This window comes from Rhipicephalus microplus, chromosome 7 (genome assembly GCF_043290135.1).
Source record: "Rhipicephalus microplus isolate Deutch F79 chromosome 7, USDA_Rmic, whole genome shotgun sequence".
Lineage (NCBI taxonomy): Eukaryota > Metazoa > Arthropoda > Arachnida > Ixodida > Ixodidae > Rhipicephalus > Rhipicephalus microplus.
Window position 1 is genome coordinate 143,350,139 of NC_134706.1, and position 144,179 is coordinate 143,494,317.

At 45.6% G+C, this 144,179-nt stretch overlaps 4 protein-coding genes across 8 annotated transcripts in view; 1 reads left to right on the forward strand and 3 right to left on the reverse strand.

The window, feature by feature from the left end:
• The window catches only part of LOC142767894 (uncharacterized), an 8,490-nt gene extending 4,982 nt beyond the window's left edge, over positions 1–3,508 (forward strand). Inside the window, exons 2-4 of the mRNA XM_075870139.1 lie at positions 1–574; positions 1,551–1,856; positions 3,453–3,508. The exon at positions 1–574 is cut by the window's left edge and continues 2,055 nt beyond it. Of these exons, the coding sequence (XP_075726254.1) occupies positions 1–574; positions 1,551–1,856; positions 3,453–3,508 (936 nt within the window). The remainder of the gene's footprint in view (positions 575–1,550; positions 1,857–3,452) is intronic.
• A 16,341-nt stretch (positions 3,509–19,849) lies between these two features.
• LOC119182278 (alkaline phosphatase, tissue-nonspecific isozyme-like) lies at positions 19,850–105,027 on the reverse strand. Of its 5 annotated transcripts, none has more exons than XM_075869820.1 (8): positions 104,866–105,027; positions 97,784–98,118; positions 91,673–91,906; positions 56,513–56,579; positions 45,686–45,826; positions 22,391–22,582; positions 21,124–21,237; positions 19,850–20,103 (listed from the first exon to the last, which is right to left on the reverse strand). In XM_075869820.1, the coding sequence occupies exons 1-8, from the start codon at positions 104,945–104,947 to the stop codon at positions 19,901–19,903; spliced, it is 1,368 nt and encodes a 455-aa protein (XP_075725935.1). In that variant the 5' UTR covers positions 104,948–105,027; the 3' UTR covers positions 19,850–19,900. The 5 variants fall into 5 exon arrangements, with proteins under 5 accessions (XP_075725935.1, XP_075725934.1, XP_075725937.1 ...); XM_075869819.1 differs by having other exon boundaries at positions 56,384–56,579; XM_075869822.1 differs by lacking the exon at positions 91,673–91,906.
• Positions 105,028–127,052: 22,025 nt separating this feature from the next.
• LOC142767093 (uncharacterized) lies at positions 127,053–130,828 on the reverse strand. Its single transcript, XM_075868318.1, has 3 exons — positions 130,647–130,828; positions 129,931–130,053; positions 127,053–129,371 (listed from the first exon to the last, which is right to left on the reverse strand). Exons 1-3 carry the CDS (start codon positions 130,741–130,743, stop codon positions 129,205–129,207), a joined length of 387 nt encoding a protein of 128 aa, XP_075724433.1. The 5' UTR covers positions 130,744–130,828; the 3' UTR covers positions 127,053–129,204.
• Positions 130,829–134,932: 4,104 nt separating this feature from the next.
• The window catches only part of LOC142767895 (uncharacterized), a 13,450-nt gene continuing 4,203 nt past the window's right edge, over positions 134,933–144,179 (reverse strand). Inside the window, exons 3-7 of the mRNA XM_075870140.1 lie at positions 143,143–143,297; positions 140,093–140,140; positions 137,207–137,242; positions 136,397–136,529; positions 134,933–135,098 (exon numbers count right to left, since the gene is read on the reverse strand). Of these exons, the coding sequence (XP_075726255.1) occupies positions 135,091–135,098; positions 136,397–136,529; positions 137,207–137,242; positions 140,093–140,140; positions 143,143–143,297 (380 nt within the window). The 3' untranslated portion in view covers positions 134,933–135,090. The remainder of the gene's footprint in view (positions 135,099–136,396; positions 136,530–137,206; positions 137,243–140,092; positions 140,141–143,142; positions 143,298–144,179) is intronic.

The following is a 144,179-nucleotide window of genomic DNA, read 5'->3' on the forward strand; positions in this document are numbered from 1 at the left end:
TCCACTGTTCTCGCACCGTTGTATGAACTGTTAAAGAAAAACGCCCGTTGGCAGTGGGGAGCAAGACAAGAGGCCGCTTTCGAAGCAACGAAACGCCTCGTCAAAGGCGCCAAGTTCCTCACGCACTACGATCCGCAAAAGCCCCTCGTGTTAGAAACGGACGCGTCGTCTTACGGCATCGGGGCTGTTTTATACCACCGGGTCAACGGAGAAGCGAAGCCAGTTGGATTTTGGTCGCGCACTCTGACTGCCGCAGAGCGGAATTACGCACAAATTGAGCGTGAAGCGCTGGCAGTTGTCTTTGGGGTGACCAAATTTCGTGAGTACCTACTGGGTAATACTTTCACGCTAATTACAGATCACAAGCCACTTCTGCGACTGCTCAGCCTGGACAAGCCCGTACCTGCTCTGGCAGCGGCACGGATCCAACGTTGGTCTTTATTACTCAGCGGCTACACGTACACGATCGAGTACAAGGCAGGAAAAACCCTTCCGGTAGCTGATGCCCTGAGCCACCTTCCGGCAAGCTACCAGCACGATGCCAGTACCATGGAGTCCATCAATAACGACGCCCGTGAGTACGTACTTTTTGCTGAGCAACTAGACACCACCCTGATGTCGTCTAGTGATTTGGCCCGGGCGACAAAAGCAGATTGCACCCTCAAGCAAGTCGCTGTCTATATTCACGACGGCTGGCCTAGGAAACTACCGAGATCAAAACCAGACTTACGTCCATTCTTTTTCAAAAAACACGAACTTGTGTGCAGTACTAACATTGTCTACTGGGGCCACCGAGCGATAACTCCGGTCGCCACCCGGAATTCCGTACTACGCATGCTGCACGAGACTCATCAAGGGACGACGGTTTTGGGACGTTAAACCCCACATATCAATCAATCATCAAGGGATGACGTCGATGAAGAAGTTGGCGCGCTCCATATTTTGGTGTCCTGGGCTGGATCGGGACATTGAACGTGTGGTAAACACTTGCCCTGTATGTGTGCAGTGTAGCAGCATGCCACCTGCCAAGGAGCCTGTGCCATGGCCGGAAACCAAGGAGAAGTGGTCAAGGGTGCACGTAGACTATGCCGGCCCGGTTGACGGACATATGTTGCTCATCGCGGTTGATTCGCACACGAAGTGGATAGAGGTGAGCCCAGTGAAGATAGCCAGCGCGGGACGGACTATCGAAGCCTTACAATCAATGTTTAGTAGGTTTGGCCTGCCCCGAACCGTGGTTTCCGATAACGGGCCACAGTTCACTAGCGCGCAGTTTCAGTCGCTCATGAATGAAAACGGAATTCGCCACTTTCGCACTGCGCCTTATCATCCGCAGTCCAACTGTTTAGCAGAGAGGGCAGTGCGAACGATTAAACTGCGACTGCGCAAGAACGCTAGAAGCACACTGCAAGGCCGATTAGACCAAATTTTGTTACAGTATTGCCGCACCCCTCTGCCCAGCGGGAAAACGCCAGCGTTCATGCTTCTGGGTTTTGAGCCTCAATGCAAGTTGGATAACATCGTGTCGTGTCGGCCATTTTCTCACGCAGATACGGAGCACCCCGGAACCACTCGCCAAGTTGGAGACTCTGTTTGGTACAGGAACTACGGGACAGGAGCCAGGTGGAAGGCTGGCGTCGTACAGACCCTCGAAGGCCACCGCATGGTAACCATCAAGGCCGCAGACGGCGAACATCATCGCCGGCATTATGACCAGTTGAGAGGAAGAGAAACCGACAGCACGGGACTCGCTGCCGGTGAAGCAGAAGTCAAGCAAGAGCCCGGGGTTGGGGCACCGCAGACGGAAGCTGGCGAAACCGGTGCACCACTGACCTCAAGAGAACCCCAGAGCCCAGGTGCGCCAGACACAGACAGCCGACCAAATACGCATGATAACCAGGTTGGAAATGACGCCAGCGGCGCGCAATCTGATGGCAATAAAGAGTTCGATCCTTGAAACCATGTTACGCAGGTCCACCAGAAACCGACGCCCGCCGGATCGCTACCACCCTTAAGGGGAAAGAAGGCTGATGCATCGTCATTTGCACATGTCACTGCCACTGCGCACGTTGTGTGCGCATACCCTTCAGAGGCTATAAAAATCCTCGCTCCCAATAAACGTTGTTCACTGTTGTACATTCGTGTCTGTACGCTTTAGATAGATAGATAGATAGATAGATAGATAGATAGATAGATAGATAGATAGATACGCTTAAAGTCGCCGAGGTTCGCTATGAACTGCTTAGCATTTAAAACACCCACTGAGTTCAAGCTCGTGAAAATGTGACTGTTCTGTGCCACTCGTTCATTTTAATGAAAAGCATCGTTCAATAACATCCCGCTTGTGACTGGCGCGCAAGACAAGCAGTGGTATAAGCTATAACAAATCATCTCACGAAAAACTCCACTTCACACAAATGTGGTATAATCTTCACAATAATGGTCATACACATTTTTCTGTGGGTAGGTTTCTGAAGTGCCGCATAAATCATGTAGAAGTATTAAAATAGGACCACATACTTGTTGCCCTAATTTATGAGAAACACGTGCTTTTTTGCGAAGGAAAGAAGTGTGCCTTTACGGGATCGTTTTGCTGGTTAGGCGCAATACAAATGATATCTGAGGGATGATGATGCCATGTAAAGCATACGGGATACTATTGATATATTATTGTGAAGAAAGAAAGTGGGCGAAAAGATAATCTGCCGTGGGCAGGGAACGAACCTGCGACTTTTAAACGCTCCACCGACTAAGCTACCACGGTGGTTATATATATATATATATATATATATATATATATATATATATATATATATATATATATATATATATATATATATATAATGTCACGCACTAGGAGCTCGAAGAAACGTACAAGGGGCGCGGCTGTCAAAATCTGAGACACAAAGAAGGACGTCTCCGCTGGCACGGGTTGCTCGTCTTCGTCTTCGTCGTTCACTGGCACAGAACACCAGGTGGCATATTTCCTCCCCCCTAGAGAGCATCGACCAGATGCTCAAGAAACGTTTGCACAGTAGTGGGTCGAAGAAGGCAACATAAACATTAAACTAAGTAGCGCATGAGAGAAATTGCGTCCTGGGCCCGGCAATGAGAAATAAATGGCATTCACTGTTCACTTGCACCCGAAAAAAAATTCTCATCACCCCGTAAAGTATGGTTTTAGGCAGAGGGCGTGTACAGTCTCAGGTCGTGGTAACCTGCGCTGGGATGATGGTGAGCCTCCGTCTGAAACCACTTAGCAGTTGACGTCACTCACATGTCTGAGTACTATGTAAGGTTCAAGGTACTTTCTCAAGAGTTTATCACTGAGACCTTACCGCCTAATGGGTGCCCAAACCCAAACTTGGTCACCAGGTTCATAATTACCTGCTCGATGGCGAATGTTGTACCACTGTGCATCTGCGCACTGTTGAGTTCTGATGTGCTCGCAGGCCAGTTGACGTACTTCCTCAGCGTGCTGAATGTAGTCACTGATGTCGGGGGCTAATTGGTTGAGCTTGTCGATGTCCTCATTTGGAATCATGGCGTCTAGCGTAGTTCTGATATCTCAACCATAAACGAGTCAAAATGGCATGAAGCGTGTAGTTTCCTGCGTTGCAGTGTTGTACGCAAATGTTACGTATGGCAGGGTGTCGTCCCACGTTTTGTGCTGCACATCCAGGTACACAGAGATCATGTCGGCTAGCGTTTTGTTTAGCTTTCTGTTAAACCATTACTCTGAGGGTGATACGCAGTGGTATTTTGATGGGTTGTATAACTTAAGCTGAAGATATCATCCAAGAGTTTCGCTGTGAATGATGTCCCTCGATCAGTGATGACATATGACGGGGCGCCATGCCGTAAAACAATTTGATGCATAAAAACTGGCAACTTCAGCTGCGGCAGCTCGTGGCAATGCCTTGATCGCAGCGTAATGCGTCAAGTAATCGGTTGCGACAATAATTCATTTGTTGCCGGAAGAAGACAAAGGAAATGGATCTAGGAGGTCCATTCCCACTTGATAAAACGGTGTAGGGGGTGGATCGATCGGTTGTTGAAGGCCTGCAGGCTTTAAGGGTGGTGTCTTGCGACGCTGGCATTCACGGCATCCCTTCACGTAGCGTTTCACACAGGCAAACATTTTAGGTCAGCAGTAGTGTTGCCACACCCGATCCATAATTCTCGAGTAGCCCAGATGGCAGGATTTGGGCTCGTCATGGCAAGCTAATAAGACGTCGTCGCGGAGGGCTTCAGGCACGACAAGAAGATGAGATCTGTCACCAGAACCGGTGTTCTTTTTGTATAATACGCCACTTCGTAGGCAAAATGATGCAACGTTCGTGACATCGGACGAGAAATGGGTGCGGTGCCACCTTCTATGTGGTCTATTTTCATTCTTAGATCGGCGTCATTTCGTTGATGAGACATTAAATCCGGCCCGCTCAGAATTGCCACGATTGCGCCGTCCTCTTCTGCGCTTGTACTGGCGAATTGAAGAGGGGCTCGTGATAGCGTGTCGGCATCTTCGTGCTTTTTGCCTGAGTTGTACACCATGGATCCTTTACCGCTTCCTTCGTCCAGCGTTGTCGACTGCAGAGCATCAACGGAGGCTTATCAAGTGGCCTGCGACCGGTGTGAAGCGGAGGAATTCATCGTGCCGGTTGCGGTATCTTCTGCGCCGGCGCCTGCCTCAGGAACGGACTACCACGTGGTCCTACCAGCCCGTATAAATTGCCTCACGTCAGCCATCCCCTCCAGTGGGCTCGGCAGCAGCACGACGGGCAAGATGCTCAACAATCCATTTCTTTGTACGCTGCAGGTTAGTCCCTACTCTTATGGCAAATGTTACCGTAGCGGTGACCGCTTTTTGTTTCTGCTGCCGTGCCCACTGTGTGTTCTCAATTTACATTTCCATGTGTGCACTTGCGCTAAGAACTTCTTGATTTGCGGAGACGTTGAATCAAACCCTGGCCCCGGTGAGAAGGAAATGTTGGCTAAACTTCTTTCTGGTCAAACTGCTATGACAGCATCTATCAATGAAATTCTGAGTAAGCAAACGAAACTTGAGGCAGATATCACGTCAGTTACAGAACGTTCAAATGGTCTTGAAGTTCAGCTGTCTGCAATAAATGCTTTGAAAACAGATATGTGTGCACTAAAGGATACTGTAGTGAGACTAGAAAAAAACGTGTCGTATCTTTTGGGAAAGGTTGACGGTATAGAAAATAGGAGTAGAAAAAATAACTTGATTCTGTACAGTATCGATGAAGACCCGTCTGAAACACCCGAAAAACTTGTTGAGAAGATAAAAAGGAATGTTTTCGAAGAGAAGCTTAAAATCTCGGTGAGCAGTATCGAAAGGTGCCACAGACTTGGCAAAAAGAACGAGAAAGCTCGCCCGGTTATAATTAAGCTCCTAGATTATCGTGACAAGGTAGAGATTTTGAAGTCGTGTCCAAAATTAAAAGGAACACCGTTTTTGGTCTCGGAAGATTTTTCTAAGAAAGTGCGGGAAATTCGGAAAAAGCTCTGGCAGAGTTCTGCAGAAGAAAGAGAAGCTGGTAGTAAGGTTAAAATGATTTTTGATAAGCTAAGCATTGACAAGAAAATATACAGATGGGACGAAAAAAAGGCAAGCGTTACAAGGTTTCCGGAAATTCCGAATGACTTTATAACAAAACGAAATCGCCATTCATTATCTTAAACGTAAATTGCCACAGCATTGTCAACAAATCAGTCCAGCTTGAGGGACTCATACTGTCGCACGATGCCGATGTAGCCGTACTTACTGAAACGTGGTTAAGCAGTGAAATTTTTGATGGTGAATTTGTCCCAAAAGGCTATAACGTGTTCCGCAAGGACCGCGACCGAAGAGGAGGAGGTGTTGCGATACTTTTCAAGAAATCATTACATCCGCAACAATTGCCTGATATAATAGAAGTTGAGGGCATATTTTGCAAAATCTATATAGGCAAAGTTCGTTATGTTATAGGTGCGGTTTATCGTCCCCCGAACTCTTCTGATAGTGTTCTGGATAAGCTTAGAACCTACTTGCGGCAAAATATAAGGCCACATGACAAACTTATCTTGTCAGGAGATTATAACTTGCCTAATATTGACTGGGAAAATTTTTCTTCTGATTCTACTAGCAATGCTAATCACGAAATGCTAGATATTGTTTTTTCGTTCGATTTACTGCAGGTTGTTAAAGAATACACTAGAGAACTAAATGGTTCAAAATCTATCTTCGACTTATTCTTTTTAAGTGACTCAATCCAAAACACGGCAATATGTGAAGTCATCAGCGGTATTTCGGATCACAGGGCAGTTTTGCTAACTTTTTTAGATATGTGTGTTGATCGCTGCTGTACAGAAATTTTCTTTCCGAATTTTTTCCGAGCTGACGATGAATCCATCCTGGATATCCTTGATTTTCATTACGATGATTTTAAACACGCGGGTAGCAGTGTGAATTATCTGTGGCTTACTTTTAAAGATATTGTCTTTGAATGCGTGGAGCGTTTCATACCGAAAATCGTTAAAAAAACTGAAAACCGGAACCCCTGGGTTACAAGAGAAACGCTACATTTACAGCAAAAACTTAAACGAATAAAAAGCAAAAGAGCGAAATCTCATGATAAAGCTGCTTATACACCGCTGATAGCTAACCTGTCGGGCGAACTAAAACTGCAAATTGCGCGCGACAAGAAAAGATACCACGAAACATCGCTTCCAACTTTTATCAAAACATCACCCGAGAAATTTTGGAGGCTCATCACGCCAACATCCCGCTCGATTGACTCATTCACGATAAGCGGCCAAAAAACATGCAATGAAGAAATAGTTTGTTCCGCCTTCAATAACCACTTCAAGTCTGTTTTCACTTGTGATAACGGCATCCTTCCTGATTTTTCAATATCGCTCCCACCTATTCCAGACCTAGTCATTTCCGAGAATGGCATTTTAAACTTACTGCTGAATCTGGATGTTAAAAAATCAACCGGGCCAGATGGCATTCCAAATGCCTTCTTGAAGCGCTACGCAGAATGGTGTTCTCGCTATTTGTTTATTTTGTATACTCATTCGTTGAATGAGGGCCAACTGCCAGATGACTGGAAGATCGCCAAAATTAAGCCTTTACACAAAGTGGGAGACAAGTCATCTATTCCAAATTACCGACCGATTTGCCTTATATCAACATCATGTAAAATTCTAGAACACATTATTCATAACATATAATTACCTTCATTAATTCTCATAATGTATTAACAAATGTTCAACATGGGTTCAGGCGGGGCTTTTCAACGAATACTCAATTAGTGGAAATTACGCATGACTTTGCTCAAGCAATTGACGAAGGGAAGCAGACGGATGCCATATTTATGGATTTTCAAAAAGCCTTCGATAAAGTTTCGCATACTAAATTACTTCACAAATTAACTTGTATTCTACAAAACAAAAAGATCCTTGACTGGATAACAGCATACCTAACAGGCGTCAATTTGATACGATAAAAAATACATATTCTAAACAAGTTCCTGTAAACTAAGGCGTTCCTCAAGGATCCGTCCTTGTGCCTCTTTTTTTTCTATTATATATAAATGATATCGTCACTGACTTTTCTGTTCACATTAGGTTGTACGCCGACGACTGTGTCTTATATGAAAAGATCACCTCAGTTGACGATCAAATTAAACTAAATCGGAACTTTCTAAAAGTCATTCCGTGGTGTGACAAATGGCAGATGCCTGTTAATTTTGCTAAAACAGTTTTTATGAGAATTTCCCTTAAAAAAGATCCTCTTTTGTTCCAGTACTCCTCCAACAATATCATTCTGTCAGATGTAACTCAATACAAGTACCTTGGTCTCTGGATTACAAAAAATCTATTCTGGTCAAAGCACATAGATTTTGTAGTAGCTAAATCTCTCCGTAAACTTTTTTTCCTAAGGCGTTCTTTAAGATCAACCACACCAAGTATTCGTCTCCTCGCTTACAATGCCATTATCCGTCCTATACTGGAGTATGCTGTGGTCATATGGGACCCGTTCACTCAGACTGATATCCAAAAACTTGAAAGGGTGCAAAAAAAGGTTGTTAAATTCATTTATAACTCGTACGGTCCTACTTCGATTACAAAACCTCTCTTGAAAAGCAAATTTCCAAACATTCCGGACCAAAATCGAATATTGCGCTTAAAATTTCTTTTCCAGTTAATAAAAGGTCACTATGCAGTTGACACATCACATATCGTTCACTTTTCATTGGGTTACGGAACAAGACAGAGACACAATCTTACTATCTCTCCATTGATGCATCGAACAAATTGTTTCAAATATTCTTTTTTTCCGAGGACTATCGTGGATTGGAACAATCTACATAACGATGTTGTTACCCTAAATACATTGTCTGCATTTGAAGAGTCACTGCAGAAATGATTGTTATCTATGTTTGTACCTTGCTTTTTGTTGATTCTCTTGTCTCGAAGAATCACTGTAGCTATCAGTTACATAAGTTTGTATTACATTTGTGTTTTGGATTGTTTGTTTGCCTGTTTCCACTGATGTTTATGTTCATGTTTTGTACCACCCGTGCTATAATCTTGTAAAAGATCGCAGTACCAATAAATAAAAGATAAATAAATAAAATGGTGACATAAAGTTCTGTAGGCGGAGGCTCCATCATTGTAATCATCCTGAAGGGTCTCGTAGATTGGTCAACCAGTACAAAGCATGATGATCAGTCACCGCTTTAAATGTTCTTCTGTAAAGATATGGCCTAAGTTTTGTAATTGCCCAAATGACCGCGAGACATTTTTTCTCTGGTGTCGAATAGTTAGATTCTGCGCGAGACAGTGCGCGACTTGCGTAGGCCATTACCCGTTCAATGCCGTCTTGTCATTGTACCAAAATAGCTCCAAGACCAATATTGCTAGAATCAGTGCGTATTTCTGTGTCAGCATCTTCATCGAAGTGGCCTAGCACGGGAGGGGAAGAGAGCCGGTGCTGTAGTTCCGCAAAGGCAGTCTGCTGGTCGTCAGCCCAGACAAATGGTGTGTCATCACGCGTGAGGCGTAATAGTGGCTCTGCAATTTTGGAAAAGTTTTCAATAAAGTGCTGGTAATACGCGCACAGACTCGAAAATCGAAGACTTTTTATGTCAGTTGGAGTTGGAAAAGCGGTGACGACAGCAGTTTAGTCAGCATCAGGTCGAGCACCAACGGCGCTCACAACGTGACCAAAACACTTCAATTCTTCATAGCTGAAATGACGTTTCTGAGGCTTGGGTGTCAGATTGGCCGATCTAATGGCTTCGAGCACATTCCGAAGGCGATGAAGATGCTCGTCAAACCTTTCTGAAAACACATCGACATCATCGAGGTAGACGAGACAGCTTTTCCACTTGAGGTCTGCCAGGATGGTGTCCATCATTCGCTGGAATGCGGCTGGAGCGGAACAGAGGCCGAAAGGGAGCACTTTGAATTCAAAAAGATTATTTGGCGTTACAAAAGCGGTCTTTTCCCGCTCACGTTCATCGACCTCTATTTGCCAATAACCACTCTTCAAGTCGACGGACGAAAAATACTTCGCGTGCCGCAGCCTGTCCAGAGAATCATCCACTCTGGGCAACGGGTACACGTCTTTCTTTGTGACATTGTTTAACTTCCTGTCCTGTCATTGAAACTGAAGTAGACATGTCGGAGCTTGGCTGTGACATTCCACATGCTATGAGCGGCAACGAAGTCACAGTGGACTAGCCAATCCTCAACATCCTCATGGACAGCCCCATGAAAAGGATCCGGCGTTCGTGGTTTGAACACCGCATTGTGCATTGGCGTTGCTCCTTCTATACCGGCTGGGTTGGAGCCACTTGGGACGGCGCTGCCTGGGATAGTTGGGGCCATCATCCTCTCTGAGAGAAGTTCGAACTCGGGGTCCAGTCCACGGATCCTTTGGCTAGCACGGTGAACAGGCGTAGCCACCGGTATGGGGCTGGAGCTTCTTGTATTGAGAGGGAATCGGTGGATAGGGTACCAGCACCTCCACCAGTTCTCACGCGCTAGGAGCTCGAAGAAACGTACGAGGGGACGCGACTGTCAAAATATGAGACGCAAAGAAAAACGTATGCACTGACACGGGTTGCTCGTCTTCATCTTCTTCGTTCACTGGCACAGAACACCAGGTGGCAATATATATATATATATAAATATATATATATATATATATATATATATATATATATATATATATATATATATATATATATATGCGCTAATAAACGCGGGAGCGCAAGTCAGCGCCACCAGCAGCCATGATGGCATGTGTTGAGCACACTTTTATGCCTGTTTGAAGTCACGAAGTACTCCACTTTATAACGAGCTGAAAGCTGACCCCTAATCTCTTGTACACGACCTGAAGGCGCCAAGTTTGCGATAGTGAGACTTCCACATTGAATGAATAAATGAAAGGTGCGTGCGCTTTTGGGCTAGTGTTCTTCGTTAGACAGAATGATAACGAAATTCAAGAAAGAACCACGCCAAGAAAATTCAGGGAACCTAATTGTAACGTTAATGTCAAAAAAGGAAAGTGCGAGAAAAAGAACTTCATGTATTTATGTGTTTTAAAAAAACAGGCATGCTGACTCAGGATTATTTCCTTGATCTCTCTATGAAAGATGGCTCACTTTTGTTTGTTTCTCGAATAGCAGATGCGAAAGGCAATAGCTGCATCTTACTGTTGAAAATTGTATGCAAACTGCATAACTAGCTTGTTGTGCATCGCGAAAGTGTTTTTTTAAGGGTAATGAATGAAGTCGTATTTATGTTACAGGAGAAATGTGGAGTAAGCAGGAGCAACCGGAATTATGCAGTGATGCATTTGTTAGGCTATGGCGTAAACCTGAGCAACAGCGTGTCGAATCGCAAAACAAGGTGAATATTATAGGGGAATGCAGTAGTAGAAAAAAGTACAGTGTGGCTACAGCAGACAATATATCTTGCTAATAACCACTTCAACCTTTCAGGAAACGAAGACATCAAGATTAGAGGAGCACAAAAGTGGCGCAGAACATTAAAAACTTGTGGCGCTTCAAGAAGAAACTTTTGTGTAGACAAGCTTAGTTATATGAAAGCCTAGCATACTGCTGTCAACAGTGTTTCTGATATTAGCTCTGGCTGTGTTCAGCTTGCGCGCACAAAGACTGTCAGCGCGAACCGTGAATGAGTGCTTTAAATGTTTCATTATTGTGCTCGACTATTTTGTCAAGATTACTCGCACAACGCGAACATTACTGATTATCTTGGAACTAACGTGGTCGCTAGCGATAACACTTGAATATTTGGTGGCACATATACAGAAGCTAATGCACGTAACCGTTTGTGTGTTGATTGAAGGCCGACGTTTTGTTCACCGCCAACAGTGTCAGTAACTCTCGCTCTAATGTAACTTTCCATTTACCGGCCATAAGTTTGGCCAAATAAACAGTTAAAATTTGGAGAAGACGTCTCTACCTTCTTCAGCGTCACTACCCCGTGACAATAATGAATGGTTGAGAAAACTTGAGGCGGATGGTCGAAAGAAAGGTAGCGTTTAACGCAATCATGTTTTTTGCAGGCTTCAAATATGAGACTACAAACAAGATGACGGCGACTGTAACATGAAAATTTGTCGTGACAAATTAATCAAAATATATGCGTTTACTGTTTCCTGGGTGAACTACAATGTCACCTAGTTGTCGAGAAGAGAGTGGTAGATGAGCTCAATTTATAAAAGTTGTGTGAGAACTAGTGTCTCTCTTTTCGTAACGGGTGCAAAGACAAGGTGAGCTACATCGGGCAGAAAACAATTCCTCAAAGGAGAAATAACAGTGACGATACTGAATTCACCTGATATCTTTAAATGAGGATTCAACACAAGAGACGACTAAAATTTATGAGGTCATAGGGTCTTACAACAAGAAAGCATTAATCAGATGATTTGATTTGTGGGGTTTATTGTACCAAAACCACCATATGATTATAAGAGACGCCGTAGTGGAGGGCTCCGGAAATTTCGACCGCTTGGGGTTCTTTAACAACAACAAGCAAGCATATGGTATTCAAGCGCGCGTACTTGAATACCCTTCAGTACCATTTATTTTCTGTATATTTACTAGTATTGGGTAATATATGGTACTGACGCTTAGGTCGCAAAGTTTATGAAAGAATAGCTTACAATGAAGCTTACGCTTTTCAAGTATACTTGATTTTAGTACTTCACTTCTATCACTCCGGCGCTTCTATCTCAAGCATGGCTGCGGCGGCTGCATTTCCGATGGAGGCGGAAATGTTGTAGGCTCGTGTATTCAGATTTGGGTGCACGTTAAAGAACCCCAGGTGGTCAAAATTTCCGGAGCCCTCATCTACGGCGTCTCTCATAATCAAATGGTGGTTTTGGGACGTTAAACCCCACAAATCAATCAATCAATCAATCAATCTATCTCAAGCATATTTCATTTTCGCACGTCCTAGAGAGGTATAGGATTTCGCATTGATGCTCATTATTGTGAGTTATCCAATGAACGTAGGCGTCATTAAAATTTATGGCACATGGTGTATACTTGACTGACATGTGGGGTTTACCGTCCCAAAAGCACCATATGATAATGAGAGACGCCGTAGTGGCGGACTCAGGAAATTTAGACCACCTGGGGTTCTTAACGTGCACCAAAATCTGAGCACACGGGCCTACAAACATGCTGTATACCTCCTGCGAGCTGAAAAAATAAACTTTTTTAGATACGCCTGTTTCAATGTCCATTGTCTTCAATCGCAAATACCGAATAAGCTTCTTTTATGTGCACCGAATCGACAAGTACCAACTGCACTATCGGGCCGTATCAGTAACACCTTGAGTAAGCGCCAGAGCAAGTATCCTTTATTCCAGATAATGCTGCTGTTTTTATACTGTAGGTCCTTGCGCACGCATGCGCATACGTTGGTGCCGAGTCCGCACTTGAGACGCCGCGATATGGCACCAACAAACAGATGCATATGACGACTGCCAAAGTAGTGCAAGCACTATAGTAAAGTAAGGTCAAGAATGCAACCCACCTAAACAAAACAGGGCGGGGGGTACAGGATAGATGGTCCTTAACGTTTCTTCAGCATCAGCCAATTAGCCGTACAACACGTTCTAGCAAGCTAATTTAGCAATTTGCCATCAAGGGTAGTTCAAAGATAATCACCACAGAAGTTATTATAATTGATTTGATATGTGGGGTTTAACGTACCAAAACCACCATATGATTATGAGAGACGCCGTAGGGGAGGCTACGGAAATTTCGACCACCTGGGGTTCTTTAACGTGCACCTAAATCTGAGCACACGGGCCTACAACATTTCCGCCTCCATCGGAAATGCAGCCGCTGCAAGAAGTTATTATAGTGGGGCCAAGCGAGTGCACAAGAATTGTGCTCAAAACAGTGACAGCCTGTGCCCGTGCGGTGAATGCCTTTGTCCACGTCAGAGTCAAGTATGCGCGCACTTCTATTGAGTGCTATAAGAGAAATCTCAGACACTTTGCAAAGCTGGAGAGGTGGAGAGAAATGAAAGAACAGAGAGAAACTTGGTTTATTAGGACGCTGTCCTCGGAATTTCTCAATCACTGGTTTAAAGCAGCTCAGCAGACTACGAGTTCAAAGCTGATGAGAGATATCAAAGAGACATAAGGTGTGTCATCACGATGTCATAGTATGCGGCTTACATAAAGCCGAATTGCTTGTGCACAATGTTTTACTTCATGCCCAATTAAATTGCGCAATTAAATTATTGCACTTTGGTATGAATCACAACTACTATGACTAACATACGTAGAGTTCTGATGCTACAGAAGAAGATTATTCGCTATATTGGTAACACAGATTATTATTCCAGCACTAGAGAAGCGTTTCCTAAATACAGTGTTATTAGAATAGAGAGAGATGACTCGTTTATTAATTTCCGGCAGATTGCTGGGATGTGCTCCATATGGGGGCCGACGGAAAGATTGTGTTTTCCAGCAGCTTACTTGGCCTGCTGGATCGCCCAAAGTTCTTTGTCCAGGCCCGAACTGAGCAGCGCAGTCTGCCAACGCACCCGAAGGTCTTCAATGGAGGCCGGGCGACCAAAGAATTTCTTACTAATGCTGTATATTACCATAAGATATGGTCAAGAGTGGCTCTGGTGGTACAGTACTGGCATAGATTAGAACTATAGACGTCAGGATATATGTGGTGCATGATGACAGGGTTCGTGTGTGTGCGTGTTTGTAGCTTTTGCCACTTAATGGGCTCGGCTTGATTTAGCTTGGGGCGAGGTAAAGGGTACTCCCGCCTTTGCTGTCTATGGTGTTCAATTATGTCAATAAAGTTAGTGAGCCGATCGTCCCATTCCCACACCGGCGCAGAAAGGTCCATTTGGGTGGCTGCTTCGTCTGACGTTACTCAGAACGTAAGACCTCGAGCCACGTTGTGCGCCACTACATTCGGACTGTCCTCCGCGTTACCTAGTGGTGTGGACAGGGAAACTACAAGATGTGCACGTATTTGTCTGCCTCGTGAGTTTCGCCTGTGCTAAGAATCCGCAATGCATAGGTGGAAATTCTGCCGCTGGCGTAGTTTCGAACGGCTGTTTGCGAGTCAATGATTATACATGAGGCGTTAGTGTGGGCTATTGCCATCGCGATAGCCACTTCCTCTGCCGTTTCTACGTTGCATGTGGTGATTGACGCGCTTCTTTTGCATTGTTGTGTGTGATATAAGACAGCAGCCACGAAGTGGTGACGTTCCTGGTAGCGTGCTGCGTCAGCAAGGAGAGCCTCATGGTTGCGCCCAAACATCTTTGACATGGCTCTGGCTCTACTGACGCCTCTACCATTGTTGTGTTCTTGGTACATGTTTCTAGGTATGGGTTCCTCCACCACTTATGAGACCTGGTTCGGTATGGCAGTAACCAGGTTATATTTTCAATTCAGATGCACGAGCCAGAGAGAACCAGCCCGAGTGACATACGATGATGATCACTACAATAATTTTGTGATACAGATGAAGAGTAAGTGCATAGTCAGCGCTCACACTATTTTCCCCCCTTCGCGAAAGAGGGCAGCAAATTAGAAAGGGTTGGAACGCCGAATTTATGGTTTGAGTCGAGAGACGTGGGCGATCTCGGTGTGGCGGCAAGATGAACGAGAAGGATGAGGTCCAGCTAGAGATCTTGGAGGAGAGGGCGACCGAGGAGATGTGGACGGATGCGGTGCGGGATCGTATTTACCAGGTCTCGGGGCAAAGTCCCTTTCGTAAGCTGGATAACCACGTCGTTCATCCTACTGACGGCGCTGGCAGAAACGGGATATATGACCCCTTATGCCACAGTAGAAGCAGACGGGGCGCGGAGGACGCCATGTAGAGTTGTGGGGTGGTCTTGGCACTTGCGTTGTCATCGCAGCCAAATGGTCGCATCCGACGCCCACAGGCACGGTTGGCACTGGTGCAGGGGTTCGTGATGCAACTTCTGCGTACGAAGGCATCGGAAAGTGCACAAGAGACGGGGTGTGTGGAACGCTTGTTATTGATGCCAGTTAGTTCTTGATTATGCCACGCAGGTTGGTAGGAGGTTGGTGGACAGACGAAATTGTTGGGTTGCCTGGAATAAAGCCGTGGATTTCCTCTCTGAAAATTGTGCTGATAATTGCTCTCAATTCATGCTCGCACGTAAAGCGAGCGTCACAAGAGGCGTGTGGAAGGCGCATGGAATAAAGCATGTCCAGGCGTTGGCGTGTAGTGGTGACGTCCCGGACGGTAGTTGGGTTCTGGATAACGAGAGAATTGAAGGCCACATAGTTGATACCTTTCAGTAGGTGTAGAATGCAATCCGCCTCCGTCATGTCATGTGCTCGACGACAGAGAGCCAGAACATATTCATCGTAGGACGTATATGATTCATCGTCCCCCTGGATGCGGATTGCGAGCTTCTGTTTCGCTACGGCAGAGCATCCTGCAGACGTGCCAAATACCTGACGGAGATGCTCCGTGAAGGCCGACCAATGGGAGAAGTCGCTCTCATGATTGTAGTACCAGGTTTTAGCAACGCCATTGAGATAAAAAGGAACGTAGGGCAATTTGTGCGCCTCGTCCCAATAATTACACATGATGGTTCGATCATAACTGCCCAGTCATTTTGCGACGTCTTCACCGCGAAGGCCGGAAAATACCGGAGGGTCTCGGTGAGAGGGACTCACGGTGTAGTAAAGCCTAAGTGGCTGAGAAGGAGAGGTTGCAGCAGCGGACGCGTTGGGTTCTCCCGTCACTGTTGCTTGAGGGCTCAACCGTCGACCAGACTGAAGTTCCAGGGGTGACGGGTAGAGCAGGAGGACGTGGGAACTAAAGCACGCTCCACCACACTGTTAGCTTGGCGGGGATAGTGCGTGGTATGCCGTGTTTGTCTCCGTGTTGAATGTGGTAAGAAATACCAAGATTACATAGCATCTGGCGGCCTGGCTCAGTCTTGGCTTATCGCTCAAATGGAGAGATTTTATGCGCCTAAATAAGTTTCTAAAGGGTATTGTGTAAACCAAGTTGAAGGAGGAGTTCGGTGCTGGTGTTTTGAGAGAAACCTAGCACTTGTTTGTATATTTTCCTAATTAGGCTGTTGAGTTTTTACTTTTGCGCTGTGAACCATCTGTGGTACGCTGCCGTATAGGTGAGTGACTTAGAACGATTGATTGGATCAAAGGGATGATGTTAGCCTCTTTCATTCCTTTGTGTTTATTGGTAATGTGCCTAATGAGGCGCATCGTATTAGACACTCTGGCTTCAATGTTGCGAACTGTCTCTCTGTTGGTACCCTTACTTTCTATGATCAGACCTAGCACTCGAATTTTATCCATGGTGGGTATGGCGTGACCATCAATTGTAGTGAGTTTTATATCAGCGTGTGCCGGTGCTTGGGGATGTTGCTTGGGTGGCCGACCTCTAAGCGTAGAGCAATGTAGTAGTAGCTCAGATTTCTCTGCCGAACGGGATGGTCCAGTTCCTTGTAAATACCGTTCCACTGTGTCAATCACCTCTTGTAATCTCTGTTCAATGAAACCGTCACTGCCGTCACACACCCAGAGGGTGATGTCGTCGGCGTAAATAGTGTGATAAAGTGCTTGGACGGTTTGAAGTCTTGAAGGAAGACTAATGAGGGCGAGGTTAAACAACAAGGGGGAGATCACGGAACCCTGCGGGGGGCCCGCGCTTCATGTGGTTGTTTCAGACGATGTCAGTGCTCCCACAGTGATCGTGGCCGTTTTGCCCATAAGAAAAGCTGTTATATAGTCGTACGTGCGGAGCCACAAGTTTAGGGTATTGACCTGATTTAGAATCAACAACCTTCATACTTTCTGTTTATTACATACTGCGCGATATACTTCTGACTCTATCAGCAAGTACATAAAACATTTGACCTGTTTAGAACGTCGTACAATTGATGCGACCACTAGGAACCCTAAAACATGGTCAGTTTTATATTTCAGGAAGCATTATAAACACCAATGGTTGGTATATACCTGCCATTTACTTTAAATAAACATGAGCGAATTCATGTGCCTAATGAAGCAGACTTGTGTATATATTTAGTACCCATGTAATGTCACATATCGTGACATTCCGTGCAATTGAATTGTGTGTATATGATGTTTTTCACGTAGTTTTTATGATTACACGAATTTTATGTGGCATTCTGCGTTATTTATTCAATGTTTATTTTTGTGTTTGAAGCTGGTTTTTCTAAATTAATACGGATGTTATTCTTTTACCTTGCTATCATTTATGTTTATTGCTATTTGATATCTTATTTGATGTAACACTTTTCATTTTTTTATGCTCTTTCAAATATTTTATTTCACTTTTTTTTCTTGTGCAGTTGTGGTGCTGGACATGTATCTAAACCAAAGTAAAACTAATTTTGATATTCTTTTTAAATTGTTTTACTTGTTGGTTTGGTCTCCAATGCACGGAACTGCTTGTCGTTACTGCCCTGTATAACTTAGTATAGTCTGATGGTTGGGTCTGGTCAAGCTACTTATGCAGCTTTTAACCCAACGAAACCATCCAGCATCTATAAACTAAAAAATAGAATTGAATTGAACTAGCTCATACTTTAATCAGAACTAACTTGAAAGAAATCTAGGAAAAGTGTAGAGGATAGTATATGAAGTATTTACACTGCACGTATACGACGAAAGTAAAGCGGACGAAAATATATCTTGTCTCTGGAAGGTTCCAAATCTCCCACCTTCGAAGAATACAATCAATGCTCTACCAGCAGAGCTACTGCTGCTGTAATCCTTCTTCGCACTTTATGGGGTATATATGTGCATTCAAACCTAGGAGTCTCAATCAGTACCGCTAATGCCGTGATCACAAGTGTGGAACACTTTTTCTACCTGCTGGAATCTCCTGGCGTTTTTTAGCGGCCGCTATATTTTATTTCGCTTTTTTATTGGTGAGTTTTGTACTGGCCTACGGTTGATCCACCGTATCACCACGCACACGTATCACCACGCACAGTATCACCACGCACACGTGGTGATAGCTCAACCTACGGTTGAGCTATCACCACGTGTGCGTGGTAGTCGGGGCCATATGAAATAAGGGAGCAGTGCAGAGCACGTTTCGGGTTAATTAAAAACAGTAGTGTTGCGTTGTGGTCGCATTGATGGCCTATACGCATGATGACAAAAAAATCACAGCTTTTACAGTGATCTTATAATAAATAGGAACATGGTTTACTTAATCATTAAAAGAAGAATTCAAATAATTTAAAAAATAAATAATTATTTTTCAACTTTCAATGCTAGATCATTCGCTTAACTGGCAGGTCTCGCCTGTGATGAGCAACTAAAATTAGTTTTAATTGCAATATTTGTGGCATAATGTGTCCCAAAATCAAAATGGGATTATTTGGCCAGCTGTATTGACCAGCTCTCAAACCACAGAGCATCTGCTTTTCAGTAAGGTGTATTGACATAGCACGGTACGCTGGCTTCTAGAAATTCGCCCCCACAGAAACGCCACCGTGACCGCTCTCATTGTACCAGTGACCATCGGGTCAGCACTCATCCCCCGTTGCCATAGCACCGCGACGGACGTGCAGCAGGCCCGATCCCGCGCCGCATAAATTCTGGCGAGCGGGCGTGTTCTGTATGTTTTCTTTGTAGTTAAAGCGCATTAGCAATAAGTATGAAAACAGCAATACTTTTAGGTGCACAGTTAGTAACTGTCTCTTCGGCAGTTTTGGAAAGATATAAATCTACAACATTTTATTGAGAATTTTCCTCACATTCATTGTTTAAGAAGTCAGCTAATCGACCTCATCTAAATAAACGGGCTGCCTACACCTTAAAGCCTTAAAGTTACAACGAAACACAAGCTTGGGGTCGACAAATATTCTAGGCCCAATTTCGTTACAAGCCACAAAACGGGCACAGGCATTTATGCGGGTCACAAGCCATAGCGAAACGTTGTAAATAGCGGAGTGCGTGTGTGCGAGTGTATGTGTAATCTGTTTATCACTGTATATACACAGCCATTACCCGGTATCTGGAGTGGCATGTCAGGTGAAAAGCCAGGCAAGTTTCTTCTACTCTTTAATAAAATACTAGTTCTTTCCCTCTCTATTAAAACCTAATATGTAGTGCGACTTACATGCGATATTAGGCAACATGCATTATTTTCGTGTTGACATCGGCATTGAGTGCATCGGCATTTTTTTTACTCTGGGAAGAGTTATGCGGGACGACCTGTATACTGCACAGGCCATGTGAAAAATACAGTTCATCACTGCAAAAAAATTGGTTTTGGTGTCATTTAGTTTGAAAATACAGCTTCTAAAAACAACGTGTCTAAGCGTTGTATTGATGACATTTGCTGCCGTTGAATTGGCCTATGCACGAAGCGTATGCCATAACGTAGGGAATGTACGTCTGGTCGTTTACGCCGTCGAAGAGATGTGCCCACGGTCCTTTGGCATAAACGGCCACATCCTCCCCGCCATGAGTGGCACTCCATAAAGGATACGTCGATTGCTGGAGGAAATCGTCGCTCGCTGCGTGGAAACATGTGACAATTAGGTTAGCTGTGCGTTAGCACTTAGCGGCCCCTAAACCATTGAGGCTCAGAATCGCGAACCAACTTTAACCTTATTTAATACTTTACTTAGGCTTCAGTACTCTGTTATTTATTATTTATAGAAGCACCTCACGGGTTCGACGTGGGAAAATTCAGTGAGGGCGAGTTAGAACAAATGTTCTTGTGTTTTACAAAGATCGATCATGATAAATGCAATATAAACATCGCGCCTGTACACGTAGAAGCGTCCGAAGGACGTTATAAAGGTAACATTGATTGATTGATATGTGGGGTTTAACGTCCTAAAACCACCATATGATTATGAGAGACGCGTAGTGGAGGGCTCCGGAAATTTCGACCACCTGGAATTCTTCAACGTGCACCCAAACCTGAGCACACAGGCCTACAACATTTCGTCTCCATCGCAAATGCAGCCGCCGCAGCCGGGATCTGAACCCGTGACCTACGGGTCAGCAGTCGAGTACCTTAGCCACTAGACCACTATGGCGGGGCATGAATGGTAACAGTGTTAAAGATACCTACAAAATTGGTTTGTGAACATCGTCTTACCATGCTTATCAAACAATTAAAGGCAAAACTGAGTAAGGATATTGTCAGGTAATTATGAGGTTGGAAATGCATACGGACCTGTGTTCAAAGATGAGTGAGCAGCATACGTTGGTAAATTTGCTGATGAGTCGACTCACTCGGACTCACTCTATTTCTGAGGCTGTATCGGAATTAGTGTTTATGTGAGTAATATTTTGGTGAGTTTGAATGAGTCCGTTTGAAAGAAAAAAAAACTTTCGTGAGTAGGAGTCCGCTTACCAATGTTGCTTGAACTGCCTTCAATAGTACGACGTAGGTCGTACTAAGCTATTTGGGCATCACAGAAAGGCAAAAAGCGCAAAAAGTAAAATACATTGTTGTCGACTTCCGACTATTGATTGTCTCTGCTACTGTCAATAACCACGTGTGATTTTCGTAAATTGCTTACATGTCTCTTCTTCCGTATAATTTTCACGTTCTCTGTAGCCTGGTCCAACCGCATAGGACAGTACAGTGTATGTGCTTTTAGGTTCTCTCCGTAGTGTGGTGTTTCCAGCTAGTCCTGGAAGAAGAAAGAGAAGAAACCGTCTTAAATCAGTGCAACAATGCGTAAGAATTTCATCTGTTGTTTTACTACAACATTTGGCCGAAATATACAAAGCAATGTGGCTTTGAAATTATGGGCTTTAACGAAGCCCCACAACTGACTCATCAGTCCTTTCAAAATGGCTAATGCAACAATCCGATAAGCTGACAATAATTGTTATGACAGAGTCGGTAATATTAATACCATATTCCGACTACTGAAATGCACACATTTGATGTCGTTCAGATTTATGCTACTTTGCAAGTTTGAATGCAAGCGAAGAGTCCCACTATTGGTTATCGTTATTGTGGGGAACCTTTTTTACTGCTTATCTGCGAATTTCATTAATTGCTACTTTTGGCACAAAGTTTCAAAGTGGCCTAGTTCGTAATTCCTCTGTTGTCTGTTTACCGGTTCTGCACTATTTGTTATGGATAATATACGTACAAGTCGAGGTCTTGTTCGAAATAACGTGCTACTCAAAGTAACTGTGGCTTTTATGCACGCCCCTGTTCCGTGTTACGCTAAATCACAAGCGTCTTTCCGTGAAGACTCCCGCAAGCCTGAAGCGATTTGATAGCGTTATAGAGGACTGAACAACGTGTTCCAACGGCTAGAGAACCTAATTTGAATGGGTTGACTAGCGTGTATACACGAGTGGGTACTCAATATGTTGTTAGCACGCGCTATTTACATAGGCGTTAAATGGCCACTTCCTTCATTGCTGCAATGCTGGCGGTGGGCACACCGACTTATACAGGTCTCGTTAATTGTGAGAAATGTTGAACATTAAAACGAGATCTTATACATTGTTGGACACTTGGTTTTAGAATATACACCACTCATCTCTTTTATAGCGTCGGAATCATAAACATGCACAGGGTTCACCTTCATTGGGGAAAGGGGGGCTGACTAAGGGCGATGACCCTCCCCCCCTCTATCACCCCTGTGCACGCCTATGCTCAGACTTCTTGTCCAAGAAATGAAAATTGTCAAGTGTTCCTCGAGGTGCTGGAACTGTGCTTTTTAGCTCTCATGCGGTTTAATCAAAGTGCATGTTTTTGTCAATCCTTGGTATTTCGATCGTCTGAGACGCAGGTGTTCGAATATCAAGAGCATTCCTACATACCCAGTATGTTTGTTCCCCGACTCGGGTGGCCAGCTATACTCATCGTATGCGAATGATCTGCTGTCACAACGTAGAGGGTTTCATTTTCAGGAAGAGTTCTCACTGTCTTGTGGACGGCCTCATCAAATTCGAGCGTCTCCTGAAGGGCAAGCTTTGCACGGTTAGCATGATGGGCATGGTCAATGCGGCCACCTGTGAAAGGTAAAGTTATATCCTTGAAACAAAATGCAAGTAGACAACATGCTATGCATTCACGAGTCCTTGCATTGCGAATGATTCAGATGTCACCACTTTGCCTTCCGATATTATCAAACGAAGTGCCCCTAACACGCAGAATAAGTATACGCTGATATGTGGGGAGACAAGATTACGTTAATGATCTGATAGTTCTGCCACAAAAAAAAACAACGATGAAAGTTCCACCTCAAGGGCAAATCCATTTATGCGATAGAAAAACCTTAAAACGTAATACGAAGAAGAACAAGCAGCTAAAAAGTTGCGGTGTGCCGCTGAAGAACAAATGAGGCACTGTATGTACTTACAGCAGTCGCAGCACCACATTTGCAGTGCGCTGTTCAGACACAAAGCAAGGTACCCACAAGACATCTGTAAAGCATGATGTGTACTTTGTTGATGCTGCTACTGATGACAACGAATAATTTTGCTGAGCCTCTTGTAATTGGTTGCAAGCATCGAATGACCTGCCTAAAGAAATCGCATTTTGTAAAGCATACCTATTATTTAATTCTTCTGTCACGCTATATACCATCACTCAACGTGATTTGCTGCCCGACATGAAGACCGTTCCGGTTCTTTTGGCTAATAAATTTTGAGCACAGGCGTGATTATGCGGTAGAATAATCAACTACCACGCAGAAAAAAACGGGCTGCGAAAATCCGCCCGTCACTCCAAAGGGGATCATGACAAGTGGATGAAGTACTGTGTATTGTTCTTACCGTAATTCACCCATGACAATTCCCGCTCATATGAGGGACACGTGGATGTACAGTATATTTAATGTGTCTTAGCAGGTTAGCCCACACTTTCCACGCTCTCCCCTCCAGGGCAGCAGCTTGCTGTCGGCGGTGTGGTTTTTCCACTTCTTTGTGAATTCTCGCCTCTGGGTAGCTCATTTTCTGCGTAGACGTTGGGTTTCGCATTCGAGAGGTCGTTATCTTTGGTTTTGTCGGAGCTAACACGGGAAAGATCCAGCCCTGACAGCGATCAGTTGTCGAACTGATTTTTTTATTATCGCGTTGCACCCGCCGCGCGGCCCAAATGCCAACTACTTCTTCCTTGTTGAGCGGCGCATTGAGACGTTACAGGGCTTCTACCCGTAGAGCGAGAGCCGTAGGAATCACCAGAGGAGTCGCCCAGTGGACATGCTTGGATGTTGGCATTTGGACTTTAGATTGAAACCTCGTGGCCGCGAAAGCGGCGATATACGCAGGTTTCAGTCGATCAGCAGCCACGATGTCTTCACGGCCATTGATGTGCAGCGTGAACTTCTTAGGTGTACGATGGAGTACGCGAAATGGGCCATCATAGGCTGGTGTTAGTGGTGGCCGTATTTGGTCACGCCGAACGAAGACGTGACTGCAGTCATGCAGATCCTGACTGACGAAGACAGACTGGGGGTGTCGGTCGGTAGGGATCACAGGAGCAAGGTTCCGAAACGTGGTGCGCAACTCTCGAATGTACGTGGAGGCATCGTGAGTGGAAGGTGGCGATGATGGCTCGAAGAATTCTCCTGGAAGACGCAGGGAAACGCCATAGACTAGTTCGGCTGATGAGCAGCCGAGATCCACTTTCAATGCTGATTGGATGCTCAGAAGTACGAAGGGGAGGTGGTCGAGCCAACGTTCCCTTGGCTGGTGAGCAGGGAGGGCAGCTTTCAGTTGTCGATGAAGCCGTTCGACCATGCCATTGGCGGAAGGGTGGTAGGCAGTTGTGTGGATGTGTCGAATGCCCAGGATATTGGCAAGTGCGGTGAAAAGGGCCGATTGAAACTGACGACCGCGATCAGTGGTGTCGACAGAAGGGCATCCAAAGCGCGACACCCAGCCGTTTGTGAAAGCCTTGGCAACTGTTGGTGCTGTAACGTCGGAAATGGGAAACGCTTCCGGCCATCGGGTGAAGCGATCCACACATGTCAGCAGGTAACAGGCTCCTTGCGATGACGGAAGAGGACCGACGATGTCGAGATGGACGTGAGAAAACCTTGCGTCTGGAGGCCGAAACAGGGATGTTGCCATGACAGTGTGACGGTGAACTTTAGCGCGCTGGCACTCAAGGCAGGTTCGCGCCCAGTGTCGTACATCAGCATTGATGCTTGGCCAAAGGAAACGAGATGTTACTAGCTTCTGGGTCGCACGAATACCAGGATGGCTCATGTTGTGCAATTGATCAAAAAATGCACGACGAAAAGCTGAAGGCACGAAGGGCCGAGGGACACCAGTAGACGTTTTGCACGTTATTAATGAGGTAGAAAATGGAAGCGGGCACTCCGTGAACAATAGAGACGTGGATGAAGAGCGAAGACGATGCAGCTCAGGATAGTTGCTTTGGGCAGCTGCTAGCTCTTCCTTGTCTAGTGGTGGCTGGGTCGACAAGGCATCGATGCGGGATAGTGCATCAGAAGCAGCATTTTCCGGCCCATGTAAGTGTCTGAGATTCACATTGAACTCGGAAATAAAGCATAGTTGACAGATTTCCCGTGCAGTATAATTGCTGTGATTGCGGTGGAAGGCAAACGTCAGGGGCTTCTGATCTGTAACGACGTAAAAGTCCCGGCCCTCCAATAAATGACGAAAATGTTTGATGGCGAGGTGTACCGCGAGGAGTTCTCGGGCAAATGTACTGTATTTTGTCTCTGGTGGCTTCAGTTTTTGCGGGAAAAACCCAAGCGGCTGCCAACCGGATACGTGCTGCTCGAGAACAGCGCCAACTGCCACGCTTGATGCATCGGTGATGAGACGAATTGGGGCATCAGGGACAGGATGTGTGAGCATGGTAGCGTCTGCCAGAGCCTTCTTGGCAGTGTCGAAGACAGATGCAGTGTCCTTGGGCCACTCCAGTGGCGAAGCCGGGTCTTTCTTTTTAGCCAATAGGTCGGTAAAGGGCTTTAGGAATGTGGCGCACTTTGGAAGAAAGTGGCGATGGAAGTTTAGTAGGCCCAGAAATTCTCGGAGTCTCTTCAGTGAAGTCGGGGGTGGAAAGTCTTGAATAGCCTTTACTTTGCTAGCGAGTGGTTGGATACCCTTTGGAGTGACAAGGTGGCCTAGGAACTCTATTGTAGCGATGCCGAAGAGGCACTTATTGGGATTAAGTACGAAGCCGTAATCATCCAGGCGGTGGAACAGGGTGCGCAGGTGGGCTTCATGCTCAGGGCTGGATGAGCTTGCTACAAGGAGGTCATCAAGGTAGGCAAATACGAAATCGAGACCTCGCGTGACCTCGTTGATAGTACGCTGAAAGGTCTGTGCAGAGTTGCGCAATCCAAAAGGCATCCTCACATATTCAAACAGACCGAATGGGGTGGGGATGGCCGTCTTCGGAATGTCGGCGGGTTCTACAGGAATCTGATGGTAAGCCTTCATTAAGTCAATCTTATAGAAGATTGTGCACCCAGCCAAATTTGATGTGAAATCCTGTATGTGAGGAAGTGGATAGTGGTCTGGTAAGGTGTGGGCATTGAGAGCGCGGTAATCTCCACATGGTCTCCAGTCGCCAGGATCTTTCTTCGGCACCATGTGGAGTGGCGACGCCCAGTTGCTAAAGGAAGGCCGCACAACGCCGAGTTCAAGCATGTGCTCAAACTCACGGCGGGCGATGGCGAGGCGTTCTCCAGATAGTCGACGGGGTCGTGTAAAAACGGGAGGTCCAGTGGTCACAATGTGGTGAGTGATGGAACGCTTTACCGGTGACACTCTGGTGTGCGGCTTCGTGATGCTAGGAAAGCCGTCGAGTATTTTTGCATACGGCGAAGCAGGTTTGAGAGCTCGCAGTCCCGTCGGCGAGGAAGTACAGAGTACACCTTTGATGGAGAGGCGGGTGTTGAGATCAATGAGGCGATGAGCATGCATGTCTACAGCAAGGTTGAAAAAACTGAGGAAGTAAGCTCCAAGAACAGCTTGCGAGACGTCAGCGAGGATGAAAATCCAGCGGACCGTACGGCGTAGTCCAAGGTCAAGTGTAAGAGAGCGTTGGCCGTATGTGCCAATGGCGAAACTGTTGATCGCTTGGAGTGGGCAGGTCTGTTCGTTGCGACGGCGATCTGCACACGAGGCCGGGATGACGCTAACCTGGGCTCCTGCGTCGACTAGGAAGCAAGCGCCAGTGATCTTATCAGAAACATAGAAAAGGCGGCATGACTTTCGACCAGTACCACTTGCCGCCGTCAGTGGCCGGTCGTCGCATTTCCCGACCAGGAGCATGGGCGAGTGCATTTGCGAGCAGAGGCACCGAATCGGCGGTGGTACCAGCACACGGTTGAGGATGAAACGTCCCGTCGCGCGTCGGGTGGCCGAAGTTCCGGAGAACGTGGGGGCGTCGAGGAGCGACTGTGTATCTGGAACCTGGATGACGGTCGATAATGCGCAGGTACAAAGTCATCGAGGCGCCTGACAAGGGCGTCCAAACGGTTCTCGATGCTCGCGAGCGCCGGGTCTGCAGCGGGGGCCGGTGGCGGTGTGGTAACGGCGTTGAGGCTATGTGCCCGCGAGTAGTCCGCCACTCGGTCAGCCATTTCAGCAAGTGTGTCTAGTGGGACATCTTCTGCAGCTACGAGGACCGGGACCATGCTCGGCGGTAAGCGCTGGAGGAACAACTCACGTAACAGCTTCTCCTCTTGAGGGGCGGAGGGGCCACCAAGGAGCTGGCGCATGCGTCGCAGGAGCTGTGATGGGCGACGGTCACCGAGCTCTGTGACCGTGATGAGCTGTTGGAGTCTGTTGTGTTCGGACTCATACTTGCGGGAAATAATAGCTGCCTTCAACGTGCCGTAGGGATGGCTCGGGTGTGGCGACGCTAAAATATCAGCTAAGTCGTCGGCTACGTCCGGAGGTAAGCCGGATACCAGATGCCAGTGCCTGGTCTGTTGGCTGGTGGTTTGCCGTAGACGGAAGTGCGCCTCAACCTGCAGAAACCATGTGCTGGGGCTGTTGGGCCAAAATGGTGGCAGGTTGACATGTTGAATTGCAGCGACTGCAGCACCGCTAGGTTTGGCGTCTTCTTGGGCGTCAGGACTGGTAGGATTGGTGGCAGAGCCGGCGGGATCCATGCGGGATGATCGGGGCTGTGTGTTCTTTATCGGGTCACCATTAACGGTCGGAGCTAACACGGGAAAGATCCAGCCCTGACAGCGTTCAGTTTTCGAACTGATGATGATGATGATGATGAACCTTCGGCTTTGCTGGCACTCGCCCACAAAGGGGAATCGGCCAAGAACCGGGCGGCAGGATCATCAAGTGCGTTCAGTCAGGCATTCAGGTAGTCTCGTAGCCGTAAATAATAACAGGTTAACAGGGTCCCTTATGCCCTTATGTACTCGCATACAGCAGAGAAAACTTCCCTGTGGCTATAACCTAATGTAATCCCTCCGAAGGATAAAATTAGTTGCACGTTTATTTTTAAACCTAGCTTCTCAATTGGTTCGACCAGGTATCTTTTCCTTTGATAAGCATAACGTTTACAGGATAAGAAGAAATGATCTATTGATTCCGATTTCTTGCAAAAGAGACACAACGGAGATGCTGTTAGTCCAGCTTTATGTAGGTAGTGATTCAAATGCGGAATTCTGCATCGTAATCTGGTGATTGTAGTTTCTAACCACCGAGATACACACCACTGTTTGTTACAGCAATATCTTAGATGTACGAAGTCTCTGACTTTATCGAATGATAATTTTTCCATTTCTTTGTGCAAACAATACTTTCTATATCTGAGTGCTGTTACGTAGGCAAAATCAGGTAAAATAGGTAAGATTGGTCCGCTTAAAGATGCTTTGGCTAACGAGTCTGCCATCTCATTGGGATAAATCCCGCAGTAGCCGGGTATCAAGAGCAAGTGAAATTTTTTCAGGTTTTCTGGTAATAAACTGCTAATCATACTCAATAATGTCAAATTTGTTGCTGTAGATAGTGCAGTGCATACTGAGAGAGAATCGGTAAGTATGACCGCTTCTGATTCGCTTGCAGGAAGTTTACGAATTGCTGGAATTATAGCAAATAATTCAGCGATGAATATAGGCGTGTAATCTGGTAATCGAACTAAGAAAGACCAGTTGAAAGAAGTACAGAAGATGCCTATTCCAGCCTTTTTGTTCAATACGGATGCATCCGTCGCAATAATGTTGTTTATGGACAGATGAGTCAAGTAATCTTTTAACCGAATATTTAAATATTGAAGGGGTAGTTGTTTTGCATTAGAGGAGAAAATATCATCAAATTTAATTTCAAGTTTTGAACTAGGTGTCTTCGTTATGCAAATCTGATAAATATTTACATTGAGAGGCTTTAGCAATGCTTGAACGAACCTAATCTGAGGGGAGTGTAGTCTAGATCACTGTGTTCCAAAAAATGCGGTTGGTTCTTAAATAAAAACGTGTGAAGCTTGTCGCAGAGGCGAATTGTATATTTTTAATAAAGTTCGAACTGTAAGTATTCTAAACCGAGTTAACAAAGGTGGAAGGCGCGCTTCCACATACAAAACATTATTTGCCACAAATTTTGGGAGTCCAAGACACAAGCGCAAAGCTTCTCTTTCTAATAATATTAATTGTCTCATCTTGTAAGCCGCACTGCCTGAAAATAATACACACCCAAATTCCACGATAGGCCGTACATACATCTTGTAAATCATTATCAATGAACTCCTACGCAATTCTATTTTTCTGTTTCCCCATTTACGTAACCACCCCAAGGCACGTGACGCTTTACAGCCAACCTCGTCTATATGGCTTTTCCAATTTAGCGTCCTATTATATACGATGCCTAGGTATTTCAGGAAATTGACCTGGGGAATGAGCTCGGTACGATACATCAGGGAAATGTTGACACGATCCTTATAAGAGAATTGCAGAAGCGCGCTTTTTTTGACGTTCAATGACATATGGATATTGTCAAGCCATCCTTCTAGCATGTTCATGTAATTCTGTAATGCCTGATACAATGAGTGCAGATCACTGTTTGTTGCGAAGAAAGCAATATCCTCTGAATACGTAAATTTGGATATCCTGATGAGTTGGAATGGAACTTATTAATATGTTGAATAACACCGGGGATAATACTGAGCCCTGAGGTACACCTCGTGTCTGCTTATAATTTTAGAAGAGCATCCATCCAAGAAGCAATAAAATTCTCTGTCTTTCACAAACTCTGTAATCCATGCTGTTATATATTTTGGAAAGCGATGGTCTTGCATCTGCTGGATTAGGATAGGATATTCCAATTTGTCGTACGCTTTAGCTAAGTCTAGAGTGACTAGTGCACAGTATTCGTGGCGATGCCGAGCCAGCTGTATGCGACTTTCCAAATCCACATGTGCACACCAAATGGAGTATCCCGATCTAAAGCCAATTTGTCTAGGGTTTAGTATTGTATGTTCATTGATGTAGTTTATTATACGGGCATTTAAGACTCTCTCTACAAGCTTGACCAGGTTAGATGTCAATGAAATAGGCCTTATGTTATCCAGTGTAAACTCCATTCCCTGTTTCTTAAGTATCAGAATTATTTTGGAAAGCTTCTAATCGGCCGAAATCCAAAACTTTTTCAGTGAATAATTAACTATATTACGGATTTCGTGTGGCGATATTACGTATAACACTTTAATCATTGTAGAGGTCACCCCATCAGGTCCGGGAGCAGCGGGTGGTAAGCTCTTCATCACATCCGCCAATTCAGCTAAATATACCTCCTGAAAATCACAATCCACCCTTAATTTCACCATGGGTTTTGGCATAACTGTCGTAAAGCTGGTTTGCAAGCCTTTAGCAATATTTTCCAAGAATTCAGAGAGTTCGCGAGGAGACATACTGGTGGAATGACTGCTTTCTGTCTGTGGAATCATTTTTCTCGTACGTAAAAACCTGGAAAGCATTTTCTTATTTTTAGTCTTAGACAGATAATTAAATTTATTCATATCATATTCTTCTTTTGCTTTGCGCACTAGACACTTAAAATCAGCGGCCATGAATTTATAATCACTCCAATTTTTGGGGCATTGGTTAATTAACAGCTTTTTCCAAGCTGCTTTTCGCTTTCTATACCCCTTGACACATTCTTGATTCCACCACGGGCTAAAAGATCCCGCTGTGTTCGAGTTTACAGTAAACGTTGAATTTTTTAGTGATCGTTTCAACACCGCACATAGACTCATAGCCCTAAGGTCTTCCTGCATTTCCTCGCGGAAAGTTAACGTAGATATTAAGTCTTTTTGTAATTTAGCATAATTTACGAATGAGCCAAATTTCCCTGCCAAACTAAAGCTCAGGAACTTAATTTCAAACGTAATGGGAAGGTGGTCGCTGTTTGTAGCCCAATCTAATATATTTCGCGAGGATATGCTTAAAGTGGAGCTGGAAAATTTTAAATCAATAGTCGATTTAGTGTTACCTCTTACAAATGTAGCAACGTGTGAGTTCAAGCAAGAAAAGTTATTATCAAGCGTCAATTCCCACAAACGTCTCCCGCATACATCAGATTTGAAGCCCCAAAACACATGGTGTGAATTGAATTCACCACACAGTACTATTTCTTTTCTGGATGAAGCTACCATAATATCAAGGCATCTTATGTCTTGAACTCCGGCAGGAAAGTATACATTTGCAAAAGAGAAAGGCGAGCGGTCTGGTAGCGTTATGTCTAACACCAGAATTTCGTGATTCGTATCCTTACACTGATACGATATCTTGGCTCTGTGACTAAATTTAGTTGATATTAAGAAAGCCAGACCACCACCTCTACTCGGTCGATCCAGCCGTATTAATCGGTAATAATACATGTAAATTTTTTTATCGTTACCAAGCGAGGTTTCCTAGATGGCAATTATGTCGTGAGAAATTTGCGAAGAAATATATTGTAAATCGGTAGTTTCCGACCAAATAGACCGGCAGTTCCACTGCAGAAATTTTGGGGAACCTATTTTGATGCTATACCGGCAGAAGAAACTGCCTGATCCAGAATATCTTTTTTCAAGAAATCATTTTTTGAAAGGTTCTCAAAGAAGTCTTTCTTTGAAAAGTATTTCTTGGATTTTGGGTTCTCAGAAGACTTCTTAGAAGGGGAAGATCTGTTACGTTTCAAAGTTCTTAAAGACTCTGTGTCCACATCTGTAAAGTCTTCTGAATCATCTGTCAAAGGTTCTGACTCAGCCTAAACTCTATTTTTTGAAGGTCCTTCTTTCGGAGAGATAGATCTCTGATTGACTGTCTGATTTTCCTCCTCTGTACCCCTTGAAATCAACAGAGCGTGCGAATCCCGATTTTGCACAGAAACTGTACCAATGATTTGTGTCAGCTGTTGTGTTAACATATCAGCCAAGGCTTCAAAAAGAGTAGCTGCCAGACGCTGCATTGCCTTTTCAGTGGACTTTTCAATAGCCTCAGTTATCGACTTTGCGAGCGATGCATCCATTGCCGCTGTGTGCCGGGATGTTATGCCTGCGTAACCTTTCGATCTTCCATGCATTTCTGCTACCGCCTCCCTCCTAGAGCAACGCCTGCGTTCTATGATTTCTAGAACACCCATTTCTCTTTCTTTTGCACCACATTCAGCAGAGTCGGCAGGGTGCGCTCCATTACACAAGCAGCACTTCTGGTCATCGGATTTGCAATCGCAACTGTCATGACTCTCTCCGCACAGACGACATCTAGCCTGTGATCTGCATTCTTGCATGCTGTGGCCGAATCACCAAAATTTTGAGCACTGCAAAGGTTTCGGGGAAAGTGGTTCTACTTTGTAGATTAGTGGCCATGCCTTAATTTCTGTTGCCCTAACTCTTCCTGCAAAAGTTAGTATAACTGATTCAGTAGGCGATTTTGTTTTCTCAGTCATTCGGGTGCATCGATAGACTGAAACTGCCCCAGCTACAGCAAATAAGTCAAGAATTTCTTGAGGTGTCAGACTCGTATCCACCCCACAGACTATGCCCTTCGTACATGCAAGGTGAGCTGGAATAAACGGGCTCACCGGCTGTGCAGCAAATTCAGAGCAATTCAGAAGCTCTCGGACGCAATCCTGGTCTGCAGAGCAGCACAGGATACCCCCTCGGCCGAACTGGCGGACCTCCGTGATCTTCTGGAAAAGCGACGAGGCTTTCTGAAGCTCCACTTGTATCAACTTCGGATTCTTCATTGGAATGAAACCCCCATTTGTAGGAACCAGAGCCACAGGGACGTAGTTATCTCCACTGCGTAGCAAGGTATCGAGCAGCCAATCCTTGACCGGTTGTGAGGCCAGCTAAGGAGAGTGCCCTTGGCCGGGTGATGAGAAAGACATCAGAATATTCTGACCTGCCTGACCTCCAAAGGGCTGCAACAACGTTTCCGTTGAGAGAAACTAACAAGAAATATGATGAATGAAAAGCAAATCAAATCTTAGCTACAAGGATCCTGCCGCTTGACGTTGAGCCGATCTCCGATAAGCCACGTAGCCGTGAAGCAGCTACTGAGTGTACGTTCGACAGTTCGAACTGATTTTTTTATTATCGCGTTGCACCCGCCACGCGGCCCAAATGCCAACTTCTTCTTTCTTGACGAGCGGCGCATTGAGACGCTACAGTTTCATTCATGGCAGAAAGAGAATATGCGGCCTGGAACGTGCCTCTCTTTCTTCTTCAGCGTCATCATGCGTCGTCTGCGTTGTAATTGATTTTTTTGTCTAAGTGCTCGTTCACGTTCTTTTTCATACATCTCCAGCATTTTCAGCGTGAAGGTCACCGGCAGCATGAGCGCACTTATTCTACACCATCATCAGCCTCATCGTCCTCCTCACAACGGACAAGCTTAAACTCTTAGGCGCTTCGAACCTAACGCAATAAGACCCTGAATACTTCCTCATTTTACGTGTGAGCAGTTACAGACGCTGTCAGACAACTACACCCTGAAAAGTGGCTCTAGCTGTGATTTCACAAAAGTTCTTGCTGTAAAACGTAATGGTACAACCCGTTATGGACTGTTAGAATGCTGATTTTAAACGTGACGCATTTCTTGGCGTACTGCAGGCACATTTGGCCTGCCTATCCAAACTTCATTTCACCGCGACGACTACAACACAACGACAACAGCACGACGATGAGAACACGTGACGCAAATAGCCACAATGTTTTTTTTCTGAACCTGACCTATTTTTATGCACCACAAACGCAACAGTAAACTGCAATCAAGCGGTGTTAATTCGATACACACGTGAAGTGGTACTCAAAACAACATAATAAATCAATATTACCCCACACAAATATGTGAGCAGTGTTTTTGCAGAAAACTTATTTCCGTAGTCGACAATGATACCGATGACTTACTAACGAAGTTATCACCCAGAATATCGGTACGTTCAGTTTCTACGATGATGCAGGTGATTTTATCCTAATCGTGGTCCAAAATAATTGTCCTGTAAGCATTTGCCATACCGCCACATGACTGAATGTAAATGGTGAAAAAACAATGATGTGGCAGCTTTTTAGTCTTTTTGTCGTGCTCGCTTAGCCACACATTTATTTATGTAGTTAGGCGCACCTTTACACACATGCTGGTCTTTCCGACGTATCACATTTCGCACACGATAGCGGGATGCGAGAGATGACGAATGCCTTGCGTTTGACGAAGACGTGCTTATGCTTGTTTTTCTGTCCTAGAGGGGTTTGTTTTCACCCAAAGAGCGGAAGCAGATACGTGTTCATAAAAAGCAAGGCATTCCTTATCAATCGCGTCCCGCTGTCGTGCGGAAAGCACTATTTCAGACTCAACAGCTTGTGTGCAATGGGCATGGCAACAGAACTCAAACGCTGGCCCATGACGGTTTTGTTGCATAACAATTATATGGACACTCAAAGCTAGAATTTTTCGCTTGCGTTACCGTTGGCGTCGATGACAGCCGTCATTCATTGTTTATGTAAGCGTATTTATACAATGAGTTTTTCAAGCGTACACTAGAGGATATTTTGGCGCTAGTGTCTATGGAAGCTGCCACGCATAGTGCTTCAGTGAGCATAGGAATGATGGTAATACACAGATTTGTCTAATCTTTGTAATTTTGGCTCCATGTATGGTCATGGGAATTGAAGCTGTTTTCTCACGAAACAAAAATCAGCAAATATTCAGTGTTTCCGCTTCGCGATCGTATTCTTTTAGGCTTGCTAGTTCAAATCGGATCACGAAGTTGAAAATCGTTTGTCCTTTCCTTTGAAACAGAATGAAAACACAGCAATGAATGAAGCCAGAAGTACGGTTCGCCACCAGCAAATACTAAGGCTAGGCAAATCCGTACACTACTTATCATTCTTATGGTCGCCGAATGATCACAGCGCCAGAGTCCCCTCTAGTTTTTTTAGAAAACTTTGTGACGTATATATATGAAAACTCAAAAAAGGAAAATAATCCCCCAAAAATTGGCCCTGAATCTACATCTTACACTGCAAATATTGTCGAAAGACGATAGTCTTGCGACTGCAGTGAGTGAACAAAACGTTTATTTGATGTTCTGAGCAAGAAAACCGGCGAATGGTTTTGTGGAGGCGCTGCGTTAGTGTTTCGAGCGTGTGGCGGAGGCGAGTGAGCGCATTGAGGCACGTTAGACACGAGCGCGATCTGACAGTTATCTTCGAAAACGAAGGCTTGCGCATCCGCGGAGAAAGATCCGCATTTGTCTCGGAGGTGATAAGGAGTAGAACGCAAAGGGACAGGCAGGCGCCACCACCATGTCGCCGTAGCAAAGCGTTAGAAACACTTACCTTTTTGAGCATCGCGCTGCACTGTCAGCGCAGCGCGATAAACGCTACAGTGCTCAGAGTTACTTGTCTGTGCCTTTCTAGTATGAAGGCAGGCATGAAAACAACGACATGTTGTTATGGCACCTCAGATATGCGCAATAATTGCTTTTTACTTGACAGTCGCACAACTATGAACAATAAAACTTGAGTAATATTGGTAGTGGTGAGCATTCCCCACACATCAATAACCGCCACACATCAATAAATCTTTCAATTACTAAGTGATTTGCGCCTTCCCATGTTTCAGTTTTACGCAAAGCCACAATCAGTGCCAGCGTCAACGTCGCCACCAATGGGAGCTTGAGCACCCGCTGCTCCATATTTGTGCCCCGCCGCGGTTGTCTAGTGGCTAAGGTACTCGGCTGCTGACCCGCAGGGCGCGGGTTCGAATCCCGGCTGCGGCGGCTGCATTTCCAATGGAGGCGGAAATGTAAGCCCGTGTGCTCAGATTTGGGTGCACGTTAAAGAACTCCAGGTGGTCTAAATTTCCGGAGCCCTCCACTACGGCGTCTCTCATAATCATATGGTGGTTTTGGGACGTTACACCCCACATATCAATCAAATCATCCATATTTGTACAAAAGAGAAGAAAAAAACTTTTATATGGACACCCAAGCCCGGGTTCGTATCTACACAAGGTTCCTTTTATTGGCAGTTGGCGTTATGTTTCCTATCTATCTATCTATCTATCTATCTATCTATCTATCTATCTATCTATCTATCTATCTATCTATCTAACTATCTATCTATCTATCTATCTATCTATCTATCTATCTATTCTCTTACGTTTGGGTGTTCTCGTGGTCATCCCCTTATCTTGGCGTGAACCAAAATTGGCACGGGAGGGTTAAATGGTTTGACGAATATGATGCAATGGTCAAGACATGAATCTGTCACGTACGTGGTAAAACACTTCCCACCCACTGGCGGTCATGTGCCGCTGGTATGCGGGTATGTGCCACAGGTGATTAACAGTATCTACCCAGGAACGACGAGAACACACATGCACAGTTTTAACCTGCGAGCGGTAAGAAATACCTGACATTGGTAGCGTCGACCCGTACGAATGCAAAGAATAAATGTCAGGGTGCCAGCTGGAATTAAACCCGAGCATTCTGCGTGACAATGAAGCATTCTACAACAGAGCTACGCAGCTTTCGGAACTACTTCTCAAATAGACGCCAATCTTCGTGAAACGTCAATAGTGGTTGTACTGCTGCCTGCCTAGTTTTATAAACATTACATACGTGCTCCTTGAATGCAGCTGTCACGTAGGGTTAACATCAATTGTGGTTAGTTGCCATGCGCTGACGTTCATTTATGTAGCAGTTCCCAGAACCAGCATCATCGGCAGCATCAGCGCTTCGTATCAGCTTCAGGTGCTGCTAATATGCTTGCTTCAGTTGGCATCGTTGGGCAAGTTGAAACAGCTGGTTGTGTAAACATCCGCATTTATTCAGCATATGCTTGTGCGGACATTTGTACGTTTATTCGGCGTCTTTTGATACCGTGTAGCGAAAAAAAAATTTGCGACCCGGGCACCTTCTCTCCGCTTGCTTCGCATAACGCCGATTCCCAGGTACGCGGGATCTGCCGAATTTTGTTTGGTAGCTTGGTAACATACTTGTTACAACTTCGGAACTCTGACGGGTAACGCATTTATTTTTCCAGTTATCGGTAACGTGTGGTGATTCGTTACTCGTTACTTTTTCTTCCTGCTCGTGCCATTTCGCCAGAGGTTTATGTGACAACTTCTTTTGTCGCAATGTCGGGATCAACCTGCCAAGCCAGGTCGGCAATGGACAAAGAAAGGGCTGGCAGAATCACTTTTGTTTGTAGTAATCGCAGGTAGATATTTCTTAAGGCCTAACTCCCAGGGGGGCGGGGGGTTGAGCCATTGGCACACAAATGCTTGAAGAAAGCAGAGTAACTCACCCCGAGAGATTGAAATTCTTGATTTTCGGAGAAGTCGACCGTAGCAGATGGATTGCTTGCAGCTCTCCCATTTTAAGCCCGAAATGCAGGCTTCCTTGAAGGAAGCGCACGGGCTGGTTTGCTCCATACCACGTGCTGAATGTGGCGCTTCGTTCGTGGGTAAAGCAAAAGAATTTCCCCAGGGGCCCGTGGCAACATAAAACCGATACCGTGTCTCTTAAAGACGATGGTCTTTCTTGGGGACCTTCGACGCAAACAACATTTTGGTCTGTCTGTCTGTCTGTCTGTCTGTCTGTCTGTCTGTCTGTCGTCCGTCCTACCGTCCGCCCGCCCGCCCGCCCAGCAGCCCACCCGCTCTTAACGGTAACCCTAAACGGCACCAAAATGGACATGCGATACTGCAAACAGCCGACCCCATCCACAGCGCCCACCAATGTTGCTGAAGATTCAGCTTTCATGTGTGATTGTCAATTAAAAAGCGATATATCGCGCATATCTGAGGCACCATATGAACTCGTCAATATTATGTCCGTGCATTTTAAAGATGATAGTCTTCCTTGGGGACCTTCGACGCAAAAAATTTAGTCTGTCTGTCTGTCTGTCTGTCTGTCTGTCTGTCTGTCTGTCTGTCTGTCTGTCTGTCTGTCTGTCTGTCTGTCTGTCTGTACGTTTGTCTGTTTGTCCACTCCTAACGGCACCATGTACTTGAAATGACTGACCCTGTCCGCAGCGATCACCAATGTTGCTCAAGATTTAGCGTTCATACTTGTGCAATTGTCAATAATAAGTAATTATTTGCGCTAGTCTGGAGCACCATAACAGCACGTATGTATTATGCACGTGCATGGTTTACTAGAAAAGGCATACATAAGTAATTTTAAGGACCATAGCGCTTATCCCGCTGCGGTGACCATGCAACACTTGCACGAAAAGGCAATTGTTTCCAACGCTTTTCTAATGCACGATGGTAGTGGCACCTACGCATCGCCTTGCGTTCCCCACCTCATCACATCGGAGGCGGGGTGCGCACGCCCGTCTCAGAACCATGCGCTTCGCTTTGGAAGAAGACTGCCAGGTGGCGCTCATATCTCAAGTGTGACGTGATTTGATGCGCTCGTTCGCCTCCGCTACACTCTCGAGGCACTCTAACGCAGCGCCTGGAGAATACCATTCACCGATTTTTTTGCGCAAAACATGAAATAATTGTTCACTCTCTCCACACGCAAGACTATTGTCTTTCAACTACTTTTGCAGATTACATGTAGATACGGGGCCAATTTTTATGGGCGAAGCTTCTTATAGCGACACCCGTTCGTCCCTCGTACGTAGTCGTAGTAGTAGTGTGTAACTAGTCTCACATTTTGCCCTCCAAGGTGGTGCTGGTGGGAAATTTCTTCTGCACGTTGTTAAACAATAAAAACTTTGCAGCGTGCGCTTTCATTAAAGCCGAATTCTGCTGTGTCTCATTCCCCCTTAGCAGCCATTGGCATGTACATTGAGCACTATCTGACGAGAAAGGGTCGCTACGTTATACTCGCTGGGAGTAATCACCCTGGTTTTAGAAAGGTTTAGTGAGCGTTGGGCCGCAGTTCCTTGAATACAGTGAACTAGTATATACCAGGAACTCGAGGTGGTTAAAGGTGGGAAGTAGACACGAAGCGCGAGCCGTAAGAAAGTGTGCGTGTGCCTCCTTTTGTTCAGTCCTTGGAATGTCCGCGGGATGGCGGTGCTTCTATATGAGGAATATATGATGAAAAGATGCGAGATGATGGTACTTGGATTGTTGAATAGGTGGACCAATGGACACACAGGCAGATGCATAGACGGACGCACGGATGGCTGTACGGATGGTAGGACGCATGGACGGACGCAAGAGCGGATGCTTGGATGAACGTAGGGATGGACGCAGAGATGGACGTCCGTGCGCACGAACAGACGCACGCACACACGGGCGGATGGACACACGGGCGGCCACACAGACGCGCGCATGGATGGACGTAAGCAAGAACAAATTGACGGACGGATGCTTCAGCCCACTCTGCATCATTCACTTCGTGAATATGCTGCCATTTGTTTACTAGAAAAGCTATACTAAAGTAATTGTAAGGACCGCAGCGTTTATCACGCTGCACTAACCATGCAACGCTTGCACAAAAAAGGAAGCGTTTTCAAAGCTCTGTTAAGATGACATGGTGGTGGCACCCGCGCGTCACCTTGCGTTCTGCACCTTATCACCTCAGAGACAGGCACGCACCCCAAGCGCTTAGTTTTCCAGAATAACTGCAAGGTGGCACTCATGTGTCACGTGTGACATAATTTGATGTGCTCGTTCGCCTCCGCTGCACGCTCGAGGCGCTCTAACTCAGCGCCTCCAGAACACCATACACCAATTTTCTTGCGCAGAGCATCAAATAAACGTTTTCTTCACTCTCTCCAGACGCAAGACTACCGTCTTTTGACGACATTTGCAGTGTAACGTGCAGATGCGAGGATAATTTTGTTTACAAACCTGGCTAGAGCTGCCACTCTTCTCAAGCAGATTCATAGCGAGGAGCATGGCGTCAGCTTTGTCGACGCGGCAGCGTACCGTGGGAGCCGCGCCTTCTCCGCAGTCGTCGTCGACTCCAAACTGCAAATCACCAACTGCGCATTGGTTCACAGTGACGATCCCACGATTGCCGAGCAAGTGGCCATGGCCCTCGCCATCCACGAAGATAAAAGGGAGGTCATCTGTAGTGACTCTAGGTCAGCTATTTGCGCTTTCGAGCGTGGTGTAATCTCCGAGAAAGTCCTGCGCGTGCTCCAGAGGGGTAGCTGCGATGGTATCAAGCACCACGTACTGATCTGGTTTCCTGCACATGTTGGACAAGTTCAAGGTGCTCCCCCCAACCTTAACGAGTTTGCCCTCGAGGCCGCGCGCGCGCTAACCGACCACGCCAGTTCCGGGCAACGATTCGGGGCCAATGGGGTTGCGGAAAACAGGGACGCACCTGCCACGTACAAAGAAATACCAAAACAATTTTACCTCGAGCGAACACTATATCAACTCCCTCATCTGAAACCTAATAGGCCGCAGGCCCTTATGCTCAGGCTACTGCAGACCGACAGGTACCCTAACCTGAGATCCCTTCACGCTAGTTATCCTGACGTGTTCCCCAATGACGCTTGCCTCGCATGTAAAGATGTATCTACGCTGGTGCACATGCTCTGGGAGTGCAAAGCAATGTACACTAACCCCAACAGTACATCATTCAGGTAGGAGGCGGACCTACGCAGCTTCCTTCTAGCCGACTAACTTTCAGCCGTCCAGCAGGCCCGCGGAGCGCCTGATAGGCTTGGCCTAACGGTCCCGACGTGGGAGTCGCTCACTGCACGCTGACGCGCGCCTTGCAGGACCACAATAAAGTTTCGCAACCAACCAACCTCCCAGTGGAATGACACGAAAACGAATTGTGTGGGCGTTTTGTTTTTTTTAATGTTTAGCGCAAATCACAGCGAGACGTGTGACTCATCTGCCTTCGTTTGGCATCCGTTTGTATTCTCGCGCTTTGCACACCGTGCTGACGACATCCACGTTCGAGCGCTCACAAAGCTCATTTATCCTTCCACGTGAAGGGAGATGCCACATCTGGCACCATGTCAAGGACGGGACGCACACCAGTTACCTCGAGTATGAGGCAATAAAGACCTTCACGTTAAAAAGAAATTCTCGCCGCCTTGACTGGTACCGCCCTGTTTTAACCAAAACCCGTTTATACCTTTGCGACACGAACACTATTGCTAACAGTAACACGAATACCTGAGCTATAGTTAGTATTGATCCACCTTCAGACTGAAAAATGCACAGACACAAACACGGACACAAGAGCAAAATACTAACACAACTGGCGCCGACTTGCTACTGCAGTTTATTGAGGAAAGAAATAGAGTACATATGTGCCACTTCTGTCACATTCGTTTCCTTTTTGCGTCCGCGTTTGTATGCGCGCATTGAGCAGCCATAAAAAGAGCTGTGCCTAACCACGGTTACTGTTAGCAAAAAACACGGCAGACATAGCCGAAGTAAGTCTCCTAACTATGGGTATCCCAAATTGGTGATTGTAGGAGAAATCAACACGCAATACGAAAATCAATAAGGTATATTTGATCAGACATATTATATTTTACGCACATACTACTCAGTATCTCGAGAAGAAACTTAGTTGTCTTTTAAAGTGCTCAATAAACGTATTCTACGTGGCTGGGCAAAATTTAATACCCGTCCCTCTCGAATGTTCATGAAAATTGAACGCAAACAGTATCCCTAAAATAGGGCATTTTGTGTATGAATTGTACGCGCAACAAAGAGCACAAAAACGTTGTACGAATTCCATCAAGAGAAGAAAACTACTTTTGAATAATGTGCACTGGTGTAACACTTCATAATAATAATCGCTACCTAATAGTCACTACAAAGTTGCTACAAAATTGCTATGACCTATTGACGTTGTTCTGAAAAAAGAAATTTTGCCTTTTTTTCTTTCACCGGAGTTGCGTTTGCGGTGATTGAGCTCCTTAGCTAGCGATGCTGACCTTGAACACCTTTCGATAAACGCTTACAAATGTTTGTAGTACTTTATACGAGTTAAAGAGCAAAAAATGACGTTTTTTCACCTGACTATTCTAATAAACATTTTTTTAATGCTTGAAAAGTTGCGCATTGCTTTGGCTAATACAAGTCCGCCCTCCTTATTGGCTTTTGTGTGTACGTAGCCCGAACGCGCACACGCACTGGCATCGATGACGCATGCGTCATGATTTGTGCTGACCAAACACGATGACAGCGGCATAGCACAAGGTGTCACAAACGTGGAAAGGCCTCCCCCTCAGAAAAAGCACTAATATAGGTCTCACTCTTGACCACTGGCACTCGACAGGTAATTCCGGAGGCCAAGAGCCACCAGTTCCGCTTTCGACGATCTGCATTAGAGGTGCTCTTCGAACGAGAAAAAAAGCCGATTACAGTATACTTCTTGAGATTTCAGGTAGGCAGTTCTTGCGATCAGCACGAACGATTGACTATCATACTTTGTAAGCCGCCTAAAAAAATGACTTCATCATGTGCCACACATTAAGAAGCCATGACATGTAACCATCCAAGCGTCTCAAGCTGCTATAACATTGCTAACGTCCGGTAAATTTGTACAACTATTCGCCGTTAGATGACCATTACGAGTATATTTCTTCCTGAGGCTAGAGGTTTTATGTGAATAATAAACTTGTATTTAAAAATTGTGCGGGTTCCCACAGCAAAGACACATTGATTAAACCTTATGATGGTGGTATAACGGCTGAGGTAATTAATGTCTGTTACGTTTTTTTTCGGTGATGGTAGTGTAACGCGTAACCTTTTTTGAGAAAACGTGCAGGGGTAACGCGTTCATTTTTTTGTTAGAACAATGAGCAACGTGTTTCTTTTTGTTTTCAGTGATGCAGGCAAGACTCGTTATACACAGGAATGAAAAAACACACAATGTTAAGTTTAACGCGAGAGTGTCAACATGAAGTTGACATTTCAGTGTTGACCCGACGAATGCAGGAATTATAGCACAGATTGAACTCCAGCATTCTGCGTGGTAATCAATTATTTTAGCATAGAGCCATGCGAGGCCTTGAAACTGTTTTTCACATAGGCGTTCGTCAAACGCAACTGTGGTGGTGGCCCTGGCTGTACAATTTTATGCTCATTACATGCGTTTTCCTATGATGCAGCCGTCAGGCCAGGTTATCCTTAATTTTGCGTAGTTAGGTGCAACGAACTGAAGTTGATTTCTGTAGGAGGGTCCGGGTAACACCAATAATGCTGTTGGCATCGTTACGCAACTGCAAACCACTGGTTTTATAAAACATATGCTAGTATCGAACGTGTGTATTTGCGTACAACATTTCGATATGTCTCTAGCGTCATTCTTGAACGTTTACCCCTGGCCGGACTATAGGATCAGCACGTACGCACGCTCTTTTGACCTGACCTTCGTGTGTAGTTCCCGCTGGTAACCGCTGCTAGTTAACGGCACTGCGGCCCAACCCTCGCTTACGACACTCTCCTCCGCACGCGGGTTTGCTACTAGATTCGAACCCAAACACGTGTGGCTGGTCACATGCGAGGCGTCGACTGAGAAAGAGGAGGAGGAAGAGGGCAGTAAGCTGGCGCGAAGCGCCCCCCCCCCCCCCCCCCCAATGCAATGAGCTGTGCAGAATCTGCCCTAATAAGAAAATAACCCCCATGAATGGATGGATGGATATGGCTGTGCCCTTTAGATCGGGCGCTGGATAGCGCCACCAAGCCGTAATACTTAATGAACCAAAAATTAGATTTATTTTTTCCCTTAAATAGTGAGGTTTAGGATTCGTACTTTGCAGCGAAGGGTTAAATTTTCACTCGTGCTTTGACTTTAGCCACCAATGAGATAACCTCCTTCAGGTTAATTCTACCCGCTTAAAGTCTATTTTGCCCTCACTGTCCCTAAACCCCCGTGCTTTGAAAAACTCTGCGCCATCAACCTGAACTACAGGGTGAAGCCCTTTACAGAACATTATCAAGTGTTCGGCAGTTTCTTCTTCCTCTCCACACGCACTGCATACCGTGTTTACCTCGTCGTATTTGGCCCGATATGTTTTTGTTCGCAATACTTCCGCCCTGGCCTCGAACAGTGGAGAACTACCCCGAGTATTATCATAGATCTTTTCCTTGGCTATTTCCTGCTTAAAAGTTCAATAGATGTCTAGTACGGACGTCTTTATTATGCCAATTCTCCACATATCGGTCTCAGCTTCCTTCACCCTTTTTTTAACCGATACTTCTTTTTGGTTTGGCCCCTTGCTGTTTTCCAAGTATTTACCAGTCAATTGCCGGGTTCGCTTCCGCCATTTTGTATGAACCTTCTTCTTGTACAAGTAGCTGAAAGCCTTCCTAGCCCAACGTTCTTCCCCAATTTCTCTTAATTGCTTCTCAAATTTTATCTTGCTGCTAGCTTCCCTGCCCTCAAATGATGTCCATCCCATATCACCTTGTACTCCCTTATTTGGTGTATTCCCGTGAGCTCCTAAGGCAAGCCTACCCATTTCACGTTGCCTAATTTTGAATCTTGCTTGAACTTCTGATCTCATGCACAAGACCGCATTACCGAACGTCAGACCAGGAACCATGACCCATTTCCATATTCCTCTCACAACATCATACCTATTGTAATTCCCCAGCGCCCTGTTTTTCATTACCGCTGCATTCCTGTTACCTTTAGTCGACAGGTATATTTCGTGTTTCCTTAGGTACTCGGCCCCATTGCTTATCCATACGCCCAGATATTTGTACTTATCTGTTTTCTCTAGCGTGACCTCCTGTATTCTAAGCTCATTACATTCTTTGTCATTAAAATCATGACTGCTGATTTTTACTTACTGAATCTGAAATCAAACCTATCTCCCTAATTACCGCAGATGTCCACCAATCTCTGCGAATCTTCCTTGTCGTCGGTCATTAGCACTATATCATCTACGTACATCAATGCTGGTAGTGCCTGTTCAATGAGTTTTCCTTGTTTGACGAAAGAGAGGTTGAAGCCCAGTCCACTTCCCTCTAATTTGGCCTCTAATCCTTGTAGGTACATCATCAATAACAAGGGTGACAGAGGACACCCCTGCCTAAGCCCCTATTTCACATCTGTGGGCTTAGGTACCTGTTTTCCCCACTTTATTACTTTTATAGATCTCCTTTAGAAAATTAGTGACTACATCTTCCACGCCTAGTGTGTCCAGTATTCCCCACAATTCCTCTTACACCACGCTATCGTACGCTCCCTTGATATTCAAAAGTGCTAGACACAGTGGCCTTTGTTTCTTTTCTGCTATTTCACAGAAAAGGTACCCCCCCCCCCCCAGCAGGCGCGCCGCTGCTACGGACTGTGCACCTAAAGATGTGCAGTTCGTAAGAAAGTGCGCGCCTCCCGCTCCTCTAGCGTGGTAATGCACCTGCCTAATTAAGAAGAACAGTCAGCGAACCTTTTTGCCGAATTTTTCTTTGCTGAACAGGCAGCCCAATCTTTTTGCAATAAAAATGTAAGCCATTTCAAAATATTCGGCTGATGAAGTACTCTCGTACTTATGGAATGCTAATACTATCCTGTTTTCTGTCACCACAAACACAACACCACATTAATTTAGCCACGAAGCGTATTATCAGAGTGTTGCACAGAATGTAGTCCTATAACAATCTTAGTTAGACTTCGAAAGACGCAGGCATCAGTATAGCATTGTTTATACACAAATAAGGTGTAGGATGTCTTATACCGCTAGCATAGCGCTGAAAGTTACCTTAAATCAGTGTAATTGCTCACCTTCAACAAGCAGCACAAAACCTTTGGGCGCTTTTGAAAGTATTTTCAAAGCAACCGTTACCATCTCCGTCAGATTTGGCTTTGTTGAGTTGGGTTCAGAGCGGTTGAGCCAGTACGGCATTTGTTCATTATCGAATAGGCCTGAAACGAATGTCTAAGTTAGGTTGTTGTTTGTAAATAGTTGGGCAATTATTTGACAAAGGGCCAAGAAAGTAGTAGTGATGCGAAGAGAAGTAGCAAAAAGAGTTCTCAGCGCTAAGGTGGGCCTAATTATTGTAACCAGTATTGTTTGCTGATCCTCCTAGTTTCGAGTCAGTACGTTGAGTAAGGCAGCTGGTCCCATTCGCTTAAGTACCGAGGCAAGCTTCCTCGATTCTGAAACATGTTTCGTCATCATGCAGTGTTAAGATTGCAAACCGACTTATCATGTACCGTAGAGCTAGTGCAATAAGTGCTGTCTCATGTTTGTGCTGCAAAACATGACTTTTCCTGTCTAGAGCACTCGGGATCATGTAAATTTATATCACTTATCATTTAGCCTGCGAGCTACAGAGAGCAGACTAAGGCGCAATAATCCTCGCACAAGTGGATAGTCGTTTGTATGTGCTATGACCACACCTTCTGGGAATCGGCCCATGTAACACGGCCTCGTGAACGTCACCTTTGTTTTGAAAATGGCAAATATTCATTTTTTATTACTTGGTGCTCTGCCCCACGCAATTTAAATGTCATCTGATTTAATTTATAAGCAACACATTGCGTTTCAAGCCCTTCCTAGCTGGTGCATATAACAAAGAAAAGCTTCGTGGTTGTTTTTATCTTGACCGTGCTACTGTTCGTCCTTGCGTCAGGAAGAACGAACACACGGACGGGCGGATCCTTCACACCACTTATCATCACTCACTCGGTGGACATGCTGTGATTTTTTTATCTTGAATGCTTCTTTATCAGCGCAGCTCAAGCATTTCATGTCGATGAAGAGAACAATGCTGTGTCTATATGATCGCGAGACCATTTGTGACAAAAATGGACGCGAATTATCATTGCGATGGCATTCCACCCTTACAACTTTTGAAAGAAAATGTCAAAGAAACATGCCAATAAAGGAACATACTGAACATACTTAAATGCCTTCGTAAACTTTTCACCAGCGTTATCAGCCTTGTTCTATAATTATATGTGAGGTTTAACGTCCAAAAACCACCATATGTTTATGAGAGATGCCGTAGTGAGCAGCTTCGAAAATGTTGACCACTTCGGGTTTTTTCTGAGAACACGGGCCTGAGAACACGGGCCTACAGTATTTCCGCCTCCATGAGATATGCAGCCACCACTGCCGGGATTCGATCCCGTGACCTGCGGGCCAGCAGCCGAGTACCATAGCTACTAGACCACCGTGGTGGGGCTTCAGCCTTGTTCTGAAACTTCTTGTCATCTTGTGTTGTTCCTAAAGAGTGGAGAGTAGTTAAGGTGATCCCAATATTTAAATCAGTTTACCGCTGCGTTCCCCTTAACTGTTGTAGCGGAAGCTGCTAAGCACCACCGCATTCTTTTCTATCCCGTCTGCAGCCGGCCGTCGACAGCGCGCCTACACGCGGCGCCAGCTCCTCCTCCTCCGTGTTCGGGGAACAACGCGTTGTCGGGGCCGGCTCCGGGGATTAGACCGGCTGCATGCTACGTCTGCTCGCTCGGTGGCCCCCTTTTCCTCTTTCTTGTAGAAGAACGCGGGGGTGCCTCATTCTCTCCCTCGTCGAGGGGAGCTCTCGTCACTCGCACGGAGTGGAAATAAACAGTCTTGCCCTGCAACTCCAAACCTGCTTCACGTCTCCTTTCTCGCTGCCTCCGGCAGCCGACATTTCCGGCCGCTACAAAATTGGTGACCCGAACGCTTCAACGAACACGCCGCAATGAGCTCCGACGACAACGCTGCTGCCTCCACGCCTGCGGTCATCGCCACAGAACTGAAGCTACCAAATTTTTGGCCGAAAAATCCAAGAGTTTGGTTCAGCCAAGTGGAGGCCCGTTTTCAACTCCGGCACATCACCTCGCAGTCGACAAAATACCTTCACGTCGTCGCAGCCCTGCCCCCCGAAATCGCCGACGCTATCGACGACATTTTGGTTTCACCCCCCGCGCAAGAAGAATATGACACCCTCAAAAAGACGGTGCTGGACCGCCTCGAGGCGCCTGAAGAAAGCAGACTGCAGCAGCTCTTGTGTCGCGAAGAGCTGGGCGACCAACGACCTTCCCAACTGCTGCACCGTATGCGGCAACTACTCGGTGTGCACGCGCGTCAGGACGGCCAGCTCCCACTTCTTCGTGAACTTTTCCTACAACGGCTCCCCCAGTCGGTGCGCGTGGTTCTCGCGGGTTCAAATGAGACGTCCCTTGATCGACTAGCGCAACTTGCCGATCGCATCACGGAATACTCAACTCCAACCTTTGCGCCCATAGCTGCTGCAAGAACACATGAGCAACCAGATCGACTGTCGCGCCTTGAGGAGAAACTGCAACACCTTACCGAGACCATGCAGAAACTTGTGCTATCTGGCGCTCCCCAACAGGACGAGCAACGACGCAACCGATCTCCTTCAAGACACCCAAGCTCTTCCCAGAGAAGCCATGCACGAGATACACAGGACGGAGTTTGCTGGTACCACCGTCGTTTCGGCACGGGTGCTAGCCGCTGCACTCAACCTTGCTCGTTTCCGGGAAACGCTCCGGCCAGTCGTTAACGGCGGCTTACGACATCGGCCCTCCACCCAGCCGCCTGTTTTTCGTAGTCGACCGCGTAAGCAACTCGCGCCTGCTAGTCGACACGGGAGCCGAAATCTCTATTGTCCCGGCAACCCCCGAGGATCGCCGACGTAGCAAGAACACATCGTCGCTGCAGGCAGTGAACAACACTGCCATCGCTACGTACGGCTTCCGCTCGCTGACAATAGACGTCGGACTCAGGCGCCTGTTTCGCTGGGTCTTCGTGGTGGCGGATGTTAATTTCGCCATACTCGGAGCAGATTTTCTCAGCCACTTCAACCTGGATGTGAGCGTACGTGACCGTTGCCTCAAGGATAACAACACATCCCTCAAAGTACGTGGTTTGGAGTCAAACATCTGCTCATCTGGCATCTGCGCCTTCCAGCCAGTATCAGCCTACCACCACGTCCTGGCCGAATTCCCCTCGCTCACCAAGCCCCGCAACACGGAACAGCCGGTGAAACATAACGTGACTCACCACATCGTCACCACCGGGCCGCCAGTCACCGCCCGGCCACGACGGCTGTCCAGCAAAAGGCTTCAAGCTGCACGCAGGGAGTTCGAGCATATGCTGCAGCTGGGAATTGTTCGCCCTTCGTCTAGCAACCATTCATCGCCGCTACACATGGTGCCTAAGGACGACGATTGGCGCCCGTGTGGTGATTACAGAGCCTTGAACGCATCGACAACGCCGGACCAGTATCCTCTGCCACACATTCACGATTTCAGCGCGCGGCTGGCAGGTACGAAAATATACAGCAAGATCGACCTTGTAGCGGCATACCACCAAATCTCCGTCGAACCGCAGGACATACCAAAAACAGCCATAACAACTCCGTTCGGCCTGTTTGAGTTTGTCCGCATGCCCTACGGCTTGAAAAATGCCGCACAGACCTTTCAAAGGTTCATGGATGAGGTCACCCGGGGTCTTCCTTTCATCTTTGTCTACCTGGATGACATTTTGGTGGCCAGCAGAACGCCTGCGGAGCACGAAGAGCACCTCCGCCAGCTCTTTCAGCGTTTGGATGAGCACGGTCTGGTGTTGAAACCTCAAAAGTGCGTGTTTGGAGTAGAGGCGCTCAACTTCCTCGGCCACCACATCACTGCTGAAGGCATTATGCCATTGGAATCGAGGGTGGAATCCGTCAAGAAGTTTCCAGCTCCAACATCTTTTCGCAAGCTGAGGGAGTTCCTCGGGCTCTTAAACTTCCACCGGCGCTTCATTCCGTCTTGTGCTCGAGTGCTCCAGCCATTGACCGACCTGCTGCGCCGAGACGACCAAAAGGCACCAGAATTTTGTTGGTCTGACGAACACCAGAACGCTTTCCAGAAAGCTAAGGACGAGCTACCCGCGGCTACCCTTCTCATTCATCCACGGCCTGAAGCTCCTACACGCCTCATGGTGGACGCTTCCTCCACATCGGTCGGAGCAGTGCTGCAGCAACAGGAGGGCGCCCAGTGGAAGCCACTGGGCTTCTTTTCGAAACGTCTGAAGCCTGCAGAAGCACGGTACAGCACTTTTGGAAGAGAGATGCTCGCAATATATTGTTCCATTAAGCATTTCCGCTACTTCCTCGAAGGCCGTGAGTTCTACATCTTGACAGACCACAAGCCCCTCACCTACGTATTCAAAAACAACAGTTCCTCCTACTCAGAACGAGAGATCCGTCAGCTCTCATTCATCTCCGAGTTTTCTACAGACATCCGCCACGTTCCCGGGTTCGAAAACGAAGCAGCTGACGCCTTGTCTCGCGTCAATGCTTCCAGCACAGAAGTCCTGGACTTCGAAGCTATGGCCGCAGCTCAGCGGGACGACCCCGAGTTGACAAGACTGAAGGGAGGGGGATCTTCACTCGTGCTCTCGGAGGTTGCACTTCCCTACGTCCAGAGCACGATAACCTGCGATACCTCCCAGGCAGCACCACGACCTTTTGTCCCACTGAACTTTCGCCGAGTGGTATTCAACACTTTCCACTCCATCAGCCACCCAGGTGTCCGTGCCACCCAGCGGCTGATAACGCAACGCTTCGTTTGGCCCGGAGTCAACGCGGACGTGCGACGATGGGCTCGGACATGTGAAACGTGTCAGCAAGTGAAAGTGACTCGCCACAATCGGGCTGCACTACAGGAATTTCGGACTCCTGAGTCGCGGTTTGACCATGTTCACCTTGACCTCGTGGGACCACTACCGCCCTGCCAAGGATTTAGGTACCTGCTCACATGCATCGACAGGTACAGCCGGTGGCCCGAAGCTATACCAATTGCGGACATATCAGCTGAGACCGTCGCGCAGGCCTTCATTCAAACATGGGTGTCCCGCTTTGGCTGCCCCGCCCGCATAACAACTGACCGGGGACGGCAATTCCAGAGCAACCTCTTTTCCGCACTTTCAACGCTCCTCGGCACGAAGCTGCAGCATACAACCGCCTACCACCCCGCCAGCAACGGAATGGTTGAGCGCTTCCACCGGCAACTCAAAGCCGCACTGGCAGCGAAACTCGACCGCCAGCACTGGGTGCAGAAGCTCCCGCTCGTTCTTCTTGGCCTACGCTCAACGGTGAAGGAAGACCTCGGCTTCAGCGCAGCGGAAATGGTCTACGGCTCAACAGTGCGCCTCCCGGGAGAATTCTTCTCCGACCAGACACCTTCCGCCCCAACAGCCTCCGATCACATCGAGAAGCTGCGCGCATGGCTCGCGCAACTCAGGCCAACAGCACCTCGCATCGCCCGCAACAGGAAAGTTTTCACTTTTCCTGACATGGACTCTGCTACCCATGTGTTCGTGCGACACGACGCAACGAAGCCGCCCCTTACTCCGCCGTACGATGGCCCATTCAAAGTTTTGGGACGTACTAACAAAACCATCGCAATCGACGTGCGGGGGAAACGAGAAGTCGTCGCCGTTGACCGCGCCAAGCCTGCTCATATTGAAGTTTCCATTCAAGCAGCCTCTCACGTACGATTTCAGTGCTAACCATTGGACTGTGACCTTTCACTATTCAGCCCGTAACTGCTGTCCTCCTTTAAAAGCTCCGCAATCTAGGGGGGGAGCCTTTGTAGCGGAAGCTGCTAAGCACCACCGCATTCTTTTCTATCCCGTCTGCAGCCGGCCGTCGACAGCGCGCCTACTCGCGGCGCCAGCTCCTCCTCCTCCGTGTTCGGGGAACAACGTGTTGTCGGGGCCGGCTCCGGGCATTAGACCGGCTGCATGCTACGTCTGCTCGCTCGGTGGCCCCCTTTTCCTCTTTCTTGTAGAAGAACGCGGGGGTGCCTCATTCTCTCCCTCGTCGAGGGGAGCTCTCGTCACTCGCACGGAGTGGAAATAAACAGTCTTGCCCTGCAACTCCAAACCTGCTCCACGTCTCCTTTCTCGCTGCCTCCGGCAGCCGACATTTCCGGCCGCTACACTGTCAATCCTCCTATCTCTGGTATCATATGTATACTTCTCGAGCACGTCATATGTACACATATATTAAATGGTATGCAATAGCATGACTATAATTTAGAATATTAGCGCGAATTTCGCAAGGGTTTTCATACAATACTGACTTCATCAGATTTATTAACGATTTATTTTCAGCTGTTTACACAAACTTTCAAGCGGACGCCGCATTTCTCCTTTATTCAAAACTCTTGTAGCGTTCTTTATCACATGCTTCTAGTCAAACTAACCTACCTCAATTTTTTTAATGTTGTCTGTTTAGAAAAAGTGGTTGACGATTTAGAGTACTAGGTACTCTAAATTAGAGTACTAGGTACTCTAATTTGGATCTCAGGGTACCAGCACAAACGTTTGGCCCGGATAGCACAGAGCGCTATTTCAATCATTGAGCGTCACTTGTTGACACTTGGCCTATCTTTATCAGCGGAAAAGTCGGCCTTCATGCTCTTCCCGGGAGTGCGACGGAAGTCAACACGTCTGTCGCTGAATATTCGAGGCCACTCAATTCGTTGTGCAACAAGTGTTCGCTTCCTGGGCACTACCATCGACAACAAGCTATTATGGCGACGTGCGGTTGATGGTATAGTAACTGCATCAGTGCAAAGGATCAACGCTCTTCGTCGCATGGCAGGGGTTCGTTGGGGCAACAATCCTATGTCCATGCTTAAATTGAATGATGCGCTTATAACAAGCCGCATTCTTTATCAGCTGCCCCTGATATCACCATCACCAAGCCAGTTCGAACGCCTAGAGGCAGTGCACAGAAAGGGTCTTCGCTTGGCGATGGGAGTCCCTCAGGCGGCTTCAAACACGAAGGTCACTAATGAAGCCTAGTCTCTTCCGCTCCGCCTTTTGGCGTCTCAGGCCTTATTGACGCAGCTGTCAAGACTGGGCGAGTCCTTCGCAGGCACGGCGCTTCTCCGGCGGCTAAGAGCAAGAACTGGCTCACATTTCAACGCGGCACTAAACACATTTCAATATTTAGGCTTGAAACTGCCTAAACGGCGCCCTATGGACCCGCCATGGTCTTTTGTGGATGTTGCGTGCAACTTCAGCGTACCCAATCTACCAGCGAAGCGCACCATTCCAGCCGCGGAAGCAAAATTTCTTGCGCTGGACCACTTGAGCACCATGTACCGTTGCCACCTACAAGTGTACACCGACGGATCAGTGTGCACACAGACTGATAGCTGCGCAGCGGCTTTCTGCATACCCAGCCTGGGCGTGTCATGGTCGGGCCGCCTGGATCGCGTGGTTTCGTCCACAACGGTAGAAAGCGCTGCAATTACGGCGGCTTTGCGAAAACTGCGATCCTTTTCTGCACGAGATGTTGTAGTGCTGACGGACTCCAAATCGGCGCTACAAAGACTGCATCGTGGCCTACCTCAAGAAAAGTTCACTAGGCAATCTCTGGCACTAATCAAACACCTAAATGGCAAGAGTTTTAATATAAAGTTCCAGTGGATCCCATCCCACGTTGGCATTGAGGGCAATGAAAAGGCTGATGCCCTTGCATGCAAAGCACGTACATCGTTTCCAAAAGTAAGAACTCCCAAGACTTACCAGAACAACAAAGATGTGATACGCAATCATTTCAAGGCGATCTACAGGTTTCCACACCAAGCATGTGTAATTCATGGACTTTCTCGTGAAGAAGCGACGCTGTTGTACCGCATTAGAACCGGCTCCGCATACACCCCGGCCTGGTCATTCAAGACTGGGAGATACGCTTCCCCGTTCTGTGCCTTCTGTGGTGACATCGGGGATATTGAACATTTCATTTGGCTTTGCCCACAGTTTGATGCGCAAAGAGCAGCGATGATCCGCACCTTGCGAAAAGGCTGTCATAGGCACCGGACAGTTGATGACATCATCTTTCCTGAAGGACCCGCGGCAACTAGGAGGAACGTGCAACGAACTTTGTTGGTCTTCCTGCGAGACACTGGGCTGTCTGACTCGTGGTGACATTTTCCAAATTAAGGAGATGCTCAGGCGGAACAATTGCCGGCCATGCAGGCCAGGCTAACCCCGCCTGCTGCAACACCACCACCACCACCACCACCACCACCACCACCACCACCACCACCTACTAGGTACTCTGCTGGGGAGAGCTGTGTGCCGTCTCTGCCTCTTTAATGACATGTGTGTTTAGAAAAAGGGGTTAACAATTTTGAGTACTGTATACTCTCCTATGGGAGAGCATAGAGCCGTCCCCTGAGTCTCACAGCATCATTTGCAACTGGGTAGATGACGTGAATGAGACATAACACCGGAATAATGACTTACTGTACAATAGTCAATACGCCTGAGCTAATGCCTCTTTTTTCTGTTCCCGTAACCTCCTGAGTCGCCCAAGGCAGAATACTTGGTTCTCTGTTTTTGTTATTTTTAATAACGATCGGGGAGTAAAGTGTTTTCTCTTAAATTAGATACTTGTCATATGGTTGTGCTTTATATAGCGAATTAGTAATGATGCCGACTGCCTTGACCTTTGAAGTGACATTAATGAAGTAACAGCTGCGTGCTCTTCATAACTGCTGTCTCTAATTGTGTCAATTCAAAGCCAATGCCACTCGCTAAATCATTCCAGTCATTTCTTACAACCTACCTGCTAATAATGCTAGCCTTGAACTTACATCAACAAAAGGAGAGCTTTAATGGTGTTGCTTTGCATGACGATAGTTATAGCCCGAAAACAGAACGACGTCACAGAGACAAGAAGAACACGAAGGGCACGTGTCTCTGTGTCGTCGTTCTGTTCTCGCACTATAACTATCGACATGTCATACCAACTAGCCCAAGCTGCCACACTTGTAAGTTGATTTGCAGTCTAGTTAGCCATCCCATTATGATATAGCACTATCATAATTTCAGCTGAAACAAGGCAAGCGTGAAACATGCACGAACTACCCAAAAATTGTTTACATAACTCTCATCCGTCAGGAAGTTAATTATGTCTTTGTAATATGAGATTCTGATCTAGAATATGCCATCAACATCATCGATTCGTTCAACACCCGTGTTGTTGACTTCATTGATTCCACTTACTGTCCCGGCAATTTAGCATGCCAGATTGGAACCACTATCAAATTGATGACTCTGTGCTCCCTACCCTTATTCTCATAAACTGTACAATCGTTGCGCGCTTCATAATGACTTGCTTTATTCGCCCTCTGCAGCTTTCCCGTGCCATGGCCATGATAACAAAGTAGCCAGCATAAATTCCGGCTGACATCTTTCTTTTAAATTGTTTAAACTACAAGCAATAATTGAATAAAATAACCTAGCGTCATCCACAAGAAGAAAAACTAATTTACAACTTTTTAGCTTTGTTACGCGAAAACAATTTTACTTACTCTTATGTCACTTCCTCTTTTGGTATATACCCAATAACAGTCTTCGCATATGTGTGCATTTAAAGGGGTGGTGACACCAAATTTTGAGGCTATCCCAAGCCTATTGTGAGTTTCCTCTGTATGCAAGGACTCTCCACACGAAGAGTCGGACACAACGAACGAATAGAATTTGTTTTAATTCACTTCTAAATGTGTAGCTGTATGCTCACTCTCGCGATCTAGGCAAATGGCTTGCGCAGCAACACTGACGTTTCAGAATAGGAGAAGCAATGACAGTTGTCGTCGCGTCACACCTGATTTGTAATGACGTGAGTGACCTCCGCCATCCCCGAAACGCATTTTGTAAACAAGGAGAGAGCTAGCACGCCTGCTGTTGCGAGTTTGCTGGTGTCCCTTGCAGAGACACCGTGTGCGTGCGTCATGAACTCAGCTTGTTTTCCAAAAGACACTCGACGCGTCGTTCAGAGACACTGCGCCCGTTCAACAGAGGGGCTGTGTGATCCTCTATCAGCATCTCGGCGCTTATAAAAGGCCGGCGCATCGAGCGTCGGGCTGCTTCCTCGTCCTCGTTCTGTACACACGTTGTAAATATCAACGCTTTGTTTCCTTCTAGCTGCCTTTTGCGTTGCCACTGCCTCGATGCTACTGCAGCTGGCCATAATAACTGTCAACGCGTTTGTTTTGCTGGCGCTTGTTGTGGCAGGTGTGTATGAGAGTAGACGAAAGTCAACGCGATATGCGTGAGATCCTTGTGTGCTCACGTGACTAAGCGACCTATGCATCAACGTCACTTCCCAATTCAGCACCGTGAAACCGAAACCAAATCTGGTCCACATAAACAGAACAATATTAAATTATTTAGCGAAAATACACGAATCTTGTTGTATCTATCATGCTTACTGGAGTTGAAAGAAACGCAAGCGTGCCCCGCCGCGTTGATCTAATGGTTAAGGTACTCGGCTGCTGACCCGCATGTCGCGGGATCGAAGCCCAGCTGCGTGGCTGCATTTCCGATGGAGGCGGAAATGTTGTAAATAAATAAATAAATAAATAAATAAATAATAAATAAATACTTTACGCTATTTAAGAGCATCTAATTTAAAGTAGTGTCCATGCGTACGATCTTGCGTAAAATGCACCCACCTAACAAGTAATCAGTAGAGTTAGTTTCAACCGCTAAAAGCTGGGATCTGTTCCAAACATAACTAGCATTAGTATTATTCTTCATTGCTTGCCAGACATTTATCAAGTTGAGCCCATCGATTCTTGCACCTTTCTTGCATTCTTCATCATATTCCGTAGAATTGAAGAAAACCTTTCTTCCTGCTCCAAGAATGACCTGGAAGGGAAACATAAAAACCTCACAGTCGATACGTTACTAAGTTGGTACCATTAATTAGTAATTGTGTAATTGATGTGGAATGTGATAGCCGTAATGCCGTGTAGTGGTGATAATCAGCGCCTGTGGTATTGCGCAGCTCTTACATTAATAGCGTATGCAATAGATGCGGCAAATAAAAAGTCACAGCTTTGCCCCAAAGGCGAAGCAATGAGCGCGATAGCAACAAATTGGAAGGTCACGCTCAGAATCGAAAGCAGATCGAAACATTCCCCACTTTTCTCACGCACAAACGACGCAAAAAACGTAGTCGCAGGTACAGATGCACGCAAATGAGTGTCCTAATTGTTACTTGGCTGTGTCTAAAGAGTGCGCGCGTTTCGCAAACGGAGTGTGCAATGATTGCAGTTGGATTTGTGCAGCGTTTCAGGTAGAGCCCTAAGCCAGCCAAGATGTACGATCTTCCCCTCCTCCTCACCATGAATTAACGGCGTGCGAGAGAGCGTCACTCTCCTCCTCTAAGTGGAGCAAAGTACGCGTGATACATTAGAGCGGGCGCCACTGCGCGTTGTGGCGAGCGAAAGCCAGCACGCGCTCATTGCGCCATCTTACTGGTAATGCTAGAAACACGATAATTCCCTCCGAGATGTCCGTGAGCAGCGGTAAGTGGTAGATATAAATAGCTTGCCGTCGCAAGGACGATGGACGTGCTCCTCAGTGGCTCAGTGGTTAACGCTTTGCACTTACGATTAAGAGGACCCAACTTCGATTGCGCTCACCGGAGTCTTTTTTGTTATTTTTCTTTCTTGCATTTTTATATGCATAGATACGTACACACATACGATAATTGACGCCGACGTCGACGTCGACGCCAGCGACAAAATACAGCCGAGAGTGTCTATGTAGGTGCTATCGGAATGAAAAAAACGTCAACGTTGTGAACATGTGCTATTTGCCGCAACGTGTTGGCTTGGAGGAACAATTTTTCTATAGAAGTACAGACATGATATTACGACATAGCAGAAGATATACTTTTTTCACTTCCTTGGCGGGCAGTGTTTTTATTTCCTGTACTTATAGGGTTAACAGTCAGCCACAAAACACGTATATTTTGTTTTAGTTTATACACAAACTTATCGTCACCCAGAACCTTCAAGATCACACAGGAAGAAATAAGCTGGAGAGGCTGTTACGTCACATTTCATCAAGCTGGCAGTAGACACTCCTCTCAAATGTGGGCGCGCTACGGCGGATCGTTCATGCGCAGCGGGCGCCAGTAAGAGGGAGGCGAGCCGATTTCGGACGCGTCGGCTGCCAAAGCCGCAGCCGTCTGAACTAGAAAAGCAAAACTTTATTGCTAATTATGAACAAATGGGCAGTGATATTTGCTTGTGAAGTGAGTGAGTGCGGTTCGCAGTCTCAGCGCGAATCTACAATAAATTTGCAGCTTTGCAGGTTGTGTTTAATCCACTGAATGCAAGAGAGCAATGTCGTGAATTGGCCAGATAATCGCCTGGATAGGCGGTTTTCTTCGGCACATATGGTAAGTTCTTGGTGCGGAACGTAACGTAGCATTGAAATGTTATTTAGTTTGTCTTGCTATTTAGCCAGATGAAATACCTCCGAATCCTTCTTTGACCTGTTTCTCACGATTCGGGCGCACGAGTATCGTTCGCAGCAGTGTGCTGGTTGGCTGACTGCGAACATATCGAAAAAAAAAAACATTTACCAAAGATTAGGAGAACCCATGCAAAATGTTACCAGAAAGTGATAAGTCGAAAAATAAACCACCTACTTTGTCATGTAAGTCTAATTCTAGGCTCGGCAAGCTCCGGTAAAAACAGTGTGCCACGTACTGCTTTCCCATAGTTGTGACCATCGTACGCGAGAACAGCTCCCTGCAGCCTTCCGCATTAATGCCTAGTTCACACTGAAACATCCGTTTTTTACAGCGACCGAAATTCCCCTGCCGCCGAAACGCAGCGTCGTTCGCACTGGACGCGCCTCGCGCCGCCGAATATGCCATCTACTACGGGGCGAACGCGGGATGGATGCGCTGTCACCCGGTTGTTGCCGCAGCTCGCAAACGTTACTATGCTATCCGGTGGTGTATACTTCGACGATTCTCGTACGCAAGAAGCAAGAAAAAACAGTACTGGTTACTTTGCTGGCAAGTGGCCGTCTTGCAATGCACTAAGAGCAGAAAAATTACCGACGCCAGCGGCGTTGGTGGGTTCGTTTTGCTCTGCAAGACCGCAACAAGCTCGGTCTCGCCAACAGCAAGCTCGGTCACCTCTTTCACGAATTACGGAGGCGAAGTAGGCACAGAGTAGGTTAAACTCCATTTGGTTTCAACATTCAGTTACGTGCACTGCAGCATAACAAGAAAGTAGGGCTTGGCCGCCATTTTTCAAAATTCCTTGACTAGCGCTTCTATTGGGCCGTGGTGACCGATTCGGCGGCAGACGCCATAAAAATCGGTCCGAGAGCGATCGGCGCGGAGAGGGCCCTTTCGGCGGATCTCGCCGCCACCGAACGGGATTCGGAGCACGTTCGGCGGCCGGAATGCTCAGTGTGAACGCGGCCTAAGAGTTGTAGACGCTGCCATTGTCGTCTTGATAATATAGGCTTCATTTGCTGAAGAACGCAAGCCCAGTGCCAAAAAAAAAACAGCAAAGCTGTGGCACTAATAATTTTCAAAAAAGTGGTCACGAAATTCGAAAACGACCACTTCCGATCTCAAGCAACATAAAATAAACCCGCAACCATGAAGACCAACTTTCACTGAATGATTCTGACACACTGCATCACTTTTGAAGTGTTACAGATGCATAAATATGCACATTCAGACCTACAGCTGGCTATCAACAAAGCGGTTTTACGAGTGGTGATGCAGACGACACGAGACGCCAGCGTGCCCACGTTGTCCCACAACCCTCCCCTCCTGCAAAATCATGTGACTTCCGCCACACTTCTCGCTCTGCTGATCACATTGCAAGGGCCTCTCCTTAGCTTTCCTTCCGCTATGTTCAAGATACTACCACCGCAAGGAACAGTATTATGACGAGCCGACAGACTTCCCAAAATTTGCGAACTCCGTGTCCTGAATGCGATCCTGTATCAGATGCTCTTCACTTTAACTCTGTTCGCGCAGAGGAAATGCCTGTTTGTGCTAAGTAAATGCTACTAGCAGCAAATTACAGAGTGCTGCAAGGCATCAGGAGTTTCCAGCCCCCCAGATCTATGTAACATCTTATTATACGTTACTTTTATACAGCCTTTTCTGCACGAAATTCAGAATGGTTTTCCAGGGAAGCGGTAATAATATATCGGAAAATGCACGTGAATGAGCAAATTACACTTTTAGTGTTCTTGAAGAATCCTAACGCTTTTTGTGCGGTATCAGATAACACTGCTCATTGTTAGTCGAGGCAACCAAGAACACGTGGGCGAAATAATATAGCACAGCTCACAGCCTGGTATTTATTTCATACACTCTCAAAGCCCCTCAAAATCACTTTTTCTTCTAATAACAAGTGATTCTGCATAATGTTATGAGGCCAAACGCCAACACGGTCCCGAAGGCGCCACTGCTACGAAACTCGCCTCTGCCAAGAACGCTGGCTGATAGCGTGTGTTTCTCGATCAGCTCGTGACCGCTTCTGCGCAGAGTTGATAGACAAGCGGACAAGATGACGGTGCAACGAAATTATGATTCAGCGGAAACGGCAATAAGTACGTAGTATATATGCGGTAGCTTACGATAACGACAGGAAAAAATCTTTCAGTCACGTAGTTAATTTATAATCGGTGCTTCAATTGCCAGCCTGCCGACGACGCGGAGTTCCAGCGGTGTGCCCAGGCAAATCGGACAGAACGGGATATGACGATTACTAGAGAATTTCGCCGCGTCGCTCCTTGTGAGCAACACTCCCTGCTACTGAATAGCTTTTTTTGCGTTCAAACCACTTTTAAGGCATCGCGTTTGAAGCATGTTTGTGCGTTTGTAATGCCTCGGCACCACCTAAAGACAGCGCGTTTGTAACGCGTTTGTGCTTCATTGAAGTCGATGGCAAGTCATGTTCATGTAAAGCTGCGTTTCTGAATTTGAAAGTCAGACACTGCAAACCCACCAGTGGGAAGCCCGGACCAGCGTTTGATAAGAGGCATTTCACGCGGCTTTCTTAAGTTAACGTAAAAAAAAAACACACATACTAAGGGGCGCGTCCACGATGTGCGTGCTCGAGGAGCGTAGAGCTGACAATTTTTCTGTCATTCATGTCACATCTGGTCAGCAGTGTTGGCTTCGTTTTTTCTAGTTTTGGTCTCAAAAAACACCGTCGTTTTTAGGCTTTTTTCTAAAGTAAGCGCTTGTATGTCTACGACGACATTCGGCAGGCAGCACTACCTCTAGCTGGACTACCTATATATTAACTTCTTGCGGAGTGCCAAATTTTGTTGCAGTAGACTTTTAAGTCAAGGTTTATGTACAGCATAGAAATAGAGGCGTTACATATTGGGCACTGGGGCCGACAGCTTAGGGACTCGAAGAGCCGAGATGTCATCTCTATGACGCATACGTCAGCTTCTCTCTGATGCATAGGTCGGCTGTTTGGCGAATCACCGCGTGGTACTTTATAGTTCCCAGGTGATCCTTTACTTCATCAACGTTCATTTAGAACTACTGCTGGGTCGCGTCAGAATATTCCAATGAGGGCCCGCCACTGGTTTGCGTCATTGTCCTCAAATCCGGAGCCGCTGCGCTGGGTTGCACCCAAGAAGGAGTAATGTTGCCACGGATTGCGTAAAACTCGCCAGACTACACTCTAAGCGAAAAAGACTAAAGTGGGGTATGCCACTGGTCCTTTAGGGGTCTAAATGCGCTGCCACAGATTTTGAACCAATTTTGGACTAACTGCGGGAGTAACTGCAAGGGCTCAACTGTTACCCCAAGCACTTACTCCACTTGGTTTAAATGTTGGCCCCAGTAGAATGCTCCAGCGGGACTAACAGTTGAACCGTCTGGACCAATGGCAAAAATGGCGACACCGCGTTTGTGCAGTATATTTTATGTTTATTCCAATTTAATCAACACTGAAGATCATAGTATGTTATTCATGCAACACACACACACACACACATATATACGCACCATTATTTCAAAGTAAAACACCGCAAACACTGACTGCCCACGCTGTACTACAGAGAACAGACTCTCGGGTATATATAGCACAGTATTTTGACCTCCCATCTAGTGCCAGTGAGCGACTTTTACTCGGCTTAAGAAAACAATAAATATTGACACCGTAACGCGAAAATTTACATGGGCTTATTCGTAGCATCGATGCGCATCGATCTTTTAATATGGATCCATCTAATCTTCAACATGCCTCCAGCCCGAGAATACGAATTATCAGCTGGTATTCGATCATGTCAGCCGAACCAGCGTTCGCAGTGCTGGCGCACGAGTCCGCAAACACAAACATAGCAGTGGCGCTTGTGCGGGAAAGCCGGCGAAGCAGCCGCAGGCGCCCGCCCCGCCGATGCCATACCGTGTCGGCTTGCCGACGGCGTCACTAGGCTTACGACGAGTACGGCTAAACGACCGCCGGCGATCGCAACATACGGCTGCGTGAAATTTTCGTCGTCGTTATTTTATATTCACAAAGTCACAAATGAACAATAGGTAAGTGCCCCATGTTCGCTGTGTCTTACGGAGTGATGTAGATATCTGTATACTTACAGCGACGAGACCGTTCGCAGGCACGGTTCTTTCATCGTGCTGGTAAGGCACAACCTGTGTACCGCTGGCCGCACGATTAGTCGTATCCGCGATCGCCTACACGTTGGATTTTTGATAACGATTGTCGCATGGATAAAAAGACATAAATTTGCCTGAGCTACTATTTTTGTGAACTTGTACGCGACGTTTCCTTCGCTTGTGCCGGCAATGCACTCACACCGGCAGCCCGCTTGATACCGATGACGTACGAAGCCTACTTTTCCTATATATCGCTTTGAACTTGTGGTCACTGTGTGGGTACACGACCGCTGATGAACAGCTTACCTTTATCAGCATTGTCAGTGTTCACCGTAGTGCGAACTTATTCAGCACATTAATGCGAGTTCTCGGCATTGCCCGTGTTTGCGGAGACTCACTTGGCTTCGGCTCGCCCGTGCCGGCATGGTGGAAACGCGAGGGCACTTGCTGTGTGCACTGACAGCGTGTTGTACCACTTTCCTCTAATAATATCTTCTATTCGTTTCATAGTGCTTCACTTTCACAGTGGCGTATAGCCTATTTAACTTGTTTTCATGATCGCCGACCACGCCGAGCATTGCAGTGCAGCATCGACAGGAGGCGATCACGGCGCAGTTGCCCTCCCCGTTGGTCCCTTCATTGCCGGGCGTTTGCGCAAGACACGCATTGTCATACATTTAGTCCCTGTTGGACGAACCGTTCGTCCATTGGTTTAACGACTGCAGTTAGCCCAACTTTGCCGAATTTCGGCTTCGAGTGTAGATGGTGCTGCTTGCTTCATCGGGCCTGTGAACTGAGGGAGCTCGCCGTACGTTGCGTAAGACAGACAGGTGCCGCCGCTTGATGACGTCGTGAAGTTGATGGCGTCAGGTGGGCTCGCTCACTGGCCTTCACACAGATTGCCTTTGCAGAGGCAATGACGTTCGGTGTGGACTCTCAGGCGTAACAGCACCCCCGCCGCCAGACAGTGTGCCGGAAAGACGAGCTGCTTCCACAAAGCTCGGGTATCGGATGCGCTCGTTCGCCAGGTCCCTCCACGTTCGCCTCCAGGACCAGGGGACGAATATGGCTTCAGGCTAAGTTCCGCGAACACATCCCATTTTTGAGAGCAGATCCCAGCTCCACTGGCTTGTTGCCAAAACTTGTCGACTAGCTTCGCTCATTTCTTATGACGATGTTGCGTCTCAGTATTTGTCGATGGTTCTGCAACTTGTCAAGAACGGTTCGACAACATACAACACATGACATAAGCAAGTGCCTTCGGTTACCCGACAGAACACCAGGCAAGGCATAGTACAACATGCACCTGCCTACGTATCTATCGGAATTTCATTCCCTCTACATCAAGAGGATCATGTGGGACACAAAACTCTTAAAATGAGAACTCAAATTTTTACACGTACAACAACGTAGTGAAATAGAATACAGCATAAAGTTGGCCCCTTGAGATCACTCTGGACGAGAACGCTAAGCTAAGGCCGTGATGAGGACAAATTTTGTCCCGACTTGCCAGCGAAAGACCGCAAGGTCGAGAAGGAACTAACTAAAAGGCACTGCTCAATGCGTCTGCATCAGTGTTTAGCTTTCCTTTCTTGTAGCGAACGTTCAAATGGTGCTGTTGGCGTATCAGGCTCTACCTCAGTAACAAGCCACTTTTAGGCGACATGTTATTTAATCAGGTTATAGGGCAGTGGTCCGGTTTGACCACAAACCTCGAACCGGAGACATAACAGGCTAGCTTTTGAACGGCCCACACTAGGCATGCGCATTCTTTTTCAGAGGTACTGTATGCCTCTTCCTTGTAGCTCAATTTTCGAATGAAATAAAAAACTGGCCTTTCGTCACGAGCGCTATCTTCCTGCCACAAAATGGCTTACATTCTGCGATCACTCGCGACACATTGAACAAAAAATTTTTTACAGAAATCGGGTGCCTTGAGAATGGCCTTTTTGTTTAGGGCCTGTGTCAGTATGCAAAACGCATTCTTTTTTTTAGTCCCCTACCATTTTAACTGGCTCGGACTTCCGGAGTGCGTCAGTTGGAGGGCGGGCAATGCTAGAGTTCTTTGGCACGTAATTCACGTATTTGGCACGTATCCATCTAGGCCCAAAAATGTCCTTATTTCAGATTTTGTTGTTGGTCGGGGATAGTTCATGACGGCGGCTACCTTAATCTCTGAAGGTCTACGCCGGCCACGCCCCACAACATGCCCCAGGTAACACATCTTGCCGCACTCTAGGTGATATTTAGTTGGTTTCATGGTGAGACTAGCTTCTTTCAACCTGTTCAGCACGACTCGCAAATGCACGACATGTTCTTCCTAGCTGTTTGAGAAGATGGCGACATCGACAAGATATGGCAGAGCGAACTCGGAGAGGGCATTGAGAACGTGGTCCATTATGCCTGAAAACTAAGGGCGCATCTTTTTATTCAAAACTCAGCTTAAGTGGACGATACGTTCTGAATGGAGAAACGAACGCGGCATGGTGGCTAGCACGCTCCGTAACGGGTCTTGCCAATACTCTTGCACGAGGTGTAACGTTGAAATGTAACTAGGCTGTGACAGAGTTTCTACCCTCTCCTCCAGATTTGGTATCGGGTAAGTTTGGTGTCTAGTTATGGCGTTAGGACGCCGATAATAGATGCATGGCCTAAGATCTTTTCTCGGCACTGATAGAGGGGATGTACATTCACTCTCACCCGGTACTATGACTCTGAACTCCAGTATTTTACAGATATCCTCTTCCATGATCTGCTTTTGCACAGGGGAACATTGATACGGCTTGCCACGAATCGTTTCCTCAAACGTTAGCTAGATAGCCTGGTAAATCATCGTTGTGTTTCCGGAACGATCCGAAAACACGTTCTTAAATTCGGGAACAATACTTCTCAAGTCCTTCTTCTAGACTTGCTGAGTATTCAATTAACCTAGGCTCCAGGTTCAACTGCTCCAACATTACAATGAATGCCCTCTCGATTACATCACTAGAACTCAAAATGTCTGCTCATTCTTCCTCTAAAGCATTCAAATGCAGATTTACGACCGCTTGACGTTGAATAAATGGTTGCATCAAGTTACTTTGGCAAATTTTCTTTGGCTGCTTTTCTAATTTCACTTCATAATAAATACCAGATAGTTCAATATTATTTTGACAGGCCCTTCCTAATGAACCTCAAGCTTGTTCTCTTTGGACAGCCGCAGCAGCATTACCTGACTACCTACTTCAATTGTGCGCTTCTTCGCCGATTTGTCGTAGTACTCCTTTGACAACACTTGTGCAGCCTTCATGTGGCTTTCCACAAGATCTTTTGTTTTTCGAAGCCTCTGAAGGAGGTCTAGAACATACGCAAATACATCAGGGTCCTCATCAGATCCCTCCAAGGACTCGCATAGCATTCGCAATGATGTTCTCGACTTCCTGCCATACACAATCTCTGCAGGGCTAAAACCAGTGCTCTCATGAGGAGCTGATCTCAAAGTGAACATAGCGGGAGGAATTCACGCTTCCCAGACGCATTTGTGTTCGTAGCAAATAGCTCTCAGCATCCGTTTCAGAACGGATTGCATACGCTCTAATGGATAAGATTGCGGGTGATTGATCGAGCTGTGCACTACTTTTATTCCACATTTATCCAAAAAGGTAGAGGTAAGGCAGCTGGTGAAGACACTAGCGCTGTCGCATTGGATTTCAGAAGGAAATCCGACGCGTGCAAATATAGTTAGCAGTGCATCCCCGATATGAGGGGAATCGAGCTCCTTAAGTGGTATCGTGTCTGGGAATTTTGTGGCTACACAGAGGGCCGTCAGGATGTACCGACAACCTTGCCTTCACTCTTGCAACAGCCCGACGATATCAACTATTAGGTGCAGAAACGTTGCTGTGATAATTGGCACAAGCTTCAAGGTTGCCTTCCACTTCTCTGTGGATTTATTCGCTCTGTGACAATGGTCACATGAGCGTCCAAAGTCTTCGATATCCTTCCAGCAATTGGCCAAAAAAACTCAAGATAAATTCTAGTCTTGGTCTTCTTTATGCCGAGATGTCCTGGCCACGTGTTTTCATGCGCCAGTTTCAATAGTTGGCGTTTATACTTTAGTGGCACCATACTTGCCACCTTGAACATCTGTGTAGCTTCAACACAGGAGCCCTGCCTTCTGAAAAAAGACACATTCTTTTCTTTTGTTCCCAACTGTACGCTTTCTTTTAGCGCTTTAATCGAGATGTCTTCCCGCTGCTCTCGAACGAGCGTTTTTAGATCTACTTTCGACAGCTCGCTCCAACTTTTCGCTACAGGCCAGAGCGCAGCACCCCTCTCGCTCTCGTCTAATGGCATCATGTCGTCTCCTCCGCCGACAGAGACGGCTTCCGCGACGGGTGGCTTGAGTGACTCACCCGGAGAATGACCTGGTTGAGGCTCAATCGCCTCGCCGCCAAGGTCAAGCAGGTCAGCCTCTATAGCAAGTGGTGTTTCACTACACTTAACGAAATCAAGTTCTTGCGAAAGCTGCTGCGTTTGCGATCGCGTGAGCGCCAATTTACGCTAAGTCGGAGAAAAACGATTTACCCTGCTTTTTAAGAAGCTGCTCAGAGTTATTAGAAAAAAGATAAGGAAAAGAATTGGAAAGCGTGGCAGACACAGCGGCTTCCGTGCGAAGCTTACTGAGCGGGCCTTCAATGAAAACCGTAGCGATTGGTAAGCAAGCATTCCGCTCCTGGCCGACTTGCCTGATCAACGCGCATTCTCATGCAAATTTGTCCGGAGATGCCTATGAAGGATGGACAACGTCCATGGTTGCCGCTGAATCTCGAAGCGCTCAAGGCATTTTTCCATCCATGCTAATTTCCTGGAGATGCGGCTCTAGCAACCGCATATTAATTTCCGATACTCCAATTGTCGCGAAAGCAAACTTTTGTTTACAGTTTGCCCGTGGTGTGTAGCCACCGCAACACTCTTTCTCATCACACGTAGGAGTGTGCGGAGCACGACGAAGAACACGACAACTATGGCACATGGGAGGAATGGTAGGCGGTGCTGTCTAGCCCAGCCCTGGTGAATCAGCTGTGACTGATACACAAAGCTGAACGGATGGCTCACGCCAGCGAAGCTCTGGTATTGGGGCACCACCCTGCCGGACAGACTTCGCTCTTCACCCTGTATATTTCTCGGGACACTGGAGTACTAGCCTGTCTGAATTATGTATATAATAAAATTTTCTACTACTACTACTACTGTTTACTGCAATGTGCCTTTCCGTTTTGCAGTTGTAGTAGCTTAGCGGCTTCCGTTATTCGAACGCCCGTGGAGTATCCGTGCGTTCTTTAGGAACCTCACTGAATTTCTCCGCATCCGTTTGCCCTTTCTCTACAGTGTCCTTCGTAAGAGACAGATCCTTTCTGAAATTACGGTGCGGAGTGGGCTTCCGTTCCCATGTTTTTTAAAAAGTCCTCTTTTCTTTCACCCTTTAAACGTGCCCTGCCCTGCTGTGCAACTTTTGGTGAGTATAATACTCTTCAGCTAACTCTGCTGCCTTGCTAAGCTTCACTTCGCCAAGTTTGCCCTGCAGCCAAAGGTTGACATCATCCTCGATTCAGTGGAAGAATTACTCAAAGGCAATGCAATCTACAACTTTATCGCGATTGTCATAAACGCTTTCGCCCTTGAGCCATTCAATTATATTGGCTTTAAGATGAAACGCGAAGTCAGCATGTGACTATTTGCCTTTTTTGCGTACCGGGACCTCTGCCAGAAAACCTAGGGTGTCAACTTATGACATCTCCAAAACACTTCCTAAACCTTGTCATACCTCTCAAGCGCTTCCCTCGACAAGCACGTTATTACGTCGGACACTTCGCTGGGAAGAAGTGCTAACAGTTTCTGCGCCCAAAGAGATCTCTCCAAGGCATTTCGGTCACAAACATGCTTGAACTTGACGAGATACTTCGCCATGGCCTCGCCGACTACGAACAGTGGCAGTTGGTCCCGAACTCTGTGACCGCTGTCTTGAACTGTCGCACAAGCTATGCTAGCCGCCTTCAAACACGTTAGGATTGCTCATTCTATTCCTTTCACCTTGAAGTGCTCCTGTCTCTCGGCCTCCTCACGGGTTTCTCACCTTGGAGCTTTTTTGCGATCGCGAGGCCTTTCAGCCTCCTCGTGACGTGCTTTGAGATCCGCCCAGGCCTCTTCGACTTCCTCAGTTGTGCCTCCTTTATCCTTCATGATCTCAAGGATCGCTTGATTTCGTTTTGCACGGCCCAAAATAAGGCCATGTTCCTCACAAATTTTGATGAATTCTTTCACCTTAAGGTTCTTCATTGTTCACACTAGCCCCTCGCAATTTGCCCCTATTAAGAATCTACTTGCCGCACCCACTATAGATCTACTAACAAGATGCTCAAGCAATTTTTAACAGTGCCATGTTTACACCCTCCGCATTAACTTTGGTTTCAAAGCGCTCTGATTTGGCTTGAAACAATCCAAGCTTCCTTCAATGCTTCACACAGCCCTTTTATAAACTACTATAACCTGTGTTAGAGTAGTCTGGTGAACTGAGGGAAACATATTAGGCACTCACCGCATCAATATCACTGACGCCAGCCGATCCCGCAGCTGTCATTCACTGTTACGAGGCGAGATGCCAACACGGTCCCGAAGGCGCCACTGCTACGAAACTCGCCGCTGCCAAGGTCACTGGCTCTTTGGTGGCACGTGTTTCTAAGCTCGGGACTGCTTCTGCTTCTGCGCGGAGCTGATAGACGAGCAGACAAGACGATGGTGAATATAAAGGAAGGTTTATGTACAGCGTTGAAATACAATCGTTACAAGTTCGGTCGGCTGCTTGGCGAAGCGCCGTGTGGTGTTTTATAGGTTACAGGTGATCCTTTACGTCATCAAAGTACACTAAGAACTGCCGCGGGTCGCGTCACACCCTCTAATGGGAACCCGCCACTGGGTTGCGTCATAATCCTCAAATCTGGGGCTGGTGTGCCGGGTTGCACCAAAGAAGAAGTGATGTTGCCACGTATTGCGTAAGACTCGCCAGACTGGATGGCGCCGCTTGCTTCATCGGACCCGTGGGCTGAGGGAGCTTGCAAACCGGTGCCGTCGCTTGATGACGTCATTGAGTTGATGGCGTCATGCGGGCTCCCTAGCTGGCCTTGACACAGATTGCCTTCGCAGACGCAATGACGTTCGGGGTGGACTCCCAGGCGTAACAATACTCAAAAATATCTGCGCCACAGGTCCAAGTATCTCGTCATTGACTTATTTGACCAAGGCGCGCTCGTGAGTTACTGAGGCCACCACGTGAAGCCGCAACCTGTCCGCGCGTGCACGCGCGTTCAAACAGCAAAGCCCCGCATTTAAAAAAACAAAACAAAAACAAAAAAATTATTGAAAGTCACGAGGCACGCGTGAAGTACCATCCTTGGCCGTGCCATCTCTTGTCGGGACGAGACAAGAGAGAAACAAACTGAGCGTGTGAGAAATTGTTGTATTTACTTCCGCCTCTTTCAACGTTTTTGTGGTTTCAACGTTTGTGGTTGTTCAACGTTTTTGTGGTTTTCAATGCTTTAGGCAACAAGCTTCTTTATTCGTTCCATACCTAGCCGAAAAACGGTTGTAGCAGGCCTGCAATACCCGTGAATTGATGAGGATAAACAACATGAAAATAGATGAAGTTTTGTCATTCCCCTTTGAGGTAGTTCTACGCTACTTTTAATTGAAGTGAGTGTGGCTTACTTTTACAGCAAAAGCTGTTATGACATCACAACTTGGCTCACGTGCAGTTGTCCGCCGCTGCCGCTGGTGTAAGTAACCACATCGTGCGAAATTAAAAAAAAAACTTGCACCAAATACAGTGGGGCTGGAATCCGGGTCCACTAGGTGCCAGCCCAGCAATCTATCACTAAGCAGCGCCAGTGCTCGTGACGTTTTGACAAAGTTGCCTTAGACAGACGTTATGTCGGAAAGCAAACTCGTTAATACGACCTATGAAGCGTGTGAAAACAGCGAAATAACAACCAGCCGTCGCACATTGCGAATAACGTAACGAGTGAGCCGTCCAATGTTCCGACCCATTAGCAAAGCTTGTTCTTGTTCCCCTATTAGCTGTCACGCATACTCACGTGATCCATAATTCTTCATCGTCTTAAGCCGCGGCATGAACAATTGGCGCAAAATTCCTTGCAAGTGTTTAGCGAATACCACGCTTCTCAGAAGAGTGACGAAAATTAGCATAGCGAATGCTGGTCTACTACCGCAACGAATAGTATGAATGCCCTAGTGCGTATCAAGTAAGCGTGCTTGCAGTAGTTACCCAATGGATGTTTTGAAAATGCTCTGAAAGGCCACTCTTCTAGCTTTTGCTATCCCTGTGCTGCACCTTCTGTGCAGGGCCGGTGTTTTTTATACCACGAGGACTTTTACAATCGTCTAGTTAAACTTCAAAACGCAGCGGCATTTTGCAACTGAAAGGCGAATGAACACAAGGCTGCACTGATAAGAGCTCGCACAGGCCTTTGTCATGTCAAAGAAAACCACAGAGTACTTGATTTAGGCTATTAGTGTAGTCACAGATGCACTAGAATGCTATGTTTGAAAGCGCGGTGGCCAGTTTTCGGCTATATGGGTGGATGCTCTAGTGTGGTGTTAATACGTGCCCCACTTTAGATGCCAAACGTACAACTATGGCCATGACCGATGTTACATAGAATTTGTGAAGCAGGAAAGCCAACGTTCATGGTGAGGGGTCGTAAAACTTGAGATTGTTCGCTGGTATTGTGGCGTATGCGGCGCCACAAGCGATAACAAAACAAAAGAAAGGAAAACCATGGCTGCTGCCTCTTTTTAGGAATCGGTGTAACGTGGAAGTGGAACATGTTTTCGCAGAGGTAGTTGAGCGTTAATTGTACAATGTTTCATCCCAAGGGCGAAGAAATGAATGCTACAGCCACAAGCAGCAACGTCATAGGAGGAACGGCAAGCAGCTCACAACTAGCAGCGCACAACTCAAGCAGAAAGCACGTACAAAATTAGCATGCACAGGACAAGCCCGGAAACAGCTGTCACCGCTCCACACTTAAAACACGCTTTTATAACAGAATGAAAGATGCAGGAAACGAATCTACAAGTATACACACGATGAGCGCAAACAGCTGTCAAGGTACTTACTTCTTTGGCTGTAATCAGCGCGCTGCTTTCGCAAACGTGGCCGCGGCAAGGAGTGAAGTGAAGTTCGTGCTCTGTTCACCTATTGTAACTTCAAAGCAAGCTTGTGCTGGAAGCACAAAAGGAACAAGTCACCACGCTAAAGAACAACACTGTAGAGAACCGCCGGGTGGAGGGCTCGTGCAGAGGGACACGCGCGGTGACGCAGCATGACGATCTTTAGAGCAAGCATCTCCAGCGCACACCCATCGTACCAGGTAGCTACTAACGTCAAACACGCGCTGAAGTTGCTTAGCTCTGAGAATCATGAGTGGTATACTGTGTATATAAATGGCTTGCCATGTAGATGTAGGAGAAAGATCGCTTTATGGTATAGATTGGCGAGGGAAGGTTAAGCATACACCAGAAAAAGCGGAGAATGAAAAGGACGCGCCCTTTTGTTCTTTGCCAGAGGCAATACGTTTAACGTGTTTTTCATCCGCAAGCTCTGGCGCGGCCGCTGGACCCAGCGCCATGGCTCTGGTATGTTATGCAGGTCATATATTGCTCACGGAATAATCTGCAGAAGCTTTACAGTGTAGTGGTGGCATCTGTCTGGGATTCTGGATGGGAACGCTGCAGTCGTACAAACGTGTTTTGGCGGGTGAGGAATGGGTGTCTTCGACTAGGTTATCACTTCTTAAACCAATTAGTTAACTAGGTTTTCTTTTCTAGAGATACCCAGTAGCGGCAACTCCAGTGAGCAGTTCGGCAGAGCTTGCTTTTTCCAAGCTTCCTTTTCCCCCGATGTCGATCCTTTCTTCCCTGAACTTGCAACCCTTCGCCAGCGAATTCCGCATATTAAAAAGGAAAATAAAGTCCTAAATAAACAGCTCCCTTTCCTAACTAAGCAACTTGCTTCCAATAACAGGGCCCTGCAAGGCACCTCACTACTGCCGCTCTTGTCCAGGTGGCTACGCCGGCAACCTCGAAGCCTTGTCCTCCCGCTACATGCACTCGGAATAATCATTCAGCTCAAGTAGCCGGCGCACCTACTCCGGAAGCTCAGATAGCGACTACAGCACCTGAGGATTCTTTGCCCACTAACCCAATTCGTTCTAGGGAAGAACACCTCACGCACATTGAGGATCACTTTACGTGCGTTGAAGCGTCGAATACTCGCTTCATTGCTAATTTTTCTGTCCAACGCATAGTATCAGAGGTAACTCAGGCTAACAAAGTCTGAGAAATTACTGAGTTTCAATCCAAAGCATCGCGTTCACCCTCATCTTCGGTTAGCAGTAAGGGTTCAGCTCCCCGATGTCATCATGAGGTGGCTACCATCACATCGCCGCCAGACAATGCCGCCTCCGTACCTGTCGTGCCTCTAATGGCTCTGAACACGACATGAAGGGTCAAACTTAAAATCGTGATAGATAGCACTCATACATTTTTTCAAGTTTGATGTCAAAATTCGAGATTATACAGTGTAACTCTACAGCGTTTGTGAACCGGTGCAAGCGCTCACACCTTTCCTTCTTCCCCCACTCACTTGGCTCTCAGCCGGCCATGTTGGCACTTATATAATCTAGCACGACACCAAATTTTTCTCCATACTGCTCCTATGAGGGAGGCACCACTGCAAACCTTGTTTTGCATAAGACGTACACGGTGATACAGATCGACCTCGATCTTGTCTCCCATACGGCTATTGTATGATATAAGTGCTGTCTCAACGGAGAGGCCAACCAATATTTCGCACAATAAACGTGTATTGCCTCCCTCTTCTTGCGGGGGCGTAATTTGCAAATGTGTTTTGTAAGGTGCTCCACGCAGCGACCTGCCAACCCCTCGTGATTGTCGGGAACTTAAACGCCCCCAGCCCTTCCTGGTGTCATCTATTTGACTAGGACTGGGGCAGAGAACTCAAGCAGCCCATCTCCTCGTTTAGCCTCAGACTGCTTGCCGATCCAGCTCAGATTGCGTTCCGGCAATCCGGCCACACGTGGCACATGTCCTGACCTCTCCCTGACTCGTAACATTCGCTATGCTACATGGGAAAATGTGGGGAAGACTTTGGGAAGTCATCACGTTTCGCTTCACATTTCCTTCACACCGTTGCAGAAAATGCGTCAATACTGGGGCCTGGCCCGTCTCACCCACTGGACCTTTAAATTCAGAATGCAGCCATTTTTCCTGGTTCGCAGCTGCAGGGATTACGCGGCGTGGGCGCCGTATACGTCCTTCATGCCAAGCGGGCAAACACTCGCAGCCTCACAACTTCTAATTTGACTCCTAAAGTTGACCTACACCTCTTACATCCCTGGAATGCTCGCCACGTTTTTATAGAGCACTGTAAACGCTACAAACTCAATAAAAAACTTCGCACTCGCGTCTAGGCGCTCACTGCAGAAGCGGCGGTTTACTGTGCGCAGCTTGCTGTTTAAAATTAGGCTGACACATGCACGAAAGCGCTAAACCAGAAGACATTTAAAAGCACCTGGCGGCTATTTCGTAGCCTTCTGGATTCCTTCAGCACTCGGGCAGAAACAACACTCTCGCTCCACCGTTCTCTGCATGTCTGTGTCGGCACTTCAGAGACCAACTCACGCAAGAATTGTGTGACCAATACATCTGTCGCAAAACTGACCCTATATGCCGAGATTTGATGTATTCCTCTAACCCCAATGCCGACCTCCGTGTCCATACACGCCTTCGAATTAACGGGCTGCACTTGCGAAAATGCGATGGGGTACGGCCCCTGGGTGGGATGGCATCACAGTGTAGCTCCTGGCTAAACTTTTCGACAAGGCACACATCTCGGTACTACACCATGGTCAACTCGATATAGGATGACTCTCCGATTTTGTTGGAATGAATGACATCACTCACTACATCCAACTTTAATCAGGCAAACCAGTCAACATCGAGGCGTTGCGACCCATCTAATTAACCTCCTGCGCCGGAAAACTCACGGAATTCATGGTACACGAACGCCTTTCTGTCTACCTGAAGGCCAGGAGGACCTTTGCTGGCACAATGTTTGGCTTTAGCTCACATATGTCGGCGCAAGACATCCTTTTACATGTTCAACACGACGATAAAGAACCGATTACTATGCGCTGCAACGATAAAGTGGTGCTCACTCTCGATCTTAGAGGAGCGTTTTATAACGTTAAACATAGTAGTATTCTTCCCAGTCTCTCTACCACAAACTGCAGTTAAAAGAGGTTCAATAACATTCAAGCCTTTCTATCCCATCGCGCTGCTTTCATTCACCTCGATTCCATCGAACATTACCCGTACCAATGAGGCACACGAAATACACCCCTAGGGGAGTCCTATCAACCCTACACTCTAAAAAATATTGAGTAAAAGGGTGTCTTTTTGTCCCACAACAATAATCGTCATCAGGCTTGCGTCCGCTTTCTTCCTTGAAAACTCGGCGCTGGCCACTTTTCCATCGAGAGTGCAATGTAACCCAGATAATGGGCATGTCGATCGTGACTGGAATGTACCGGGCGCGGGGCGATAGCGCAAGATTAGAACGCAATATAGATAACGATTATAGTTGTGGGACAAAAATATGACCTTTTTACTCGTTCTTTCTTTAGAGTGTACTTTTCAACCTAAACATGAAGGACTTCCCCTTCCTTCTGCGCGAGGGCCAGAGAATAAACCACGCACTATATGCCGACGACATTACAATTTGGAATGAAAGTGACTCCCCTGCGCAAATTGAAGAGCACCTACAAAGGCTGCCCTTCAGGTGAACGCCTATGCTCATTTGTGCGGCCTAGAAAGCTCTCCAGCAAAATAAGCTATTCTCTCGGTATCCGGTTTATCTCCACCCGAGGTTTCGCTTCCGCCTGGTTCTGTTCCATTAGTCGAAAAAATTTGGACTCCTTGGCTTCGCATTATGAGAAACGAAGAAGCAGACCCGCACCCGATCGTTTGGCTGCATCGAAGGTCAAAGGAACAAAAGAGCGAGCCAGCGCCCCATGGCTTGTGCAGTGCCCATCAACCTTTCTTCCTCCGGTATTTGCAACACACTCCCATGGCCGGCAAATTGCAGCAAAATTCGGGTGCACAGTGGCGAAAGTTGAGGCGGACATAGGTAGGCAAGGTGCGAACGATAGGAAGAGTAGGGTTAGAAACGATAGAAAGAGACGGCTACAAACGATATAAAGAGACGGCTACGATGGAGGGCTTTGGGGAGGCGGTCGCGCTTGGGGAAGCGGTGGCTTCTCTTGCAGGGGAAGTTGTCCAATCTCGCTATAATGTCCAGAATACTTGGTGGTCACATTGTTAGCCATTTTACGTTCACAGTGGGGGATTTTTCACTTCTTGCGCCACTTGTAGTATGAGGAGTCTGATCATGGCCCGCTTTTAGAGACTCGCGAGGTTTCCCAATAATTTGCGCGCTCCTTCCAAGTGATGCTGGTCTTCTGCTCTTGATGTTAGATATAAAGCTTCTGTGGCGGCTGCGTGATCATTTGCTGCATGTCTACTGCGTAGTGGGCGGAAAGGGGGGGTCAAGAAGTCTGTCACGTGTGCTTGGTTCGAAATCACAATGGAGCTGGATGAAGAATCCGGTATCGAGGATTTTTTCCTCGCTCGATGAGAACGAAGATGATGCACAAGCATTGTGCCTCTTTTGTGGAGTGGCCCCATCAAGCAGGGGTATTCGGGTGCTTTCGGTGGTGTCGGAGACTCTTTCACGTGCGCTGTTGTCAGCAGTAATGTGTCGGAGTCTGCCTGTGCCTCATGAACGATTACGTACGTCAAGCTAATATCTTCGAACGGAAGATTCTTAGCCATGGCGAAGTACTTAGAGCCATCACTGCCACACAAGTGTATCCGATTGAAGCACACATGCGCATGGGATCTGCATTAAGATTCTGAAGTCGATCACGATTCTTCTTCCTCGCTTGACGAAGATGACGACGATGACGACAGTGCCGATGCATTCTGGTTCTGTTGGCCAGTGCCCTCGCCCACGACGGTGATCTCGGCCACGTTTGAAGGCACCGAAAATTTATCCACGTGCTCTGTGGCCGGTAGCGAATTGTCGGTATCCGTCACGGTATCACGAATCATGGCGCAAATCGAAGTGACGTTTTCGGTTGCATGAGTTTGAGTCATGGTTTTGTTTTAGAGACATCGTTATAGACATTGCTGCTGGAGTTTACAGATGACTGGTCCATCATGCTATGCACGCTTCGCGAGAGTTCTCGTTTCTACCGGTTTCCTTTATGAGGCCCAAAGCATAGTCCTGGGGCTGCATCGTGTAGCGATTGTACATCAGGTGCAGGTATCTGTTGTCAGGCGCCATGTTCATGTGATGTTCAGTGGCGTCGCAGACGGTCATGGGATGCATGTCATCAATTGAGTGCGGCTCTTAACGGCACTGTTGCTTGCGTCTACGCGGCTGCACTAGGCTGCGTGACGGGCAGGGCGTTCGTTTGTCCTCTTCGTCTGGGACGAAAGACTGTCTAGAGAAGCTGCTGCTAAGACCACAGAAATTACTTGTGGTTGATGCGCATGGTGTACCCGGGGTCTCCCTTGGACAACGAGATTTTCATGGCACACCTTGTAGACGAGTCTTTGCTCTGAAGCGACATGCATCACGTGGAAAGCGGCAGTTCTTTCGGCGTGCGCTCCAAACTCATTCGAGTTTGGTTGATGTTGATATCGGCAGGTCACTGAAAACGAAGTTGTCACTTGCTTCGACGTCAATGCGGGAGAAGCTCTGAGGCTGGTCAAAAGCGAAGTCATGGCCTGCGGTGACATCAAGGCGAGAGGAGTCGTGAGGCCGGTCGCAAGGGAAGTTGATCCCTGCTGTGGTGTCGTTAGGAGAGAGGTCGAGAAGTCGGTCGAAACCAAAGTTGCGGCCATGTCTGACGTTGAGGCGAGATGGTTTAGGAGGCCGTGGGAAGGCGAGATCCCGGCCTTCGATGTGATGCGGGAGGGGCCGATAGGCCGATGGAAAGTGAAGTTGTGGCCCATGGCGACGTTGATCCAAGAGGGGTCAAGAGGCCTGTCGAAGGCGAAGTTGCGGCCTGCTCCAATTTCGAGGCGAAAAGGGTTGAAAGGCTGATCGAAGGCGACGTCACGGCGGGCTGCGACGTGAATGCGAGATGCTTTCAGAGTGCAGTAGTAGTGACGGAAGTCGATGCGGGTGGGGTTGGTGGCCTTGACTCGGAGGCGTGGCTCTCTCTCTGTTAAGCGCTAACGATTTTGCCCTCGAAGTGGCTGGCTGTGATCAAGTCCACTTCCAAGTCTTCGTAGTGAAGGTAAGCCAGGACCTTTCTGCCGAGGTTCATCAGGTGGGTTCTTTCACGACTTTATTGTGAGGAGCTCCTGGAGCCTCAAAGCGGGAGTCGTTAATTTAGCCAGAATGGCGTCGAGCATCTAAATGTCTTTTGTGATCACTGTCCGGTAAAAGCCGTCCGGTACTCGGAGTTTATCCATGGGAGAGAGTGGCAGGCCAGACGACGGGGTAGGTTTCAGCACCAGAACGAAGTGTGAGAAATGAAGAAGGGGACCCGGACTGAATTGTCTGGCTGCACCGAAGGTCACAGGGACAACTGAGCGCGCCAGCTCGCCGTGGCTGGTGCTTGTGCCTGCGGCCCCTTCATCCTCTTTTATTTGCAACACATATCAAATCTTGTTTGGATACCAAGGGCATAATAGCAAGCCTCCGACCAATACTTTTTTGCAGACTAGTTGGTTCATACTTGAAAAATTGAATTGCTGCACAAACTTGAAGAAAAAAACAAGAGAGACAGGAAAGAGTGCAGTAACTGCACTCTTTCCTGTCTCTCTTGTTTTTTTCTTCAAGTTTGTGCAGCAATTCAATTTTTCAAGCCTCCGACGCACGGTGAACCGTATGATACGGTGGGTATCTACCAAGCGCGGTGGCCTGCGTTGGGCCCCGTCCATCTGGTTGGTTCATGCGCTTCAAATCAGTCGCATCCTGTACGCCTCACCTTATTTTCACCTGCGTCGTGACTATGAGCCCCAGCTGGACGTCCTCCTTCATTCAGTATAGAAAGGTGCACTGCATCTTCCCATTGCCACCTCCAACAGCCGATTTGTGGCACCGGCGGTACATAACTTCTTTGCAGAGTGGCGGGAAGCTCTTTGCGTTAGCCAAATTAATGGTCTGTCGTAGACGTTCTCAGGGTGACGTCTGCTACGCAAGCTTGGCCTCAATGCAATCTCTGACCAAGACAATCTGACGCCGAAACTGAATCTGTGGCGTCAAAAAACTATGGGTGAAACCACTACCACAGAGCATGAATCCCATGCTACATTCAGGCTAAGGAATAGCACGTTCCGCGGCACTTCAGGCGCGACACTCCGATCACTGTGGCATTTTATATGTGGATGTCTCGGACCCCTCACTTTCGGGTCACTTGATGGCCGCCGCAACCACAAAAGGAAACGCGTCGATGGCCTCTCCTTTAGAGGGAACACTGTGGCTCAAGCTGAGGAGGTAACAGCAGCTTTGGCCACCTCGCATCCCATCTCATGCACCATCCTGACGAACTCACACTAGGCCTGTTGGCAATACCTTCGGGGTTCTATCGCCGCACTGGCCGCTCAGCTACTTTGGGCAGCCTCTTCCCGTTTTAACCCTCACTCCATTCGTATAGTATGGCCTCGAGCCACTCGGGCCTGCCGAGCAACGAGGCTTGCCCCTTAACGTCCAGAGTCGGAATCTGGCAATGCGAGCCTGATACGCTTGCTCAAAACTCCGGCTTATTACCGGGCTTTGTGCCGCCTCTACCCAGACCCAGCGCGTGTTCTGGGGAAAGCGGACTAGCGAATACTACGCCGCGTCTATATGAACACCTATCTCGGTGGGGCGGGGACGAAGCAATTTTTTGCCGGAAATTAGTGGCACCTGCTCAACCTGCCAGGTCCTGGCCGACAGTTACCACTTTGTTGCTTCGTGCCCCACCTCCTCCATTTTTTTATCCTCTTTCCCCACCCCAACTAGAAAGGCTTGGAAGGAGTACCTGCTTGTCTGCTCCACCTTGAATGGTCAACGCTACTTCGTGAGGCACACTCATGCAAGGGCTGGCGTCCCAGAATAGGGTCTTGATACTTCAGCATTAAATATGCCACAACTTCCTGGTACATTTTCTGTAGTATAATGTTTTGTACCAGCACCGCCACCTGAGACGGGGGTTGATGTGGATGCTAGAAGAGCGGTTTGAAGCAAAATTCATTGTGGCTTTTACTCGAGTAAACGTTTCTTTCAAACACAAAGACGTAGAAGGCGGGTTGGGTTTCGAGTAGGTTTCATCACAGGTAAACGAGCAGAAAGAGTGTTCCCACTCAACATGCAGCCGAGCGTTAGGGATGGTAGAGGGGGTGAAGCGATGGAGAAGTGTGTTGCGAGTAGGTGTAGGAGCAACACCACCTAGGTGTGTTGGGAGGAGCTGGTAGCTGCTGCGGGTGACGGCGAGAGAAACGTGAACGCGCAGCTGTGGCTTTAGCTACTTGGCGTTGTTTTAAGAACTGTGGCGGGGAAAAAGAAGCTCTGCCCACCATTGCGATAATGCTGGGAAGCAGTAAGCAGATGATGGGTGGGCTTATAATGGCGGGCAATTTATATAGTGTACCAAGCTGGGATCTGTACACTACATGTTCTACCACCATGATTTCCACCAAAGGTTAGGCCTACCGACCGAGCCCGTACAATTGTGTTATCCGTGCTTCCGGGTTTCAGAATACACCATTTCGACGAATGAGTATGACAATACAGCGCAGCCATGGCATCAATTAACCTAAATAAAGCATTTTTCATTGTGTATAGTGTCCGCTCAAGAAGCAATAAACATAGATGCGACGCGATTAAAGCACTACCAGAGAACGTAATTAAGTGTCTTCTCACCGACAGCCGCCGGTCGCACTCGCCGGCACTTCTCTAGATTTTGTACGAGAACTAAGACGTGGCAATTCGTATGCTTGGTGAACCAATATGATAGCGTAATGTTTCCGGCACACTGAATTCGTTTTGGCCAAGCCGTTATGTAGTTGTTGCTTTAGCGAAAGAGCTACAGCATTGCGCTGGCGCGACCGCCCTGTACATTACGCGAAAAGCATCCCAATAATCAATCAAATAAATTAGGCGGGCGTATCTATGGATTGTGCCTAGAAGCGTCATAAAGCGTGAGCAGATGTCGCCCTTTAGAACGAGCGCGAAACGGATATTAAACTTGGCAGACCCCACCGGTAAACTGTTGCTGCTCCCCAGTCCACTTGGTTTTTTTTCTTGAAGTTGTGAAGAAGAAGAAGAATAACTTTATTTATGAAGTCCAGCGAAGTTGATTTGGGGCGGGCCTAGGCGTCGGCCACGAGCCCTTGGGCTCGGGCGGCTTCCTCGGCTCGCTGGACGGCCCACAGTTGTTGTTCGAATGAGGAGCTGAGCAGAGCCCCCTCCCAGCGTGTCCTGCGGTCCGAAACTGCCTCTTCGTGGTTTTCATCGTTGCTTTCATCTAAACTCGAGCATTCCCATAGTATATGTGAAAGTGTCGCCCTTTCATCGCAAACCTTGCATTTTTCTGTTAAATACAGATCAGGGTAACAGAGACTAAAGAGAACTGGATTCGGATAAGTATATGTTTGCAGTTGTCGCCACGCAACTGCCTGTTTTTTATTTAACCTGTTGTGTGGCGGAGGGTACTTTCGCCTTTCTAGCTTATAGTGCTGCGTTATTTCGTGGTAACTAGTCATGCGGTCCCCCCACTCCCACTCCCCCCCGCGTGGAACTTCGTCCGAGGCGGCGTCGGCGTTCGCAACGGCTCGGTTCGTGAGTGCTCGAGCCGCCGCGTGCGCCGCCTCGTTGCCGGCCAGCGGGGTTTGTGTGTGTGCGGGGGTCCATATGACGAAAGTGTCATTTTTTTCCCGAATTTTGTCTTCGTTAGTCATTAGGATTCGCAGCGCCTCTCGGGAGACACGACCGTTCGCATAGTTGCGTATCGCTGCTTGCGAGTCACTAATTACTACTTCGGCCTCAGTGGTCGCCACCGCGAGTGCTATGGCCACCTCCTCGGCCGTCTCGGTCAGTGGCGTTTGCACCGTAACGCTCGTCATGCATGTCCCTTTACCGTCGACCACCGCGGCCACGTAACCACACCTTCGCGCGTATCTGGCCGCGTCCACGAATACCGCTTCCTTGCAATTTCCGAATTTTCTCTGCAAGTCCTGCGCTCTCTGGTTTCTTCGGCCGGTGTGATGTTCCGGGTGCATATTTTTGGGCAACGGCGGAATCACTATCTTTTCCCTTACCATCACGGTTATGTCGGCTTTTTCGCCTTGCTGCGTGTGATAGTGGATTCCCAGTTTTTCGAGGATGTACCTGCCCGTTTTAGTCTTAGAAAGTCGTTCATACTGTGCTACGTTGTGCGCTTCTATTAATTCGTCAAGCGTGTTGTGCAAGCCTAGTTCTAATAATTTCACTGTGCTTGTGTTCATGGGTAAGCATAAAGCTTGCTTATACACTTTCCTGATTAAGCAATCTAATTTTATCTTCTCGGCGACGTGCCAATTCAAGTAAGAGGCAACGTACGTGATTCTACTGAGGACAAAGGCTTGCACAAGTCTAATAGTGTTCCCTTCTTTCATACCACTATGTCGGTTCGTAATTCGTTTTAGAAGTCGGATTGTCTGATTTACCGCGTGTTCCAACCTGCGAACAGTTTCGCCATTGTGGCCATTGGCTGCAATATACAAGCCTAACACGCGTATAACGTCTACTTTGGGAATGACGTGGCCTTCCGAGGTCGTTAGCTGTATCGCTTCCTCTGCGTGATTTGCGCTTTGTTCGCTGTATTTGGGCTTTCGACCTCTGCGCGTAGGTCTGTAAACCAGTAGCTCCGATTTCTCAGCCGAGCAGGTGAGGCCCGTGTCCTCTAGGAATCTTTGAACCGTATCGATGGCTCGCTGTAGCGTCTGTTCTATTTGGCCGTCACATCCCCGAGTTACCCACAGAGTAATGTCGTCTGCGTACAGACTGTGGGAGAGCCCGTCAATCTCTTCTAATTTAGCTGGTAACCCTATGAGTGCGAGGTTAAAGAGCAAGGGCGAAATCACCGAACCCTGAGGAGTGCCGGCGCTGCCCATCTCTATCTCTCCTGACTCTAATTCTCCCAATGTGATCCTCGCTGTCCTGTCCGTTAGAAAATCACGGACGTAGTCGTACATCCTTTTACCGAGTCCTAGTTCTATTATTCGGGTAAGTATAGTCGAGTGCTTGACATTATCAAACGCCTTCTTTAAATCTAGGCCTAAGATTGCTTTGGTAGAAGTGGTCATGCTGTCTATTACCTGGTGCTTGAGTTGTAGCATGGCGTCCTGCGTGGAGAGGCTCTTCCTGAAGCCCAGCATGGTGTGAGGAATCAGATCGTGGTCCTCGAGAAAGTTTGTTAGTCTCGCGAGGACCACGTGCTCCATGACCTTACCAACGCAGGACGTCAGCGATATCGGCCTTAGATTTTCCAGCTGTATGCGCTTTCCTGGTTTGGGTATCATAACGATGCGGGCGGTTTTCCACTGTCGGGGAATACGTCCCTTTTCCCAGCATTCGTTAAGGAAAACCGTGAGGTGCTCTATCGATGTGTCATCTAGATTCCGAAGCGTTTTGTTCGTAACCCCGTCTGGTCCGGGCGATGATTTCGTGTTGAGCCTGTGCAGCACCGCGCGTACTTCAGCAATGCTGAAAGGTCTGTCCAAGCACTCGTTCGCAGTGCCTTTGTATTCAGAGTGGAGCACGGGTCTAGTCGGATTAGTGTATCTCATCCTGAGTTCATGCAAGAGTTCTGCGTGGGTGCCTTTGTAGACGTTGATTATCTTGTTGACATTTTGCCTATATGCTGTTTTAGTCTCCTCTGGATCCAGCAGGAACCTGAGGAGATTCCACGCCTTGGTGAACCCTACCCGACTATCCATGCTATTACACGTCTCTTCCCACTGTGACTTGCAAAGCTGTAAAGCGCATTCCTCGATGTCTCTATTCAGTTTAGCTATTCGCCTACGTAAAGTCCTATTGTGTCGTTGTACTTTCCACCGGGCTTGTAGGCTACGTTTAGCCTCCCACATATGCAGAAGCTTACTATCTAGGACCTGGAGGTTTGCTTCAGGAGGGACCTCATGCGTTGCTGCCGCGACATCTTGCCTCAGCATTGATGTCCATTTTTCTATATCTTCGATATTTTCCGAGGAGTCAATCCTATTTTCCCTGTTTTGCCTAAACTTGTCCCACTCTACAAGTTTTAGTAGCTTGCTTTTCTTTTTGCACGGCCCCGCATTGGCACGAATTTCTACAATAGTGTGATCACTGCCCAAATCCTCCTGTGTATTCGTCCAGCATACGTTTGTTATGTTTTGAACGAACGCGAGATCTGGTGACGTATCAGCACAAACACTATTTCCTTGTCGCGTAGGCGCGGAGGGGTCGGTAATGAGAGTGAGACCCTCCAGTAGAGCATCCTCCCATAGGTTTTTGCCTTTCAGGTTTTCGTATTTGTAGCCCCATGCGGAATGATGAGCGTTAAAGTCTCCCGCTACGAGGAGCGCTCGGGTCCCCGCGATGCCGGCCGCCTTCTTGAGTAGCGCGCGGAAGCGGTGCTTAAGTCGAGGGCTACTATACACATTAAGAATGAAAAGACTATTGTCTCGATTCTTTGGAGGTACTATCTCAACCAACAGGTGCGGTATCGCGTTTACCTTTATCTCATGCTGCGTTACGGTTAGGTTACGTTTGACTAGCGTCGCGACGGCCGGTTTGTCCCGAGGAGCGCTATCCTGAAATGACCTGTAACCGGATAACTTAGCTTTAACGTTAGTTTCCTGTAGAAGTATCACATCTGGCTTCTCCTTGTTAATCAGGTACTGTTGAAGATGTCCCCGCTTTCTAGCGTATCCTCTACAATTCCATTGCCAAATTACGTAATTTTTAGTATTGTGAGTAGCCATGATGATAGTAAAATTTAATATTTGCCAGTGTTCTCCCTAGTCTCTGTGTCCACTGGTCTGTGGTACGGTTTCCCAGTCTGTTTGAGGGGCCCGCAGCTGCTAGCTGGTAACCTTCGCTCGTTGTTTTCAACCCTCATCTGCAGGGTGGCGAGTTGTTGCTGTATTTGCTGCATTGTAGTTGTTATCTGCTGCATCGCGCCTGTAAGCTGGCTAAGCATTCGTTCCATTTCTGCTTTACGCGTGTTCTTTTCATCCTCTATTTCTTTCCTGACTATGCTTATGTCGTCTTCGACATCGTGCCGTTTCCTATCCCTTTCCTCTGTTTTATGTGTTTGAATTTCGGCTTGCGCCGGGTCCACTTCAACTGCCCTGCGTTTCGAGGGGGTCGGCACCGTTTCATCCTTAGATAGTACCTCCCCTGGATTGTCCTGCAATCGGATCGTTCCGCCCTTTTTAGCTACCTCATTTTTTAGACTAGCATTTTCCTCCCTGAGTTCCTCAATTACGTTTTTGTATCTAATGTTATCTCTCTCCAATTGCTCGAGTCGTTTTTGAATTTGCATGATCATGTCGTGTTGACCTTCACTGTTAGAAAAGGCAGTGCCAGACCGCGCACGCTCGCCGGAGGCGGCTGCCGCCCAGCTCACCTTGGAGGCTTTGGGTAGACTGTCGTTACCACCGGGTCCGGCAGCTCGCGTCGCTGTAGTGTCGGTACTGGCGGGAGACGTGCCCTGGGACTTAGGTCTGTCCTTGGCTCGTTGGCGCTCGGCGTTCCTCGACCGAGAGCGGGAGTGAGACCGGGACCGGGAGCGGGAGCGAGAACGCGAGGCGGATCGGCCTCGTCTCTCCCCACGCAGCGCCGAACAGGCGTGTCCACTTTCGCCGTACACCCTATAGCTCTTGTCTGCGTCCTCCTCACGTTGCCTTCTTTCCCACTGGCGTTTCTTCACTATGTAAGGAGTTCTGTACTTGGCTTGGCATTTCCTGTCTCCGGTAGGGTGGTCCTTGCCGCAAAGTCGACATCGCAAAGTTGTGAACTGTAAAAAAAAATAGCACTAGTGCCATTAACATAGTGGCAATCGTTACAGGCCGCAGTCACTTGTGTTTAATAAATGTGCAATTTTTAGAAGCAGGTGTAGATCTTGTCTATGTTGTGTACACGACAAACATAAGTTGAACCGTAAGTTTGTATGCCAACTAAGTATTTAACACACAATCAACGTCATGTTGGTGTGGCGCAGTGGTTAGCGTCTTCGAATGGGAGTCCGCAGGTTGCACGTTCAATCCTCCGTGGCGCCTTTCTTTTTACGGGACGGGATTTTTTTATACAGTTTTTATAGAATTGTTTTTTATTTTTTGTGGCAGCTCGTCACGGTGATTCTGACGTCATTTCGCGCTCAAGTGTTGCCGGCACTGCAGCACCCACCCCCGTGGGTGCTGCAGTGCCGGCAGCACCCACGGGGGTGCTGCCGGCACTAAAAAAGCAGTGGTGGTTGCGGATGCGAACACTCGTCTAATTGCTGTTCCTGCCTTCTACAGGTGTTCATCCAGACAGGCCGGGGTCCCGATAGTGACTGCTGCAGCACCTGTCATTTCATCATCCACGTGTCAACGTGGAACGTTGTATTCTGGATAATCTGGCCGCATCATATCTACCGTTCCCAGCATTCCTGTCGTCGTCCTGCGCCTGCGTGGATCTTCAGTCTTGGCATCAAAAGCAGTGACAGGAGGCACGCCCGCGTCAAAGCAGTGGTGGTTGCGGATGCGAACACTCGTCTAATTGCTGTTCCTGCCTTCTACAGGTGTTCATCCAGACAGGCCGGGGTCCCGATAGTGACTGCTGCAGCACCTGTCATTTCATCATCCACGTGTCAACGTGGAACGTTGTATTCTGGATAATCTGGCCGCATCATATCTATCGTTCCCAGCATTCCTGTCGTCGTCCTGCGCCTGCGTGGATCTTCAGTCTTGGCATCAAAAGCAGTGACAGGAGGCACGCCCGCGTCAAAGCAGTGGTGGTTGCGGATGCGAACACTCGTCTAATTGCTGTTCCTGCCTTCTACAGGTCAGTTGGTTTTACGCAACCCTTGGTATTTAGCTCTGTTTTATACCGCAACCACTGCTGCTGCTGCTGCTGCTCTTTGTATTATTTGCTCGCTCGTGTGTTCACTTGTATTCTTCAATAAGTTTCCTGCTTGTGGTATCACAATGCCTACGAATGCCGAATTAGCTAAGAGAATCGAGGACCTTGAGGCAAATTTTGACAGCCGATTGGCAAAGCTCGTGGACAGAATTGTGGGTGACGTTACGACGAAGCTTCGAGAGACGGGATTTGATCTCGGTGCTCTAAATTCAGAGATTAAAAGTATGGATGCTGGCTTGAAAATGCTTAACGACATTGTAGAGACTGTCCGTACTCAACAACAGGAGCTTTGTTCTACTAACAAAGCTTTGAAGAATGAGAACGAGACTTTAAAGAAGAAGGTGGCGGACCTGGAGCAGTACACTCGGATGAACAACGTCGAGATCAAGGGCGTTCCTTCTTCCCATGGGGAGGACTGTGTTGCCATAGTGCAGTCGATTGGTAACAAAATCGACTGTCCTGTATCGGGCACTGATCTTGACGTTGTTCACAGAGTGCCAGCTAAGTCTGGCCAACAGAATATTGTGGCCCGTTTCTGTTCACGTGAGCAAAAGAATGAGTTTGTTAGGAAGGCACGTAAGGCTCGCCTGAATACACGTGCTCTTGGTTTTTCTGGAGAGGGCACTCATGCTGTCTTTGTTAATGATCACCTCTCGCCGGATAACAAGAAGCTTTTTGCTAAAGCACTTGTTCTCAAAAAAGAGAAACAGTGGGCGTTTCTTTGGACTGATAACTGTCAGATAAAAGCAAGGAAATCTACTGACACCAGGGTATTTCGCATAAAATCAGAGATCGACCTGTCTAATATCTCCTAGTTATATCATACATTAGCAATCGTAGCGTCTATCCAATTGCAGGATGGCGTATATTTCACCGTCTGAACTCTCATCACGGATGTCTCACCCATGTAGGGCGTTAATTCACTTTAACGCTCGAAGTATAAGAAAAAATTATGATAATATTACCTCATTGCTGTCGGCCATTGGTCACGAGTTCTCTATCATCTGCATCAGTGAAACGTGGCTATGTGAACATGACAGGGACCTGTTTAAGTTTCCTTCCTATTCTTCTGAATACTGTCACCGAATCGACGATGCACATGGTGGAGCAGCTATTTTTATATCTTCATGCCTTCACTATCATAGGCGACTGGACTTGGCACTAAGTATTCCTGGTTGCGAATCGGTGTGGATCGAACTTCATGAACCACATTTTTCGGAAGATAGTAAGAATTTAGTTGTTGCCTGCATATATCGCTCTCCATCGTCATCTGTCATGGAGTTCTGCCTAGCTTTAGGAGAGGCGTTGAAAACTCTGTCATTAGAAGGGAAACGGGTGATTATTTTAGGAGATATGAATATCAATCTTCTTGATGACACCAACGCAAATGTTTCTCAATACATTTCCTGCTTCAGTGGGTATGGTTACGAGTGCCTCATAACTGCACCTACTCGTGTTCCACTTCATGGCAATGGCACTATAATAGATCACATTTTGTCTAACCTCATTAGTCCTCCTGAAGCAGCTGTCATCGAGGTGCCTGTCACAGATCATTATCCTATTTATGCAAGCATAGACATCTCAAATAATAATAAAATAAGTCGATGCTTCAAGAATATTTTAAATACTGCATCATTCATTAACATCGTCGAGCAGTGTGATTGGTCGGCAGTTAAGAAATGCAATAATGCTGAAATAGCCTACCAACAATTTTCCTCTATTATTTCAAATGCAGTCACGGCCGCTTCAACATTAGTAGTAAGCAGAAAAAAGTACCTTGTCCCAATTAATCCGTGGTTGACACCTAACCTGTTAAAATGTCTGCGGAAAAAGGATAACTTATACAAAAAGACGAAAAAGTGCCCTTTCAATGTTCACCTTCTAAAGCGCTATAAAGAATATTCAAATACATTAGGAAAGTTACTTAAAGCCGCTAAATTAAGGTATTTCGAAGATAAAATAAAGCGAGCCGGAAATGACGTTAAGCAGCAGTGGAAAACTGTAAACAATTTTCTTGGCAGGACTACGGCACATTCAGATATAACCTTGATTCACTCAGAAAAACGTGTGATCGATAACCCATCTGATATCGCGAACTCTTTCAATGACTCATTCGGCATTGATATTCCTCAGTCGACAGCATCCCTCGAACACACTTGTTCACGATTACCACATTCATTCTTCCTTTATCCGACGTCACCCGAGGAAGTGTTCACCGTTATCAATAGTATAAGGAATACAAGCGCTGGTCTCGATAAGTTCTTTGCTGCTGACATGAAACTGATAGCTCATTTAATCTGTGATGCATTATGTCATATTATAAATCTTGTATTTGGAACTGGGTTCTTCCCTACATCTCTGAAAAAAGCAAAAATTATTCCCGTTTTTAAAAAAGGCGACAAGCGTTTAATCTCCAATTACCGGCCTATAGCAATTATTTCATTCTTCAGTAAGGTCATAGAAAAGCTTTTTGCGGGACGTTTACGGTGTTATCTAGACAAGTTTCACATTCTTTCTAACAAACAGTTCAGTTTCAGGCCCGGTTACTCAACTGAACTCGCCATGATATCGCTAACAGAGGAAATTAAAAATGCTATTGACTGCGGTAGTGTAGTTGGAGGCGTTTTCTTGACCTTTCAAAAGCATTTGATTCTATTTCGCACGACATTTTATTTCAGAAACTACAATCAATTGGTGTATCTGGCGTTCCACTAGAACTAATTCGTAACTATTTGCGTGATCGAGAACAGGTGGTATCTGTGTCCGGTACCTTTTCCAACCCTAAAACCATAAACATCGGTGTTCCACAGGGTTCAATTTTGGGCCCGCTTTTATTTTTAATTTATATAAACGATCTTCCTCAATGTCTAGCACATTCGTCCTGTATACTCTATGCGGATGATACCACTATATTAACTACGGATAAAGACGTTGACTCGATGTTGTTTAAACTAAATACCGACCTGATAAATATCGTTAAATGGTTCAATAAGAATAAATTAAGCATAAATGCTAAAAAGTCAAACTTCGTTGTATTTTCGTCACCTAATCGAATTATACCTAGGAACCCCTCTGTCTTCGTAAGCGATACTCAAATTCATTCTACCTCTAGTACAATGTTTCTCGGGGTCAAATTAGATGCACATTTAAAGTTCAATTCACATGTTTTAGAGCTTACGCGGAAAGCCGCATATGCCATTAGAATATTTCTAAAAGTTCGCCCGTTCTTTCGTTTTGAAATATTGTTGTCACTTTACTATGCTTTCTTTCACAGCAACATAATCTATTGCATTTCATCATGGGGGAAATACGTATGCCACTCATTTATCAACCATCCAACATCTTCAAAACCAAGCATTGAGAATAATAACGTTCAGTGGCTTCATGTCCGATGCATCAGCATTACTCTGTTCGCATGGAATTTTATCAGTTCAGAAGCTGACTAAATATTTTCTCGGCATTCTTATTTACAAATATGTGAATGGAAAACTTCCGATTCCTTTGCTACACTCAAGTCAGTTTCCTCAGTCGTCATCGACTCGTTTTGCAAAGGCTAATAACTTCCTTTTACCCAAACCTAGAACTAATTATGGCAAGTTTACTACAAAATTTTCTTCTATTTCCCTGTGGAACTCTTTACCTTTGGAGATCAAAAATAGATCCCTCGAAATGTTTAAAAAAGGCTTGCGTTTGCACCTATTAAATTCTTAATGCATGATACTATATGAACTGAATGTTATTGCATTTTTCTGTTAGTTTTGTGCTCATCGGTACACCTTGTATAACTTATGTTCGCTATTTCGTGTTTATCTGTACAATTTGTATATCTTAAATTTTCTATCCTTACCGTAATAATGCTTGATATTATACAGAGTGAATGTTACTGCATTTTCGTGTTAGTTTTTGCATGCTTAGCTGTACATTTTTATAACTTACGTTCGCTATTTTGTGCTTATGTGTACATTTTGTATACCTTCAGATTTCTTTCCTTACCACTCTTTACTATTACGTTGTATCGCTCATGTATGATTTTATAGGAGGTCTCACTCACAGTCTCACGACTTTGAGACCTCCTTCTGTATTTGTACATAACACATGCACTTGTATCACTTGTATTTTGATTCTGAATAAATTCTGAATAAAATTCTGAATATCCCACCATGCGCCATGGTAGGCGTTTCCCACCATTCACCCACTACATTATTCCACTATAATGATGGGTGGTGGTTTACACCATGCCCACCATTCGTTTTTTTCTGATAGGGTATCTACTGATCTTTTTGATTTGACACAGAGGTTACACGTAGACCTCAATTAGCTAAATGCAGAGCTTCAGAGCTTCTCTGCTGCAAGATGAAACACAAACTGAAATTGAAAAAAAGTTAGCTTCTCCTATATGTTCCAACAGTTTAATTGTCCAGGCATACACAAACATATCTGCGAATCTCTTTCATATTTGCAAAATAGCGTCCTTAACGTCCGTCATCTGTCAGTACAGATGTATTTTATGAGATCTCGTTCGGAGAGATGTGCGATATTGGCCGCCATCAATAGTGAGTGAAGTGTCATGCAGACTAATACATCAGCTAACTTTGCAAGGGCAAAATAAGTTGAGCTTGAATTTCGTGTCTCGATGCTTCTAATACAAGGGCAGACTTCATTACAATAACAAAAGTAGCTTTATATATTTGTACGAATAACGTTATATGATATCGTTTCATAAGGTGCCTTCTTTTCATTGCACTAAAATTACAAGAAAGCATTTATTCGGCACATGATTCTTATTCTGAATAGGTCTTTTACCACACCGCTTTGGCAGTATGAAACATCTCCTAAAGAATAAGACATTCGAGGTCTTACTCCGGATGACAATTTTCGCAATATCGCGGAAGCAACACAATAAAGAGTGAGCAGCGCAGTCTGCATTTCTTCTTGTTCCTTGTGCGGCGCGCTATTACACTTGTCATCACGGAGCACCAGTTAGCCAGATCTTTAACTCTGAGAGATCATTCCGGCGAAAAGACGTGGTAGAAAGGTAAGTGGCAGTACCCTCATGTTTTTTCCAGGTGAATTCAGTATCAGTTGCTGGGCAATATCAGATGCATTGCAGCCTTTCGGGACGTCGTACTGCCATCTACGATAGCCCGAGTGTGCATACGAACCGGCCGGGGTCGCATCCGTGACTGCTGTTGTCGTCACTATGCCAGTCCACTTGCCGGCGTCCTGAGCCCATTGCATGATGCTGTCCACGTACGCAGAGCTGTCATTGTGGCACTGTTTGGCCTGCGGAGGTAGATGGCACAGTGGGCCAATTTGTTAACGCGGTAGTAATGACTCGTCGACAAATCCACAGTTATGGCTCAGAGATCGCTGAATTGTTTCGTCGAAAAACACAACGGAAAACCCGAAACTGGATGAACCCCATAATGTACTTTGCATTAGTGCATGTTTACGTTAACGGTGCAGTTGCATTTGCAGAATGTTGGTGCACATGTTTTTTATGGTAGAAATGATGCAAAAACAGACGCACGTATTGATGACGCTTGTCATTGGTCATTATTTCATACAAGTCAAGTATAGAAATTGTGTATTGGATGATCTCAATATGAAGCACCTAAGAGCAGGACAATTTGTTTTGCATTCATCGCCAGTCATTCTTTGCTTGAACAATCAGTACGTAATTGCAGTGGGTAAAATTAAACCCAACACCTTATTCTCAGAAATTTGAAGTCGTAGTTTCAAGCTGCTTCCCCTAAATTGGTTGTGTGTTCGCGAGCTTGACATTCACATTTGCTAAAACATTGATTTGTGTCTTATCCCCAGATTATAAGTCTGTGTCTGCACACACATGTTCTTGAACCTCCTTGACCTCCGCATGGCGTCGCACTCTGCCATGCGTTATCTTTCAAAGGTCCTATACAATTTGGAACACACCCTTTTGATGGTGTGTTGCTAAATAAATAACCACAACTGGCGTAAACGTCGGCAAGGGCATCAAGCATTCTCAAAAATAATTAAAGGTACTGGTCAAGCATTTTTTTTTCAAATTGAGCAAGAGATTGTTAAGCTAGCTGCTAAGGAACAAAAAAAAGGAAAAGAAAGTTGCAAAAAATGTGTGACGAACGAAGGCTGTTTACTAACTGTTAAAATTGTGTTTTTTTTCTCCCAGTCTCGTGTGCACATAGTCATCATCAACTTGAACGCACAGGTTATACCTCTAATCAAGATAAGTTAACCCCTGACTGTGACTGGACGTACAAGAAGGTTGATTTTTTGAAATCATAACTTGTTTGCAGAAAAGGAATAGCAAACTTGTCGTCACTCTTTCGCTTGTTTAAGTTTATGTCAGAGGCTAAAAAAAGTGCAAGTTAAATATCGTATGAACGTTTAGCAAGGTAAGATATGCACCACCACGCAGAGAAGGATAGAGCTGGTAACACAAAATGAAGGACTTACATTTGTGACGTAAAACAAAGCAAGATATTCATTAATTTCCGTACAGGCGTGGTATGCAGCGTGGCTCAGCTATCTTTACGAACAGTTTAAAATATGCCGGCAAACTTTTTGACAATGCAAACAAATGCCTGTTCCTTACAGTCCAATGAAGTAAGCCACACTGTCTGTGTACCGCTTTTGTATGGTGAGGCCCGTTTACTTAACAGTTTCGAAGCACACATGATGCAAAAATATACTGATTGTTTTTCAACACGTCTCATTGCACAGGCTCTAACTTCACATCTGCTAATTATTAGTATATTCTGCCGGCTAGAGATACCCGCAAAATGCAAAAAAAGAAAAAAGAATGGCCCCTCTATATGCATGTTAATCTGCAAATGTCGTCTAAAGACTATAGTCTTGCGCCTGGAGAGATTGAACAAAACATTTATTTGATGTTCTGCGCAAGAAAATCGGTAAATGGTATTCTGGAGGCGCTCCGTTAGAGTGCCTCAAGTGTGCTGAGGAGGCGAACGAGCGCACCAAGTCGCGTCACAGGTGAGACATGAGCGCATTCTGGTGGTTATCTCGGAAAACAAAATGAGTGGCTCTGAGACGGGCATGCGCGCCCGTCTCAGAGGTATTAAGGCGTAGAACGCAAGGCGACAGGTAAATACTACCACCGTGTCTGAGCAAAGCGTTCAGAACACTTCCCTTTTCGTGCAAGCGTTGCATGGTCAGCACCGCGTGATAAAGGCTACAATCTTTAGCATAACTTTTCTTATGACGGGCGCGCGGCTCTGAGATGGGCGCGCACCTATTTCAGAGCCGCGCGTTTCGTTTTCCAAGATAACTGCCAGATAGTGCTCATGTCTCACGTGTGACGTGACTTGGCGCGCTCTTTCGCCTCCGCAGCACGCTCATGAGACTACAACGCAGCGCCTACAGAATACCATTCGCCGATTTTCATGCGCATAACGTCAAATAAACTTTTTGTTAAATCCTCTCCAGTTTTTTTCTTTCTCATTTGCGCATTTCTCAATAGTGATAAGTAGTAGAACGCAAGGCGACAGATATGTTCCACTACCATGTCACCTTAGCAAAGCGTTGGAAACACTTCCCTTTTCGTGCAAGCGCTGCATGGTCAGCACTGCGTATTAAACGCTATGGTCCTTAAAATAACTTATGTGTGCCTTTTCTAGTAAAGGATGCACATACAGAATACATAAGCGTTGTTAGAGTGCGTCAGATATGCGCGATAATTGTTTTTTATTTGAATATTGCACAAGTATGAAAGCTGAAAATTGAGCAACGTGGGTGGCCCCTGCGGATGTGGTTGGCCCTTTAAATATTCACTGGTGCTGTTTAAATTGCCCAATACTGTTAAGGGGGGGGGGAACAGACAAAGGAAAAGACAGCCAGGCAGACCAAAATTTTTGTGTCGAAGGTCCCCAAGGAGGACTATCGTCTTTAAAATGTAAGACACAGCTCGTTTAACTCTAATTGAACATACGACACCTTGGCAGCGATGTTGAAAGCCCGGCGTTGCACCGAGTGAGCTGTCTTGACAGTTTCAGGGCTCCGAATAAGCGAGTCCTATGAGCCTCACACACTCTCTCTCGCACAGTGATCTCTTCTGGCGATCAGGTTGTGCCACCCTCTGTGAGCGGTGACAACAAATAATGCAACATGGCACCTGTTAGCTCGACAGAGAACGCTTCGTCGACGACATAGTTAGAAGGAGTCCTAAATTGCACGCCAACTCGTAATCTCAAGGGGCATGATCAAATCGTTCCGTTAGAAGCGAGAAACTCACAGCATATCTACTGAGTGAATGAGGACATATGGGGTGAAATGATTCGTCCATCTGTCTGTCTGTCTGTCTGTCTGTCTGTCTGTCTGTTTGTCTGTCTGTCTGTTTGTCTGTCCACTCCTATGACACCACAGCACGCATAGTAGGGAAGGACGGATGAAGGCTTCGCCCCACTGATCATCATACACTCAATTGATATGCTGCGAATTCCTTATTATACTAAAACCACTAACGCCATGTAATGATAATGCGTACATAAACATCTACACAGAGCCCCATCTACTGAGGAATTCTTTAAACTAACTAGAAGTGGCTACTACAACATAAAACTACGAGCGAATGGCCTATACCCAATGGAGCTTCGCCTATTAAAACACCGTCTGCGCTAGCATTCGCAAGCCGTCCTAGGCGCAGTTACGCTCATTGCCGTTCGCTTCGTGTTAGCGTGCTACGGATCGTTGTTGAACAAGTGCAGCTTCCACCCACCCTAGTGGCGTTCAAATCTGATAATAAAACTGCTGCAGTAAGCGCCGCAGAAAGGCAACGTTGTTGATGGGCGAATGTCGAGCCTTGCAAGGGTTAAATATAAGCTAGCGCGATGTGGCCCGGCTGCTTGCTTTCACTCCTGAAGATGTGAAGATGCTTTCCATGGTCAACTGCAGTGTGGTAGTGCATGTATGAGCACAGTATTAGGTTAACATATTACTCGGAAGCGCATATTGTGTCGTTAAGCTTCCTAAATGACGACGCTTTCAAGAAGCCTATCTCAAGTATCAGTGTTCATTGTGTGCTTGTTGATGTTAACTTTGCGCGAGATTCGCGAAACGTTTTATCCCAGCATATGTTAGCCGCTTCATCTAATATAACGGTAACATATGGGCTTTAGTCGTCGCAACAAAGATGCACCACCTGGCGTCAACGTGGGTAGATCTACGTAAAACAATGCTATAGCTGTCAAATACGAATATATGTTAACAAACTATCATATTTCCTCAAAATAAGCACTACTTCTGTGAAGGCAACTTTTTGTGCTATACTTATTCGTATCACTGAGCACCAGTCATGTCTTTTTCTGTCTTTTTACAGCAAAAGTTGTTACGAGATCACAACACAGGTCACATTCGTTGTCGTAGCTGTCCGCCACCGCATCCTCCGGTGTCTGCAACCACTGTCGCATGAAATGAGATATAGTGGAATATGGCGCAGTAGGTAAGAAAACCGAAGGACACAACGGGATTCAAACCCGACTCTGCTGAGTGCCAGCCCAGTATTTTACCACTGAGCCACACCAGTTCTTGAAACTCGCTCGCCAACTTGCGTTAGGCAGGCTTGATGTGGCGAAAAGCTTCGCGTTAATATAACTATAATGTGTTTTAAAACAGCAAAGAAAACACCAGGCGTCACACGATGTGAATTGCGTAACGAGTTGGTCGTCCGATGCTCCAATCGATTACACAAGCTTGTTCTTGATCACCCAATAACTGAGGCGCTACCTACTTCAGGCCTAAATCTTCATCGCCGTCAGTTACATGCATGAAAAATTGGCATAAAATTCCTAGCAACTGGGAAGTGGTGGTTGTTTTTTTTGTTTTCATCTGCACATGGCTCATACCCAAAGGAGGATATTGGCTGATTATAAGATGAATTCGCCCGATACTCTCTGCATTGCTTCATTCGTAAAAGGGCTAGTTATCTAATTATGATTTGAAATGTCCATTCCAAACTAAAAAAAAGCCGTGAGCCCACAACTTAGCAAGAACTTTTTTAGTCGCAATGATGTATTCCAGAACGGCGAATAAAACTTCCCTGTGGCTGTACCTTAGGGTAGAGGCTCCAAAAGGAAGACGAGCAGGCTCTGATAATTACAAGCCCAATGTTTGAAGAGATGGTGCTAATATGCTTTTTCTTAATAACTGGAAACGGTGACAATATAATGAAAAATGACTAATTGTTTTCTCTTGAATAAAGTAATTGCACATAAGGAAATCAATAAACCGGATCTCTGTGTGTAAAAGCCGAGGGAGCTAACGCGGCAACGAAACTTTGTCATGACAACTTCCATTATCCTTGAATTAGACAGTTCGCTGCGCCAGATAAATAACAAGAGCTGGTACTCCGGAGAAGCCATCAGTGCAGCGTCTGATAAATTGTGCTTTATTTTAAGCATGTGCGATTGCGCCAGCGTAATATGTACTGTAGGTGGGAAAATAGGAGTGATCGGTGCCGAAAATGATGCCTTCGCAAGAGAGTCAGACATTTCATTTATCAAAATACCTTTGTGCCCTGGTGCCCAGATTAAATGAATACTTCAGAGATGACAGGGAACAAATTATTTTAAAATTTTCAGTATGGGTGAGTAACCAAATGTGGACTGAGAAGAGCACACTGATGAGTTCGTTGTTATTGCTACGACTGGAATCGAAGTATTTACCTTGCGCAAAGCTAACATTATTGCCATAAATTACATCAGAAAGACAGGAAGAAAACCTGGTAAGGGAAATGAAAATGACCAATCAAGTACAGGACAATATATTCTTCTTCTTTCTTCTCAAATGCGTGAGCGCGATTATTTTAACACAAATGGAGAATTACACCAAGTGCATACGACCGCTTTCTACAGCATAGAAGAGCTGACCGTGAAAGTACTGCGCAGTTAAAATGTGAATAGCTCTGTATGCATTCACTGTGGACATCGTTGTCTCTAATGATGTTCCCTTTTCATGTTCTTGAGTATGCAGTAATTACAGTAAGGCGGGGGGTGGCAATGTTACAACTACTGCTTAAAATACGTTACGCACGTTTTGAAGGAATTTCGCTTCGGGCAAATATATACGGATATGGGGTCACATTTGATGCAGTTGTTCTACTTTTTCTTCATTATCCACGATTGTTAGAATGGCTGAACGACGTACCTTAACAGTAGAGTCCACACCCAATGTGCCCATGTTGGCCTTGACTCCGCAAAGATAGGCGGTTGCAGAGTTCGCCGAGTCAGATGTCTGTGTGTCAAGTCCATACGTCTTTGACAGTGCCACGTATGGGAAGCGTTCCCACGAAAGAACATACTCTTCGCCGCTGTTATTGTACTTGGACTGTCCTTTGTAGATACGAGCCGCAGTGACGGTGCTCACACCCATGCCATCACCTAAGAATAGCACAACGTTTTTGGCAAGATTGGTGACAGGCTGTCTCGATAACTTCTCCTGAATGATTTCATCTCCAAGACGTTCCCAGTAACTCCGATTAGCTGCAGAAAATAAAAGCAAAATTAAATCACTATAGGCAGCAATCATGTACACTGAAGAGATGTGCTTGAAGTAGTTTAGACTATGTGGTGATTGCAGATAACTGAAATTACTGCGACCACAAAAGGATGCCTTCAAGTACTGCTAATTCACGCCACTTTCGTGGCTTGAGTAATGTGAAAAGTTGTTAGTCCACAGTCAGCAAGAGGAAAGGCAGAACATTGTGACTTCGAAAAGATGATGAAAATCGAAGATAACCTGGGACGTTTTAAACAAAAGGGACTTCTTCTACAGCTGTAGGGTACTCAATTGAGAAGCAAATGAGCTTGACCTTCTGAAATATTTCTCTGTATTTATCTCACCAAAATTGTTAAGCTGCGACAGGATTTTAATTGCCAATACATTTCTAGCAAAAATAAAGCCTGTCCTTTTGTACCGCTGCTCATTTCATCGCCTCCTCGGTATCTTTTGCCACCGTACCTTTCATGCCCATTTCTCTTTCCTCATAGCAAGGTAGCAAACCGGAAATTTTCTTTTGGTTAACCTCTCTGTATTTCACTCAACTTTGTTCTCTCTCTCTTCTCGGCATCTTTATCCTTCTGTTTATGAATATTAGACTGTACATAAGTATTCAGTCTGCTCTGCCACGCTTGCCTATTTTTGTTTCGCATGATCTAACACATGAGCACACGCCAGTTGGCCCCTACGGTTAATAAATAATGGGACCTAATGCGTGTTGCATGGGCGTTGGCACAATTTTTTTTCTTGGGTGGGTGGGGGCACCTATATTCAATAGTATTTTGCACTGTATGTCATTCCGAAAAAAAAATCCGAGAGGGGGGCACGCTCCTGGTGTGCCACCCCATGCGTACGCCAGTGTTGTGCACTGCTATATTTATTTCATAAAATATGTGAAAGGCTGAGTTCATCAATTTCTAAAATGGGTGTTTTGGAAATCAGGGAAGCTACCAACTCCCCCGTTGCAAACTAATTCATGGGCGCAGTTTAGCATGAAGACTGGCAGTCTACTTGAGCAAACAATAAATTAGGCAATCGCCTAATTGAACAAGCTATTCAGGGTGTATTCAGCAACACTTTGCAGGTTATATGCCTCATTACTCCACTCTAGAAAAATTGTGCATGTTTGTTTATACCACACAGGGAAAAGACTTTATACTGGCCAGGTTGTTTTCCCTCGCACCGTGCGTAGTGCTGATTCGTACGCTTGTTTTGGAAATACTTTTCGACCTATGGAGCCATGTGTAAGGAGATCAACTGAGGCTGTTCGTCAGAATGTAACACTCTATGCCCGTTATATTAGTGCATTGCTACTCCATAATGCGCGTGCTGCAACAGTACATTCGCCGGATATTCATGACATGGACCACAGCTTGTATACGGGATATTCACTATTCGGCTTGAAACCTGTAAAGTGCCTTGAGAGTGCACCTCAAATGCTATGGATATAATGAGCTTACTGAAAAACGTGGTGCGTGCGTTTTTTTATAACGTGACGAAGAGGATGTACAACGCTTTAGTCCTTTCATGCTTTGTTTAATTCGTTTGACATAACAAGTTGATTTCGAATAATTCAGCTAAGATATTGCAGTTCCCAATCTACCTCACTTAGACAGCTAACGAGCTTTCGCGTTATCGCTTCTTCAATAAACTGAATATGCACATGCTAGAGCTGACCCTTTTTTTTATTTCTTTCCGCCATTACACCCTTATTTGTCTGACACAATTCGAGTGCCGAATATTGACCCCACCGCAAGCTACGTAATTAAATTGTTGCAAACAAAAATGTTTTTTTTGTATTAGGCGCACAGTTTAGTGACAGTACGAATGAAAGTAATGCTGTTTGAATTAGGATTGAATGCATATACCGGCATTCCATTACAGCAACCAGGCACCAACACATGGTGGCTAGGATGTTATTGAATAGAGGTAAGCGGTCCGGCTTTTCGATAGGGCGGAATTGTAAAACACGCGCGAGTACTGAGGAATCACTTCTACATCACGAATAGAACTCACACAAAGTCTCTCATGCATTCGCCTATGACGATTGAACGCGAAAACAATCGCCTTTTTTTCTACGTATCGTTGTATTGCTCCGTCCCCGGCCAGCTGCGAATGCCCTCTGCTTCTCACCAGGTTTTGCACTGCCTGTGTGATCTGGCAACGTTTGATCAAGTGGTGGTGTCATGTGTGACGTCATCATGCTATGTCTTTTAATGTCACGCTCCAGTGACATCATGACGTCACAAATTTCGGCGATAATCGATGTCATCAAGACATGATATGGTGATACCATCATTTGTGATAATGTTTCGCGTCGCTTGTGGTGACGCCGACAGCCAATTTTGGTGTATAGTTTGACAACTAGGGTATTTGATAAGCAAATAAGAGACAATGAAAAAGGGAAAAATAATTACAAGTAAATACTTTATGGAAATGCTGAAATCATCTCATTCGCCCTACAGAAACGCTTGGTAAGCGGTAAAATGCGCGAAAAGAAAATGAAGATTGTGACGTCACTAAACGTCATGATGCCATATTTTGCCTCATGGGTATAGTAAGTCCTACGCAGCTCCCAATAAAAAAGAATCATGCTCATTGTCTGCTCATGAGACCAAAGACTTGACATACCAAATTTTGTGAAATTTTTTTAAGCCAATGTAGACAAAACACGCCGAAGACATTTTAAATTCGTGAACCCAAGGGCGCATATTTCGGCGCAAAACTTGGAAATGGGGCTTCCAATTTGATTTTCTCTTGTATTACCTTCTGGTGGTAGGATTAACGGCAATAGAGTTCTTAGAGAAATCTCTATTTTTATCACTTCATTGTTACACTTTGGTGTCCCTTTAACAGCAATCACACAGTGTTTATCGTTTCAGTAACAATTCTTCACGGCGTCAAACATTTTATGCAGTTGTCGTTAGCGGCCAAAGACACATTCCTCTGCAAAAATTTGCTGATTGCTGTAGCCTACTACATGGACAGTTCATTTGTGTAAACAAAGTGAGCGAAGGAGTTTGGTGCTTATGAGCGTTCTGGAAAGAACACGCAGGTTGTGATTACGCTGGTTTGTGCCATGAGTTATGAATAAATAGGGAGGTACTAATGTCTGCCATGGGGGTGTAGCGGTTACGGAGCTCTTCAGCTGACACAGAGATTGCGTGTTTGTCTCCAACGTGGTGCTGCATTTTGACGACGGCCAAATGATACAGGCTCATGTACTGCGACATGTCAGTGCAGGTTGATTGATTTGTGGGGTTTAACGTCACAAAACCACCATATGATTATGAGAGACGCCGTAGTGGAGGACTCCGGAAATTTTGACCACCTGGGGTTCTTTAACGTGCACCCAAATCTGAGCACATGGGCCTACAACATTTCCGCCTCCATCGGAAATGCAGCCGCCACAGCCGGGATTTGAACCCGCGACCTGCGGGTCAGCAGCCGAGTACCTTAGCCACTAGACCACCGCGGCGGGGCCACGTCAGTGCAGGTTAAGCACCACCAGATGGTAAAAACTTCCGGTGACCTCCACTACTGCACCCCTCTTCTTGGCGATAGTCCGCTGTCTTCACCGCTCTCGTAGATCTTCGAGCTCTACTTATTTCACTGTGCCCTTGTTGGCCCAATAAAATAACATTGAAGAGGAGTGAATCATGTAGAAAATGGCGTTTTACAAAGGAAGCTGTTATGAGACTCGTGTCAAGTGCGGCGCCGTAGTTGTCCGGAGCTGCCGCCGCCGCAACCGGTGTCCGTAACCACGATCACGGAAATAGGAGGAAAAACCTAGTACAAAGGACTCAGTGGGGCTCAAACCCGGGTCCACTGGGTGCCAGCCCAGTATTCTACCACTGAGCCACGCTGGTGCTTGGGACTTGTTCGCAAACTTGCCTTAGGCAGGCTTGATGTCGGGAAAGGAATCACGTAATATTAGTAATAAAGCGTCTTAGAACAGCAAAAGAACAACCAGTCATTACACATTGCGAATAACGTTTCCAGAGGGTCATACAATGCTCCAACTCACTAGAAAAGCGTGTTCATGGTAACCTATGAACTCAGGCGTATAACCACTTCAGGCATAATTCCTCATCATCGCCCGCCACTGCATGAGCAATTGGCACAGAAATCCTTGAAAGTGTTTAGCGGATACAGCACTTCTCAGAAGAACGACAAAAAATAGCATAGTGAATGCCTGTCTACTACCAAGAAATTACAATTACTCATGCCTTAGTGGGTATCGAGCAAGTGTGCTTGCAGTAGTTACCTCAAGAGGGTTTAGAAAAGGCTCTGAAAGACTTCTTTAGCTTTCGCTCTGACTGTGCTGCGCCTTCCGCGCAGGCCAGGCTTTTTAGCTCCACTAACGTGAAACCGAGCGAGGGGCAAATCGTGTAGTGTTTCTTCTTTTTCTACTTGTATTTCACATGCCCGGTTTCACTTCTTTACGCAAGTTGACGTAGGTGTCCTCTCCAGTAATGTAGTCGGGTGTTTGAAGGGCTTACTATTGTTTTCGAGATTTTGAGTTTACGGGTGGCGAGTACCATGCACTTATTGTGGCGCATGCCCATTTTAAGTGTGGTGATTATTAGGAGGCTATGGTCTCGTATGATGTCGCAGGCTGTGGTATGCTGTCTCATAGGCTGTCGCTTGACGTAATAGAGGCAAAATCACATATCGCCTAACCACTTGAGCGCGCACCTGCGTCAAACAGAAGTCTTCTACCTGTTTTTGTTTGAGCGCCTTGATGATGATAATAACTGCGAAGCATGTTACGGACTCTGGCTTTCGTATGCTCTTTTGGCTTGGAGAATCGCAGGTGAAACCACGTGTGGAAATTGAAAGAGAGGAAGCAATCGAGACACAGAAATAGCTGAATAGAAAAAAGAAAGTGGAAGCTAAATAAAAATGAAGAGAGGAAGGCACAGACAACTGGAAAAGAAAACACTAAAGAACAAAGAAAAGAAGAAAAAAGTTGAAAAAAAAAAGACTGCCCCACTTCTCACTTTGTTTTTAGGCTTGGTGCTAATAATCCATGAAACGTTCCGCATGCCGTTACAATAAGTTCATAAGTAAGCTGATGGAGCTTTAAGTTATCCTTAAAAATATTATGGAAACATACAGAATGATTGAAATGGCATACGAAACATTTCAGTACAAATGCGCAGCTAGCGTTGTAAGACGAACCATGACTATATGACACACAATTACGACAATACACAGCGACAGGTTGAAACCCAGAGGTGCTTCGCCGCGTTATTTTCACGTCATAAATGCCTACTAAATTTGTTCACCTTGTGTAGTCATAGTTCCATGGTAGAGTGGAGTCACCATGCGGAGTGAACTTTATGATATACCGTGACTACAAGAAGCACCGTGACGACCAGAGACACCGAGAAGCCGAGCCCCTAAGTGGCTTTGCGCGTAAAAGCTTCCCTGGGCAAGAATAGCGCATCTGTTAGCTTCTTTCGTTCAAGACAAGTGACAATAAACGCATGCTTAGGATTCGTAAAATCTTTTACCTGAATTTAGAGATGAAGTGTGATGCAGATTCTTATGAAAACTTTAGATGCAGAAATCAGATCGACCAATTTGGTGCCGACATGCGTCAGTTACTATTATTTGCACTTGGGAGCAACTCCACCTTTGTGAAACGAAAATTCTAATTATTAAGCCAGGTGCGCTTGACGGACACTAAGGCTGGCGTGCAACGAGGTGGAATAAGTTGAGCTGAATGAAGTAGAATTATTTAGGAAAGAAGTTATATGAAGTGGGAAAATCAAGTGAGTATCGTGGCGGGAGCCATAGCGCGCTAAGTTGTGGGAGTGGTAGGAGGAGTGGCACAAATCCGTAGTCAGAAGGTACCCACTTTCTTTGGGTAAATTCGCCTACGACCTACGACGGCTCCTTTACAAGAAAGCTTTGACTAAAAACAGCCTTGTTGCTGCTAAAATTTCATCAGCAGTCTAAAATTGACGTGCTTGCATAATAGAAATTTGTTTTGGGTTTTCTTTGCGTATTGCATATCAGTACATTTAGCATGTTAGACTGTACTGGAAGTGCAGCAGCACACACTTAAAAAGTACGCAGTTCGAAAGACGGTACAAGCGCTTGTGTCTACTTTCTTAATCCATCGCCGTCTAAGTGGTAGCTGTTCAACTTGCGTAATGACATGACTGATTGGGAAAGGTAATGCTATAGACTTCGTTGTATTTGGAGTTGCTTATGATTAGAGAGACATTATTTAAGCGGCATAGAAGGTAATTCAATAGAATTTTCTGGCGTAAATTCAAGAGAATAAACAAAGACGAGATCAGGGAACGGCACAGATGCTTACTGTATAACTCAGTGATAATGAAGCGTCGGAAATAAATTTTTTAACCCTGAAATAACGTGCAAAACTTGATGGCACCTTCCAAGGCCGAAAATAAGAAAGAGGGAATTACTCCATTATTCGCAGATAGTTCGTTATGTCCGCTCGCATGTGCACACTTTTTGCAGTGTGATATGCGCGTGGCTATCATAATAGAAAAAATCTTTAGGAAACAACAAACAAACAATTGTTCGCTATGAAGCATTGCCTAAAATTCTCGTTTGATGTGAACGATTCTGAGAAACGTCATTTACAATTCTCGCAATTTTCCTGTATCACACAGTTTATCTATAGTGTTTATAAATTGAATTACCTTCTCGACGATAACGAAAAGCTACCTGAAATTATCAGAACATCTCACCTTCATTCTGCTTGTTTGGTACAGGAAATTCAGCGTAGGAAACCTGCAAAATTGTTGCAACAAATAATAGAACACGGCTCATTTTTCTACGAAGAAGCTAAAGCGAGTGAAGCTCAGTTTAAGTAGAACTGCGGAAAATTGACGTAGTTCTTTATACAATTCATCTTCGATTGAAACACCAAGTATGATGCGTGAGAAAATGTCGGCTGTTTAATGCGTTTTATGCGGCATTTCCAACTCTTCAAACTTAAAGCTAAATCAAACCCTTGAAGGGCAAGCGAACTTTCGCCGTCATGGCATTCTACTATTTTTTCAGACAAAACACAAGCCATTTCCCATGTTTTCAAGAATTTAGTATTGATACGAACGTGCCTGGGAACATTGGGCACAAAATATGATCAAGACACGACGAGACACCACAGCTTGTGTACTGCTTTCTACAGCAATACACCACATCTCATTCTCCGAGACCCTAGGCTAGCTATTCGCGTTTTCAATGAAGGCTCCCTTTGTACCACCATAGGTCAGGCCACTCTGAGTTGCTGTCAGAATGCATAACTTCTTAGAAGTGCTTTGCCGAGGCTATGATGTGAGCATTTTGCGTCAACACAAGATTCTAAAAGAAAGGCGCTGCTTATCTTTGTTAAAAACGTCGATAGACTTTTTCGAGTTTTCCCTGGCTCCTCACATGAATGTGTACGAACGATACATCAATATAAAGCCAAGTTGAGTTATGTAAGCAGACGAATAACTTATGAACAAAATGAGCCTATGAGCACTTGAATGGTACAACGAAAACATCATATAAGATAAAGAAGGGCAACCGGGGTCGCTCTGTTCTTGGGCATTTTAAATTTATTTATTTATTTATTTATTTATTTATACTGTCAACCCACACTGGGTGGCTACAGAAGTGACGAACAAGAAAGTAACGTACAAGGTTGCTATGTTCCACGAAAATAACATGCTTTGTATGTGAAGCATTGCAGGTGCAAACACCTTTAACCACGACACGATAACCACGACACCATCGCTTTCTCTGAGAGAGAATGTCTGCGTAGTGACAGTCGTGTTTGAGTCTGTGGCGTCGACGTCTATAGCGGTGCCATTTTAACGACAGGCGTCTGAACTGCCGCCGCCCAGAACAGTCTGGTGGAGCGTCATAATAGGCCCACGAATTCTGCTTCCAAGGTACTTTCGGCATAGTCGGGACTAGAACAGGCAGGTAACGACGCTCCGATTGGGCATGGCTCGGCGCCACCGATGCAGAACCCGTGCTGAGAGCAGGAACGGCCACGGTAGGCGTGGACGCGACCAGCGGAGGAACCTCGACAGCAAGTAGAATACAAACTGACTCTGAAATCATGGCTGGAACACTTAGTGGATGCACCTCTGGTGGATCGAGAACAGACACAGCATCCCGGAGGCCACCACAAGCCGAAAGACGCATAGTCGGGGCGGAATTATCGGCAGGCAAGACGGGAGCAGCAGGAACAATCGACGTTCGGTGAGCTGTGCGCAAGCAGCTAGAGTCTGGAAATGCTCAACCGCAGGAAACACGACAGGAGCAGGCACATCAGAAGCATGTCCATCTGAGACACCGGCAGGTGCAGCACAAGTGAACATGCTCTCAGTCTGGGCCGGAATCATCGTAGTTTGTGAAGTTGAAGTTTGGCCTGGTAGAATTTGCAAAATTTTAGCAGAACTCGGAGGAGCTGGTGGCACAGCATGGTTGAAAGCATAACGTTGTAGCAGTCTGCTCAAGTCACGTAACCGAGTTGACCTGCAGAGAAGCCAGCTGCTGCTACGTGAGGTCGACGCGCTCCTCTTCCCTAGTATGTTCTAACGCTGCCTCAACAGTAAAAGCGTCCCCTATCTGGATGAATGACCGAAGCAGGTCGGGGACACACAGGCCATACAGAATCTGGTCCTGTATCATTGTATCTGCTGCGGTGCCGAAATTGCGGTTGTTGGCCAACCGCCGCAGCGCTAGAATAAATTGAACGGAAGTCTCGTTCGCTTCTTCATTACGTCGTCGGAATTGAGCATGTACGCAGAAAGCGTCATCATGTGGCGTGAACTTTTCGTCCAGAAAAGTTGAGACCTGCTGGTGCGCGTTGCACGTTGCGCCTTGTCCTGAAGCCGGGACGCTTCAAGCAGCGTCTGCTCAGCAGCAGCCTTGTAGTACGCTTGCAATCCCTCCACTTTAAGCGCGTTAAGCAGCAACGTCTTCTTGGCGTCTGGCGTGGCGTCCGGGGCCGCCGCGTCAATATATACTTGCAAGACGCGACGCCAGGTCTTCCACGGAATCAGAGGCACGCCAGGGCATTGCATCGTTCTCCATCATCGTGCCCCAGCTATTGTCACCAGAGATCACAGTACAGCCTTCAAGGCGCAGTTGCTTTGTGATATCTTGCAGCTGAGTGGTACCACAAAACCAATAGCAACAACATTCCATTCGCAGACCTTGCGTTAACCCAGCGCCCCAACAAAACCATTGCAAAATTGGCCTCAGATCACAAGAATTGGGAGGAAGTCCTCCCATACGTAACATTTGCCTACAACACGGCTCTCCAGGAAACCACCAGATTCGCACCTTTCAGACTCGTTTACAGCCGCTATGTCACCACGACGCTTGACGTAATGCTCCTGCCGACTCCGTCTGCGACCACCTCTTCAGATACAAACGCTTTAGTTCAGCGCGCTTGTGCAGCAAATAATTTTGTGCGGCAACGCATTTCGTTTCGTCAAGACCAAAACGCTCGCCGATACAACAGCCATCACAGAGTGGTGGCCTACAATATGGATGACCTAGTCTGTATTTGGATGCCTCTACGACGACGTGGCCGCTCTGAAAAAATGTGCGAGTGTTTTGGACCCTGCCGCCTTCTACATCGCATAGGCAAAGTCAGCTACGCAGTTGTGCTAGCGGAGACATCGCACCATTGCCGCTCACAATGTTTTTATGATGTGGTTCACGTCACAAGAATTAAACAATATTATTCGCGCTGATTGCAAGCAGCAACCTTTGCAGTACCGTCAAGCACCGTCAAGCAGTCAAGCACATTGTGTTTCTTCTTGTTTTCCTTGCAATTATGCCCTGTACTATTCAAGTCCTTACTAACGTTCTCGGCACAGCTTTCACTTTTGTTTTAAACCAAGGTATCTAGCCGAAGCACTTTTTTGGGGAAGAGGGTAATGCCACGCGCTAGTGGTAGTCGAGGCTGAGAGGGAAGAAGTTATTGGCTGCGGAGAATAGAAGTAAACGACCGTTCACAACGTCTCGATCCCTTTGTCATTTCCTCTCGCGACAATAAATAAACTTAAAAGATTCCATAAGTTCACCAAAGGATGACACTTGCTCTACAGGATCGGCGAGCTTCTTCTATTTTTGATAAACCTAGCAAAAAAGCTAAACTTCAAACAGTCAAGAGGCAGAGAGTGAAGGAATATCTCTACTTAGTGTGGCTCTGCCTAAAATAGGTATCATTTGAATGACATAACCAGCCTCTCTTATTGTGGTAAGAATATAAGTGATAAAAATAACCTTCAGGTTTTTGAGAGTGGTCCTCATTTTCAATGAGTGCAAATTCACAACTTCTCCAAGTTATGAAGCAGAGTCATCTCGCCAATACTTCTTAAAAAATACCCTACTGTGAGGTGTGGCATTTTATTAGGTTTGATTTTTGTTTTTTTTCCGTGTATGGCTGTGTTGTAATTTCCAGGTACTACGAAATTCACCTGACTAACGTTTTCTATGCCAGAATTTTCCCTTGGCCAGGCGCACTGTAAATGCGTATTCTTAAGGGCCAAACTACATTTCTTGTCTTAGGCTATATCGCTCAAATATGCCGCAATGCGTGGGTGGTGCAGCATAGTGTTGAAACGCCTTAAACACGGCTATCTTCGATGCCTTCAAGCACAGGATAAAAGTATTATTTTTATTCCTTCACTTATTTATATATGTACTCAAAAACCCCAACTTAAACATCACATTCTGTGTAGTCCTTACACACATATATATATATATATATATATATATATATATATATATATATATATATATATATATATATATATATATATATATATATATATATATATATATATATATATATATATATATATATATGGCATAGTAGGTGAAGCCGAGGAAAAAGAAGTGACAATAGAATAAACATGGTGTATGAGGCAGGTCACGTCTCTCATTCATCATAGGATCACACGAGTCGACAGAGTGAAGACTTGGCAGCTACATGTCATCCAGTACAGGGTAAAAATATTTATTTTTTATTCATTCACCTATTATAGGATGTCCTCAAAAAGCCCATCTGGAACATCACTTGCTTTTTGGGCCATAAAAAAAGGGCACAATATTGCAAGCTGTGCTTTCATATATATATATATATATATATATATATATATATATATATATATATATGTGTGTGTGTGTGTGTGTGTGTGTGTGTGTGTGTTTGTGTGTGTGTGTGTGTGTGTGTGTGTGTTTGACGTATGAAGGCATGGTAAGAGAAGCCGAGGAAGAAGTAGTGACAATGGCCTAAACATAGGGTATGAGGCAGGTCACGTCTCTCATTCATCATATCATCACACGAGTCGACAGGATGAAGGCCTTGCAGCTACTTCATCAACCGGCCATCATCATCGAACACCTCAGCAAGACGCAGTGACCGAACGTGGACCACACGAGTGCATCCCAACTCTACGCTATGACACGCATCATGACAGCACCATCAGGTGACCTTGACATCCCGAGGTTCAGCGGATAAGCGGACGACGAACCAGTACAGGACTGCTTCAACCTATTCGAGCTCCACGCTTCCGCCGCATCCTGGTCGGAACGAGAGATGGTAATCAACTTTACCAACTACATCTCCGGTGAGACTTTCAAAATTTATCTCACCCACATCTTCGAGAACGGTGAGTGTTGGAAAAGTATCAAAAAGAAATGATCACCCGTTTCGAAGAATACGATAAAAATCTGTTCACACCGCATCAGCGGAAGGCTTTTTCAACTCACCCACCACAGTTACACGAAGTCTTCTCGCATTAAGCCTATTTTCCAAACAACACTTCAGAGAAAATATACGACCATCGTATTATCGTATGACTCTTCCGAAAAAAAAACGTCACGCATTCGAACACCGACTGGTAACTTGCACGTCGTAACAGACAAAGTAAAGCCTCCGTATACCGAAGAGAATCTATACCATTTCGCCGGAACACTGAACCTAAGGCCGGCTTTACAAAGAGCAATGAATTCGGCATTTTGAACGTGTTCACTGCACCACAACAATTCAGATGTTATTGAACCACCCAAATTACTTGATGCTTCGTGTCACCCACAAGGCCCAGACGGTTTGGAACGTGTGAGGGTATTTACGCGTGACTAACTGGTGAATACTCGCAATACCAGCCCACATCCTGACGTTCCAGACCATAGTCTTTCGATAGACATTCTCAGCCTAATCACACTGCTAAAAAAGACAAACATACGCCTTCAGAACTACCTCAAGCCATGTCTAATGTGCTCTCATGGTCAAGTGATAACATACATGAGAGTCAAAGCACTGCAAAAATTTTGAATCCACCAACACTGGCGCAATTTCAACTGACAGAAGCATGTACAATAAATGATGACTCACAACCATCTTGGAAGCTTTCTGATCAGTCTGTCATGCTGCTTTCATAGAAAGACAAGCCCAGCAGTAGAGTATCGACTACAGACTATCTACTGATCACTTCATCGCACAAAGAAAAAGGAGACTAATGTTCCTGAATGATACCCATCTGACCAACTTCCGCAACAAAACGAGCAATTTCAACAAAGGCAATTCCACGAACCCCAGGCACTACAACGCTTACTCGAAAGAGAACAGCGAACTGGTGAAACCACATCAGGAGTAAACTTGTGACTTAATCGAAGACAACGCAAATTAAAGGAGCAAAGACAAAGTCTATGCATAAACCATCTTAACAGGAAGCAACACCGAAAAAGGTTTCTGCATCAGTTCTCAAGGCAGTGTATACGATTCAACAAACTGAGAGAGGCCAAAAAAGCTACGAAAAATACATCTGCAGCTACCACGTGCACTATAAAGAAACGCAGACATCATATCATCAGCTTCGGTTCTCACACATGCAGGCTGCAAGCACTCGTTCTGTCTCAGCCATGACACATAAAGCAGCGTATACGACGGTTAACTTGGTGCCTACGACATCCGACCCTCAAATGCTACAATGACTTCCAACCTTGTTCATTCCTCGCAAGAATTGCTGTGTAAGCAGTAATTTCCACCTTCACGCCATGCTTATGTTGGCCCAAGCGCAACATTATACCTCGCCCACCAGAGTTATAGAGTTCACCAAACTGCTTCGTCAGCTTTGAAGATTCAGTGAGCTTGTGTAACTTCCATCGGGATGTGAAACTGTGAATTTGGGCATTATTTTGTTTATTTTCTTGAGTTTGTTATAGTTTGTAACCAGTGCCATCTTTCGGGGGGATGGGGAAGCATGTGACGTGTGAAGGCATGGCAGGAGAAGCTGAGGAAGAAAATTGATATGTGGGGTTTAACGTCCCAAAACCACGATATGATTATGAGAAACGCCGTAGTGGAGAGCTCCGGAAGTTTTGACCACCTGGGGTTTTTTAACGTGTACCCGAATCTGGGCACACTGGCCTACAACATTTCCGCCTCCATCAGAAATGCGGCCACCGCAGCCGGGATTTGAGCCCGCGACCTGCGGGTCAGCAGCCGAGTACCTTAGCCACTAGACCACCGTGCCGGGGCAGGCTGAGGAAGAAGTGACAATGGAATAAACATGGTGTATGAGCCAGGTCACGTCTTGCAGTCAGCATAGCGTCACACACACACACACACACACACACACACACACACACACACACACACACACACACACACACACACACACATATATATATATATATATATATATATATATATATATATATATATATATATATAGGCAGACATGGTGGTTGAGTGGCCGTAGCTTGCATATAGTCAAGTAGATCCTCCGTGAGCGGTCACAACATGGTTTATTTCGGCGTTGTACCACGTGTACAACGCACGAAAGTAGACGTCGTTCTATCAGCCTCGCTTTTCAAGCCCGCAGAGTAGAAGCAAAGCCTCTGTTCTTAACACATTCTCAACGAATCATATGCACACAATTTTTAGCAAAAAAAAAATGGGAGAACTCATTCTTTTGAAAAGAAGTCTATTTAACAATGCCAAAGTTGTAGTACCTTTTCACATGCAAAGAAATAGAATTGGCAAAACAAAAACGACATCTTAAGAGACAGTGAATGTCCAGAGCATAAATACAGCGAAATTTCGAAGATCAAAAGTTTTCGAGACACTAAAGATACTCGTATTGTCTGAAATTTGTATCTCAACAAAAGGGGTAAAACTAGCGTTTTAGATAAAGAAGTGGACTTGCATTTATGTTTATTGTTTGCTAGGACCTCAGTAACATTATGAGCAGCTCTGAATTACTCTCAGCAAAGCCTTTGACGTTAATAATTGTACATCTAGTGGTGAAAAATTAGAAGATCCCACGTACAGTGGGAATCAAAGATATGCGAAGCATGAATAAGGAAGCTTGGTATGTCACTTAAAATCAACACAACGTTATGAGGCGGAGGTTAATGTGCCGCTCATGACTTTTATATCGTGATTATCATGTTTGGACATGTCATGTACCTTCGTCGTCTGATCACGTCACTTGATACCAAATGGGGTGTATGTGGATCTAGCGAAACGGCCGCGAGCACGCTATGACCATAACTTGTAGTCATGTTTTACATGACACGCATATCATGAGTATAATGTTTGGACATGTCATTTACTTTCGGCGTCTGTTCACGTCACGGGATACCAAATTTTCTTTAAGTGGAGCAGGTGAAACGGCCGCGAGCGCACTATGAGCGTAGCATGTAGTGATGTTTTACAAGACATGCATATCACGATTATCATGTTGGGACATGTCGTTTACCTTCGTCGTCCGTTCGCGTCACGTAATACCAAATTTGGTACATGTGAAGCTAACGAAACGGCCGCGAGCTCATAACGAGCGTGGCATGTAATGATGTTCATACATGACATGCATCTCAAGATTATAATTAGAGACCGGATTACAGGCAAATGCCTGTTTTGTTTCTTGCGTTTTTATATTGCCATTTCAATATACGGGCATGAATCAGATGTTGAAGAAAGGTTTCATAGTGTGTTTATAGTACCTATAATTGCTTTTTTACGTTTGTAAATAAATTTCCATAGGTACCTCTAAATGACTATTTTAAAAATGGGTGCCCTTATGAACGCTACCAAACCTCCAACTTTGCTTTCGGGTACAGTTGGAGGCTGGTATTTACGTTACCAGGAAAAGTGAAGCTTTCGGAAAGCTACGGCGGGCAGCCTATGCTCCATGTCATCAGTTCCGTTCAACACTCTCATAGCTAAGAGGCCTCTTAGCCAATAGGAAAGCCGAAAAGCTTCTGCACATGTATTCATCCGCGTCGTGTCGTCCGCTTGGCATATCCCCGGTGGTTTCTCACATGCGTAGGAAATGAGAGGTGTTTCTGTGCATCTGCAGGACGGCGGAGAATGAATGCAAAAGCGAGGTGTTGTGCGGAAAAGTAGAGTGTAGGTGAACAAAAAGTTCACACGGTTTTGTTTTGTTTGTCATTTACTTCTGAAACTGTGCTTCACTAGGTAACATGAAAATTTTTACTTGGACACTCGAAGTTGTTGCGTGCCTAATGAACAGCTTTGCATCACTAAAACTTTTTAATTGGTCCATTACAAACCGCAGAAGCTTTATGCGAGGAGACGAGCTTGAAAGTTCAGACCTTTGCCACACACCCGGTGTAGATTTCGCTAGCCTAATTACTCCCCTGCCACCATCGGTATCACAGCAACTCGGTGCCGGAAGATCATGCGATACAGACCTATCAACGCGTCGTGCGTGGGCAACGACAGATCGCGCACGCAAGCCATGCCGTTTCGACCTTCTCTGTATTGCACTGCCAGTTTCTATGGGATGGAGACATCTATGCATGCGTTTGGAGGGAATGCTAAAATCACGTATCTTAACACAGAGTGCCGCACAGCTTATACACAGCGCCTCAGCACTCGAACTGCTAAAAGGGATGAGGCACCGAGAACATGCAAAGTATTGTAAATGCTGGCACCAGCACGATGCGAAATGAGCGAGAATATTGCAAACATAATTGAGCCGTTTATACCCCTGACACACGGGCACCCACGAACATCGCTTAACTCCTTTGTCTTTCCGCAAGAGAGATGTGGTTCGTTTCACACGGATTTTTTTTTGCGTCAAGGAAGCTAAACAAAGCTTTTCACAAGGGAACTTCGGGGATCTTCCTTAGCGGTGAAAGGTAGTACTCTCATCCCCAGTAATCGGTAGTTACGGAAGGAACGGCCAACACAAAACAGCCACAGCCAACACAGTAAGCAATCAATCGAAGGGAAGTTTTAATGCAATATAGTGTAGAAAATTAGTACAGAAGTATGGGGACTCGTAGTCTAAGCGGCCAGTGAAGGGCATAATCCTGAAAGTTGTAACAAGAATTTAAATAATAGTACTCCCTTAGAAAATATAGTTGATTGACACGGGGGGTTTAACGTCCAAAAACCACCATATCCTCATGAAAGACGCTGTAGTGGAGGGCTGCGGAAATTATAACCACCTAGGGTTCTTTAACGTGCACCTAAATTCGAGCACATTGGCCTACTGCATTTTCGCCTCCATCGAAAATGCAGCCGCCGCAGTCGAGAGTCAATCCCGCGACTTGCGGATCAGCAGCCGAGTACATTTGCCCCTGGACCACCGCGGCGGGGCCTTTAGTAAAAAATAAATGTGTAAGGATCTTACTTGTGCGATGACATAAACTTTATCTGTATTAAAAGTTCTTTCACAGCATAATCAGTTCATAACTTGCGTTAAAATAAAATGAAATACACGTACAAGTGTATGCTTTCAACGGCACTATGCTTTGCCAAAAGTCACCGCGCCGCAATTTCGAAAAAGCGTTTCCGAGTGCGTGTCGTCGGGCCAGCGAACCGGGCGCACCGCGGTGTTTATAACTCGTTTGCTTATTGTTGTGCTCCCTATTCTACTTTAACATGGCCCAAATTCACAGCAGTGGTTGATGCTGGTTTCCTTCCTTTGTCATCAACGCCATTAGTCATGCAGGAGCTATTTGCGAACTGTTCTGTTACTCATCTACAGCAAGGGTTTTTTGTACTGAAAGGAAGACCTATGCCCATTCAACATTGTAAATAAAATTTGGATCTTCTCTGTAGCGCAGCTTCAAAGAGTTCGGCGATAACTTGCAGTGTGTTTGACAGCTAGCGTACGTAGAGAAAACTCATAGCAAAACAACCGTACAGTGTCGCCAGCATTTTTGTCACCAGGATTGCCAACCTCATTGAATGTACACAGGTCCGTGAATAAAGCCAAAATATTTTTCTTGTTTCGATGTAAATAGAATAGACTTTATATATTCGCAAGTACGAGTTAAATTGTATCCAGAAGTATTAAACGCAAAATCTCGCATGCGGAGAAGTTGCTGCAGCGCCTAAGAGGTCCCTTGTGGCTTCTATCCAAAGCTTTTAAAATAGCCATATGCCATGGGCATACTTCCTTCTCCATCGAACCCACTAAGGGAGTTTTAGGTCAATAGAGTTTAAAAGAATTTGGCGGTGGTCGTGTGACAGGAGTATAAGCCTCGCATCTCACTCGATATGAAATTACAAAAAATGACGAGCAATGATTCCATTCGTATCTTTTAATATTTCTGTCAACAATCATTTTTTATTCAGGCAAGAGATTACACAAATTACTCCTGTAAAGTCGAATAATTCTCGCAGTGTCACATACTTCTTTGACGTACTTGTCGCATACGTCCCCTCCACCTTTTGGAAGCATGTGCCCGTGAGATGGAGGTAGCGACGTTCAATCTAACATTTCACCTTTTCCGTGGCGAGTAGCATTAGAAATGTTGTCAGATTTGATCGTGAGGGCACAGTGCTCGCATTTCGCTTGCCTGCTAATAATCAATGAACATGGTGAAGGGTCCCACAGAAAGATTTGAAATCAACTCTGTGTAGTTAAACCAAGGTAATACGAGGCAAAATTAGGGTTCTGGCCAATTTGTCCTTGGGCTATTAGCTCCTGTGTTGCCCTTCTGAGCCATGCTGAAGAGTAACAGACTCAGGAGCGTGTTTATTTGGTGGTTGGCACTTAACTCACTATGCTGGACATTAAAAAGAAAAACCGTATTCTGCAAACCATGCACGTGAAAACAGCATGGCTCTGCTAAACCATTACCCTCATTGTACCATCACAAACTAAAACATTTATGTGTACTATTTTGTCGTATAGACAGATCTGAGACATATTTCTGTGAAATTTTGAGTTTCTTCAAAGTTTACTGCGCCCATATTTACGTTTTTGGGGCCTAAAACAGTGTTTTGCCCGCCTACATTTGGTGCCCTAAACCTACTTTATTAGTGTTTATGTATACGGCCTCTAACATCAAAGTTGCACCCGTCATAAAGCTTCAACATCCGTTCACGTCCCGTAATACCAAATTTGGTATATGTCAAGCTAGCCAAAGGACTGCGAGCGCACCAAGCATGTAGTCAGGATTTACATGACATGCATGTCATACTTTCCATGTTAGGGTCTGTCACTTATGTTTGCCCTGCATTCAAGTCATACCATACGAGTTTTACAATATGTCATATGAACGAAACCACCACAACAGCAGCAAAATCATGAATCCTAGATCATGACATTCGTCCTGTTCTTGTAATTATTTTCATGCTATGACTAGTAATTTTGGTAGAGATACCATTATCGATACGGCCAGGAGAACTAAAAGTCATAGGCGGCTAGATAGATGGATAGATAGATAGATAGATAGATAGATAGATAGATAGATAGATAGATAGATAGATAGATAGACAAGCTCAACGTCGCCAAAGCTCGCTAAGAAAATGCTTTGTACTTATTATTTAGCGCATGCATGCGTGTGTGTTAATAAACAAGAAATGTTGCGCCCCATGACAAATAGAAGCGCCTTCATAGTCTTTGTACGTATTTTTTCAAAGGACCGTATATTGTCGTGAAAGTGTTTTACGGAGCGCTTTTCACGCGTTAAAGGAAGCTTGAAGGCCAGAAAATCCTAAAACCACTGTATTTTCAGGCAATAATTTTTTACTGTGGTAGTCTTAAAGATATTTCTCGAGAGATTTGTGTTCATGTCTGTGTAAACGGAAAATTCACCGGGTGTTTCGCTTAGAATTTTGAGATTAAGTAGATGCGCGCGTCTCGACAAATGCGAATGTGGACTTGTAGAGGCCTATCTGCTTCGCCAAGGCTTCTTCTTCTTTCAGTCACTGTCCACCTTTCATATCATGGCTGTGTTTTGATTTTTAGACTGCACGTAGACAGTCTACGCAGGCTGCTTAGAAGACAGCACCGAGCCCATGCTGTCCGAAAAATCGAACACGTCTGGACGGCTTTTACGCGACGTTGCACCACCTCACGTCAAAAAGAAAAAAAATGAATGAACAAACGCCGCGGTTGTATTTTCTGGCTTATTTCGTATTGAAATCGAAAACAAATATACGTTACTCACATTGAGCGACTGGGGAAGCGTGTGTTTGTGTGCAAACAGCCAATCCGGCGAGATGCGATCTATCTGAGTGATTCGCTGAGTTACCATCTTGTTTAGACAATAAAGTAGCCTGCATCGTATTTGTCTACGATGCAATCTTTTTGGAGGAGGAATAAGCGTTTATTTTCGAAACGGTGTAGCGGTGTAGGTTCCGTGTTGACGTCAGGTGGGAGCTCTCCTCATTCCAGGAACCCTCTGGCCTTCACTGCCTCCTTGGCCCTAACGACGAGACGTCGTTGTTGGTCCAGGTTCTTCAAAGCGAGCTTGGCCTCCCACGCTTCGGGAAGGTTTTCGTTTTTTTACCAGCATCACAGGGGTTCGGCGGAGGCACTAGATCTCTATTTGCATTGCATGGACATTCGAGGATCAGGTGAGCCAACATGTCAGGTATGGGGCAAACCGAGCGAACATATTCGTTTAATGTTAGGTACAATCGGTGCATTAGTATGCCGCGTGCGTATGTGTTGCTCTGCAGTCTTCACGGTATCATGCTGTCCTGTTTGTTGAGCTTCTAGTGTGGTGGTGGATACTCTCTGCGTACCAGCCTATTGTATTGCAGTATTGCAGAGTAAGTCTTAGGTACAGACTCAGCCTCCACGGACGCAGTCCTGGAGTTTAGAAAGCGGGAAGGGGTAGCCCAGTAGGCGTGATCACCGGCCACGGCATCAGCCACCTCGTTTCCCTCCAGCCCTTCGTGCCCAGGAACCCATGTCACACAAGTGAACGGCAGCGGAGTGCTTGGGCACCTCAATATCTGAATTGCTTGGATATATACACGACCTTTGCTGTAGTTTCGCATGGCTGCTTGAGAGTCTGTGAATACCACAGCTGCATCTAAGCACGTTGTGGTAGCTAAGGCGATTGCTGCCTCCTCAGCAGTTTCTGGGCTTCTGGTGCGTACTGTGGCAGACGCGAGCTCTCCACCCCGAGAATCAATGACGCTCAAAGCGTAGGCGTCTCAACCAGGACCCTTGGCTGCGTCTGTATATCTGGCGTCTGGATCTTGGCTGTGATTTCGTCGTAAAGCATTCACTCGAACCTGCCTTCTTTCCGTGTGTTGTATGGGGTGCATATGGCAGAGTATTTGTGAAATACAGAAAGATTCCCGGATGTTTAGCAGAATCCGTTCTTTTTGGTCCTCGTCTGTGTCGACTATAAAGGTTTCGCTAAAGTTTAGCCGTTGTAGCACTGATCTTCCAGTGCGCTAGAGCTTTAGTCGTTCTAGTTGGCTAGCCCTGTGGGCTTCAGCTAGTTGCTGTGGGGTGTTGTTTGCGCCCATTTTCAGCAGTTTCGCAGTGGAAGCCATGAATGTGAGCCCTAAAGCGAATTTGGTGGCCTTACTAATTATGATGTTCAGCTTGTCTACCTCTGCATTCTTCCGGGCGAGGTAGGGAGTGCCATAGGTTATTGGACTGCTGAGGAGAGCTTGCACAACGTGCGGTGTGTTTTGCTCTTTAAGGCCGCTTCTACGGTTGGTGATTCGCTTGACAAGATGCGTGAGTTGAGACAGCGTGCGCTGTAGTCGATAGAGTGTGGCCGCACCTTACCTATCTTTGTGAATGTGGAGCCCCAGTACTCGTAATGTTTCCACTTTCTGGATGGCCTTTCCGTTGACGATGACGCTGAGGTCAGGTTCAATGTAGGCGGAAGGCCACCCTCTCGTTCTACACTTCAGGATGAGGTGTCTTGACTTATTGGGAGCACATTCGAGGCCTTATTTTTTCAAGTACCTCTCGATAACATCTACTGCTTCTTGTAAGCACATTTCTTGCATTCCAGTGTTTGAGGCCCTTGTCCATGACCAAAAGTGGTCCGCATGAAAAGGCATGTCACAGATCTTGTATAGCATCGATGAGGCTGGGTAACCTGATCAATGCAACCTTGAAAAGCAACGGCGAATTGAGTGAACCCGCGAACAATGCAACGTTGAAAAGCAACAGCGAATCGGTGAATTGAGCGAGGAAAGTTCTCACGTAGTTGTATAACCAAGGCCCGCAGTCAAGATGTTCAAGATTGCAAAGGATTGCGTCGTGGCTGACGTGATCGAAAGCTCCCTTCATATCAATTGCTACGATTGAGAAGGATATGTGGGGTTTAACGTCCGAAAACCACTATATGATTATGAGAGACGCCGAATTGGAGGGCTCCGGAAATTTTGACCACCTGGGGTTCTTTAACCTGCGCCCAAATCTGAGCACATGGGCCTACACATTTCCGCCTCCATCGGAAATGCAGCCGCCGCAGCCGCAATTCGAACCTGCCACCTGCGGGTCAGCAGCCGAGTACCTTAGCCACTGGACCACCACGGTGGGGCTTGCTACAATTGATGATTTGCTCCTGGTGCTGCGGTGATCGATGAGGTCTTACTTGAGCAAAATGAAGATGTCTTGCTGTAATAGGTGTTGCCTAAATACGAACATTGTGTTCAGAAAATATCCCTTGTCTTCGAGGTATGGGGTTAGCCTGTTGTGTACCATGTGCTTTAATAGTTTCTCTACACACGAGGTAAGGGATATAGGGCGCAGGTTATCGATGCTGAAGGGCTTGTTGGGTTTCGGGATCATAGTAATCTCTCAATGTTTACAGGTAGCTTGTATCTCACCACTCACCTAGCAAGCATTGAGATACTGCAGTAGGGCATCATTGGCCTGCTGCGAAAGGTTGCGGAGATGCTTGTTCATAATGCGATCCTTCCCTGGGCCAGTGTTTTTAGTAAGTGTAGCTTGTGCTGCACCCAGTTCGGCCAGCCTAAATGGTTCATCTGGTTCGGGGTTTAGTTTTTTGTGTTAGGCTTTGTCGTGTGCCATCGTGGTTATGGGTGCGTCTCCAGACACCTTCTTCTGAAGCTCTCGAAGGAAGTCTTCCTCTTATCTGGCATAGTTGTGTATCAGCCAGCAAATATTTTGTCGCTGCTCCGCCTTGTAGGGCTGTTGTCGAGAAGAGCACGCAGAATGTGCCACGTTTTCTTTGTGCTTAAAGTTCCCTGTAGTGGGTCACAAAATGCAGACCAGTTCTGTCTTCCTAATCTCTCTGCATATTCCTGTGCTTGTTCACTGAGCAGGGCGATTCTCTTCTTCAGTTTTTTATATAGCTTTTGCCTTTTTCATCTCTTGAGAAGAGATCGTCTTGCTTCCCAGAGGTGAAGAAGGTGCGTGTCAATGGCTGGTGGGTCCTCATTCAGCTGTATTCTTTCGGTGTGTTGGTCCGCAATGTCGAGGACCTTCCTCACCCAATGATCTACGTCATCGATGGTGGTCTCAACATTCAGAACACCCCGGAATGAGCCCCACTCCTTTATTTGGGCTGTGCCGATCCTCCTGGGCTTGCAAGTGTGAGCTACGGTTATTTGGTTGATGTGGTTGTCGCTTGCCAAGGTTTCTGGGAGACAGTTCCACTCTGCTGAACGTACATTTAACGTGAACGTGAGATTGGGGCTTGTGTCTCTGGCGACACTATTCCCTACTCTTGTTGCCTGGAGTGGATCGTTCCACAAAGAGAGTCTGTGCTGCTGAGCGGTGTCGTGCAATCGGGCAACTTTCTTTGTGGTCGTATGGTAGCCCCAAGCCACGTGAGGGGCGTTAAAGTCTTCCATTATAACAACTTGATGGCCATCAGTTTGTTTCTTCAGTTCTCGAATCAGAAGGTCAAGTTCTGGCAGTTGGTATTTTGGGTGCTGTACATGCTCGCAACAATGAATCTGTTTTGCGATTTCCTTTCCGGTATTACTTCTATCACGGTGTGCTCTAGAAGTGTGTTTACTGGTTCTAATTTCTGTACCGGGAGAGTCCTTCTTGTGAGGATTTCTGTACGCTTTGTTCGGACGTGGGCGTTGTACCCTTGTAGCCGCACGTTATGTGTATTTGTTTCTTGCAGTGCAATGAGGTCAGGTGGGTCTTGCTTGATAAATTCTTGCAAAATGGCAACACGTAGATGATAGGAACGACAGTTCCACTGTCAGATGCGGAGAGTTGAGAGCGTGTTTGTTGTCTTCTTGTTAGGGACCGCCATCTTCAATTTGTTCAGGTCCCTGCTGGCGCTCGCGAGTAGGTGAAACAGAACGAGAAGTATTTCGGTCTTTGGCTCGTGCCCGCTTCCTGTCAGGATGAACGTCACTTAGAGAAGTATCGAGGTGCATCACGTATGCTATGAAGTTGTTCAGCTGCGCTGCAAGTCCGTCCACTTTGGCGTCAAGCGTGGTAATCTTGTTGTTTATGCTTACGGCGAAATTCGCTGTTGCTGTCTGTACAAAATTCTCCACGGTAGTGTGAATGCTTCTCTATAAAGTTTTTTGTAAGGGCTGGAATCAGGCGTCGACACTAGATTCCACATTGTTGAGGGAATGAGGGCACCCGGTTGTCAATCATGCTTTTGGATGGTAGTGCATTTCTGGTGAAGCTTGTCTATCAGGTCCTTTTGCTCCTCACATCTTTGAGCGAGTGCGAGTGTGAGCGAGATCGGGACGGGGATCGTGAGTTTCGTCGGAGTATGGGCCGTGATCGACCTCGTGCAAGAGTGATGCCAGCGCTGCTGCTCAAATTGGTTGTTTGGCTTTTGGCTTCCTTGGTCCGGGAAGTCTTCATTCCTGAGACTATTACGGCAGTCTCGTGCTTTTAGCCAGTCCATTCGTTGCTGTCGGATGTGGAATGGGGGCGGATTGGGTTCAGGTCTTCTCATGCAATTCTTGCTTGCTGTTTCACACCCCTCTCCTCATATCTTATAGACGGGTTTGCAGGCATGGTCTGGTCGTTGGTTGGCCTTGCCACATTTAGAGCAGAAATCCTAAAGTGGTCGGGGGCAGACATCCTGACGGTGTCCCGTGTGGCCGTAGGTCTTGCAATAATGCACCGATTTTCGATACGGTCTGCAACGAAAGTCGAGACTGTAGAACTTGACGTAATAAGGAACATGCGGCCATTGAAAAAAAATCACTGCAGCTGACGATTGCTCAAGCATACGGGCGTGGAGAATCGTGTACCGCGCCGGTGCACGAAGGCCAGCCTTCAGTTCAGTTTCCGTCGTGCCAGGCAGGAGTCCGCTTATGACAACGCGGGAGACGTCGTCCGGTGTTGTCGTGTTGCCGTTTATGGTGAAGAAAGTGTCGCCAAGTTGTATGCTGGTGATGCCCTGAAGTTTTTTCGCGTCTTCCCATTCTGCCGTGCTTGCTATAATCAGGTTTTCTTGATGTTGAACTTGCACGCACACTTTCTCGCCGAAATATTGCTGTGAAAGACAGCTGGCTTTGCCGATGGCATGCATGATGGTGATATTGTTGCACTTTGCTAGCTCAAGACCTGTTTGTGGGCGGTAGACGACCTTGTATTCGTCAAACGGTAGGCGTGGCATTATAGGCTGGCGACAGTGCGATTGGCATCGCTGCGTTGTCATTTCTTTCTTGCAAAGTTTCTCTTCTGGCGTCATGTTTTCCCCCACGTCCTTCTTGCCTTTTTTTTTGCTCTCATGATCCAAACGCTTTCACGTTCAAATGTTCTGCTACTGCTCTCGTCATACCGGCAGGAGTTCTCTGCGTTCCGCACTTCTATCGCGTCCAAATGAATGGCGCTCGAATCTTCGTCCAGCTGACCACTGTGCGTTTCGATTGTTTTTAGAGACAAAGCTTCTTTAGGCAGCACCCGTTCGTCCCTCGTAGACGTAGTCGTAGTGTGTAACGAGTGTTACATTTTGACCTGCAAGATGGTGCTGGTGGGAGATTTCTCCTGTGCTTTGTTGAACAATAAAAAGTTCGCGGCGTGCGCGTTAACTAAAAGCCGAACGCTCTAGTCTCTCATTCGTCATTAGCAGCCATTGGCATGTACATTGAGCACTATCCGACAAAAAAGGTTTGCTACGTTATACTCGCTGGGTGTAACCTCCTTAGTTTTAAAAACGTTAAGCGAGCGTTGAGCCGCAGTGCCATGAATACAATGAACTAGTATATAACATGAACTTGAGGTGGTTGAAGGTGGGAAGTAAATACGAAGCGCAAGCCGTAAGAAACTAAAAGCCAAATTCCCCTGTCTCTCATTTCGCATTAGCAGCCATTGGCATGTACATTGAGCACTATCTGAGAGGAAAAGGTTGCTACGTTATACTCACTTGGCGTAAGCTCCTCGGTTTTAGAAAGGTTTAGCGAGCGTTGGGCCGCAGTGCCATGCATACAGTGAACTAGTATATACCATGAACTCGAGGTGGTTAAAGGTGGGAAGTAAACCCGAAGCGCAAGCCGTAAGAAAGTGTGCGTGTGCCACCTATCGTTTAGTCCTCGGATGTCCGCTGGATGGCGGTGCTTCTATATGGGGAATATATCATAAAAAGATGCGAGATGATGGTACTTGGAGTGTGGAATAGATGGACGAACGGACACACAGACAGATACGTGGATGGACGCATGAACGGACGCAGGGGCGGAGGCATGGACGAACCCAAGGACGGACGCATGAACAGACGCACGCATGGACGGGCGGATAGACGCATGGACGGTCACACAGACGGACGTATGGACAGACGGAAACAAGAACGAACGGACGGACTAATGCTTCGCCCCACTCGCCATCATCCGCTCTGTTGATATGCTGCCATTTTTTTTTCTGCTTCTTGGCTCATCTTACAAACTGGACACCGCGTGAGCTGGCACTGGTGCAATGCTCCCAGAACCGCTCGAACATTGCCAGCACGCGCCGTGCGCTAAAGGCAGGCACGTCTTTCGATGGGCATGCGTTGTGTGTTAGGCTTAGCCGGGCGGGGGTGTGGCCTTGCGAAAATAAAGAAATGAGGGGCCGAATTCACAAAGCTTTCTCTTTGGCTACGCATTTTCTTAGCCAAAAATTCTCTTATCTGGAGGGATTGCTTAAGCGCGGGTATGGATTTAACTTATTCAGCACTTAAGAGGGCAAGGAGGACACACGATAGCTGATGAAACGACAAGGAAAGAAAGAAGTGTGTGCCGATAATATCGAGGTAGCACGCAAAGCGTCTAACATCGAGAGTATACGATGATAACCAATGATTTGCTGCATCTAAGTTTCAGTTCCGCGAGCGTATGCTACAGCGCTTACGGGATGCCGCGTACGTTGTAATAGGCGTTTTGGCGGGCTGTGCGAAACCAAGCACTCGCCTTTCGTCAACGACTGCAGCTAAAAACTAAATTGCCCGATGGCCTTAAGTCATCGATAAATCTATGCACTATCTCGCCAAGTACAAGTAAACACCACTCCAGGTGCATTACATAAATGAAACCACACATAAATCGATGCATGCAATGTTTGAAAATGTGCCTCGAATGTCTTCCCCTATTTAACGCGACCAGTTACATTACATTTTATTGAAGCTGCGCTGCTACTTAACTAATTCGGTGCAATCTAGCACGGTATAGTGGTGAACGTAAGGGTGTTTTGTACCTATAGTCAAAGGTAGCCTTTGTTACAATATTCTTATTACAAGACACATGAGCGACTTTGGTGCCTGCAGACGATAGTGCGGAAATAGATAACAGCAGTAATCAAATAAAATTGTGACCGCAATTTTGCTGGTTCCATGCACCTCAGCATTTTTATAAAGCCGGAATGCGAGAACGTGCATACGCTTACGCTTAGGTATATGTCTACGTAAAATGAGGGAGACTCGTCAGGAGGTGTCTCAGTGCTAATGCTTTTTACAAAACACGGTGCAAATATTTCGTCCAGCGTTGTTTGAGTGCGCAAACAAAGCAAGGGACGTGTATATGAGTCTTGAGGTCGAGAGACGTTATCACACGTGCGAATAGGATGAAAAGAGAGAGAGAGACTTTCGTTTCAGCTTCGCAAAAGCTTGAAATTGATAGATAATAAAGACAATTTTCTGGCCCAGCAGACGTCAGGGAAAGTCTCCGCAAAGCAGCGTCAGATGCTCGGAGAGCATAAAAAAGTGGAGTACGCGTTATATGGGAGTGACAGCCACTCAGAAAGCGAGATGAAGTGTGACTGTCCTTAGATGTGAGAATCAATGCTAATTAGGAGAGTTGAGTTAATGAGCCAAAACTTTCCTAAATAACGATAATAGAAGCAAACTGAGCATTCATCTAGTGAAAGTGACACTAGTGACAGTGAACTCATAAGAGTTGATTAGCGTTGTCACAGGCCGTTATATATTTTTATTTTCTTATTTATATTTGGCAAAGTATGAGAAGGTAGCCTACGTTAGAGTCGGATATCCGAACGTCATGACAGTAATGTACAAGAATAAATAGCACACGGTTATACAGTCACACGTGGCGGTTTCTATCTTCTAGTAACCTTGGGCGAACGCATTCTAACTATTTTTTCTATTTTTGACAAAGTTTCACCGAACGTTTTTGCATTTGGCTTCATTCGAAGGAATGACGATATATAAGCAATAGGGCAAATGCAAGCACTGCTGCAGTTGACGAGCGGTTACAGCGCTTAACTACAATCTAGGAGGTACTTGGTTCGATTCGCAGAATCACTGAGCACTTTTTTTTTTCAAGAGGTTGCCCGGCCTGACATTATGCGTGGTGGCGGGTACTAATTTTTTGAGAAGTAGGCTTTCGCACTTGCTTCTTTCACTCCCCTTTTGACCCAAAAGCGTTGTACTGTGCTCCTTCAAAAATTAAACAATTCAGGGTTCATAATTTTCTCCTCCATCCTCTCTTATCGCAAAAGTGTCCAGTGCTGAAATACCAATATCATACCTGGTATATTACTTTTCACGTGTTTGGATATTCGACCAGCAATCAGTCTTCACGGTGTTATGAAGAAAATCCAAACATGCAGTGAGCTAACTGTTTTCAGCCAAGTTGACTGCCTTTGTAGGGACACGCTTTTGTGCTAATTCGGTGGGCATCATCACATGCAGCAGACCAAAGAGCACGGACAGTCTGAGCTGACGCAAACAGAGTGATTAGTTTGTGTTTTCTCTCCCGCTATTAGTCATGCTGCACGCTTCAGTGTAATGTCGCTGTCAATGGTTAAAATGAACTACAGCAGTTAATTGAGTTCTGCTGAGAGGGTCCCCTATTGTCCGGAATAGAACAGAACAATGTCAATTTGATTTGTGTGATAAAGAGATACTCTGCTTTTGGTTACCAGAAAAAATTTCTAAACCGAAGTTTATTTTTTAATAACAACAGTTCCAGTGCAGATGAAAGGTGCATGGACGAAATCCGTGTATTCAGCTTGACTACGTTCGTGACCTTAATTGTAATTGCGAACCGGTATCACAGTATGCATCAATATCACACACATATACAACCACGGGTGATAGCTTGCTTATTCTGATTAAAATTGTAAGGTTGAAATTGACATATTCAACCAACGAACTGTGTACGAGATATGCCATGTAGAGTAGCTATGCTCTAAACTAATCTTCGCAGGTTCGTTCCACTTTACCCAATTTCTCGCCCATGACTGTAGGTTGGTAAATGAAACAACTTCTTCGAACACACATATTTTGTGTAAGGTTACATCAATTTTTATGCAGTACAAAACAAATTGAAATGAATGAAAGTACCTAGCATTCATTGTATTCTGTAACTCATGCCCTCCTGCTTTGGTCTCGTAAGAGACTGGCAGTATTGTAAATAAATAAATAAATATATAATAATGGCTCAAAAGAGAAATAACTAGAAAAAAATTCAGCCAAATCACTACCAAACTTACTCACCAATGATAAACGGATTCTCATTCAAAAGATACATACATACATACATACATACATACATACATACATACATACATACATATACGCACACACACATATACATATCTACACCCATACATACATACATACACTCTGGTGTAAATATTAAAATGAATATGGCTATAAAATAATTCTAATACACTCATTTTGAATATACTACAGAAAGTAACTTACGAGAGAAATCCACCGGCACTGCTATGTCTAAACGTGGTGTTTTTCGAACCATCTCGCAAAAGCTTGATGCATAGTTTTCCGCTGCTGCCCAGTGACCAGCAGTTTTTATAAAAAAAAACACAAGAATAAAGCCTTTGACAATGTCATGCTAAAGAAAAGGGCTGTGCATCAATATTTTGTACATGTCTGCAATATCACTCTGTCTATTTACATAGCTTGGCTCATTCACAACCCACTAACAAAGCATGTTAGGACACTTGGCCTGAAAGCTGGCACAGCGCAAATAAATTCTAGACAGAACATGATAAATACAATTATAAGCTACTAAGCTCCTTGGTGCAAACAGTGTTGATATTGACAGTTATAGGCGCCATTTCGTTTCCCAAAACCACTTCTCAAAAATAGAATCAACTTTATTTAGCTAAAGGTTTCTATTCTGGCACGTCGTGGTAGCTCAACAGGGGAAGTGACTCTTTCGGCCAAAAAACAAACCAATTAATTTTCCAATTCGTGAATTCACCCCATGCTAACATTGAGGCAGCTGGTAGACGTGCTTTTGGAGAGAGGAAACCACCACATTCCCACCAGTTGTGGCCTTGGGTAGCTACTTCACTTGGACAAAAATGATGAAAAACACTCCTCAAGAAGTCTTCAAAGTTTGCACATCAACACAGTTCCCATACAGCTGTCTATTAGTCTGCTTGAAAAATATTGAGTTTACTGGTGGGCAAAGACTGTACACTATGTGAAGTGATGCTCCAGTGCACTGCATGTATGTCTTGCGGCTGGCCTCAACTGCGATGTTGCTCAGGACATATGTGTAAAATAACAACTAATACTATGCCACTGCAAAGTAATCATGTGTCATTTGCATGAAACAGGGACCACAATAAAAGAACATAACAACATTTGCCTTCACAAAGTTAAAAAAATATAAATAAATATTCACAAAGTTTTCATAGTTCATCTGAGGATAGTAATATTGGTTGTAAACACATTCTTACTTCCACTGACAAACTATTTTAAGATGCCAGATTCAATATTAGAGTATACCAGCACTTTTGTAGGGCTAAACAATTGCACAGACACCTAGAAAAACACAAGTGAATGCATGCTATAGCTACATATAAAAATAAATACTTTTAATTCTAGTCTCAGTAGAGCTGCATGGATGATAAGTCACTTGCATTACATTATGAACAAACCTATCCGAGCAAAGTATACATTTAAAATTTACTCTTGCACAGTATATAAGTAGACTGTTGAAGGACGGACAGGCAGTGGGATAATACCCAAGCACTAAAATCTACTGTTAAGATATACTAGGAGTAGTGATGATCCTCTTCCTTCCAAATAAAATAATCCACATAGATTCACTTCCTAGAGCTTATTCGCTCATGGCATCATTGGTGCTATACAAATGAGTGTACACTGAAGGAATACATTGACTAAGTACATGATTACTGCATCCATGGCTTTACTTCTTGTACTACAAAGAATGCAAACACAGTTACCATTGGCGACCATGGACGCTGTGATTTCTGGCATGTAAATGTAGAGGCACGCAGGCACTTAACACACATGTTAAAAACTGCAGCTCAAAAATATTTGCCGACTAACACTACTGCAGCCTTTAAATTAGTGTCATAGTTTCGTATCTTCCATGCAAAATTTAAATAATTTCGAATGCAAGCAAATGAACTGCTGAATAATGCACTGCTAAGAAGTTAAGCAGCAGCTGCTCCTGACATCACAATGTGCTCTTTCAGCTGTTGTAAACTTTGAGCAGGAGAACAATCACTGGCAGTCCCTTCATACTTGTTGGTCTTCTGTGCTCTGTTCTTGATACACTTTACATGACCGTGGAGCAACGAACCCCTCGTTACTGCTGGAACTTAGAAAAATACAGATCATTGTTACAACCATGCTACATGCAAGAGTGTATAGTTGTCAATTATGTGCTCATATTTACAGATATTGTATTTTCAGAAGCCAATGACAAGCCTCAACACACACACACACACACACACACACAAAGTGAAGACTGAAAATATATTTATTATGATACAAGAGCAAAACTACAATGTTATAGATGAAGGCATGAAACTTCTGACAGGCATAAAAAGCCAATAGAGTTTTTTCTATTTCGACTTTACACTAGGTGCGAGAAGTAGACTACGAATAAGTTCACTAAGAAACACAAGTTAGACTGCATTACAACACAACATTCAATGTTCATAACTTTAAGGCTGTCTAACATAGCCAGCTCACCATACCGCATATAGGAGCAAATGGGCAGTCTAGAAGACACAAAGAACTTGTGGATTATGAGTGTGCTTGTTGCTGACATCTATTATTCTAAATGAAGAAAACCTTTCAAAATGCACTTCATCAAAGGAAATAATCATACGCAACAAACACAGCGGGCTCCTACTGGTGCCACCAACACTCACCATCATTGTTGATACCAGTGTCTTGCCGGATGGATATGCTGCGTCGTGCACAGAACACCAAAGGAGCGCTCAATGACTTGGATTGCATGTGTGCTAGCTGCATCGCTCTGCTGCTGAAATAGGCTAGCCACAGACAGAGAAATGAGAAGCCATGGCTTTGAAACACACTGAACGTCCCCTTTAGAGATCAACAATGCATACTTAGGTTAGGTACAATTTGTAGAAAAATATATATCACTATGCAATCGTGGTGAACGAGTTCGGCTGAAACTCAAGCAACAGCACTGAGAGAGAAAAAGCTACATTAGGTAAAAGATGCAGTTACTGGCCCTATGTCATCTGAGGCTTCTTCAATGGGTCTTTCTGCTTGCAAGTTGTGAACAGCCAGGCGATTTTCACCCACTTGCTATTTCCTTCCAGAGCACTTGATCCACAGAGGGAGTCACAAGCTCGAGAGCTCAATAAGGAATCCAAGTATTTGTGCTCGTTTCAAAGCACAAGCTTTTGAGTCTCAGGTTATTAGAGTTTCATTCATAAGCTGCAGTCTTTAGGCTTTCAACATTCTCAATTACCTTGCAAGTTAGTACTATAAATGTTGAATAGGAATTATGTCTAAGAATATTACAGGTATCCACTGAAAGCAACCATGCTTGGGTTTTCAATTTGTGCACAGTAAGTGGTGTTCACGTAATTGTATGTATTAAAGAAAAACTAACCTTGCAGCCAGCCGTTAGGCAGTTTTGTGCCATCGAAGCTCCCAAGCAGATCGCAGTCCTTCCAGATGAGGCTGCCATGCATGCTTCCACTCCACATCCGCTGAATGATAACAGTCCCAGCAGTGATATAGGCTTGCACAGTTAGGGAGAACGTGTCCTTCCTATTTTGTACAGGTGCTTCAAGTAATGATGAGGATTGATGTGCCAGAATGTGCAACCGATGCATCACAGGACCTTAACAAATCAATCTCTGCGATCTGTGAAGAGCCAAAAACGAGATTTATAAAAACAATCATTAAAAGCACTCACTTCTGATACTTATTTGAGGAAGCTATCACTTCGTTAACGTGACCAAAATCTGCTATAATCACTTTGAAATAAACTGAAGCCTCATGTAAAATTTACGTACCGCAATATATATGTCCTACTGAAGTATATTACTACCACAGTGGTAATCGTCTATAGAACTAATTTTCCAAAATAACATAAATTTTTTAAGGGCAACCTGGCTCCTGAAAAATAAATTCAAATTAACTTTCCAACTATCAAACGTGGTCAATCGACAGGCCCAACCTCATAATCAAACTAGAACTCACTTGTAACAAATCACAGAAAAACTTTTTATGTATTCGCTCCATAATATATTTATGTATATAACAGTAGTGGTAAATTTTTCATGCTTCAACTTACCATAGAGAAACATTATATCTGGTGGGCTTAAAAACTTGCACACGTTATAGAACTGCGTGAATTATTGTACCGGTGAAATTTAGTTCTGCAAGGTGAACTCACCGATGGCAGCATTTAGTAGCCGTCGGTGTCATGAGGAACCAAGTACGGCCAACAGGCAAAGGGCATCTGCAGACTAGAAGCTGCCAATGACAGCAATGAAGAGCTGGCCAGGCGTGCACGTCCATTAATAAAGTGTAAGAACTGGCCATGACCGGCTGTTGTCAAGGCTCTAGTGCCGTGCAAAACGATGGCCAGACGAACTCGGAAACCTGTAGTTAGGCGACATTGGCCTACAACTTCATCCAAAGCAAGGCACCGGTGAAATCTTTCTGGGGGCCGGAGAGAAGCTTGACCTTCACGGGCTCTCGCTGCCCCATAGAACTCTCAAGTTGTTACCGAAGAACAGTCTAGGCGCGCTTCCAAAGTAACACGATCCACAACAGAATGTAGCATCTCGCAGCTTTTGTTGATCACATCACAGCGCTCGGTCTGGGGGCCGGAGAGAAGCTTGACGTTCACGAGCTCTCGCTGCCCCATAGAACTCTCAAGTTGTTACCGAAGAACCGTCTAGGCGCGCTTCCAAAATAACACGATCCACAACAGAACGTAGCATCTCGCAGTTTTGGTTGATCACATCACAGCACTAGGACTATGGTTATCACAAAAAGGAGAAGTGACGACTTAACAAACAAAAGCGCCAAGCTGCACACAACTTCGCAGGGCAAAACAGTTATCAACGCTGTCTTTCAATTTTCGGTCACACGAGCACAGCTTGTTCACAAGTCTTGGAACGTCAACACAGCACCACTGTTCACAACGAACATCGTTTCACTCCCGAACAGTACATTGCTCTCAAGTAAATAGAAGCGTACGGGCTAACTAGTGGCGAAGCAAGAACTGAGCGCGTAGTTCATACGTTTCCGTACGTACTTGGGGTCACTCAAGTAACGTGTCAAAACACTGTCAATCCGAAATGTTGCACAGCACCCAACTGAGAGACTGGAAAGTCAAGCGAACGAACTGTTACCGGCACACAAACACACATTGCAGGCTTCTCGAGTGCTAGTTGCCGTCGATACATCGACGCCGATCCCCGCTTGATAACCACACCGACGCACAGGCTTCGCTGCGCTTCACCGTACACCATTGCACTGCCACAACTTTCCGCACTGCTTACACGCACCGAAAGAGCTGCTCTAATCACAACACAGCCGGTCAAACGCTGAAGTAACTCATGCGAGAAGCGTTTGCTGAAAGTCGCACCGACCGATATGCTGTTTACGACGCCATGTTGTTTTCGACAACTGCGCAGCACATAAGAGAGGTTTTAGAAATTACTTGAACTATTTTCACGGCGTGAAAAAATTTTCTCTTATGTGCGAGGGGGGTGATATGATGAACAGGACAGGCGTGCCAGATGAAAGAAGTGTTTGGCAACGTCACGGAGTGAGCTGATGTAGAGGGTATTGCTTTACAACCAATCACAAGCTGTGCCTGTCGGCCAAGCCGTCGTCTGCTCGCGTTTGTCGTCTGCTACTATCAGAGCATGCGACAGGGGATTCGCCTTCGCAACGCTATTATTCTCAGGTCAAGCAGTCGCTGCGTCGCTCAAAATACATGTCAGTGGCTCGCTCTACCTTTGATTGATGTTCGTGCGCCAAGATAAATGGCTGGTAATTGACGCAGAGATGAATTCAGCCAAGGTTTGCTCCAGAATCGTGAGGGTTTGCATATTTTCGGTGTCATACAAAGTTACTAGGGCCATTTCATTCCGATTGCTTGCCATATTATCACGGTTCATATCGGTGTCTGAACAGTGAATGTGAAGATGCATGATTTGTTTGTAGTTCCATGCGTAATCACGTGCACCGCTAATACGCTTTGGTTTACAAAATACGCATATTTCCAGATCGTCCCAAAGTGTATCGACAGCTGTATTTCAGAGATCGCAACTATTGGACAGTCAGAGCCAATGAAAGTACACTAGAGGACAAACTTGATGAACCACTCACTGAAAACTTCCTCTCAATTTTATTTCCAATAGCGTGCAAATAATGTGCTCTCATTAACCTCTTTGGTGGTAATTTCCACCAACGCGGCAAGGATCTCGAGTCGCACTTTTAATTGGATGACATGGGGCGCAACACAACATAACAAATAAGGTTGATCCTATGCCATGCCGCGTTCGAATGCACCGACCATTCACGTATCACATTTATTTTCATCCAACCACAAATCTTTACATGCGTAGTTTTATGCCATTGATGCCCAATAGAATTTTTCAATTACTGCGACTTCAAACTTATTGGACGATGGTGGTTTTCAACACCATCCACTGCGTACAACGGAAACAACACGCGAAGCTCAAAGCGCCGAAAAAAATAAAAACGCACCAGCAGTCATCAGGCAGCCCTTAATGGGTGTTACTTAACTCAAAACCAGCCAGGGCACCAAAGTATACCAACGCGGCAGCAGGTTCTAAGTAGCCACATTGTTCCTAAGAGTGGTCCGGACCACTCTTAGGATTTTTTCTCAGCCATGCTGTTTTTACGCACAATTTCGCTTCGTGAATCCACTTACGAGCACTTTTCAGTGACGTAAGCAAATATAGCAACTGCATCACCATCGCTGACATGTTCCCAAGCAGTTACAGCGCGCTTTATTTGCAGCGGCCGATGTGACAACGATGGCCTCTTACGACGTTTTTTCGTTTCGTGAATCGACTTACGCAACAAAATTTTTCTTGCGCAAAAATGTTTTCGTAAGTGAGTTTTGTGAATCCGGCCCCAGGGACTCACTTCGCGGTGTCTAGTGTCCGCCGATCGTTGACATTTCGCTTAATACGCGGATGCCAAAATGAGGGTGGTCGTGAGCCGTAGTGCTAGTTTAAAAGCCAGGAAAGCTGGAGCCCATGTGAAGCTAGTCAGCCCTTCACAGCCCCCTCGTCTTCTCGGAGTTGTCTATTTTGCCAGCTACGTGAGAATTGGAATGAGACTTGGCTGCCGTCTATTTAGCTGTATATTTAGCCATCTGCGGTGAGTATTGGAACACACCCCTTCTCTGACGGTGTAAGAATGACTTGCATCGATAAGGCAGGCACGTGTACACAAAGTACAGCAACGCCATCTTGAGTACAGCAGCGCTCGTTCACACATTGTAAAAAGAAAAAAGCCGTAGCTTAGACGCAAGGGCGAACCAATTGCCATATATCTCCATCTTTTGTGGGCCACAGCGACAGTAGGTCACAACTGTAGAAAATAGAGCACTTTTATAATATATTTTTAATAGTCACTTCAGTCAACTTAAGAACCCCTCAATTATCCGTCTTTGTCAGGGTGTCTTTATTGGACTCATAGGGAATGTTCTCCCCAGGCAAGTATTTCAAAATAAACTTTTTGCTATAAGATTTTTGGTTAATAATATTTATGTCCGCATATTGTTATAATAAAAAGAAGTCAACAACTGCGATGTAAGTTTCATGATCACCACAAGAGCAAGAAGAATACAAACGCAAATAAATATGTCCAGACCATTTTATTTGGTGAAAAATTTATTTTAAAAATAAGGCAGCCTAACTTCAGCCGATTGTACATTCTTATAAGATATACTTTGTGAAGAAGTTCCAGGAAGTGCTAAAATGAATTCATTATTTGCATATATTCACCGATGTCTTTGAGATCACATCACGCAGCGGGTCTTCCGGAACATTTGTTTATGGACCTGCAAAAAAAAGAACAGTTTTTTTCTGATTATCAGTACTTACAATCCAGTGCCTGTAGCGAAATTAAAGTAAAAGAGACTTTTTCTACTATCATTAGTATTTACATATACAACTAGACTCACGGGTTATTCCTGTTTTCTGCCTGGTTGTTTGTCACCCTCTTAAGCAACGCGTGATCTCTGTTCAATTGCGCCCATTTAATAGTTACGCTGGCCTTGGGCAAGCACTTTAATCTTGCCCCAACGTATTTTGTGGTCTCCTCGTAAAATCGTATTCGATGCCTGTCTGGTAGTAATCATTTTATTGTGAGAATCCCAGTGTGTAATAATCTGCTCTTAATGTTTGCCCATATAGAGAAGAAATGAATGTGATCCAGGCGCTATTGCACACATCTATTTACTATATTCAGGACACGGTGCCACCGATGGAAAATATGGAGAAAGCAACTAGCGTTTGCACATTTCTTCACCTAATGCAAAACTTCCATCGGTGAAACTGGCATGAATTTGGAATCCTAAACCACGTTTTTGGATAATAAATTCTTATGCAGACTACAATAAAATAAGACAATTAGGTAAAAGAGGTCAATGAGGTAGCAACTTTGCAATGAGGCTCATTCTAGAAATGCGCTTGGTATAAAATAAAGCACTTGTTTTATTTGAAATTGTGTTATGATAAACTCGTATGTTTCTTTATTGCGATAACAGTCAAATGTGCACTTTCGGCAAATTAGTACCGTCACCGTTACGTCCCTATAAGTCCAAGTCGATGGCATTACCTACGCGTCCTATGTTCTGCAGGCGGAATAAGCTCAGAAACAGGGGCGATAAACGCAGCTGAAGTTGAGAATAATTCAGCCCACCCAGCCCCGTACAGCTCTTCGACATCCGTGATAATCATTCAGTGCGTCTTTCATGCCCGATCAATCAATTGATCGGATTAATTGAATTGGCCTAAGCTTAAGCCAGTTGCAAATTGATTGTACTTCCTATCCGTGCTGTGTACCTATCGTTATTGTAGAGAAGTTTTCTGCTCATCATTTAAGTAATTTTGGTGGTCAATTTGTGACCAATTTTCTATGATGAGGATCTCTCAACACGCCATATATTACATCTCTCCATATTTAAAATGACCCAAACCAGCTAGGCACTGTTAGCTGTAGCACCTTCATGTTAACTCCGTAGCATTCAAAGTTTATGTGTACTTCCTCAGCTACTTCTATACTATCAATACGCCAGCATGAGAGCTTCATTACTTCTGATAGGAAAAGCTTACGTGACAACAAACACACACTTACACCTGAATAAGAACCGCAGGAAACCTGCGAACAAGTTGATTCCAGGAACAGGCTCAAGCATTCGAGCAACGAGGCACACAAGGCCGTTCATGGATGTTCCAGGATTGGTCGTTATTGCGGACGTCAAGAGGCACTGCGGTGTGCGAGAGGTTAAAGCAGCACATGATATCCCATTCTAACTATTTTTTGCACACGACACTTAGCCCTTAAAACTCGCAAACAGAATTGAACTGAAATTATTAACATGGGTATAACGAACAAATTCGATGATATTCTCTTGTTTGTGGCCTCAGGGCATGCACCACTGTGGTTGACGCTCATAAAATTGAAAATATTCAGGAAATACAGGACGCTGAAATAAGCTTAGACCAGGTACTGTGAAATAAATGGCTGTGACGTGGGTATACCTCATTAATTGCCATCTTCTGTCAAATACATCGCGCAATATTCTCTTTAAAAGCATAAAAGAACATCTAAACTACAATATAGCGAAAGCAATTAAAGTAGCACATGTTCATTTTTCTTCTATAAAAGAAAAAGTAAATGTACTGTGAAGCATTTGTTTTGCGGCTCATTTCGATCATATTTATACAAATAGGGCCAGTCTCTGGCTGAGAGGTTGTTATTCTGTGAGCGTGTCACCCTGGTGCATAAACGGCTAAGTGGAAACCTAAACTCAATGAGATTGCTGGGACAAATATTTCACACTGTTCGCATTGACCATGCTTTGCATTACCAGGATTAGAGAATCACGCTTAGGGTAGTCCTAAAGAGATATGCTCGAGGTGGAATTGAGCTGAGCACGGTTACCGTTATGGTGTTGATCGTATTGAGAAGCAGTTGATCCTGAAAAACAAACAAACAAAAAGACGAATCCTTTAGTAAAAAGTGGTAGCTCTCCAAAAACAGTATAAAAATGGGTCTGTTTGAAATTGAATCAGAATAACTTATGAATTTCTGCCACTTCTGCAGAATACTTTGCCTACAAATTGTACATTCGGTAAAAAAGTACGGTGCATTGTGTTTGTAGCAGGAAGTTTCTTATAATGCCGCGACATAGTGCCTGCATTCAAACAACGCGCCCACCACCACGCGCACAGGGACATACATGCGCGCCGTCTATTGTTGCGCAGAGACAATGATGATAGCACGAGAACCCAGCTGGCCCCTGCTGATGTGCGTCACGCGCTTGGGACTCTTCTTGAAGAAGAAAAAAAAGAAGACATCTTGGTGTTCTGCTGTAACGTGCTACGACCATAGTCCCTTTCAGTTGTGGGCACAGGTTCGCCCTTTAATAAATACGTTTTATTATACCCCGAAGTCCATCAACATCGTTACAATATAGCAGCACTATACTCTCATAGAATTGCAGTGTATGTTTTTGCAATGCTTCGGTAGCTTTGCATTAGGCGGGACTTGTTCCAAGGACTGGTGAAGCACAGCCTGACCAAGTACATTTTCAAAGTTTTCCATCGCACATGGTTGGAAGCGATATACGGTTATACTTACACTATAAGCTTCCTTTTACCATTATCATGACATTCTGTATAAAGTAGACGGCTCATAATATCGCACCACGCCTCGTATGTTTTATGTGAGATAGAAAGCGTGCAATGCTAGCCGACCATCGCGCTTCGAGGGTAGAGGAAGCGCGGTCGTCCTCTATTGTCGCGCGAAAGGGCCATGTTGGAATCCCACCAGTGAGGACGCTGCATGACGCTGGCAACAACTGCACAATTATTGCGAAAATATTGAAGGGTTTTTGAAACACTTTTTCAAGTAACCATTGAATGCATTTACTGGAAGAGCTTATTGCCTCACGAATTCAACGCCGCCAGTTTTTTAAGAATCCATCCAATGTGAGTGGAGTCACAAAGGTTTGTCGCATGCAGATTGCATTCTCTCTTCTCTCGTCCCGACGAAAGCGCTAGAAGTTAGCAGGCAGGAATGGAAGCAGCAAATAAAAAAAACTTCACGCGCGCTGCATGACCTTGAGCCTTTTATTCCTTTTTTTTCTGCGAATGCGCACCTTTTTCTGTGTGACCGTGCGCGCATGCATTGGCAGCCTCCCGCGGCGATCGCAGTAGCTAGCGAGCGCGCCATGTTCAAATTAGCCAATGGCGAATAAATAGGTTTGCTACGCTTGATTTTGGGTACATTCCGTGATTTATCGAGAAAAGAGAAAGCAACTTTTAGCTGACTGATACTTTACTTTGAATTGTAGGCCGCATGCTGCGCTATAATATTCGGCTCGCGTGTTCTTGGTAGCCTCAACTACCGATGGCTGGGGTTTTCTGACCATGCTCAAAAAGTGTCAGGACCCCTAAATGCGCGTGGCTGGGCCTAACGGGCCCACAGCAGCGCGTCAACGCAGGGGTTTCTGAGCTGGTGCCGCTTTCAGGCGAGAGATAGAAAGAGCGTTGATACGCAAAGCTGCGCGCCCACTCTCCTGATAGAGAGAGGGCGCGGTGCCGCGTAAAAATTCCACGAGATGTCGACTTGAAACAGGTGCTTCTGATTAGGCATTTAGATGCCTCATCAAATACGAAATTTCACCGCTCGCATGTCGCGTCATGGAACCGAGTAATGCAAAAATTACTATCACGTGATGAAGCCGTCCCAGATCGGCAAAACCAGTAACTTCTTAATGAAGTGATCATGACTGCACACTGAAATCAGGTGATATAACGTCACACGATGACGTTATCACATCGCAACATAGCTTGGTCAAAGGTGGTCTGATCATGGACGTAATGCAAAACAAGGTGAGGTGACTCCAATCCTTGAGGCAACGCAAAATCACCTTAGGGGCAGAAACCTCATGAAAGGTGGCAAGGCGGCATCAGTACGTCGGTTGAGAGGAAAGGTAAGATAGCTTTTTTTCTTCGAGTCGTATTATGCGAATGCATAAGGAAACCTGTGAGCTTTTTTTTTTGATCAGTAGCTCGGTGTTGCTCGCGCTCTGTCTTAAGAGAGATTAGCAGATGTGTTAGTCATCTACACATGCTGGGCTCTCACCCCTTATTGTGCGTTGAAACGTAAAAGAGAGCACTATGTAGTTCACTTGCTACCGCGGTAAGGGTGCCTGAACCCAATGCTCTGTTGAGTTATGCCAAGTCGCAATAAAAACAAGTTAGCGGCTAACGACACTTTTGCTTATGTCGGATTCTGTACTTCGCCCCTGCAGTGAAACAGTCTATTTTCTGCAGCTTCTTGAAAAAAAAGCTCATTGGAATTTTGCACCTATGAAAAGGTCGCGATGAATCTAAAGTATGCGAAATTTCTTAAACCAAATGGGGTAGGTTGCCTTGTCATTTAATTATTGCGCAAATATATCGGAACCTAGATAGTGACTCGTATTGGTAAAGCGAGAGCTTCTGGGTTACACACTGCAAAGTAATTCATAGCTTCTCAGTGTCCAGACAGTCCGGGAAGACTAGCTTGATGAAACGTTAGTGCGCGCTTTCTTGATCAAAATACTGGTACAGTTCCGTGTTCTGCGTGGTTATGGGTAAACACATTATCAGAGTGTTATGCCCTCCGATAATATTGCCATGTTAAATATTAGCATGCCCATATATTGCATCTTACAATAATTAAGCCACATTGGGTCACTCACACCTACACACGAAAAATGGAGGCGATCACAGGGTAAGATAGTACAGAATGATGAACTCAACAAATAAGAATACTCACCGTAGCCTGGGATCCATTCTGGCATAGGATAAGCGTCTGGTTCAGGCACTGCAAGGGAATGAAAAATTTTACTGTATGAATTGTAATATGCCCACTCCACACTGGTTGCCGTGGTTATCAAGTAAAAGAGAAAAAGAAATGTAGTAGGTGGCGCGCAGAGGATTTCAATGAAGTGGAATAAAGTGGAATGAAGTGGCAATGACGTGACAAGAGAATAAAGTCAGTGACTGAAGTGGGAGTAGTGGCGGAGCAGTAGTGGGCGCAGTGGTGAGTTGTGGGAGTAGGGAGTAGTAGGAGACGAGAGAGGAGTAGCACATATGTCTGGCTGGATGTACTCTTTTTCTGTGGGTGAATTCCATAACGAATATGCGCGACTCCTTCGACCACTAATACTATTCACAAATACTAAAGTAAGGTCTAAAGCCAATGTCGCTCCCGTGACGTAAAAGCCTCGGCAAAGAACAGCTTCCGTGTTAAAAAGCACTCGCGAAAATGATATGGGCAGCCAATCGTCCTGATAATTGCCATACCAGACCAATTTGGGTAGCACTAATCTCAAAACCCTAGGTGGCCTGATCAATAGGCCAGAAATACGGCAAAAACAGAACAAAGCTACTTTGTTTATTCTAAGCATGGTCCAAAGAAAGCACGTGGAGAACTGTCTTTACTGTGATTAGGCACACTTGACTCTCCGAGACCGACAAGAGTATTAGTAGTAGTAGTAGTAGTACTTTTATTTACAGTAAGCCGGATGCAGAGCTCACTGCAGGGGCAAAGGGCTAAAGGCGAGCAGCCTGACAAAGGCCCTTGTCCCTCCGCAGTCTGTGACAGTGCAAAGCTTAGACATCAGCACTGACAAACAATCTGTATATTTAATGCATTGGTTTCAAGCAACCTGCAATTGTAAACACAAAATTCAAACATAAATAGCATAAGAAGTTTACATAACACATTTTAAGAATGAGAGGTCACTCTCGTAAAAATTCACAGCTAAACGATATCAATGAAACAACTCACAAAAAGACACAAAATGCATGCGGATACAATGAATTGCGCTGTATACACTCGTATAATTGACATAGAAGTTTATGAACAACTTAAGCATTTGCAGAGGCATGAAACTCCATTGTGTAGTTTCGATAGTGTAGACCGGTGGTTATGAATAAGTTCTTTATTTGTTTCTTGAAAGTCGCACTACTAGCCCTAAAGTTCAATTGATCTGCAAGGGTATTTAAAACCTGAGGTACCTGGTAAGCAATACTTTGTTTTCCATGCTTGGTTCTTGTTCTAGGAGCACGTTTCTTTTGTTCTCGCATACTGTAGTGTGGTCTTTCGGTGCAACTTTCTTCATATAGCTTAGTCTTTTGTATTAACTGAAGCAATTTAAAATAATATAATTGATCAATTCTGAGTATGGAATGTTTAATGAATAGTGGAGCGGTGCGCAAGTCTTGTAGATTCCCCTTGTATTTTTTAAAGCAGCGCAATATTTTCTTTTGTATAGTTATTAACTTATGGTTATTCCCTAGCGATGTCGTTCCCCAGACTAACATCCCATAACTTACTTTATAATGAGGCTGGGTTAGCTAAAGCTAACCCAGCCTCGTTGAAAAGGACCCTTCAGCGTTTGTGATAAACTTGTACAAAGGCATTAAAGGGGCAAAGCAAGTCGAGATGAATAGTTACAGAACAATTAGAGGTGTCCCTGTAAAGTGCGTAGTTCATTTAAAGAAATAGAAATTAACCATGACAATTTCAAGGCATCGCAGAAGCACAGTCCAGTGAGTCTCTAAGTCGTCGCTCCTATTAGAGGTGCAATAGTTACGTTATACAAAGTACGTGATAGACTACTTAATTGGGTGCACGCAGTCTACGTCACCGAACTACGGGCGGGGTTGCAGACGACATTTTTGTTTGTGTGGGTTACCACGTATTTCAAATCTGCGTGAGCAGCGCAGCTGGTTTTACTTCGAGTTGTCTTTTATAGGCCACTGTAGTCTGTCCTTAATGTGTTCCGTAATGAAAAATCTAGCGAATGATGCTTAATAAAGTTGCGATATCATTTCAGGCAGCTGGTAAATGGAGTCGCCTCGGCTTGTTGGATGGACTGAGTGCCGCACTCTCGCTAGCGATCAACGTCAGAACACAACGTTTGTGTACCTTCACCCCTGAAGACATAGCTACACTCTCTGAGTTTACACTTATAACAAGTTATCCCTAATACTTTTTTTCTTTTTCCTCAAGCATTGTATTTCATCTGTAATATTTCTTTTAAGAAGGATTCGATACATTTGAAAATATTGTAATTTCATACAAAATATTAAAAAAATGCCAATGTTTTGTACCCACATTTTGGAAAAAAAATGTTATCGTTTGTCGCTGAAAAGTAAAAACTAATTCACGCAGAGTACTCATCGTAGCTTTTTGTAGAACGAATATGCCTTTATCAGGCATTTGAATCCGACCCAAATGCCTTTTTAGAGCCGAACTGTTTCAGCTACCTTAACCAAGGTCCAAATATTTGCCTGGTAACCCGTTTGTTGAGAAACGCATAGGCACACGCTAAGCCAGGGAAATCAGTTCAAATGCTTGCATGGATCAGGAAGTTTACACAAGCAAGAGAAAAATCATATCAATCAAGCGTTAACTCAACGAAGCTACAAGATAAATTTACATAGCTGTTTCTTCAATTCATCACAGGCAAAAAAACGGCTAGCAGTGCTCTAATAATAATAATAATAATAATAATAATAATAATAATAATAATAATAATAATAATAATAATAATAATAATAATAATAATAATAATAATAATAATAATAATAATAATAATAATAATAATAATAATAATAACAATAATAATGTTTTACTTTTCATCGATAGTTTTTGAAAGATGGCCGCAGGTAAAAGCTGTTCTCGCAAAAGAGGCAGCTTGGCGAGGCCTACAGCGACCATTAAGCTCTATAGCAGTGGCAAACAGTCAGCAATGTGAACTGAACAACTACAACAAAATAAATTATAATTCTAATGCAATGAAAACCAATACATACCTTAGATACGTTAAAAGTGTCGGACAGTGAGATGGAGATTGGAGCGGAGCATGTCTGGTTCCCGGTCAGCAACGTGGTGCAGCCGGGAATGGCCGTCGAGCCACCCAAAGCGCAGAGTGGCGTCAGGGCACTTTGCATACCAGTTAGTAAAGAACCTGCAAAGTAAATTCCGATGGCTTAGAACAGCAACAGGTCTCTTGAGCATAAGACAGTATCGATCCCACAAGAAGTGTTTCTTGAGAAACTGACAGGGAACCTTTTGGACCCATCCAATGTGACTCGAGAGATAAATCCACACCTTTCTTTGCCTTCTCACTTGATTGTATTGATCACCCACATCCAAATCATAATAGATACGATGACGTCCGTACGCTACAATAATTTGTCACGTCATCGTTCCATAGTCTTGACGCTGATGGTCATTTTTGTATTTCATTACCCAACTAAGGCTTTCGCTTTTAAAATGCTTTTATTCACCGCTTTTATTCTGAGATGAATCTTGATGATGATTGATATGTGGGGTTTAACGTCCCAAAACCACTATATGATTATGAGAGACGCCGTAGTGGAGGGCTCCGGAAATTTAGACCACCTGGGGTTCTTTAACGTGCACCCAAATCTGAGCACACGGGCCTACAACATTTCCGCCTCCATCGGAAATGCAGCCGCCGCAGCCGGGATTCGAACCCGCGCCCTGCGGGTCAGCAGCCGAGTACCTTAGCCACTAGACCACCGCGGCGGGGCGAGATGAATCTTCCAAACTTCTTGGCTCGAGCGTTTCTATTTTACAGGGGTATGCAGGAAGGCTTCCAAAAAAACATCCTGTCCCTTTTCTTCTGGGAAGTCTCCCACTTAATTTTTCTCGAATGATTGCGGCATTCATGTCTGGTGACATTCGAGAAAGTTCCAAATGAGACGCCCTTTCAAAATAGCTTGAGAAGTTGACCCTAGGTTTATATTTTTCTGCAATGTTCAAAGTAGCAGGATTGTATTTTATGTAAGTTTGAATATTCACCGCTGACGTTTGACGGAACTGA

Excerpts from the sequence above, each read along its gene's own strand:
- LOC142767093 (XM_075868318.1), bottom strand. The coding sequence starts at position 130,743 with ATGTGGAGTGGAAGCATGCATGGCAGCCTCATCTGGAAGGACTGCGAT. Across the intron at positions 130,054-130,646 it reads GCCTAACGGCTGGCTGCAAG|CCTATTTCAGCAGCAGAGCG; the intron begins GTTAGTTTTTCT and ends GTCTGTGGCTAG. Across the intron at positions 129,372-129,930 it reads CACTGGTATCAACAATGATG|TTCCAGCAGTAACGAGGGGT; the intron begins GTGAGTGTTGGT and ends TATTTTTCTAAG.
- LOC119182278 (XM_075869818.1), bottom strand. The coding sequence starts at position 104,947 with ATGAGCCGTGTTCTATTATTTGTTGCAACAATTTTGCAGGTTTCCTAC. Across the intron at positions 98,119-104,865 it reads ACCAAACAAGCAGAATGAAG|CTAATCGGAGTTACTGGGAA; the intron begins GTGAGATGTTCT and ends TATTTTCTGCAG. Across the intron at positions 91,907-97,783 it reads GTGTGGACTCTACTGTTAAG|GCCAAACAGTGCCACAATGA; the intron begins GTACGTCGTTCA and ends CTACCTCCGCAG.